Source organism: Cnephaeus nilssonii, assembly GCF_951640355.1.
Source record: "Cnephaeus nilssonii genome assembly, chromosome: 4".
In the NCBI taxonomy this organism is placed as follows: domain Eukaryota; kingdom Metazoa; phylum Chordata; class Mammalia; order Chiroptera; family Vespertilionidae; genus Cnephaeus; species Cnephaeus nilssonii.
This window is the reverse complement of record NC_137075.1, coordinates 43,683,801-43,826,347: the sequence shown is the minus strand read 5'-3', so window position 1 is coordinate 43,826,347 and position 142,547 is coordinate 43,683,801. Positions and strand designations below refer to the sequence as shown.

Sequence of the window (142,547 nt, the reverse complement as noted above, 5' to 3'; positions counted from 1 at the left end):
AAAAGTCATAGCATAACATTTAATGTCCAACCTGAGTCACCTCAGAATGTTATATATATTGACTTCTTAATTCATATAGTATTGGGAACTCAACTGCTTGGTTGGTGGCGGGGTTGACCTGATTTTGGGAGGATTATTCCTGAAATAATTAAGGAAAGGAGGGCTCAATCTTTCTTCTTGGTTGCATGCTCCTCCCCAGCACCTTCATCTTTCTTCTCGTCCTCAGCTTCTTGGGCATCTTCTCCTTCACCTTCACCTCCTTCTTCCTCCTTTGCATCCTCAAATTCTTCCTTGGCACCTTCTTCCTCTTCCTCTCCTTCCTCTTCCTCAGCCTCTTCCTTCTCCTTTTCCTCCTCTTCAGCTTCTCCTTCAGAAGGGGGTTCATCCTTAGCTTCCTCGGCTTTTGCAGCCTCAATGGTCTCCTTCACCTCGATCTGCTCCTCCTGGACGTGGCTGGTGTATTAAGAAGGGAAGGAGTGAGCAGACATCAAGTAGGAGCTAGTCTGTAAACCACCGTAGGCAGATCACCAAAGACCTGGGAACTCTGGTAGTAGCTGCTGGCTATGCTTCCCACGCTGGTGAAACTGAGCCGGTCTCCTCACCTTCCAAGAGTTTCCTGTAAGCTGCAATGTAAATGTCCAAAACTATCTTCACATTGAAGAGGTCCTGGTATTCTTTTACGTATCCTGCCATTTCACTCTTTGTGGTTCTCAACTCATTTTCTAATTTGTTGATTGTGTCCTGCATAGCACTAACGTCAGAGTTCTGCTTATCCTCCAGCTCTTGCAGCTGCTTTCCCAGCGCTTTGTTCATGCCCCAGCTTGCTTCAATCTCCAGGGTCTTGGCCTTGAGCAGTTGCTGGCCCGCACCATGTAGGTGCTCTTGGCAGTGCTCTCTGTCAGCATGGTGAAGCGGCTCTTGTACCATTCTTCGGCATTCTGCATGTTCTTGGCAGCCAGCTTCTCATACTGGGTGCGGATGTCCTTGAGCATAGTGGAGAGGTCGGACTTGGAGAACACGTCCATTTCCAGGGAGATCTGAGCATACTGGACATGCACCTTCTTCAGAAAGGCGATTTTGTCCATCAGGCTTTCGATGCACTTTTCCAGCTCAGTGCTGGCAAGAGCCGCCTCATCTGCATCTTTGCTCACCTCCATCAGCCAGCCCTCTGCATCCTCATGGTTCAGCACCTCTTCCTGGTAGCTCGCCTGCAGGTTGTTCCCAGCCACTTCAGAACCCCGGTGCCTCCTAACTGCCCACTTCCCTCTCCTCTCCAGGGACAGGGTGCGGTGGGGCAGGGCACAGGCATCGCATTTTCATTAAAATGTTCAACCCTGGCCTGCTCCACCGGTGTCCTCAGGTGGCCCGGGGCAGACAGTGATCCCGGAGACCCTGGCCATCCCCGCCTACGGAGCCCGCAGGCAAAGTCAGGCACTGACCACGCTACCTGCCCAGTCCTGATTGCACCCTGGACCCCACGGGTGACATCAGGCGCTGTCCATGCCGCCTGCCTGGTCCTGATAGCTCCCTGGATCCCACAGACAGCATCAGGCACTGCCTGCTAGAACTGCCTAGTCCCGATCACCGCCTGCACCCTGTGGGTGATGTCAGGCGCTATCCATGCCGCTTGCCAGGTCCCGATAGTCCCCTGGAACCCACAGACAGCGTCAGGTGGTGTCCATGCCACCAGCCAGGTCCCGATTGCCGCCTGGACCCCGTGGGTAGTATCAGCCGCTGTCCATGCCGCCTGCCCGGTCCCGATCTCCCTCTGGACCCCGGGGGTAGCGTCAGGTGCTGTCCATGCTGCCTGCCTGGTCCCGATAGCACCCTGGACCCCACGGGCAGCGTCAGGCGCTGTCTATGCCACTTGCCAGGTCCTGATCTCCCGCTGGACCCCGCGAGCAGCGTCAGGCGCTGCCTGCTGAAACTGCCCAGTCCCGATCGAAGACTGGACTCCGCAGGCGACGTCAGGCGCCATCTGCCGGGCCAGCCCAGTCCCAATTGCCGCCTGGACCCCGCGGGTGACATCAGGCGCTGTCCATGCCGCTTGCCCTACCGGATCGCCCCCTGGACCCCATGGACAGCTGCCATGCTTAGTCCCAATGGCTTCCCGGTCCCGCGGGTGATGACGGGCGCTGTCCGCTGGGCCTGCCTGGTCCCGATTACTGCCTGGACCCCGCGGACAGCGTCAGGTGCTGCCTGCCGAGTCTGCCCGTTCACTATCATGGCCTGGACCTTGTGGGTGGCATCAGGTGCTTCCCACCAGGCCTACCGGGGCCATGGCGGCCTAGACCATTCGGGCTAAGTCAGGCAGCACCGGCTTGCCTCCCTTCTCCGCTGCCCTGCTTGCTTCTTCGCAGCTTCGCTTCTTTCTATGCTGTCTTGATATGCAAATTAACCGCCATCTTTGTTGGATTAATTTGCATACTCGCCCTGATTGGTTGGTGGGCGTGGCTTAGGCATAGCGAAGGTGCGGTCAATTTGCATGTTACTCTATTATTAGGTAGGATAAAGTTCACAAATTTGCAAAACTAAGCAATATACTGTTTGGAAATAAAGACAGAGCTGGTCAAATTATAAAGAAAAGTAAGAGAATGGTAATTGTTAATTCAGGGTAGGGGTTACCTTGGAGAGCAGGGAAAGGGAGGGGGTGGGGAAGATGCAGGCGTTTTGGAAGGCAGAAGTGGAGAGCCCCTGAGCAAGCGCATCCTGCGGAGCGGCAGGACCCCCAGAAACCTCCCACTGCCCCTGGCTGCGGCACCGGCGCCAGAGCCCCGGGCGGTGGGAGCCAGGCCAGCTGGACCGGAAGGAGGACACACATGCTCCCAGGGGTCACCCCCACAGGCTTCCTCTCTGAGGACAGGGGCTGCCTGAGCGAGCAGAGACAAGGTGTTCAGTGGGGCTCTCCAGGAGGCACGAAGAGCACGACAGATGCCACTGGTTTTCCAAGAAGCTGTCCAAGGCCTCTGGCTACCGCTGCATCCGCATCCTCCGCAAGACGGACCCCATCATCAGCAAGGTGGCCAGCCAGATGGGACTCAGCCAGCCCCAGCTGCCCAGCTGCTGCCCTGAGAGGGCACCCCATGGGTGAACACCTATGAGGTGTCCTACCGAACGCAGGAGGATGGCTCATCTGCGTCCTGTATGAGGAGGCCCGCTGATCGCCTCCTATGGGTTCCTCACCTGCAAGAAGGAAATGATGCTGGGCAGGAGCAGCCCCTGCAAGCACCATGGGGTGGCCTCTGCAGTTAGCTCCCCTGCCAGCCCCACCCTGCACTCCGCTGTACTCATCCTGCCGCGACAGCAGGCCAGGCCACAGCATACCTCACCTGGGGAACTGTTCTTTAAATGAAGAGCTATTCATATATCAATATCGATATATCTATAGATATCTATATCTATCTATCTATCTATCTATCTATCTATCTATCTATCTATCTACCAGTATCGAATTTTTGTTGATGTTGTTAATCCTCACCTGAGGATACTTTTCCATTGATTTTTAGAGAGAGTGGGAGGGAAGGGGAGAGAGAGAGAGAAGCATTAATGTGAGAGACACATCGATTGGTTGCCTCCTGCATGTGCCCGACCAGGGCTGGGCCCAACCAGGGCCGGGGATCGATCCTGCAACCGAGGTGCGTCCCCTTGACCGGAATTGAACCCAGGACCCTTCAGTCTGTGGCCAAAGCTCTATCCATTGAGTCAAACTGGCTAGGACTATAGAGATAGAGATAGAGATATATAGATATAGATATAGATATAGATATAGATATAGATATAGATATAGATATAGATATAGGTATAGGTATAGATATAGATATAGATATAGATATAGATATAGATATAGATATAGATATAGATATAGATATAGATTTTTTTAAGAAAAGGGGAAAAAAGAAACCTGAAGATTTTTAAAAGAAAAAAGTTCTTTACGTTGCTGCTTGGAAGCGACCTCCCAGGTGCCTTTGGAGAGAACTGTGCCTTCAATCTGGGAGCCAGTGTCTACCTATGGGAGGGGGAGCAATTAAGGCTGGGCCCGACCAAGTGAGGCGGGAGAAGGTAGGCCAGCACCTCAAGAAGATGTGAGAGGGCCCTAGCCGGTTTGGCTCAGTGGATAGAGCATAGGCCTGTAGACTGAAGGGTCCCAGGTTTGAATTCGGTCAGGGCACATTCCTGGGTTGCCTGCTTGATCCCCAGTGGAGGGGGTGCAGGAGGCAGCCTATCAATGATTCTCTCTTATCATTGATGTTTCTCTCTCTCTTTCCCTTCCTCTCTGAAGTCAATAGAAACATTTTAAAAAAAGAAGAAGAGAAGAAGAGAGGGAGCAAACATGGTTAGCAGCTGTGGATGAGAGAGATCAGGATCTGCCTGGTAAGGGGGAAGGGCTGATTCAAACCTCTCACTCTCCCCCAGAACACCTGCACCCCTGACCTCAGGGGCGCTCAAGCCTGGACTTAGCTCCTGTTGCCTAATCTTCACTTTTATTTTTCTGATGAGATCCTGGGCAGGGAGTGGTTTCTTCTGTCCTAAGCAGTTTTTCTTCAAATCATCACGTGTTTCTAATCTATGCTCAGGGGCCTGTAGATGTTGCTTCCCAGCCAGGAATCTAAAGCTTTTGGTTTTGGGGGTCGGGGCAGTAAGGCGGGGTTGGAGGTACTCGGGCTGCGATGGGAGGGTACTCTGCACAAAACCGTTGCTTTGCAACGTGCAGCTCCGTGTGCAGGTGTGGCGAATAACTCGGGGTGATTTACAACAGAATTTTAGGACCCACAGAGTATCCACTGGGTACTTTTTTTTTTTTTTTTAGGCCCAAACCCTCCTTTTTGGAACCACATCAAAGTCCTAATGCTGCTGCCATTATCCCTTTGAGAGCCGGCACAGAAGCTCCAGGGAGCTCCAGGTCCTTTATTACTGCCTTCTTTTTAAAGCACACACTTCTCTCTAACTCTCCCCACTCCTCTCTGCTCTGGTTGGGTCAAGGAGCGACCCTATTCTCTAGAAGGAGAGTTCCCGGTCACTGTTTTTCCCCTGGTGCTCAGAGCGCCCCTGTCTCTCTCAGTGCAATCCAAATTTGTCTGTAGACTTGTGCAATATTTACTGTTCTGAGTTGAGAAAAATGGGAAACTACCTTTGGTCTCTCAGTGACATTAGGGAGGGTCCTCAGAAGGCCTTAAGTTTCTCGAACCTAAATCACCTTTAAAAGGATGTAGTTAGAACACCTGGTCGATCTGGCTGCCCTCCTGCTATTGCCTTTGGATGGTGGCCTTACCCCTGTGTCTAACCTCTAAGGCAGCAGCTGTCAACCTTGTTCATCTCATGGCACACATAAACTAAGCACTAAAATTCTGCAGCACCCCAAATAACATATTATATTTTTGGTCGATCTGGCAAAAAAATAGGTATAATTTTGCTTCATCCACACTGGACAGCTATTGTTGTGTTGGCTGTTGTAATTTTTTATTTGACAATCTTAGGGAAAAGAGGTCAATGCTCCTAACTAAATAGTCAGGTATTACAGGTTTTTAAAAAATAGATATGTATATTTTTTATTGATTTCAGAGAGGAAGGAAGAGAGAAAGAGATACATCAATGATGAGAGAATCATTGATTGGCTGCCTCCTGCACGCCCCCTACTGGGGATCGAGCCGGCAACCCGGGCATGTGCCTTTGACTGGAATTGAGCCCGGGACCCTTCAGTCCACAGGCCGACGCTCTATCCACTGAGCCAAACCAGCTAGGGCAGGTACTGCAGGTTTTAAAAATTCTTGTGGCACATGGGTAAAAATTGCTGTCCCAAGGCATTGGACATGTCACCTCGCTTGGATGAGCCAGGTAAATGAAGGCGTCACGTTCTGAGAGCAGAATAGGAGTTTGGGGTCTGTCTGCTCTCCTCTCCTCTCCCAGGCCGGGCTGTGGGAGGTGGGGAGGACACAGAGGCCAGCACATCTCAGGCTGCCAGGGCTTGATTACACTTGGAAAACTGGTCTGCAGATGCAGCGTAAGATAGGGAGCTTTATCGAGAACCACCCACCCCTCTGCTCAGCCTCGCCCAGATAACATCTTTAATATCCAGAGGGAAATGAATTCCCTCGCTTGGTCTGCCCATCTGGCCTTGCCTCCTGCCGTAGTCAGTTTATCTAGCAGATCTTCCTCCCCTGTAAATAGAGGAGAAATTGTCCTTTCACAACACAGCTTTTCATTAAAGTGGCAGGGCCTGGGTATTGTCATTCCTTCTTCCCTTCCGTCCTCTATTCAGATTTTGTGGATGGCTTCTGCGTTAGAGCTGTGCTAGGCACGGGTGACATGGAGATGAATCAGGCATGCACCCCGTCCTAGAACAGTGAGCAGTCCAGTGAGGTTGTCAACGTAAGAAACATTCAAACCGATAGAGAATTTTTGTGAGTTTATTTGAGCCAAACTGTTGACAATTGCCAGGAAGCAAAATCTCAATGGATTGAGATAATGCTCCGGAGAATGGCAGTTTTGCACCTTATTTTATACATTGCAATCAAAAGAGGAGACGTAAGTGGGATACATGAAACCCATTGGTGATAGATTAGGGAGGCAGGAGAAGGCAAAGTGGGGAAACCTCTGGGGTTGGATAAAAAGTAGAATGATAGACACATGCTTCTTTTACCTAGATGGGTGCAGGATAGTTAACAGTCGGCAATTAACTCAATAACAATGAGGGGATTTGTGGTCTCTGCAGAGCAGTGTCTGTGCTCTGAGAGGTTCAGAAAAAGGAAAATTACTTTGACATTCCAACGATACGTTATCGTGGATGCAAAAAGACAATAGACAGGCTCAGTTAGGGTAAAGATGAGCCCTTGTCAGGAAAGGTGCCGGCCTAGGACATGACTAGCCTCCATAAACTGCTTTTAGCTAACAAGTTTTCATTTCAGAACATGCAGGCACCATGTAAGGCACCTGACTTTGTAAGGCACCATGCAGGCTTCCCCTGAGCTTGCCAGGTTTAGTAAGTGGCCCCTTTTCGTCCACAAGATAGAGCAGAAAGCAAGTAATCATGGAAGCAAGTGTAATGGAGGTAACTGAGCCTCAGAAGCAAAGAAAGATACAGAGATTAATTCCACCAGAGGAAATGAATTTTTATTCCCTCCAAAATTAAGTTAAATTTTTTTCTTATTACAAAAGAAACACAAGCTCAGTTCAGAAAAAAGTGAGAAAAAATAGGGGACAGGATATTAAAAACACACTTTCAATATGAAAGCACAACCTGAAAATAAAAGGCCAAAGTGAAAAGGCAACAAGCCTTTATTGAGATAACAATCCCTATTGGGGAAGCATTGATTCAGGCAGACCAGATAATGTTCCTCTTGTTTTGTTTTGTTAATCCTCACCCAGTGACATTTTCCCATTGATTTTTAAAGAGAGTGGAAGGAAGGAGAGACAGAGGGAGAGAAACATCAATGTGAGAGAGACAATCCATTGGTTGCCTCCTACATACTCTCCGACCAGGATTGGGATGGAACCTGCAACCCAAGTACATGCCTTGACCAGAATCAAACCTGGGACCCTTCAGTCCAATGGCTGATGCTCTATCCACTGAACCAAACCAGCTAGGGCTCCTCTTCCTTTCCTCCTCCTCCTCCTCCTCCTCCTCCTCCTCCTCCTCCTCCTCCTCCTCCTCCTCCTCCTCCTCCTTCTCCTCTTTCTCTTCCTCCTCATTCTTTTCTTCTTCAAAATGATAATAATAATAATAATATTCTGATTAGGAAACCCAGGCAAGGGGTATTTGTGAGAAAGGTAAGGGGGAAAAGTATATCAATAGAAGGATAAGCTAACAGTACTGCTAATTCTAAACAATGCTGTTGATTTTCAGTCCATAGTCAACAGTCCAGTAGACAAAATACCTGCTTTCTTGTTATCTTTGCAAAAAGTTCTTTAGGACTACAATGTTGCTTTAGGTCCAGCCCAAAGGTTAATTTGCCCTGTTTCACATTCCAAAGGTCTTGAGGCATAAGATGTGCCTCTGGAATGGCAGCTCAGGCTCCATTTATATTATTTTGAAGTGGCTCCATTTATATTATTTTTTTGCACATTGCAGCATTATTTACAATACGAGGTGTGCCGGTTAATAATACAGATTTTTTTCAATAGATGGAGTTACACATACGTTGATATGTATGCGATTTGATATGTATGCTATTTTGTTGTATTGACAGTAAGCTTCAAAACTTCATATGTCAAATTTTCTGAAGGTGTTAACATCATAGATATTTTTACGCTTAAAAATGTTGAATTTCGTGCCAAAAAAAGAGCATTTGCAGGAAGTTTTAATTCATTACTTTATTTTGAAGAAAAGTGCTGCTGAATACTTTGGGAAGCTTATGGTGAACATGCTCCATCTCAAGATACATGTGAACGCTGGTTTAAACGCTTTAAAAGTGATGATTTCTATGTGAAAGACAATGAACGTCCAGGTCAACCGAAAAAGTTTGAAGACTAATAATCACAAGCATTATTGGATGAAGATGCGTGTCAAACTAAAAAACAACTTGCAGAAAGATTAAACGTTGCTCAGCAAACAATTTCCCATCATTTACAAGCAATGGGAAAGATTTTAAAGGAAGGAAAACGGGTGCCACATCATCTGAACGAAAGACAAGTGGAAAACTGAAAAGTCATCAGTAAAATGTTGCTTCAACAGCACAAAAGAAAGTCTTTTTTTTGCATCGAATTGTGACTGGCAATGAAAAGTGGATTTATTTTGAGAATCCCAAACGCACAAAATCATGGGTTGACCCAGGTCAACCATCAACATCAACTGCAAGTCCAAATTGCTTCGGAAAGAAGACAATGCTCTGCATTTGGTGGGATCAGGAAGGTGTGGTGTATTATGAGCTTCTAAAACCAGGTGAAACCATTAATACTGATTACTACCGACAACAGATAATCAATTTGAACCACGCTTTGATCGTGAAACGACCAGAATGTGCCAGAAGACACAGCACAAAGTAATTTTGCTTCACAATGACGCACCATCACACACTTCAAAACCAGTTCAAGACACGTTAAAAGATCTTGCCTGGGAAGTATTAACCCACCCACTGTATTCACCAGACCTTGCTCCTTCACTTGTTCCGATCGATGGCATACGCACTTTCTGAGCAGCACTTCAAAACAAATGAAGAAGTGGAAAATTGGGTCTCTGAATCTTTTGCCTCAAAACAAGAAAAGTTCTATTGGGACGGTATCCACAAATTACCTGAAAGATGGGGGAAATGTATAGCTAGCGATGGACATTACTTTGAATAAAGCACTTTTGATGTTTCTCTTGAAATTATTATGCTTTCTTTGATTACAAAATTCGAATTATTAACCGGTACACCTGTTATATACTAGAGGCCCAGTGCACAAAATTCATGCACAGGTAGGGTCCCTAGTGGCTGCCGGCTGGGGCCTCCCTTCCCCTGGCTGCCTGCTGCCACTGCCCCCTGGTGGTCATCACACGTCTAACTCCAGGTCGGTCAAACTCCCGACCGTGGGGATATTTTGCATATTAGCCTTTTATTATATAGGACTAGGGGCCCAGTGCGTGAATTCATGCACCTTGAAAGGAACTGTGGGCTGCGAGACTGCGGTGGGCACAGGGGCCCATCCTCCACGCCCTGCCTGGCCCCTCCCTCAGCGGTCCCTGGTCCCCTGTCTGCTGGCAGCCCCGCTTCCACCAACGCTGCTCCCACACACTGACACTTCTGGCCCTGCTCACACCCGCGGTCGGTGCTGAGCGATAGGGCCGGCACCAGGCGCCAGCAGCGGGTGGGACTGCGGTGCATGGGAGCAAAGAATTTTCAGTAACCACCAGAGGCTTGCCCCGATGACAGTGACGGGCACCCCACCTTGGTCTGGTGCCCCCTCTCTCCTACTCCACCATCCAGTCCTGGCCAACGCCCACCATGTTCCATGTTCTGCCCCCTGCTGCCAACGCCTGCCATGTTTCGCGTGTGCCCTGATGGTCAGCGCACGTCATAGCGACTGGTTGTTCGGTTGTTCCCCTTTGGTCTATTTACATATTAGGGTTTCATATATATATGTTTTTTAAAATAATAATTATATATATACATATATGTACATATATATATATACACATACATACATATATATATAGTGTTGGGTGTGCATCTATGATATGAGGCTTTTTAAAAATAAATTTTTATTGATTTTAGAGAGGAAGCGAGAGGGAGAGATAGAAACATCAACCCTGGCACGTGCCTCTACCAGGAATCAAACCCTGACCTCCCGGTTCATAAGTCCACGCTCAACCACTGGGACACACCAGCTGGGCCAGGATACAAGTTTTTAGGAGCAAGGTAAGAGTTTTTAAGAAGCTGGCCCTGGGGACTCAGGCACCTCTTGTGGCCAACCAATAGTTTACATGTTGTAAGTTGAACTGCGAAAAGCGCTATTGTCTAGTGTTTAGCAAATGGTTTGAATAAAAATGCATAAATTAAGCCGAAATAAATGGAGTCCGAGTTACGACAGACTGAAGAATCGGTAAGGAAGGGATGGCGTTTTCCAGGTAGAGATGGGTCATTCTAGGCAGAAGCAACAGTAGACGCGAAGGTAGAAAGACATCCGGGGAACAGCAGGTAACTGGTGTGACCGGAGAGAAATGGTAACTCAGCTGGCCAGACCGCAGGGGTTTCTAGAGCTTCGCCCCAATAAGTCAGCGTCCGCCTCTCGCCGGGACCCGGCGCACCTTTCCGGCCGCTCCGCTGGCCCCGCCCCTCTGCGCACTGTGGCCCCGCCCCTCTGGCGCACTGTGGCCCCGCCCCCTGGCGCACTGTGGCCCCGCCCCTGGGAAAAACTGGGGCGGGGGGCGCGGCCAAGTGTGGTCATCTCACGGCGCCGTCCTAACAGCGAGCAGGGGCAGATGGCGCCGCTTAATGACGTCACGGTCATTGACAGCGTGAGGCGGCGGCGGCTGCTGCCTGGGTGTTGAGCGGCCGGGTGAGGGTCTAAGTTTATTTCCTGCAAGGCCAGGGCGCCTTCCGAGGGCGCGGGGAGGCCAGGCGTTTGCGGCCAGGGCGGCGGGTGTGGGGTCTGCAGGGTCATGAGGCTGGAGCGGAGGGTTTGGGAGCCCAGGAACCGACTCCGGGATCAGGGCTAGGGGGCGTGTTGGAGGGGAGGCTGCTTCCACGCCGTGTGAGGGGCGCGGTAGTTCGGCTCGGGGCTGGCGGAAGTCTTAGGGTCCAGATTGGGGTGAGGTAATTGGGCGCTCAGGGTCTGGGCAAGGAGACATCTCCAGGGGTTCGGCGTGGGGGTGGGTGGATCACGCTCACGAATCTCTCCCCCCCCGCCCCCCCGCCTGTTCGCGTGGCTCACGCGGGCTGCAGGTGCATCATGCCTAGCCTGGGAGTCTTGGGCAGCGCCCGCTCCGGGCTGGGACTGTTGCTGGGCACCGCCGCGGGCCTTGGGTTCCTGTATGCCCTTTACAGACAGCGGTGGAAACGGACCCAGCGCCATGGCCAGAACCAGCTCCTGCCCAACTCACTGGACGTCACGCAGACTTCAGAGCCCAGACGCCAGGGTAGGAGCCGGCCCTCTGAGGCCACAGTCACGGCTGATAGATGGGCCTGGGATCCAGCCTGCCTTAGCAGAGCCTATGGGACAGGACAACGGAGGCGGGTGCCTGAGAGTTTCACCTTTTTGGAAAGCTTATTGAAAAGGAAAGCATTCTCCCTCTTCTCTTCTCCTCTACTCTTTCCCCTGTAATCCCAGGACAGTATATTGTGAAAAGGCTGCTTAGCTTTCACTTTTGGTTTTGGCCACAGTGGTGCTCTGTATATATTAAAGACACTTGCTCAGCGTTGGGTGAGGTGTTTAATAAGTAGAGGAAGAGTCCAAAAGAAAGCAAAAGGAAAAACAAGCCTTGTAGGAATTAAAAGTCCTGAGGCTTTCGTGTTAAATTACATATTAGAATGAAGGGATCTTGGAGACTACTCCAAGTGTTTTTATCCTTCTTATGATGAAATCAAGATTAAGAAAGATTGTGTAACTTTCCCAAGGTTGTCACAGAGTAAGAGGCAGGATTGGGCCTGGTCACCCGTCCCATGAACTAACATGCCATGGGGCTGCGAGTGAGCTTACTTGCAATGAAGCTGAATATGGGTGAAGCCAGCCACAGCTGAAATGGGTAGGACTTTGAGTTTTGCAAAGCTTTCATGTTAAATTAACTCATTTGAGCAGAGTATCCAGGGCTGGTTCAAACCTCATGTTCCTGTAATAGTGGAGCTTTCAGAGAACCTCACCCCATGTTCATTGGGAATGAGTGTTTTCTCTGATAACCAAATGCCAAGTGGTTTAGAAAATTAGTTTTAGAAGAGTCTTCAACAAGAATTATCATTTGAAAATACTTTTTTTTTTTTTTATTGATTTCAGAGAGGAACGGAGAGAGAGAAACATCAATGAAGAGAGAGAATCATTGATCAGCTGCCTCCTATACCAGGGATCCCTGCAACCCAGGCATGTGCCCTGACCAGGAATTGAACTGTCACCTCCTGGTTCATAGGTCGACGCGCAATCACTGAGCCACACCTGCTGGGCAAGAGTTATCATTTTAAATTGCAGCGTTTGTCAGCAATTTACAACCTGATAGTAACCTAATGTTGCATGTATGCTTGTCTTTCCTTCATTTCCCTTGTGTTTTGTTTGTAATTTCTCAGCAGTAGTGGTTCTGCTGAGGTTGGGAGAAAGTGGCTCTGTTCCCAGGGACCTTCTTGCTCTTCAGTCTTGAGTACTGTTGGATGTGTATTGTAATCTGGCCTAGACTGTTACTAGATTTAACAGATTTGTGCTTCCTGGGCTGTGGGTTCTGCCTCCCTCGTTTCTTTCCTGCTTTTACATTTTCCAGTAAAATTGCCTTAGGTAGTAGTTCTCAGTTTACTAGCATTTACTGTTGGAATTTATGTAGAGCTCAATTCAGATCTTGGTAATACTGTTTTTCCAATGTCTTTGAAATTAAATCTTTATTGTTGAGAGTATTATAGATGTCCCTCTTCTCCCCTCATTGCCCCCCTCCACCTGGTTCCCGCCCTCCAACGTTTTTGATGGGCTTTTCCCACTGTGCCTTTTCTCTCAGTAGCTACCCTTTTTCTCTTTGCCCTTCTCTGATGCTAGTAAAAGAAGTTCTTGAAAGGAGCTGTGTTCTTTGCTATTCTCTGTGAAGTGCAAGATCAGAGTTTGAGTGAACTCAATTTTAGTTTTGCTGTGTGGTTGGGATTGACAGATATCTGGGCATTATATACAGGCATACCTTCGCTTTATAGTGATTCACAGACATTGCATTTCCCCCGCCAAATCTTCACTAGCAAAATATTACGACTCACTTGATTGTGAAATTTGATTTATTGCAGTGGTCTGGAACCAAACCCGCCATATCTCCGAGGTATGCCTGTAGTCAGATATAGGTTTTTCTTTCATTTTAGCAGGGCAACTGTCCTGACATTGAGGAATCTCACTCTTGCAAGCATTTTATTTTACTTTTTTATTTTTTCTTGCAAGCATTTTATATCATCTGGCCTGGTGTGTAATACTGCCAAAGGTTGGTGAGGAAGTTTCCTGGAACAGAGGGCCCTTGTTGATGGATTGGGACCTTGATTTTTATCTGGATAATTACTTGGGACTTGTTAACAAGACAGCTGTGAACATATGCCTTCTGAGTCTTTGAAAACAACTCCAGTGAGAAGCAAGTGTTCTTGAATTCTAGGTGCACGATCTTTTCCTCACTGTGTCCCATGGACATCACGTCTCCTGTCCTCCTCCCTTCAGTGAGGCCATTGCGAGCAGTCCCAGGTGAGGCTGGAGATGCTGCGGTGCTGCCCAGCCTTCCACGAGAAGGGCAGGAGATGGTGCTGGACCGCCTGGACTTCGTGCTGACCAGTCTGGTGGCACTGCGGCGGGAGGTAGAGGAGCTGAGGAGCAGCCTGCAGGGGCTCGCTGGGCAGATTGTTGGGGAGTTCCGGTGAGTAGTCAGCCTCCTCTCCTGCCTCTACAGCCTTTTCAGCTGAGCTGTGTTCTGGCCTGCGCTGTCCGTCTCGAAGGAAGAGGCCAGCTTTATGGCTCCTCACCTAATTGGCAGGGAAGCCGGCCTTGCACAAGTTCCTTGCTGCTTTTGAGCCTTTGTAATCTGTTGTAGCAGCTGAAACGCTTTGTTCTGACTAACCTGGTCTGCCCAGAGAGTTGCCCTTGTTCTCTTGAGTGTAGAGACCCAGGATTTTCTTAAAATATATATTCTTAATTAATTGATTTTAGAGAGGGAGGGGGCGAGGGGGAGAGAGAGAGCGAGAGAAAAACATTGATCTGTTCAACTTATTCACGCATTCATGAACGGCCACCCGCACCCTTGGTGTGCCGGATGACATCTAACCAACGGAGCACCTGGCCAGAGCCAAGGCCCAAGTTTTCTCTGCGCTTGGCCCTTCAATGAGGTGCGGTGTAAGAGGCGCCCGCATGGTGAGGGGAAAGAGGCTGGATGGGTCTAAGCCACCGTGCTTTTCAGATCCCACCTGGAAGAGAACCAGAGAGTGGCTCGGCGGCGAAGGTTCCCGTTTGCCCGCGAGAGGAGCGACTCCACGGGCTCCAGCTCGGTCTACTTCACGGCGCCCTCGGGAGGCACAGTCACAGATGCGGAGAGCGAAGGCGGGTAAGTCATCTCTCCTGGAGCAGTTGTAGCTCCAGCCAGGCTGCCTCTTGTGAAAGCGATGCTCACCAACGGGAAATTCACACCACGCTGCCATAAATACCTTTTGGAACAAGGTAAGGGTATAAGTCAGGGCTGGGGGACATCTGGCCCGTGGGCTGTATAAGCCCATGAAATCGTTAGGTCGGGCCCTGCCAAGGCATTAGGGGTGAGTTAAGTAAATGCTTGACCAAAGGTAGCAGGCTAACTTTTAAGTTGATAATTTTGTATGGCCTGTGAATGATGTTATAAATATCCAAATGGCCCTTGGCCGAAAAAATGGTTCCCCACCCCTGGTATAAACAAACACAGAACAGTTGAAATAAGAAAAACCATCCACCTATGTCATCCAGACAAATAGAAATGTTAACAATGGTTATTGCTTGCATCTGTTATTTTCCTCTAAGTAGGTTTGTTGTTTACATTGTCATTATATATTTTTTATTTCTATTTTTCTCTATAACATTACCAACTTTTGTTTTATTAATCCTCACCCGAGGATATTTTTTCCATTGCTTTTCAGGGAGAGTGGAAGGGAGAAAGGGAGAGAAACATCAATGTGAGAGAGACACATGAACTGGCTGCCTCTTGCACACGCCCCGACCGGGCCAAACCTGCAACCTAATTATGTGCACTTGACCGGAATCGAACCCGAAACCCTTCCCATGACCCTTTGGTGCACAGGCTAATGCTCTAACCATTTAGTAACGCGAAGTGAGCATTTTCCTGTGTTATCACAAGAACTTTTTCCTTCACCGAGTGTGCGCCCCTCCCCCGGATACTCTCCTCTTCCCACAGGAGAGGCTTGCTTCCTTCACGTTACAGATGGGAGGTGACTGTCCGAGTAACTGGTGGCCCAGAGAGCCTGACCAGAGGCCTTGCCGTGAGAGGTGGCCGTAGGCAGGAATCTCGTGGACAGCCTACGAAGTTGGTCAGGCTACAGCTTTTGATTGGAAACCACTAGTGCCATTTTGAAACTTTGGTCCCAAGCAAGAAGTCTGAATGAACATCTTTGTGGTAATGCCGGATGCTGTCACGGCAGCGTCGGCCCTGGTGTGCTGCTAGCTCCAGCGGTCCAGGCAGTGTGCATGAGGCCTAGAGGCTGACCGCTCTTCCTCCTCGAGGAAAAGATGGGTGCAGAGAATACCCAAGCCTTCTCTTGAGTCAGAAAGTCTGATTTAGCTATAAACAGGCCATTCAGGAGGATTTTTGTAGCACTCTCTTTAGCTGAAACACATTATAATATTAACTGCGGGTTATTCGTTCTCTGTGACAGGCATGGTAGTGAGCGCTTTGTCTTTTTTTTGGGCGGGGGGGCGGCGGGTACTGAGCACTTTGGAGGTATTTTCTGACTTAATCCTCACAAGAATCCTATGGAGTAGATGCTATTTTTCTGTTTCTCAGAGCAGACTGAGGCTCAGCAAGGTGAGCTGCCTTGCCCAGAGTTGTACAACTGCCAGGTTCAGGCTAGCTGGCCTCCTCTGCAGAGGTGTGAGGGTCTGTGATCTGAGGTTCGGCTTGGTCGTCAGGGCACAGCAGGGCCTTCACAGGAAGAGTGTCCCCTGCAGCCTCGGGAGTGCCTCCCATTGACTAAGAGCTGCCACAGCTCCCTGCCCACGGTAGTACGGCACGCTCGGTACATCCGACTCAAGAGATTTCAGCGTTGTTTGGGCCATTCTCCTGCCTCTGCTCAGTTGGCTTTCTAAGAAAATTAAGAATTTATTACTCTCTTTTTCCATGTCACTGCCACTAGGCACTGGTGCTGGATTTGCTTATTGCTCAGATGCCTTTAGAAACAAGTGAAGTCTTTCCCTGGCCGGTGTGGCTTAGTTGGTTGGAGCCTTGTCCCACCCACCGAAAGGCAGCTTTGGTTCCGGGTCAGGGCATATACCCAGGTTGCAAGTTCGATCCCAGGTCGGGGCACGTGGGGGAGGCAACTGATCTATGTTCCTCTTTCACATGGGTGTCTCTCTTTCTCTCCCCCGCCCCCCTTCCTCTCTCTAAAAATTAATAAAATAAAAGAAGCAAGTCTTAGTAGAACTTGAGTCCTCCGTTCATGGCTACTGATGCCAGGGTTGTCTGATCCCTGTTGTCTGTGTTCAGTTTACCTAATAACTCTGGGCTGAGAGCTTCCCTGGGCTGTTTGAGAGGAGGGGCAGAAAGGCAATATTTGACACATCTGGATTGAAAGGACAAAGTGGTTGATAATGGACCCTGAGACTTAAGGAGCATCTTCATGCACCCAAGGAAGCAGGTCGCTTGGGTGGGGAATTGATGTGTGAGCTTTGTCAGAGGGTAGAACAGGAGAGGTCACAGATCTGCCCAAGATCAGGATGTAGAACTCAAGGCCATGGATGATTTCTAAGAAGTTAAACTTCTCTTTAGCCAGGGAAGCTTGTGGGTGCTCACCGGGGCCCCCGTAAGGGGGACAGGACTGGCCTTCCACCACCTGTGATGGGATGAGAGGAAGGGTGGCTTTCTTAATTATAGCTCCAGCGGCTCAGCCCCACGACTGATCGTGTGACATGTGGGAGCGAATGGGGTGAAGCAAGACTCTGGTTTAGCTGGCTGCCATCTGGGGCAGTGGCCATAGTGAGTAATTCTTTTTGCCATGGTCACTGCCATCTAGGTCAAGGGGCAATTATGGGAGACCTCAAACTCTGGAATGACTTTGAACATGTGGGTCTGGGGCAAGGAGTGCCTGTTTGAGGGATGAAAGGATAAGAGTATTTGATGGCTACTCAGTCCACTGGAAGCTGTAGTACCTTTCATCCCCCAAATAAAATGGTAACGTTGAGGCCCCAGAGGACTGACTGAATGTGGCAGAGGCAGAGTCCCTGTGTGGGTCCGTGAGCTTGTTCCCTGAGCATTGTAGCAAATACAGCTTTAGTTCCCTCCCTGTAAAAACCAGACTCGCCCTAAAACACCCGTCCTCCAGCAAGCTTCACAGGCATCCCAGCCCAGAGGGATCGCCTGCCATCTCATCTCCTTTGGCATTTACCACCTCATTTAGGTTGGTGTTACCTCTCACTCCACCGAGAGGTCTCAGGGTCAGAACCCACACCTGCTTGTCTTTGAATGCTTCAGCTCAGCCCCTCTCATGGGGCTTAGGAGTTCAAGGAAAGAAACTTAATTGCCAGGAGGGGAGAAATGTGTAACTGAGTCCTTGATCACTCAAGGAGTAGAGTCGGATAGCTCTGGGCTCCCTGTTCCGAGGAGCCTTGGGTTCTCGACCCACCGTGGCGACAGTGTTCCGTCTGAGTGTACAGATCCAGATGGCCTTTTCAAAGGTCTCTGCCAGTCCCTTGCTGATCTCAAAGCTCCCTGGCATATTCAACAAGAGGGCCCCCCCTCCCTCTCTCTCTCTCTCTCTCTTTCTTTCTCTCTCTCGTGGATTCCTGCAAGGGTTGGGATGGTGGTCCAGGAGGTGTGAGAGCATGTGAATGTAGGGATGGCAGCCCTTGTAGCTCTGGCACATGATCCATCTCTCAAATCCTGGAAGCCCTTGGGGCTGATGTCAGTGCTCACTCAGCAAGTGTTTGCCTGCCCACTGTGTGCCAGGCAGCAGGCCTGCAAATTAGTGAGGCAGAGCTCCTCAAAGTGGGGCTGCGGTGCAGTAAGAGGCCTCCTCACTGTGCCAACCTTGCTGGAGCATCCCTGCCTCACACGCTCCTCCACCTCACAGTGGGTGGCAAAAAGGCCCCTCCTGACCTCTCTTTCTCCTTAGCCTTTAGGACCCAGAGGGATCACAAATTGTAGGACTTTCCCTCCTGGCTCAGCTCCCTGGAGAGACTGTTGATACCTGTGCTCTAGCATAAGATCAGGGGTCCCACCTGGGAGACTCCTGATTGGCCAAGACAGCCTTCAATCCAGCAGGGAAGGGGATCTCCCCTTCTTTCTAGCAACTGGAGTTGACAGACTCCAGTTCTCCACCCCAGATAACCATTCACCCGCTTGCCTTTGGGCCTGGCTGGGCTGAGTAGGGAGGCTGTTGTTCAGGCCCCATGAACCGTTGGGTTTCTCCAGGATGCCCCTGTGCAGCCTCACTCATCACCACGCAGGTTGATTGTGAAACCTGATGGCACTTTGCCTTGTCCCTTTAATTTCTCAAGTTTTTACTGCAGATTGCTGTATTTGGTAAGTTCTTCAAAAGCAGGGTGAAGTTGTCAGTTCCTGTGGTAGATGTTACTAGGGCCCCTTTGTTAGCGGATTCTGGAAGAAGCAGTCAGCATGGATTGCTCACCTGGTACTTTCTAGCTGGAACCTGCCTCCTTACCACGTCTGGCTTTCGGGCCTACAGCGTTCAGCCCACATCTCTCCTTCAGTTCTGTTTTGCTCCAGCAATGGGGATCTTTCCGTCCAGGATGGAGGAAGGCTTACCACCTAAAGGTCCTCCCTATGCTTCAGAACCGTGTGTCTTATAAAACCCGCTTTTCCTTCTACTCCGTCCGGAGGCCTCTCTGGTGCCTGATTCTGGCCCCTGGAAGCCGTACCTTCTCCCCTGCTGTCTTTGTCTGATTCAGTTGGCAGTTAGGAAGAACACCCTAATCAGCTGCTGGTACAGGCCAACATCTGAGAGAAACTTGGCTTCCTCGTCAGTGGGGTTCGAGGTTGGGGCTCCCTGGCTTATGGTGGCCCAGAGATACCTTCCCAGGGGGTTCTGCTTGCATCTTCCTTCTCTCCTGCTTCTAGCTGCAAATGGCCCTCACCCCACCTCTAGCAATTGCAAAGGTTTCCCAGGGCTATTCCTATTGCAGTTTAGGTTTGCTGGCTGACGGGATAGAGGCACACATTGAACTGAGAAAGAAAATGTGGGTATCTGTGGCTGCCCATGGCCTCAGAGGCTGGCACCCACCCAAGTTGCTTCTGACAGATGCCTTTGGCTGATAAAGCAAAAAAGATTGACAGACCCTGAGCCTCGTGAGCCATCTAGCTCAGGAGATCAGCTCCACCAACATGGAAGTTTTTATCTTTTTTAAAAAATTTATTTTTTGATTTGAGAGAGAGAGAAAGAAAGATCAATTTGTTGTTCCACTTATTTATGCATTCATTTGGTTGATTCTTGTATGTGCCCTGACTGGGGATTGAACCCGTAACTTTGATGTACTGGTACAACACTCTAACCAAATGAGCTACCCGGCCAGGGCTGAAGTTTTAATCTTAAACATTCATTTATTTTTTTATTTCTAAGAATATAGTGTGGCTCTGTGGTTAGAGCACTGGCCTATGCACCAGAGGGTCGAGGGTTCGATTCCAGGGCATGTATCTGGGTTGCAGGTTCGATCCTCAGCCCTGGTTGAGGCATGTGTCAAAAGCAACCAATAGATATCTCTCTCTCACATCGATATTTCTCTCTGTCCATGAAAAAAAGAATATTCTGGGGTGAGGATTAACAAAACAAAAACAAAATAATATAGGTGTCCCAAAAAAGGTATACACACTTTGAATGATTATCAAGTCAGTGTTTATTAACACACAGTTCATTTTCAAAATTTAAAAGAATCTACAAAAATGAATAATTTTTTTTTTGGTCAATGCCTATTTTCAAACTGATGAACATTCTGGTCCGGGCACTGCTGATAACATGAAGCAATGCAAACACAAACATCAAGAATCATTTTGTTGCCGAAACCGGTTTGGCTCAGTGGATAGAGCGTCGGCCTGTGGACTGAAAGGTCCCGGGTTTGATTCCGGTCAAGGGCACATACCTTGGTTGCGGGCACATCCCCAGTGGGGGGTTTGCAGGAGGCAGCTGATCGATGTTTCTCTCTCATCGATGTTTCTAACTCTCTATCTCTCTCCCTTCCTCTCTGTAAAAAATCAATAAAGTATAAAAAAAATTGATGATTCAAAATTAAGTACGATTTAAAAAAAAAAAAAAGAATCATTTTGTTGCCTGGCTGGTTTGGATAGAGTATCGTCCTGTGGACTAAAGGGTCACGGTTTGATTCCTAGTCAAGGGCACTTACCTTGGTTGCAGGCTCAATCCCCAGCCCCGGCTTGGGGCGTGTGTGGGAGACAAGCAATCGATCTGTCTCTCTCACATTGATGTTTCTCTCTGTCTCCCTCTCCCTTCCACTCTCTAAAAGTCCATGGAAAAACATGCTTGGGTGAATATTAACAAAAAAAGAGAGAGAATCATTTTGATTGGTATTTGTGTGCCTTCAATTCATAAACTATTGCTGGTTTTGTACTATAAACTTTATGTATCTCCATAAAAAAGACTAGTGGATAAATTTTCTTTGTTCAAAGCTTAATTTGGCTTTACCCATTATTTCAAATCAGTTAAACCTGAAAAGGAGTGAAAATTAAGTGAGTTATCAGGTGTTAAATTGTGTATACATGTTTTGGGATACTCTGAATATGCTCACTAAAGTAATCATACTAAAAGATATAAAATAGCCCTGGCTGGTTTGGTTCAGTGGATAGAGCATCAGCCTGAGGACTGAAGACCCCAGGTTCGATTCTGGTCAAGGGCACATGCCCAAGTTGTGGGCTTGATCCCCAGTAAGGGGCATGCAGGAGGCAGCTGATCAATGATTCTCTCTCCTCATTGATGTTTCTTTCTCTCTCTCCCTCTCCCTGCCTCTCTGAAATCAATAAATATATAAATAAATAAAAGGTAGAAAAATAATTTCTTTAAAAATTTGTTAAAATCCTCACCTCCTCACCTGAGGATATGTAGTATGTTTGTGTGAGAATCCTCACCTGAGGATATTTTTCCTTTTTTTTTTTTAAAAGAGTGGAAGGGGGGAGGGGGGAGGGAGGGAGGGAGGGAGGGAGGGAGGGAGGGAGGGAGGGAGGGAGGGTGAGAGAAACATAGAGTGAAAGAGACAGACACATTGATTGGTTGCCTCCCGATTGTTCCCTGACTAGGGCCTGGGATTGACCTGCAACCCAGGTATGTGCCCTTGACAGGGAATCAAACCCTTGACCACTGAAGGTGCTTGGGCCCACACTCTACCACTTAGTCACACCAGCCAGGGCCCCAAGGATGTTTTTATTTATTTTTTTTTGAAGAGAGAGAGAGAAAGGAGGAAAGAGAAAAACATAGATTGGTTGCCTCCAGTGGGATGAAGCTCCAAACAACTAAACCACCCAGCCAGGGCAACAATTTCCTTTTAATTCGACTGGCAACATTTTGGTACGTACAGACCTTCCTAGGTTTTTTCTTTTTCTCTATTTTCTGTCAGACTTGATAGTAGCTGCACAGGGGGTTCTGACAATGGCCCCCGACTGCCACAGGCCCCCCGAGTTGGTCACTCTTCTCCCACATCATTTCCCATCATTTTTTGGGACACCTGTATTATTTCACAGTCCTATTTCTGCCTAGTCCTCTGAAGAAAGTGGGGGAGTGGTTCTTACTTGGTTTTCTGGACAATGTCATGGAGAGCCCCTCTTTGTGGGTGAGGGACAGACCTAGAGTTCTAAGGCTGAATGGTCCCCGCTTTGACCCTGAACTCACATTTCTCTGCCACAGTTACACAACAGCTAATGCCGAGTCTGACTATGAGCGGGATTCTGACCGGGAGAGTGAAGACGGGGAAGAGGAAGTGAGCGGTGAGACTGTGAAGATGGGGAGAAAGGATTCTCTGGACCTGGAGGCAGAGGTGGCTTCAGGCCCAGGTCCCAGAGCCCTGGAGGCTGCGGGCTCCCCGGGCCTGGAGGAAGTGCTGCCCCTCCTGCTGCAGGCCGACGAGCTGCACCAGGGCAGTGAGCAGAGCAAGCGGGAGGGCTTCCAGCTGCTGCTCAACAACAAGCTAGCGGTGAGGCTCCAGCTGCCGCCTGTCCTCCCTCCCCCCCTCCCTCCCTCCCTTCCGACAGAGCAGGCCCTGTGGTTGCTGACCTGCCTGGTGCTGCGGGAGGGAAATGAGGGGCAGACGGCTGGTGCCGCACTTTCCCCCAGGGCTGCACATCCTCTTCCCGGGGCTACATGCTGCCCGAGGACCTAGGTTTGTGCCTGCTCCCGAGCCTCCTCCTGAGGGCAGGTCTCTGCCTCCTATTTTTATGGCGGAGCCCCACCTCTCAGTCGAGGGAAATGTGCAGAGAACTGGAATGTCCTTTTATTTCCCTTGAGGCAGAGCCCAAGCTGCCTACGGCACTTGACGTTCCCAGCACCAGGGATTTCACCCGCAATTCCCTTTTCCTCAGGTTCACTGCCGAACTGATGCCCCAAAGTTAGCCCCAGAAAATGGAGGTCATATGGGGGTGGAGGGCCATGCATAAAACTGAAGTAATGTCAGTCAGCATCTAACACACTAGCGTGGAAGCTCAAACGTGGGGTGTGGGAGGCCCGAGCCCAGTTCTCTGAGGGAGAAGGCCCCATCCCGTTCTCTGCTTGGTCTGCAGTACGGAGGTCGGCAGGACTTCCTCTGGCGCCTGGCCCGGGCCTACAGCGACATGTGTGAGCTGGCGGAGGAGGCGAGCGAGAAGAAGTCATACGCGCAAAACGGTGAGTGCTGACAGGCCCCTGGTGGGAAGGTGACTGACTGGCTGGGGTGGAGCCAGCCCACCTGCCCGGGGTCCAGAGGAGCCACAGGGCAGACTGTCAGGGCAGCTGTGGCTCAGTGACTCCCTGGGAACAAACTGGGGCTCCGGGATCCCCTGCTTCCGTGACACAGAACAGCCTGCTCTTCTGCACATGGCTGGGGTCCCCGTGTGCCACTCGTGCACGTTTTTAGGAGTACTAGTCTCGTTCCAGCCGAAGTCTTTGTTCTCCCCAAACACAAAGGAGGGTAAGATCTTCTTTCTTAATCTGAAAAGGTTTTTTGCTGCGACTTAGGAGTGTGGTTTCAGTTATGGAGAGTGTGAGGCAGTTCTAAGGATGTGAGTGGAGTATGTTAGGTGAGCACCTGTGAGTAGTAGTTTGGGAGAGTACTGCCAGGTTAGAAGTCCCTGGCACCTATTTAGCAACTCTATTGCCAAATCTGTGCCCTGGGGTGTGTGTGGCTGAGGGTTCGTCCCTCTCTATCACTGAGAATCCTGGGATTTTAAAAAGCGACTGGCCCAGCCACAGCCGGTTTGGGTCAGTGGTTAATGTCGGCCTGTGAACCAAAAGGTCCTGGTTTCGATTCTGGTCAAGGGCATGTGCCTTGGTTGCAGGTTTGACCCCTGGAGGCAACCAATTGGTGTTTCCTTTCTCTGTCTTTCCCCTTCCCTTTCACTCTCTAAAAATAATAGGGGGAAAATATCCTCGGTTGAGGATTAACAAAAAAAAAAAGCAACTGGCCCAACCAGAGTGAATCACTTGGTTGGAGCGTTGTCCCATGCACCAAGAGGTTGCTGGTTTGATTCCCATTGAGGGCACGTGGCTGGGTTGTGGCTTCGATTCCTGGTCGGGGCATGTACGGAAGGCAGCCGATTGGTGTTTCTCTCTCTTCCTCTTTCTAAGCATGTTTGAATAAAAAGTGACTGGTTTTGTGGGGATGGTGATGTGTCCCGCCTCTGTATACACCTGAGTCATGTACCATCAGTGGGCTTCCAGGTCTTGTGGTTCAGTTAGTTATCTAAAACTAGAGGCCCAGTGCACGAAAATTCGTGCACTTGGGAGGTCCCTCAGCCAGGCCTGTGCCCTCTCGCAGGCAGTCTGGGACCCCTTAGGGGATGTCCACCTGCCAGCTTAGGCCTGCTCCCCGGGGGATTGGGCCTAAGCTAGCAGTCAGACATCCCTCTGGCAGCCTGGGAGCCCTCAGGGGATGTCCAACTGCGGCTTAGGCCCGCTCCTCTGCAGCCGCCTCTGCAGAAGGTGTGCGGGGAGGCACCTGGACCGCCATGGCTGGCCTGGCAGCACAGGCTCGCTGGCCCCGCCCCTCGCCCACTGGTCCTTCTGCCATCTGGTCTAATTAGCATATTAGCTCTTTATTATGTAGGATGGATTTGTCTACTTTCCCACTTTTATAAATACAGCCTTGCAAACGTTATTGAATCTTTGATAATGTAGGATCTGACAATACCCCAAGTGCTCTAAACATGTGTTTAGGAAGTTGCTATAAAAAGAACAGGCCAGCCCTGGCCGGTGTTGCTCAATGGATGGAACATCATCCCTCACACTGAGGAGTCACGGTTCCATCCCAGGCCCCAGTTGGGGTGCATGCAGAAGGCAGCCTGTCAGTGTGTCTCTCACATCGATGTTTCTTTCTCATTCTCTGCCCCCCCTCCCTCTCTCCCGTCCACTCTCTAGAAATCAATGGAAAAAATATCTTCGGGTGAGGTTAACAAATAAAAACAGCCCGCCCTGTTATCTCTCTTTCCCTCTCCCTTCCTCTCTGAAATCAATAAAAATATATATTTTTTTAAAAAAGCCCAATTGAATCAAATGTTCATTGTTATACACTTACAGAAAAATCCCTGGAAATTTTAAGAAAAGGTGATTATTGTTTGCGTCTTTATTTGAAAGAATGTCCTGCTTTCCCATCCAAATTTTAGGTGAGGATTCTGATCAGCTTTTGATATCAATAAGAGCCTTTCCTTTCCCTTTGGTCATTGTTTAGCTCTTATTAGGAGCACCCAGAGCCCGCACTGGCCTGGTTTCCTGAGGTTAGCACCCTGGATGAGTTTGTTCCTGCTGGAGGTCAGATGACTAGGTAGCATCTTGGAAGGCCCTGCCCTGGGACTCCAGCTTTTTAGGACCATCCGTGCTGGCTCTAAAGTTCTTCATTTTGTTCTGCCTCTAGAAGCTGGACCGCCAGGAGGCAGTCATTTGTTGGAATCTCAGGCAATATCTGTTCACCCCTATGTCTAACCTGGCAGGAACTAGTTCTTATTTTTCACTATTATTTCCTAGTGAGACAGTGCTTTGAAGGGGTAGAGAGAAATCCCTCAAGAGACAATATCCCTCATTGGGGCGGGGGGGGGGGGGGGCGGGGATTGTTCTTCTGTTTGGAAAGGGATATGTAGGATTCTCATCAGCTACCTTAAAAATGTATTTGCTGCATATCCAACTTACCATCATTACTATCACTTAAGGAAGAAATATTTCAGACAGACAGCCTACCACCTCAACCATTACTTTTGTTTACTTTCTCCATGTTCCCTTCCAAGCCCTCTCCATTTTAATCAAAGAAGTCCCCTTTTGCAGGGTGCTATTTTCTCCACTGTGTAGGCGTGATGGTCCTCATCTGGAGACTCTAGACTTCTTGTCATTTGAGGGGACCCTTGTGACAATTAGGCCTCAATTTCTTTGTTAGTCTTGGTGCATAGGAAACTTAAGACTAAATAAGTGACAGTCACCTCTGGTCAGTCCATTTGGGTTTGGTGAATTTTGGCCTAGAGCTGTGATTAATGTTTTTGGATCATGGATCCTTTTGAGAATTTTATCAAAGCTGTGGACCTTCTCAATAAAATGTACAGTTACCTAAAATTTTGTATAACTTCAAGGATACCCTGAAGCCTATTTATTACAGACCCCAAATAAAAACCCTCCAGGGTCAGGTTTGTCTGGCAGTTTCAGGTTGACTTTGGGTCCTTTTATACTTGAAGTGCAGCAAGCACATCAGTGGGAATTGTAAAAACAAGTTTGCTGGGACAGCTTGACGACAGAAATCAGGAAGGTGAGGTGAAGTGATCCCTGAAAAGCTACTTGTAGCTTTTCATTCTGTTCAAGTTCACAACCATTTCCAAGCAAGTCCAGGCTGGATAGGCATTGCTGAGAGCTGGAACAGTCTTTCGTCCTGAAGCACCCTCTTGGGCAGTGTGCATGGGAGCCCTCATCTACTCTGGATCACCTTTGTCCCACAGGAAAAGAAGAAGCGGAGGCCGCTCTGGAGAAGGGGGATGAGAATGCTGACTGCCACCAATGGTAATAACTCCCTGCAGGGTCCCATGAGGAGCCAGCATGGGTTAGAGAGGAGCGGAGGGGCGGAGCTCTTGTCTCTGTCCTGGCCACAAAGGCATTTGCTGAAAGAACCAGAAGGGGGAGCTCTGGCCTTTACTTCCATATGCCCCACCCTACCCCCAGCTGGGGGCCCAGGGAATTTTTCTTTGACAGGTGCTTTCAGGATGAGGCAGGGGAGAGAGTACAGGCCCCCCACCCCCACCCCCACCCGTTAGGGCTTGGAGAAATGAGCAGCTTTGTAAGTAACCCTAGTTATAAAACTTGTGGGTTCTGGGCTCCCCATGGAGGCTGGGACAATTTGCAGCTCCCATCTCCTGCACAACCTCCTTTTCCCTAGCTGCTCTCCCTCGCTGATGGTGGGCTTTCGCTTCTTTGCTTGGCTTGCATGAGGAACAGTGGATGTGAGTTTACCTCCAGAAGTTAAGTAGTCAGTATTTAGCTCTCAAAAATAGCCCTGTTTGTGGTCTCATGTGAGGCAAAGCTCCACCAACTTGTGTCCTGGGCCTGGTTCCAGCACCTCTGAGTATTAATGAAAATGTTCCTTTCCTGCCTCCCCTCTCGCTTTCTGTAGCTCTGCCCTCAGACTGTGAGCTGAGAGAAGCGGTTTCTCTATCTGTAGCTGAGGTAAAGTTTCAGCTTTATCTCAGAGGCCAGGTCATCACTGTTTCTAGGGGGTCATGGGTGCTGCTTCCCTGTGGCTCCTGGACTCCCAAGAATGGAAATTGGCTTCATGTTTTCCTAACTATCTGGGGGAACAGCTGTTTGGACTAAACATGGAAACGAGCCTCTGGAAATATCTGATATTTAGTGAACATGTGAAAAAGCAACTTGGGCCTTTAGATGCTCATTTAATGTCAGCTGTGCTCTGGAAACAATGCTGGAGAAATGGGTAATGAGCCTTTGGTTTTGAAGACAGAAGATGGAAAGCTGGTTGGCTTTGCTCCCTGGGAGGAAGGACGTGAAGGCTGAAATCAGAGGCATTTCTTCCTCTGCTTCTGTTGGTTTCCACGTTAACATCGGGAGCGCCTCACCCGTCTAATGGTCCTAGAGCACAGTTTACTGTTGGTAACCTGTGTACCTCCAAGGCATGAGACCTTTTAGGGTCTGCAGGAGACAAAAGGGAATGTACTCAGGTCTAGTACCCTTTGATGCTGATGAGTAGAGAACTGCTTTTTAAGTTTTTATAATACCTAGGTCTGTACTCATTATGAGGGGAAATTTGTTGGAGATCTGGACCAAGACCTTGCCTAAATATGAAGTATAGGAGACCAGCCTCTTTTGTACCTAGTACGTACACTTTGGAGAGCCTACCATTGTGTTTACAGAAGAATATGAATTGGGACCACAGGTCTGTGGAGAGGAATGACATACAGATAGAAATGGGTTTCCGCTCCAGTGGAGGGGCAGGGCCAGGGCAGCCCTCCCCCCCCCCCCCCCCCCAATCTCTGAGCTTGCTGCTGCTCCCCCTTAGGTACGCAGTGCTTTGTGGCCAGCTGGCTGAGCATGAGGGCATCCAGAAGCGCATCCAGAGAGGCTTTAGCTTCAAGGTGAGGAGAGGCTCCTCTTCCTTCCCTTGTGCTGTCCATGTTCCCGCTCGTCCTAGCTCCTTGCAGCGTTCCTGCTGCCTCCCTGACTTGCCCCTTCCCTTACCAACGCTGGTGTCTGACGTTAGTTTATATTTACATTTCCCCCCTCAGGAGCATGTGGACAAAGCTCTTGCTCTCCAGCCAGAAAACCCTCTGGCTCACTTTCTTCTCGGCAGGTGGTGCTACCAGGTGAGCTAAATTCCAGGCCTTAACAGAAGGACCTCACTGTCCTGTGACACTGATCTCCTTACAGTGAAAAATTGGGAGCTGGGGCCCAGCCTGGCTTAAGTGCCATGTCCTCTGAATGGTCATGTTACTGTAATTGGACCCTGTTTGTTCTCAGTACAGAATATGCAATATTCTGAAAATTCTTGTTAAAACTTTATTCACACCTTAAATTTTGCTGGCAGGTTGCTCACCTGAGCTGGCTAGAAAAAAAAACTGCTACAGCCTTATCTGAAAGCCCTCTCAGTGCTACTGTGGAAGATGCCCTGCAGAGCTTCCTAAAGGTATCAGGGGAGGAGGGAAGGGAAGGGGTGGACAGCAACCAAAACTGCCCGGGTGGCCTTGTTTTTCCTAAGGACATTATTAGGTTTCTGGTAGGGGCCAATTTTGTTTGCCTGTTCTATGGGAAAATCAGAACCACCTGGAGAGCCTATAAAAAATATACATTCCCAGACCCACTAAACCAGACTCCAGGGAGGGGGGCTGAAATCTCTAATATACTTCAGAGCTTGACTTGACTTTGGGAACACTTACTGAATGCCTGCCTTCCTCCTCCAGGTTGAAGAACTACAGCCAGGATTTTCCAAAGCAGGACGGGTATATATTTCCAAGGTAAACTCACCTCTCTTATTTTAACACAGACGAAAAGTATGTATGTTGATAATATTCTGGAAACTCCTCAAAGCACACCTACTTATCCCCTGCCAGTCTCCTAGTATTTCTCTCAGGTTTTCACTGTTGTGTCTTCTCAGTGCTACAGAGAACTAGGAAAAAACTCTGAAGCTAGACAGTGGGTGAAGCTGGCCATGGAGCTGCCAGATGTCACTAGTGAGGTAATGCTTTTAAGAGCTTTTCTAACCCTGGGTTTATCATTGAGTCATCCCTGGACCCTTTCAAGAAAGAAAATCTTCCCTTGAAATCTTATTTTCCTAGAAAAGAGCCTTCACTCTGCATGTAGGTGCTATGATAACAGCTCAGAAACGAAGCAAAGGGCCCTTCGTCTTGGGTAGCAGTGGTTTGGGAAATGTTGGCTTAGATATGGGTCCTAGTATTGTTCTCTTGTCTCCTTAGGATTCAGCTTTCCAGAAGGACCTGGAAGAATTGGAAGTCATCTTAGGACACTAACCACATTTCAGTGGCCTTCATGACTTGAGAAATACCACTACTTAAGGGGGGTGAAATCAAGCCTTTTTCCCCACCTTAGACCTTGCTTAGATCAGGAAACTGAGCAAGCCTGGTTAAGGGAATATCCTGAATCCTGGTCTAACCAGTACCTGCTACCTACATTCCACTGGTTAATTCCTTAATTAATCTGAAATTGGGGATGAACTTGAGGCCTGGGTTTCTGTTGTATTCTCCCTTAAGTCAGTTCCTGAAAAATCAAGACCAACCTAGGGCTGAGTGTGGGCAGAGAACTGAAGGAGCCTTCTAACTGCTGGTAAGATGAAGGAACTTCAAAGAGTCATAGAAACCAAACAGAAAACTTGTACTCTCTAACCTGTCCACTGATGAATATTCAACCCCAAATTATAAAGCACATTCCACAAGGAAGGCTCAGGGCCGTCCATGGGATTGCCGTCTTCTCGCCCAGCATGTGGAGTCTAACTGTATTCTTGGGCTGAGGGGCTGGACACTTGACTTCTACTCTTTGCTGATTTGGAACGGCAGTGCACAGGACTTAGGAGACCATGAAACGATGATCTGAGGAGTTGCCTGGAATATATTTTGGTACCAATTTAAAAATAAACCAAATTTGATTAGAAGTGATTATGTCCCCCTATGTATGCTATTAGCTCTGTTGCAGGCAAGTAGAAAAATAGCACCAAAGAGTTTAGAATATGCTCTGGTTAGTGCTATTTCTGTGAAAATCCTAGTTACTTCTGAAACGCAGATAGAGAGCTGATTTTTAGCTTAACAAGGCCTGTTCCCACTGAGCAGGTGTTCTCTGACCCACTCATGTTTACTCAGAGCCAGCAGCACAAAGCCTAATGCCACCTACAAGAAAAATTGAGACAAATTCCTAGGTCAGAGCCACTTAAATACTTTATAGGTCCTAAAAGACTGAGATGCTCTTATATAAGAATCAAGCTCTCATTCCACAATCTGTCACGGTGGCTTTATTATACCCCCCAGGTTTGTTTTTTGGTAAAAGAAGACCTCCATTCTTAAAAGCCAGGGAACAGAACTGCTTTTAAAACAAAGCTGCATTAGATTGTATCTCCCTACATTGTATTTCACTGCCTTTCCTCCCAATACTAGCTGAGAGGTCCTTTGAAATGTCAAGATCTGGTTAAAACCAATCCTGAGTGGAAGTTGGACGGGGAAGAAGAGTATCTCGAATCCCTGAAGTAAAATAACCTCTACAACACGAGACTAACGGAATAAAAACAAAGGCCACAGGAAAGCCATGGCACAGCCATCTTGTAATAGTCTATTACGTTGAAGGACAATAAGCTCAATTATCTGAATGTAGAACTTCCCTTTTAAATTTTAAATTTTAAAACAATAGCAACTGATCACCCCTACCCAGTGCAAAAAAGACGTAAAGGCCCTATCTTGAAATACTTAGTTTGTATCAGAATAATTCCTATAAGTAGCAGTCACTACAAATAACTACTTTATTAGCAACCCCACACTGAATCTACTTACTTAAGCCTCTGAAATACTTAAGATTCCAGAATTTTCTTGAGTTGCTCTTAGCAGTAAAAAAAACCACCAAAATCCCAAGCAAGTAGATGGTGAAGGGCTAGTGATCCAACAGATCTGCTCAGTACTCCTTAAATAAAACAAATTCTTATATAAGATAATTCAGACACACAAACTTAAAAACCTGTCTGATTGACAGATTTATTGACAGATTTACAAACAGAGAAAAAGAACCTGTGAGGAGACCCATTCCCTTTGCCCTGTTGCTGACATTTTTTTCATTATTCAGATAGAGAAGAGTCACGTCTTCCCAGCTTTAGTTCTTAGAGACACAGATTGTCCAGCTGTTAGTCCCCAGTCAACCTCAAGGCACTATGTCAGAGGTATTCCACCCCCCACCCCCAACCAAAGAATTCACATAGAGATTAATACACTCTCCAGAGAAGGAACAAACATTTCAGATCAGTTTGTGACTCTGACCTGTCTCCTGTTTACTCCATCAGAAAAGCTGATACAATAGCTGTTTTCCTGGATGCCCTTTTTTTGGCAGTCACAACAGGAAGAGGCCTGCGAAGAACCCCAGGGAGCAGTCTTCTCCATTAGGCGCAGCACTTAGTTTATCACGGGAAAAACCCAGTGATTCAGTCTTTGGCGTCTCCCACTCCATCCGCATTGATGGCAAACATAGCTTCAGCTTCAGGAAGACAGGGAGAGTCGTAGATTTTGCAGATTCTGGTTTCCCCTCTTCCTTTTCTCAGGTACAGTCTGACCCAAAGACACAGATCAAAATACCAAAGTTATGATAATTTAAAAAATGCTCTTCCTATTTATGATAGAACTAAAAACATTTTTGATGTATATACTTCTTAGAAGGACATTCAGAATCTTTCTGTATTCCTTGGGGCCCTGTCACCCTACCCCCCACCCTTGGCGGATTTTCCATATTAAAACAATTATTTTCTTTTAATAATGAAGAGACATATGAATTCTTCATATTCAGTTCTCCATATTAGAGGGCTTTTAATTCTTTTATGAACTAAAAGCAAACACCTCTACTAACCAAAGCATGACAGTGAGTGAGATTTAGCAAGAGCTCCTTTGTCCAATTACACAATAGGAGCTTTAACAGGGAAATGTTCTATCTTCACGTCTACTTCATAGTTAACATGACATTCCACGGTGAAGTCATCTGTCCCATCACTTTACCTGGTTGTTGAGGCATGAGCAATGATATTTCCTCCAATAGGTTTTTTAGGATCTGCAGCAAACATGGCCGCTCCATCCACTTGGGCTACCACCTGGTTGGTGATTACCACAGCTACACCAAACTGATGGAGAAAGGATAAATGTCTTTTTTATTATTATTATTTTGTGGCCATAGACATTGTAAGGACTAACTTTATTGCTGGTAACCCTTTTCCCCACAAACCAATGAATAACTCAAGTCTCTTTTCATATCTAACTGATATCCTGATACCAGACCCCAATGTCCTGGCCTTCCAGCAAAGCTCCCGAAATCCGCGGCCCCTGAAAGTAGTCTCTGACCCCACCTGACAACTCACCTCATCAGCAAGTCGCAGCAGCATCCGCAGAAACCTGGCCAAGTGCATCTGCCTGGCTGAAAGTTCACCTCGACCGGAGTAGTCTGTTCTGTACAGGGCAGTGGCACTGTCTACAATCAGCAGTGCATACCTGCAGGGAACAAGGACTCTCTGAAGCCTGTTGCTAGCTCATGTCAGATTCTGCTTCCTTACTCTCACTTTGCTAAATTTCGTGTTCAGTTACACACGTATATAGATGTTTCATTAACATACTTTATAGCATCCATGTCCGAGGTACCATATAACAAGATAAAATTTCCAACAAGTTCAGGTGGATTATGGTTTCTTTTTACTTTATGTTTTTATTTTAGAGAGAGGAAGGGGGGGGGGGTGAGAGAGAGAGAGAGAGAAACATCAATTTGTTGTTCCACTTTATACATTCATTGGTTGCTTCTTGTTTGTGCCCTGACTGGAGATCGAACCCACAACCTTGGTTTATTGGGATAATGCTCTAACCAACTGAGCTACCCAGCCAAGGTTATGGCTTCATTTTTTAACAGTGACTTGACTTTAACCACAAAGTAAGTGTCAAAATAGGAACTAAAACTTAAATCTCCCCATTTCTAATCCAAGCTACTATCAATTTTGCCAAATGGCCTATATAAGATTCAGGATAAGGGCCCTGAGAGCATATTCAGTATCTCCTGAGCACATACCTGGACTCTACCATCATAGCTGATGCTTGATAAAGCAGCTGGGTCTGGTGGTCTGTGTTGAACCCACGAGCATATGCTACATTATCTAGGACATCACTGCCAGAGAGGCCATATCTAGAAAAGGAGAGAGAACATTTTTAGGCTGTACAGAGAACGCAGGCAGATGAGAAATTCATTGCTAATAAAGAAATTACATGGATGGGTAGGTAAGAAGTTTTGGGACTAAATAGTATTAATTCCCTTTCTATTACGAAGTTCAGACAAACTGCAAAGAGAGATGACAGCAATTACTACTTTGGAGTCATCTACCTGGCAGGACTTTAGGATAAATCAAATCTATTCTTGGAGGACTCCTGAACTAGAATTAGAAATTTCCAAGTACAAGGAAACAATGTTCTCCTGGAAAAACCAAGGGCAACATGACAGAATCAACAACAAAAAAGAACCACTCAAAGATCTATTAACCAAATTCATATAAATTTATTACATAGGAATAAAACCTAAGCAAGGACTCAAAACTCTAAGAAGTTCAAGAGAGGCAATTATTTTTCTTCTTTATTCTTGCTAGTAATTAGTTATACCCAATAATGATTTTTCCCTCTGCATTTAAAAAAGGCAAATAAAATATTTATTTTTTTTAGAACAATTTGTATTTTCTCATCTTTATAACTGACACCTAAGACATGAATGGTTCGAGTAACAACACAGTTTTCATTCTCATTAAATGTACCATAATGGAGCTCCATTTCTTTGAAGATAAACTTCCCCTTTATCTCTCAAATAGATGTGATTTTTCCCTCTTCTGCACTTCCAAAAAACTGATTTGGTCTTTTTATGGCACTTGTGCGAGGCAACCCTGCCATTCTTTGACTAGACGACAAATTCCTTGAGGATAAAGATAAGCTTGTCTACCTTGAGTACTTTTTATACCTAGTAAATTCTGAACGTTGCTAAGTAAAGCTTTTATGCACAATCCATATAAAAGAATCATACACATCATTTTAACCCATCATATTTTCATATTAATGTCATAAAATCAATACAGTCCAAAAATATAACACTGACTCCCTTAATGTAATAGTTCAAAAGAGAATCTGTTTAAACAAATCAATATGCTATTAATTCTTTGATAACCAAAAGTTCCTATGTTTATGATTCTATCAGTCTTTAAAGAATCAATCTAGCCATAGCTAGTTTGGCTCAGTGGATAAAGCATTGGCCCATGGACTGAAGGGTCATGGGTTCAATTCTGGTCAAGGGCACTTAACCTCAGTTGCAGACTCGATCCCTGGCCCTGTTTGGGGCCATGTGGGAGGCAACCAATCGATGTCTTTCTCACATCGGTGTTTCTCTGTGTCTCTCCCCCTCCTTTTTGCTATCTAGAAATCAAATATCCTCAGGTGAGGATTAACAAATAAATAAATAATAAAAAGGGCAAAGATTGCAAAGACATTTCCCAAAAAATATATACAAATGTCTATGCCTCTTCTGTTCATCGGCGTACCGATGGACTCCCTTCTAACTAACTGGAAAAGAAACCCCTAAGCATTACGGTTTTAGCTCTTACATTTAAGATTATCATCTTTAAAAAAATTATCCTATCTAATAAAAGAGTAATATGCAAATTAACCATCACTTGGCTACACCCACAAGCCAATCAGGAGAGAGTATACAAATTAGCCGAACCAAGATGGCTGCAGCCACAGAGCGAGCAGGAGGTTTGAGTTGCCCCCGGCAATGGAGGAAGCCAAGCTTTCCGCACACCCGGGCTGGCCTAGGCCTCCACTCAAGGCTACAAAATTTCAATTATAGAAGATAAATAAATCCCAGATACCAGGGCCTCGCTTGGGTTGCCGGGCGGCGTGGCTGGCCTGCAAACCACCACAGGACCCTCACCCAGGCCGCCCCACGCCCCAAGGGAACCCCCACCCTAATCCGGGACACCCTTCAGGGCAAACCAGCTGGCCCCCACCCGTGCACCAGGCCTCTATCCTATCTAATAAAAGAGTAATATGCAAATTGACTGTCACTCCAACACACAAGATGGCTGCCCCATATGGACACAAGATGGCCAACAGGGGAGGGCAGTTGGGGGGGACCCAGGCCTGCAGGGGAGAACAGTTGGGGGCAAACAGGCTGGCAGGGGAGTGGTTAGGGGTGATCAGGCTGGCAGGCAGAAGCGGTTAGGGACAATCAGGAGGGCAGGCAGGCGAGCAGTTGGGAGCCAGCAGTCCTGGATTGTGAGAGGGATGTCTGACTGTCCGTTTAGGCCCGATCCCAGTAGGATCGGGCCTAAATGGACAGTCGGACATCCCTTGAGGTGTCCCAGATTGGAAAGGGTGCAGGCTGGGCTGAGGAACACACACCCCCATGTATAAATTTTGTGCACTGGGCCTATAGTTGTAAATATACATAAAATTACATGATGCCCTAACTGGTTTGGCTCAGGGGATAGAGCGTCAGCCTGTGGACTGAAGGGTCCTAGGTTCGATTCCGGTCAAGGGCATGTACCTTGGTTGCGGGCACATCCCCAGTAGGGGGTGTGTAGGAGGCAGCTGATGGATGTTTCTCTCTCATCGATGTTTCTAACTCTCTATCCCTCTCCCTTCCTCTCTGTAAAAAATCAATAAAATATATTTGTAAAAAAATAAATAAATAAAAAATAAAATAAAATTACATGTTAACCTTTTAATAATATACAGTCCCGCCCTAGCTGGTTTGGCTCAGTGGATAGAGCCCGGACTGCGGACTGAAGGGTTCCAGGTTCCATTCTGGTCAAGAGCACATGCCTGGGTTGCGGGCTTGATCCCCAGTTGGGGGTGTGCAGGAGGCAGTCGATCAATGATTCTCTCTCATCATTGATGTTTCTACCTCTCTCTTCCTCTCCCTTCCTCTCTGAAATCAATAAAAATATATTAAAAAATATATATATACAGTCCAGTGGCAATAAATACATTTCCATTGTTTTGCAACCATCACCATCAGAACTTTTTTATCATTCCAAACTGAAACTCTAACTATAAGTCCCCATTCGCCTCACCCCCACCCCCTGGAAACCACCATTCTAATTTTGTCTTTATGAATTTGACTAATCTAAGTATGTACCTCATATGAGAGGAATCCTACAATATTTGTCCTTGATGCAACTAGTTTATTTCACTTAGCATATTTTTAAGGTTCGTCCATGCTGTAGCATGTGTAGGAATGTCCTTTCTTTTTCAGATTGAATAATATTCCATTGTAGGTATATACATTTTTTTTATCCATTCATTTGTTGATGGACACTTGTTTCCACCTTTTGGCTGTTATGAATAGTGCCGCTATGAGCATTGGTATACAAAAGTATCTGTTTGAGTAACTGCTTTCAATTCTTTTGAGTATATAACCAGAACTGGAATTGTTGGATCATATTGTAATTCTATGTTTAACTTTTTGAGGACTCACCAGACTATTATCTATTTTTAGTTAATTTTTATGTATGGTATAGGGTCTAAATATATATATATTTTTTGCATGTGGATATCCAACTACATTAGCCATTTATTAAAAAGAGTATTATTTTCCCCATTAAACTGCCTTGGTACCTTTGGTCAAAAATCAAGTGACTATAAATGAGAGGGTTTATTTCTGTTCTCTCAATTCTGTTCCATCAATCCATATGTCTATCCTATGTCAGCACCACAGTTTTTAATTACTGTTGCTTAATAGGAAGTTTGCAAACTGGAAAGACTAAGACTTGAAATCTACAACCCCCCCGCCCCCGAAATAATCTGGGTCCTTAACATTTCCATATATATTTTATAATCAGCTTGTCAATTTCTACAAAAAAGCTTGCTGGAATTTCAAAAGAGATTGTATTGAATCCATAGATCAATTTGAGGGAGAATTACCATCTTAATAGTATTGCATCTTCCAATCCATGAATGTAGGATGTTTCTCTATTCAGATTTCAATTTCTCAGTAATGTTTTTAGTTTTAAGTAGACCAGTCTTGCACTTCTATTAAATTATTTTTTTAAATATATTTTATTGATTTGAGAGAAGGAGAGGGAGAGAGGTATATGCCCTTGACCGGAATCGAACCTGGGACCCTTCAGTCCACAGGCCGACGCTCTATCCACTGAGCCAAACCGGTCTCGGCAGTAGGGTTTTTTTTGTGTGTGTGTGTGTGTAGATTCCATAGGATTTTCTACATGCAGGATCATATCATCGGTAAATAGTTTTATGTATTCCATTCCAATTTGGATGCCTTTTATTTTCTTTCCTGACTGCACTGGCTAGGACTTTTAGTACAATGTGGAATATAAGTGATGAGAGTGGACACCCTTGCCTTGTTTCTGATCTTAAGGAGCAAGCATTCAGACTTTTACCATTAAGTATGATGCAAGCTGTAGGTTTTCTGCAGTTGCCCTTTATCAGGGCAATGTTTCATCCATTACTGAGAGTGAGATATTTGTCCCCAACTATTATGGTGAATTGTCTATTCACCCTTCAATTATGTCAGTTTTTATTTCACATATTTATGGGCTCAGTTATTAGATGTTTATATGTTTATAGTTATACCTTCCTGATAAACTGACCTTTTAGTTATAAAATGATCGTCTTTGGCCGAAACCGGTTTGGCTCAGTGGATAGAGCGTCAGCCTGCAGACTGAAAGGTCCAGGTTCGATTCTGGTCAAGGGCATGTACCTTGGTTGCGGGCACATCCCCATTAGGGGGTGTGCAGGAGGCAGCTGATGGATGTTTCTCTCTCATCGATGTTTCTAACTCTCTATCTCTCTCCCTTACTCTCTGTAAAAAATCAATAAAAAAATATATTTAAAAAAAAATGATCGTCTTTGTCCCTAGTGATATTTTTTATGTATCTTAAAGTCTATTTTGTCTGATATTAGAGTAACTACTAGAATTCTCTAATGACTACTGTTTGCATGCAAATCTTTTTCCATCCTTTTACTTTCAACCTATTTGAGTCTTTGAACCTAAGGGGTTTCTCTGGAAGACAGCATATAGTTGGATCTTGTTGTGTTTTTTTAAATGCACTCTGGCAGCAACTCATAGATTTCTGACTAAAGAAGAATGCTTATCTATACTACATACATACACCATTGGAATCCTTCGATATAATAAAAGGCTAATATGCAAATCGACTGAACGGTGGAACAACCAGCCGCTATGACGCACACTGACCACCAGGGGGCAGAGGCTCAACTGCCCCCTGGTGGTCAGTGCGCTCCCACAGGGGGAGCGCTGCTCAGCCAGAAGCCGGGCTCACGACTGGTGAGCACACCAGCGGTGGTGGGAACCTCTCCTGCCTCCACAGCAGCACTAAGGATATCCATCAGTCGGACATCTCCCGAGGGCTCCCGGACTACGAGAGGGCACAGGCAGGGCTGAGGGCCCCTCCCTGAGTGCACGAATTTCGTGCACCGGGCCTCTAGTATGGAGTAATAAGAGATGATGATCAGCTGGTATGGCTCAGTAGTTGAGCACTGACCCATGAAATGGGAGGTCACAGTTCAATTCCAGGTCAGGGAACATGCCCAAGTTGTGGGCTCGATCCCTAGTAGGGCGCATGCAAGAAGCAGCCGATCAATGATTCTCTGTCATCATTGATGTTTTTATCTTTCTCTCCCTCTCTGAAACCAATCCTATATAATAAAGAGGTGATATGCAAATTAAGCCTCACACCCTCACAAGATGGCTGCCTACCACCAGGCCGACAGGGGGGTTAGTGAGGGACAACCAAATGACTGAACAAGCAGGCTGCATGGGGCAACCAGGCCGGCGGGGGGGCCGTGATGGGCAACCATGCCGGCAGGGGGGGGGGGGCAGTTGGGGGTGACCAGGCCAGCAGGGGGGGGCAGTTGGGGCGATCAGGCTGGCAGAGGGGAGCTTGGGGGTGACCAGGCTGGCAGAGGGGGGCAGTTGGGGTGACCAGGCCAGCAAGGGGATGCAGTAAGGGGTGACCAGGCCAGCGGGGGGGCGGGGAGGCAGTTAGGAGCGACCAGGCCGACAGGGAGGGGGCAGTTGGGGGCGACTTGGCCAGCATGCAGAGACAGTGAGGGGCAATCAGGTTGCGGGGGGGGTGAGGGCAGTTAGGGGCAACCAGGACAGCAGGCAGGTGAGCGATTAGGAGCCAGTGGTCTAGGATTGTGAGAGGGATGTCCGACTGCCGGTTTAGGCCCGATCCCTGGGATGGAGCCTAAACTGGCAGTCAGACATCCTCCAAGGGGTCCCGGATTGGAGAAGGTGCAGGCTGGGCTGAGGGGACCCCCCGTTTCCCCCCTCCCCCCGGCCATGCATGAATTTCGTGCACTGGGCCTCTAATGAAAAAAAAAAAACAAATATATATATATATATACTAGTATATAGGTATTTTTTTTTTAAAAAGAGAAGACACTGTTCAACCAGACTAACCCTATAAATCATGACAGTGCCAGGTACAGCCATACTTCTCTCATCTAATCCAGTAACCTACCTCTCAGCCACTGCTAGCAGCCGCTCTGGCCTAAAGGTACCCTCGGTGTCAATGTACATGGCCTTTCCTTCACCTCCACCCCGGTCAATGGGAAGCTAGAGAGAACAAAAAGAACAGCAGAAATGAACACTGTGCTTCTTATATAACTGACCAACTTACCCATGATTCTATACATTCCCCCTCTCTCCAATAAGGCAAAGGGAAAAAATCACTTCAAACTGACACTCAGAGATAGGAAGAAGAGCATTCCCTTCCAAGAAGCTCAGCTAGAAGTAGATATGAAGCTCACTGTGTCCCATAGAATGTAAGGCTAGAAGTCTTGCCAGAGTTGGACTGCTTGGATATATAGTCCAAAGTAGGTAATAAAATTCTATGACTGCACACCAACATAAGACTGACCAATCCTCCCAAGAGTACAAATAGCCCTAACCAGTTAGGCTCAGTGGATAGAGTGTCAGCCTGTGGCCTGAAGGGTCCCGGGTTCGATTCCAGTCAAGGGCATGTACCTTGGTTGAGGGCACATACCCAGTAGGAGGTGTGCAGGAGGCAGCTCATGTACGTTTTTCTCTCATCAATGTTTCCCTCTATCCCTCTCCCTTCCTCTCTGTAAAAAATCAATAAAATATATTTTTTTAAAAAGGAAAAAAAAAAAGAGTACAAATATTTGGAAGATCATTTACCTTAGCTTTAATAAGTAAGAGAGCCTGATCCAATACCCAATTAATTTTAGCATGTCCAAACCACTCTTACACTTCACTTTACTGAACAGTTCCTTTCTTTGGGTTACTGAAGGAGCTTGGCAATGCCCTAAGGGCATCCCTAGCAAATTTAATGTATGAGCAAGAACGAAAAAGGTGTTTGTTTCAAAAGTACATATAGATGTTAAAAATGAGTAAAAGGAGAGAAACCAAGATGGCGGCATAGGTAAACACCTAAACTGCTGCCTCGCACAACAATTTCAAAACTACAACTAAAAGACAAAACGGACATCATCCGGAACCACAGGCAGGCTGGCTGAGTGGAAATTCTACAACTAGAAGGAAAGAGAAAAGCACACTGAGTCTCAGAGGAGCTGCAGAAGGCAGAGGTACCGAGGCGCGCATGTGGAGAGGGCCGGCAACTGAGTATGCAGCTGGCTTTCTCAACCGGGAGGGAGACAAATGCTCCCGACAGCTCTGAACTCCAGTTCCGGGTGAGACTCTGGGGATCCAGACTCATTCGGGGAGAAACTGGACTGTCTGGCAGTGGGCGGAACTCAAGGGCAGCTTTCTCTCAGAGGTGCTTGCAGCAATTACTGCGGGACACTGAGACACAGGGCCTCTTAGGGCAGGGCTGACGGGAAACCAATGCGGTCTGCTCTGCCCTGAGACTCCGCCCCATCCAAGCTGAGCACAGAGGCTTTTGCAATTTTGTAAGTCTTGTCTCATAAGGGTGTCTCCAGAACAGAAGTTGTCCCAGCATAGACACAGCTGATCCTCACAGCCAATTGGCCTGGAGGTCAATTCCTCCCAGTGATACCAACAACAATCAAGACTTAACTACAACAAGACTATGCACACAGCCCACAAAGAGGTGCACCAAGAGTGTCCACCTCAGGTAACTGGGGAGGCTGAGCCACTGGGCCCTAGCACACAAAGCCACTCTATCAACTCAGGGAAGCAGCCAAAATGTGGACACAAAGAAACAGGTCACAAAAGAAAGAAACGGAGGAAAGCAAATGATTGGATATAGAGTTCAAAACCACGGTTATAAGGTTTTTCAAGAATTTTCTAGAAAAGGCTGATATATTTAGCGAGACCCTCGAGGGCATGAAAAAGGATCAACTAGAAATTAAGCATACACTGACTGAAATAAAAAATAATATACAGAGATCCAACAGCAGACTAGAGGATCACAAGAATCAAGTCAAAGATTTGAAATACAAAGAAGCAAAAAACATCCAACCGGAAACGCAAAAAGAAAAAAGAATCCAAAAATATGAAGATAGTGTAAGGAGCCTCTGGGACAACTTCAAGCGTACCAACATCCGAATTATGGGGGTGCCAGAAGAGAGAGAGCAAGATATTGAAAACCTATTTGAAGAAATAATGACAGAAAACTTCCCCCACCTGGTTAAAGAAATAGACTTACAAGTCCAGGAAGCGCACAGAACCCCAAACAAAAGGAATCCAAAGAGGACCACACCAAGACACAGCATAATTAAAATGCCAAGAGCAAAAGACAAAGAGAGAATATTAAAAGCTGCAAGAGAAAAACAGTTAGTTACCTACAAGGAAGCACCCATACGATTGTCAGCTGATTTCTCAACAGAAACTATGCAGGCCAGACGGGAGTGGCAAGAAATATTCAAAGTGATGAATAGCAAGAACCTACAACCAAGATTACTCTACCCAGCAAAGCTATCATTCAGAATTGAAGGTCAGATAAAGAGCTTCACAGATAAGAAAAAGCTAAAGGAGTTCATCACCACCAAACCAGTATTATATGAAATGCTAAAAGGTATTCTTTAAGAAGAGGAAGAAGAAGAAAAAGATAAAAATTATGAACAACAAATACATATCTATCAACAAGTGAATCTAAAAATCAAGTGAATAAAAAATCTGATGAACAGAATAAACTGGTAATATAATAGAATCAGGGACACAGAAAGGGAGTGGACTGACAATTCTCGGGGCGGGGAGGGGGAGTGGGGGTGCGGGAAGAGATTGGACAAAAATCTTACACCTATGGAGGAGGACATTTCAGGGGGGTAAGGGCATGAAGTGCGGTGGTAACTGGGTGGAGGGGAAGTATGGGGGGAAAAAAGATGAACAACTGTAATAATCTGAACAATAAAGATTTATTGAAAAAATAATAAAATAAAATAAAATTAATTTTTACAAATTAAAAAAAATGAGCAAAAGGAGAAAAAGGAAAAATAATAGAAAAAGTTTTTTAAAAATGCCATGAAAACTATCTCATGAGCTACTCAAGGAAATCTCTGTTTTAGGCTATCTAGCGAGACCCTCGAGAAATAGCCAGACACCTCTAAATTATAACTATTTTAGGTGAATGATGCTAAAGGGTAGTTTCTACCCTAGAAATCTGTGGAGCCATATATTACCTTTAAATTCTGAGGAAAATCCCTTAGGACATTTTACAATAAGGACTTGGTAGCACCAAATTTTCTTTCTTTTCCTATTTCTGAGAAAAAAACTTTATTTTCAAAATTACAAAAGTACTATATGGTTATATTAAATATTCAAATATAGAAAATAGTAGAGTGAAAGTTGAAAGCTCTCTTCATCACTCCCATCTCCCAGAAGTAATCTCCCAGGTCCTTTTCTATGCATTCTTATACAAGTACTCCTTATTATAAGTGGTTCTGACACTTAATGTTTGTCCCTAAGAACATTCTGTCTCCTTTTCTGTAGATAAAACCCACCTTCTGGATTGTTTTGAAGCTAAAATAATTTATGTAAAGTGTTTAAAATTTTATGTCAGTGCCTGACAGAAAGCACTTTGAAGACTTACTAGTAATGATATCCTCTTACTTTTAGCATACTCTCTTTCTCTCTCTCTATATATATATCTTATCTAATAATAGACAAATATGCAAATTGACCGCACCTTCGCTACGCCCAAGCCATGCCCACCAGCCAAGCCACGCCCAACAACCAATCAAGACGAATATGCAAATTACCCCAACAAAGATGGCAGCTAATTTGCATATCAAGACAGCCTAGAAAGAAGCCAAGAGCTGCAGAAGGGAGCAAAGCTGCAGAGAAGCAAGCAAGCTGGGGGGAGGAGAAGGGAGGAGCGGAGGCGGGGCCGGGGGAGAAGGGAAAAGCAGGCGGGCTGGCAGAGAAGGCGGGCCGGGGGAGAAGGGAGGAGCGGAGGCGGGGCCAGGGGAGAAGGAAGGAGAGCGGGCTGGTGGAGAAGTTAGAAAAGCAGGGGGGCTGGCAGAGAACACGGGGCGGGGGACAAGGGAGGAGAGCAGGCAGGGCGGGGTAGAGTGCAGCAGGAAACCCTATTGTAGGATTTTTCCTGCAACGGGAACGCTAGTTACCTAATAATAGACAAACATGTAAATTGACCGTACCTCTGCTACGCCCACAGCCAATCAGACTGAGTATGCAAATTAACCCAACAAAGATGGTGGTTAATTTGCATACGTGGGCACCCAGCAGCCTGGGTCCCTGAAAGTTTCTTGGCACCCAGGTCACTACAAGGTAGGCCCTGAGCAACCTGGGAAGGGCCTGAGCTAGGGGGCTCCTGGGCAGGGGCGGAGCCAGCGATTGGAGGGAGCTGGGGGGCCCTTGCCCACGCCCCAAGGCTTAAGGCCTTGGCAGGGGCAGAGCCGGCGATCGGTGTGAACTACAGAGAAAACACCTTTTCTGACCGCTCATTGGCTAAGCTCCCTGTGCGCTGCCACTGGTAATATTCTTAGTAACTTGGGTATAAGAATCCAAAAAAGTGATCTAAGGTTTTTCCACCACACTCCTGGATAAAAAAAGGAAAGTCTGCTGCTGGAGGGCTAAGAAATGTCATATCCTGCCCTAGCCAGTTTGGCTCAGTGAATAATGCCTAGGCCTGCTGACCGCAGGGTCTGGGTTCGATTCTGATAAAGGGCATGTACCTAGGTTACAGGCTCCTCCCTGGCTGGGGCCTAGGTCAGGGCTCACGCAGGAGGCAACCAATCAAAGTGTTCCTCTCACTTTGATGTTTCTCTCTGCCTTTCCCTTCCATATTCTCTAAAAATCAATGGAAACATATCCTCAGGTGAGAATAAAAAAAGAAAGAAAGAAATATCATATCCTATGAAACACATCTTGAAAATGCCTAAAGAAAGTTGTTATTTTTTCATGGTGAAGGGACTGGAGTCAGTGTGGATGAAAACACCTTGGTGGCTGCAGTGACTGGCAGTGGCTGCTGCAGCAGCAGGGTGATGGGGCTGGTGCCTTCCCCTGATCAGGCTGGTCGCCTCCCACAAAGGGGGGCCAGACTGCGGCTTAGGCCCATGGGGAGCAGGCCTAAGCCGTCAGTAGGACATCCCCTGAGGGCTCCCAGTATGTGAGAGGGGGCAGGCTGGGCTGAGGGACCTCCCCCGCCCCCGCCAGTGCACAAATTTCATGCACGGGGGTGGGGGGGGTGGGGAGGGTGGAGAGGGAGGTCCTAACAAAATCCTTATTTTTTTAAATACATATTTTTATTGATTTGAGAGAGGGAGAAACATCAATGATGAGAGAGAATCATTGACTGGCTGCCTCCCCCACAAAGGGGATCAAGCCCACAAACCCAGCATGTGCCCCAACCACAAGGCATCAAATTGTGACCTCCTGCTTCATAGGTTGCTGTTCAGTCACTAAGTCATGCCAGCCAGGCAAAAATCCTTATTTTTATAACACATACTGTTTTTAACGGCAGCAGTTGCCCTGGCCAGGTGGCTTGGTTGACTGGAGCTTCAGCCCATATACCAAAAGATGTGGGTTCTATTCCAGGTCAGGGCACATACTTTAGGTTGCAGGTTTGATCCTTGGTTGGGCAGGTATGGGAGATAACCCAATCAATGTTTCTCTCTCCCTCTCTCTAAAATAAAAACATATAATTTTTTTTATAAAGTGCTACTTAAAATACAGAGTAAATTATGAAGGACAGTTCATAATTTGTTTTGTAAGGGAAAAAACACAAGAGAAAATTTATATTTGATGTCTAAATTTATAAATAAGTTCCACGAACTATTATTATTTTGTTGAGAGGATAAGGACTCACACTAGGATGGAAAGGTACTATATATATAAGAAAGCACATTTCATTTCAGTTATTCTTGAACTCCATCAATAAGTTGTGTCCCATAAAAATGTAAAAAAAAACAAACAAAAAAAAAAAAAAAAAAATAAGTTGTGTCCCTGGGAGAAGTGAGTATGATCTATCTAGATTAAAATAATGCCGTTTTTGCCCTGGCCAGGTGGCTCAATTGGTTAGAGCATTGTTCCTGATATCCCTAGGTTGCAGGTTCAATCCCCAGTTAGGGCACATACAAGAATCAACCAATGAATGCATAAATAAGTGGAATAACAAATCAATGTGTGTGTTTTCTAAATTTGTTAATAAAAAGAAAATATTTAAAATGCCATTTTCTTCAAATACCTAAAACTGTAATAAAGCCCCAAAAGATTATAACAGAAGAGTTGGACCATGGAAATGGACACTGACTGGAATCAAACCCAGGACCTTTCTGTCCACAGGCTGACACTCTATCCGCTGTGCCAAATTGGCTCGAGCTTTCAGTGGCACTTTTTAAGTTTAGTCCCGATGAGCTAATGCTTGCAGTAATCATACATCAAATATCCTTAGCTCTTGCCTCTCCTTTCAAGCCATTCAATAGGTTGCTACCAGAATATTCCTGAAAATTTTGCTTGTGTTCTTTAGTTGGAAATACTGAATAATCTCCACTCCTTACAAAATCAAGTGTAAGCTTCTTCCACTGCAATCAAGACCTTCTAAAATCTGGTCTTGATTTGTCCTTTTAAGGTTTATATCCTACAACTTTTCTAAATAAAACCTCTGAACTCAGTCAACAGGTTTATTTATTGTCTTCTCCTCAATACATATGCCTCCCTGACCCCTTGCACTTTTGTTCATACCATTCCCTATAGTTAAATGTGTTGTTGTTTTTAAATTTCTTTACCTGCTCAAATTTAGTATTCTTTAGAAGTCTGGTCCAATCCCTTTTCTCCATAAAGTATTCCATGATTATTCTAGGGTGAGGTAATGCTTTTCTCTTCCTTAAACAGTTACACTACTTCCTCTATACCATTTACTTTGTATCAGATATGCCTTAGGATATCTATTCTATCATCTCCATCCAGTCAAGTAGTTACTGAGTGCCATGCACTGATTTAGGCAATAGCAATATAGCAGGTATGGGATATAAATCTGAGGGTATTGGTAAAGGAATGACTTTTTAAAAATATATTTTTATTGATTTCAGAGATGAAAGGAGGGAGAGATAGAAACACCAATGATGGGAGAGAATCACTAATCAGCTGCCTCCTGCAAACCCCACATTGGAATTGAGCCTGAAACCTGGGCATGTGCCCTGACTGAGAATCAAACTGTAACCTGGTTCCTGGGTCGACGACGCTCAACCAACCGACCTGCACTGGCCGGGGTGGTAAAGGAATGACTTTAATGATGAATCATAAAATCTAGATAGTGAAAAGGGAAGGTAAAGCCACGGGAGGTCTGGTAGGTGGTAAGAAAGTATTGAAGTCAGTGATCTGAAAGTTTCTATGATGTGGAAGAATTTTGCAGTAGGAATCTATTTTTTAAGTAGCACATGGGATTCTTGAGAACAGAGAAAGTGCCTTAATATCCATCCCAACAGATGCTTGAAAACAGTGGAAATAACTTCTTGCTGGTTTGATTAGTTAGAGGCCCAACAGCTCACCTGGCATGTTACAGCCAATGTATGACAGATCTGGGTCTTCCCAGTTCGGAATTCTCCAAACATCTCTGTGATGGATCCCGTTTCAATTCCTCCTAACAGAGCAACAAGAAACACCTCTTAGCACAACACAAATGTTTAGAAACAATGATCATAGAAATGTCCTTGGAGCTCATCAGAAAGATATTTACAGGATGATAGAGAGGTGCAGAGGGGAGGGCTAACACTTAAATTTAAGTGTAATTCCTAAACTCAGGATATTTTGCACTCTATAAAAAGATAACATGAGCCAAAACCGGTTTGGCTCAGTGGATAGAGCGTCGGCCTGCGGACTCAAGGGTCCCAGGTTCGATTCCGGTCAAGGGCATGTATCTTGGTTGCGGGCACATCCCCAGTAGGGGGTGTGCAAGAGGCAGCTGATCGATGTTTCTCTCTCATCGATGTTTCTAAATCTCTATCCCTCTCTCTTTCTCTCTGTAAAAAATCAATAAAATACATTAAAAAAAAAAGATAACATGAATGCCTAAATATTTGGGGAAGCAATAGGAATCAAATCTAACTTAGGACAGCAACGCTTTCAAAAGTTCAAAAACTAGTTTTCTGCCCTGGCTGGGTAGCTCGGTTGGTTAGAGCATCATCCCAATACACTAAGGTTGCGGGTTAGATCCCTGGTCAGGGCACATACAAGAATCAACCAATTAATGCATAAGTAAGTGGAATGACAAAAAGAAGGAAAGGAGAAAAAATTAACAAAAACAAAAGTGGAACAACAAATCGTCGTTCTTTCTCCCTTCCTCACTCTCTAAAATTTAAAAATAAATAAAAGCATAAACAAAACTACAGCTTTCCATAAAGTCCTGAAGATTTAGTGTAAACTACAGTGCAGTATTCAAACATGGAGTGGTTTTTAAAAAATATATATTTTTATTGATTTCAGAGAGGAAGAGAGAGATAGAAACATCAATGATGACAGGATCATTGATTGACTGTCTTCTGCACATCCCTTACTGGGGAATTGAGCCCGCAACCTGGGCATGTGCCCTTGATCGGAATCAAACCCAGGACCCTTCAGTCCGAAGGCCAATGCTCTATCCACTGAGCAAAACCAGCCAGCACCAAACAAGGAGTGTTTTAATCAGCCATCAGATTCTCAAACTTGTGTGTTAAAGTAGAAGATTAAAATGATTTCTTTAGGCAGAGGGAGCTTACTCTCTGAATGCAATATTAAATGGAGATTAAATTATTTAATTGGCAGATCACTTTAGCATTTTACAAGTCAGGTCCCACCCTGCAGCAGTCTTACTTCATCAATGTGGATACTTTTCTTATCTCTTAATCATATCTAACACATAAATCCTACCTATAATATACTTAGTTTTGTTCTATGACCTGGATGCTTTGCTAACTGCAGTTCACAAAATAGGACAAGGAATTACTACACCTTGAAGTAGTTTGTCGAGTTCTTTAGAGCCAGTAGTAATTTGTATGATCTCTGATCGCCTTTGGTGGAACTCAGTTGCAGTGGTAAAACCCATTGGAACTAATTTAGCTGCCTCAGTCTGGGAAAAACAAGAAATGTCAAATCAACAAAAAAAGCTTACCAAAACAAGAACCAGGCATAAAATAGGAGAGACAACATCTAACAAATTCCCATTACGATTTCTCTTTAAGAAGTCATCAAAATACTAAATACTAGTAGTTCTAGGATTATTTTATCTCTCTGGCAACTAAAAGATAAGCTAATTTAGAGACTCCAAGAAGATTAATGTTTAAATTGCCAATTCAAGCAATACATTCATGTACTTAAAAAACTATTCTAGACCCACACATATGTGCTTCAGCTGATTTATGACAAATGTGACAATACAGTACAAAGTCCAAAACAGATTTAAACCTTCATTTCCTGTACCATCAACCACAGATTATACAACTTTCTATCTACTTTGTTAAATGAGGACATTTGTCCTTTGATCTCTTCTCCTTCCATGTCTACTTCCCCACCTCTGTCAGCTATTCATTTTCTTTCACCTTTTACTTTTTTGTGACCCATTTTATATCCTATTTTGTAGTTACTTATACATCTTCAATAATCAGTCTATCAGTTGATTCCAAAATTTAAAAATAAATGCATTCACAAACATGTGGAAATAAAATATCACAAACCTAAATAACCAATGAATCCAAGAAATCTCAAGGGAAAATACTCTGAGATGACTAAAAATAAAGATACAAACATCAAATCTTATGGGATACAGCAAAAGCAGTGCGTAAAGGGAAATCTGTGGCTATAAACACCTATATTAGAAAAACCTTTTTTTTTTTTTTTAAAGAATCCTCACCTGAGGATATTTTTTCCATTTCTTTTTAGAGAGAGTCGAAGGGAGGGAGGAAGTGGGGAGAGAGAGAAACATTGATGTGAAAGAGACACATTGAATGATTTCCTTGATTGCCTCCTGCATGCACCAGGACCAGCACCAGGGATCTAACCTGCAAACCCAGGTGCTTGCCCTTGACCCAGAACTGAGCCCGAGACCCTTTGGTGCATGGGCAAACGCTCTAACCACCGAACACATGGCCAGGGCTAGGAGAATCTTAAATAGCCTAAATGTCCATCTTAAGATACTGGAAAAAGAAGAAACTAAACAAGCAGAAAGAAGAAAATAAGATTAGAGCACAAATTAGTAAGATAGAGGACAGAAATATAACAGGAAAAATATCAACTAAACCAAACCTTGATTCTTCAAAAAGATCATTAAAATTAATAAACCTTACCCAGCCAGCACGGCTCAGTGGTTGAGCATCGACCTATGAATAGGGAGGTCACGGTTCATTCACAGTCAGGGCATATGCCTGGGTTGCGGGCTGGGGCTCAGTACCTGGTAGGGGCTGTGTAGGAGGCAGCAGATCAATGATTCTCTCTCATCATTGATGTTTCTATCTCTCTCTTCCTCTCTGAATCAATAAAATATATTTTAAAAAATTAATGAACCTTTAGCCAGACCCCTCCCCACCAAAAAGACTAAAATCAGGAATGAAAGAGGGGACATCACTACCAACCTTACAAAAATAAAACTATGACAACAAATAAGACAACTTAGATGAAATAGGCAAATTTCTAGAAAGATTCAAACTTATTAAAGTAAAAAAAATCCAAATCAAGGCACTGAAAGATCAGTTGAACTTGAGTCTAAATTCAGTAAAATAAATTGAGTCTGCACTACAAAGATAAAAAAAAAAAGTCTGAATAGATCAATAACAAGAGATTAAACTTATTATTTAAAAACTTTCTCAAAACTTCTTTATACATTCTTTTTAAATTTTTTTTTAAAATTGATTTTGAGAGAGAGAGGAAGGGAGAGGGAAAGAGAAAAAGAGGGAGGGAGGGAGGGAGGGAGGTAGAGAAACATTGATACAGAGTGAAATACTGGCTGCCTCCTCCCATACCCTCTTATGGGGGACTGAGCCCACAACCTGGGCATGTGTCCTGACTGGGAATTGAACTCTTCGGTGCACAGGATGATGCCCAACCAACTGAGTCAGACAGGACTCTTTTTGTAAAAAACTGATTTTTAGAGACTGAAGGAGGGAGGGAAGAAAAGGGGGAGGGGGAATAGAAAGGGAGAAAGGGAGAGAGGGAGGGAGGGAGCGAGCATGCAAGCACACGCGCAACATCCATTTGTTGTTCCGCTTATTTATGCATCCATTGGTTGATTTTTGTATGTGCCCTGATCAGGGATTAAACCCCCAACCTTGGGGTATGGAGACAATGCTCTAACCAACTGAGCTACCCAGACAGAGCTCTTAAAACTTCACTTAAAAATTCATTACAATGTTTATATTAGTTTTGTACACATAATTCATTGCAGAACCAAATAGTGTGATAGAAATACAATTTAATTTGTTACATTGTGTCTCTCAAAAGTTTCTACTGTCAAATTCAAATGAATTCTTTTTTTATACTACAACAGTTTCAAAATCATGCTCCATTTTACCCTGCTTTTATATCTGAGCCACATCTTTCTCTAGTATTCTCTAACTATCATTTCTCAAATTTTCCAACCGCTCAATCTCACTATGTATTCCGCTGAATCCCTTTTCCCCCCTCCGAGATCTTCTTTCCTTCCCCAACTGCACTTTCTGCTCTCTAGGCTAGCTCCTATCCTGGGCCGTCCTTCACTGAGTACTTGAGTTGGAGCCACTCTAACCTAGATACCATGTTTTTCCATCTTCAATCTGGTAAAGTTTATCCTCAAGTAACTTCCTAAGAAAAAGTGGATGAGAAAAAATGTTCTGAATTCTTACATTTCTGAAATTGTTTTAATCTGCACTAATATTTGATTAAGAACGTTACTATAGAAAGAAAGCTAGGCTTAAGATTATTTTCCCTCAGAGCTTTAAAGGCATTGCTCTACCTGCTTCTATCACCCAGATTTCTGACAGACAATGTACTTTCTGATGATTGTTCCTTTAGAGGTCACTTACTTTTTTCTCTCTGAAATCTTTCAGAACCTTCTCTATATGAATGGTATACTGAAATTTCACACTAATCTGTCTAGGTGTTTGTTTTTGATAGTCTACGGCAGGGGTCCTCAAACTTTTTAAACAGGGGGCCAGTTCACTGTCCCTCAGACCGTTGGAGGGCCAGACTATAGTTTAAAAAAAAAACTATGAACAAATTCCTATGCACACTGCACATATCTTATTTTGAAGTAAAATAACAAAATGGCAAAAACACCCACATGTGGCCCGTGGGCCGTAGTTTGAGGACGCCTCATCTATAGGATATTACTATATAAGACTTCTGCTTCTCTTTAACTCTGTCAATTTCTCTTGTATTATTTCTCTGAGAATATCTTCCCTTTTTCCTGTAACTTCTACTAACCTTCAGGATGAATGAAGATTTAGTAGATTTAGAAAATAAAAATATCAAAGAAAGGGGGGAAGAAGCTTATACACCAATATTGAAATCTAGTTAATGTATACTGAAATATTTAGGGGGAAATGTATTAATATCTGCAACTTTCTTTGAAAAGCATAAAAAAATCCAAGATGGACTAACTGCTGGATAGAGAGATAAACAAGTGATAAAGCAAGTATATTAAACCTAGTGGCCTCAGTGGAGAGAGCGTCAGCCTCGGACTAAAGAGTCCAGGTTCGATTCTGGTCAAGGGCATGTACCTTGGTTTTGGGCACATCCCCAGTAGGGGGTGAGCAGGAGGCAGCTGATTGATGTCTCTCTCTCATCGATGTTTCTAACTCTATCCCTCTCCCTTCCTCTCTGTAAAAAATCAATAAAATATATATTTTTTAAAAACTAGTGGCCTGGTGCACAAATTTGTGCACACTGAAAGGACATTAATTAGGAGAAATATTTTAATATCGCTATTCGCCCTTTCTCTATAATAGAAGTGTCAACCGAATTCACGATTGACAATAACAGATGGAAACACATGGGTGTGATTGGTGCCAGAGAGAGCTTTATATGTATTGCGCATGTGTGAGTCAAGTTAGTCTTTTATAGATATAAAATAAACTTGCTTAATTAGACCTGCTTTCTGATTTAGCTAAACTTTTCCCATCCCAGTGAAGCACCCCAACTTCTCTTTCAGGTAATTGTTAGCAACACAGCAGTAAATATCAACACAAAGCAGATTATTATTGTAGATCACGCAGGGAGAACAAAGGGTAAAATATTTAACTGCAGCAGTGTTTGACTATATTCTGTGCAGTGAGAAAACATGAAGTCATTTTCAAGTTCCACCATTTCTTACTTCTTTTCAGTTGGGTCAAGTTTCTAAACTTTCTAAATCTCCGTTTTCTGGCTAATGAAAAGAAAATATGATTCCACTGAGTCTCCTATCTACCTACTCCAGGACTTCTGTGAGGATTAAATGAGATGAGGCACAGGAAAACGCTTCATAGACATTTGGTTAAAGTGTAAATGTTTCCACCCGGGTACAAAGCAAGTCATGACCCTGGGGTGCAGAAACTCCAAGGAGGCTAGTCGCTAGGGAGAGGAAGCCGGGCGTTGCTACGTGACATCATTACCCGGCTCCCACAGCGACTGTTTCCGGGCTGGCCACGGCTGTGATTTGATGGGCTGTCGCTCCACGGTGGTGGCAGGCCCTGTGTCCCACTTGGGGGAAGCCGAGCGTTGCTTTGTTGGTCAGGTCCGCGCTGCCAGTTTCTCTGTAAATGGCAAGTGTGCACCAGGGCAGCTCCTTCATTGAGGGTCTGCCCCTTCGTGGTCAGTGCACATCATAGTGACCGGTTGGATAGTGGGAAGGACACTTAGTATATTAGCCTATATATATATAGACTAGTGGCCCAGTACACAAAATTCATGCATGGCGGGGGGAGAGGTCCCTCAGCCTGGCCTGTACCCTCTCTAATCCGGGACCCCTCAGGGGATGTCCAATTGCCGGTTTAGGCCCCTATGGGATGGGGCCTAAACCAATAGTCGGACATCCCTCTCACAATCCAGGACCACTGGCTCCTAACCACTTGACTGCCTACCAGCTTGATTGCTGTCTAAGCTGATGGCCCCCAACTGCCCTCCCCTGCCGGCCTGATGGCCCCCAACTGCCCTCCCCTGCTGGCCTGATCGCCTCTAACCACCTCTGCCTTGGCCCCCACCACCGTGGCTTTGTTCGGAAGGAAGTCAGACGGTAGGAAGATGTCCAGTCTCCCAGTCTAATTAGCATATTACCCTTTTATTAGTATAGATGTTAATGTTATAGCCCAGGTGGTGGGTATATGACTGTCCACTATATAATTAATTCTTTCAGCTTTGCAATAAGTTAAAAAATTTTAATAAAAAAATGTTGAGAAAACTCAGGAGATGCTTTACCTTCTTTTCATTTTAACCCATACCTTTTCTTGTCTATGAGCTCTTAAAGGAACAGAATATTAAACCAAAGTGAAATTTGAAGTAAAAACCATCCAATTGCCTAATCTGGCAGAACTTTACTTCTATTCTTACACTTAACATAATAAGCTAGCTTTTATCTGTGCTAGGTAGAAGTCTTTAGATGTTTTCGATAGCCAAGAACCATTGAACCCTCGGACACAAGACATAAAATGTCAAGTAAAAGGAAAATATTTTTTTTAAATATCTATGCTGAATCTGTCAGTGCTATGGTGGTGTACCAAGCAAGAAAGAATAGCTCAACAAAAGCCAATGACAATTTCTTTTTACTACCCTTCCCTCAACCCCCTTCCCTCTGGTAACCACCATTCTGTTATCTGTGTCTATGCGTTTCAGTTTTATACCCCATATGAATGAAATCATATGGTTCTTAGCTTTTTCTGGTTGACTTATTTTTGCTAAGCATAATATTCTCAAGGTCACAGATCATGTAACATAGAAATGTACAGTTGAAACCCATATAATCTTATTAACTAGAGGCCCAGTGCATGGATTTGTGGGGGTTAGCCGAAACCAGCTCTCCAACATCCCCCAAGGGGTCCCGGATTGTGAGAGGGCGGTTCTTGGGTGACACACCCCGGGATCAGGCTCCCTCCTCCGGGGTGCATCACCCAAGAACCACAGCTGCCAAGTCACCGCAACTCAGCAGCTCCTGCATTGAGTGTTTGCCCCCTGGTGGTCAGTGCACATCATAGCTACTGGTTGTAGCGTCTGGTCCCTGGTGCTCATTGCTCATCATAGCTATAGTTGGATGGTGGAACGGTTGCTTAGGCTTTTTATATATAGACTAGAGGCCTGGTGCACGAAATTCGTGCATGGGAGGGAGAGGTCCCTCAGCCAGGCCTGCACCCTCCCCAATTCAGGATCCCTCTGAGGATGTCCGACTGCCTCTCGCAATCCAGGACCGCTGGCTCCTAACCACTTGCCTGCCTGCTCGCCCCTATCTGCTCCCATACCAGCCTGATTGCCCTAACTGCTCCCCTGCTGGCCTGATTGCCCCTAACTGCCTCTGCCTCACCCCACACTCAGGACCCAGGATTCCCTCCTCCAGCCAGTCACAGGCACCCGGGACCCAGGCTTCCCTCTTTCTGGCTGGCCGCAGGCACCCAGGACCCAGGACCCAGGCTGGCTTCACCCAGGCCGGCCACAGCCACAGGAGACCATGGGTGGGTGGCTGTGGGTGCCGGGTAATGATGTCATGTAGCAATGCCTGGCTTCCTCTCCCTAGCGACTAGCCTCCTTAGAGTTTCTGCACCCCAGGGTCATGACTTGCTTTGTACCCGGGACTGCAGGGCGGGCGGCTTGTCCCTCTCCTGGGCTGTAGGCACAGCTGCTGGCACCCGGGACCATGGGGCGGGCAGGTTGTCCTTCTCCCAGGCTGCAGCACCAGCTGCTGGTGCCTGGACCGCGGGGCGTACGGCTTGTTCCTCTCCCCAGCCACAGCCTGGCTGGTCCCCATTCCTCTCCTACGAGCTCATTTGTGCCTGGCTGGTCCCCATTCCTCTCTCCCCAGTGTTGAGTGTCTGAGCCGTTAAGGTGTGAGGGTGTGACAACCATTTGCATATCAGGTCTTTATTATATAGGATGGCACACCAATAAATTTAATAATAATAAAAATGAATAAATAATTCCTGATAGTTTCCTTTCTCCACTGTGTCAATGGATATTCTTGCTGAAAAATCTCAATTTCAAAGATTTTGGGGGGAATGGAAGGGAATAGCCACAGTACTAAAAAAAAACTTCTTTAGCCTTTTTAAAGTAAATAGTATAATCTTTAGTCACCAGAAATTCAGAATATAAAATGTCTGAGATCAAAAGGACAGAAATATAAAAAGACTTATCTATTATCATGTTGCACATCTCATTTCACTTATTACGGGTTTATATGTTTACACCAAAACATTGATTTGATTTCTAAAAGTACCGTCTGACAAGGCATAAATAAAGATCCTGCCAGGATTTGTCCAGTCACAAACAATGATGTTCAAAAAGAAACAATAGGGACACCTACTGGCTCATTCAATATCACAATCTTTCAATAAGGTATTAGGGACTCAGAACTCTTCTTTCCAATTGAGTCACCACTTCAACATTTATTTATTTGAATAATCCAATAAATGACAGCATCTTTCCTCTCAAATTAAGAATTCCTTATGATTTTTGAACCCTGACTAAATTACTATTACAGAGTAGTACTAAATAAATGGAGTAATAGCCTTGCCAATGCTTAAAAATTCAAAGCTCTTAGTATAATAACCAATAAAACAATTACTGTGTTGTATATATATTTTATGTGTAAGATATTAAATAAGTATACATAAATCTCAGATACTGTCCATTTGAGTAAGTCACATAGCAGAACTACATGTATTGAAACTACCCAATAACAAAAGATACATTCTTTTGGAAGATTCTCTAGTTTTTCAAGATTATTTTTCAGAGAAAACTTGTGTAAAACTATGTTTTATGTGGATTACCAGAAGCAAAACAGGTAATGCTGACTCTACCTATCTTTTCATTGCTGTTATGAAGATCAAGGGATAATATATATGAAAGAGATGAGATTTCAAAGTTAAAGTGCTTTATAAGGGATTAAGTTATTACCTCATTTCAATTAAGCCAGTAAAATCACTTTTATGTCATTTATTAAGACATAAAAAAAACTAAGCGCATTATTTGAAATCACACCCTCTTGTCATTATTAAAGAATCTTCCTATGATTAGCTAACAGATTATATACACTGAGAGCATAATATGACTTTAATATTCAAGCAATTCAAACAGCTTTTCTATTTGAAAGTAAAACATGTTTATTATAGAAAACACTAGAGGCCCAGTGCATGATTGAATCATGCACGTGTAGGGTCCCCTACACTCTTTCGCTTTCGATCGCGGGGGAGCTGGGTGCCTGTCCGCTGGTGCCGGAGCAGACAGGCACCCAGCTCCCTTGCTTTTGATGGTCTGTGGCGGGACATGAGCTCGCTGCCCCAGAGGCCCCTTCTGTGCCGCAGCACAGCCATGGCGCAGACGCTGAGCTCGCGCAGCCACTGGCGACACGAGCTCAGCGTCCCGCTGGCCCAATTGGCTACCCCGGCCACCCCGAGTCCCACCCCCTGTGCCTCCCGCTGGCCCAATCGTGGGCGTAGCGGAGTGATGGTAATTTACATATTACCATTTTATTAGGTAGGATGTTGTCTGTGTCTATAAGTTTCAGAAAATTGAGGCAAAGATAAAAATTGCTTACGTTCTTACCATCAGAAGTTAACATTAATGTTTTAGTGTATTTATCCCTAGTGTATGTGCTATACATTTATAAATACACATTTTAAGAACCAAAAATCAAGCATGTATATATGCATGCACACATACATCCACACACACGTTTTGTTAACATTTCTTGTATCAGGAACATTATCCTGTCAATGAATATTCTTTGAAACTGTTTTAAATGGCTGCATTCTAAAGAATATTTCTAAGGCATGAGATCAAATATCTAGAAAGATAAGGTAAATACCACTCACTCACTGTTAGTAGTCAACTTGGCAGTATTTATGTCATTACCCATGATACTGCAATTCCTTAGAGAAAATCCCAATTTATGCAAGAAGGCACATACAGAGATAACTGGTAATGCAGTCACCCCTGGAAAGGGGAACAAGATGACACACCAAGGGATGGAAGTAGGAAGACCACCACCTTTCACTATATACCTCCCTTTAATGCCTCCCTAGGGCACGGAAGCAGTACTTACCAGAATTTTATCAGCTTTGGCTTCACTAATCCCCTTAATATTTATTAGCTCCTTTTTTGGTGCATAGGCAACAGCCTCCACAGTATGGAATCCAGCTTCTTCCAATTTCTTCACATCATTGGCATTTATGCCACATTGCTGCGAGTGAAGAAAACCAGGGATTAATTTAAACTTCAGTTTTCTCATCTGTCTAATCTGGATAATTTGTCCTACCTACTCACAGAGTTGTTTAGAATACAAAAGCTTTAAAAAGTGTGCCCTAAATATAAGGTATTTAATTACCAAAACCAGAAGTTTTAAACTAGAACTATCCCACATATATTAAGTGGATTAAACTAGTAACTTCCAACTACTGGAAATAAACCTGTAACTCTCAACCTTTTATAACTGGGACTTTGAATGAACTTTGAGACCCTGGGTCCTAAAAGGCCACTTTAAGCCTGTATTTCCCAATGTTTTTTACATCAAGCACACATAAAAAATGATATTTTTAACACTAAACTGGGGTTAGTAGATGAGGCTGCCCCAGAGCTGAGGGGAGCACTATCTTAGCATATCAATAATCTTTTCGTAGTAAAAACAATTTTTTTTTTGTAATACAATGACTAGGAAGCTCTGCTCTAACCATTGACACTGAGAAGGGGGAAAATTGCTTTTGGTCACAGACTTGTATATCACTTCTTTCTCCCTATATACAAAGACAGCTTTGATTTTATTAGCCACCGAAAGCATGACTTCTGGGAGAGTATGAGTTAGTGGAGGTATGTGACTGTATCAGGGAAGATCCGGGAGATGAGAGAATGATACTTGCCCATAGAAACCATGTCTGCTATTAGTATTTAGGCAATAAACAATGCACATGTGTGCGTGTACCATCACAAACCTATTTGTAACTTCTGGAGTCTTGAAGCTTAGCCGGGGATGGAAAGAACATGCACAAAGAGACAGAAAAATGAAGGCTTTCTCTAATTTTCCTTCTACTTCAGCCTATGTACCTGCATTCACACTGGGGCCTTTGTACAATGAGCAGAAACAGTGCAAGGCCCTGGCTCTGGTGCTTAATGTTCTTGTGCAGATTCCTGAATTAGAGCTGGGCTCTTATACCTCAACTAGAGGCCTGGTGCACAAATTCGTGCACCAGTGGGGCCCCTCGATCTGGCCTGTGGGATCGTGCTAAAACTGACTCTCCGACATCCCCTGGGAGGCACTGGATTGCAAGAGTGCGCAGGCCAGGCCGAGGGACCCCACCAGTGCACGATCAGGGCTGGGGAGGAACGCAGGAAGTGGCCAGCAGGGAGGGACTACGGAGGGCTCCAGGGTGTGTCCAGCCCATCTTGCTCAGTACCGATTGGCCGGACCCCAGCAGCAAGCTAACCTACCAGAGCGTCTGCCCCTGGTGGTCAGTGCATGTCATAGCAACTGGTCAACCGGACAACTGTGTGCTCCCTGGTGGTCAGTGCACATCATAGCCAGAGGATGAGCAGCCTTAGCATATCATTAGCATATTACCCTTTGATTGGTTGACCGGCCGACCAGACTTAGCAATATTAGGCTTTTAGTATATAGGATAACTACAAGGCCTTCTCCTTGACCATGACAGCTGTCTTGCTAGTAACTTCAGCACATATCTGGGTCTTTCCTCTCTGCACCACCAGTCAGGCCACTGTAATTCCCTGGACAGTTGTTTAATACAACTATTGTTTAATACTTAGTTCAAACAGCAGACTCTACCATGGGACACTAGGGCTTCTTCATTTCTGACAATCCAGCTCTGGGAAAGAAAAATGACAAAGTAGGAGGAGAATTCTTGACAAAAGAGATCTGCTCTAACATGTTTTGCAACTATCTTAAGTCTTTCCACAGGATCCTTGACAACCCTTCTGAAAACTAATTTGGGTCTTGATCATAGGTAGTGAAGCAATCTATGTATATAAAAGCCTAAGTGATTGTTATGACCGAATGACCGGAATGACCGGTCACTACGATGCACACTGACCACCAGGGGGCAGACGCTCAATGCAGGAGCTGCCCCCTGGTAGTCAGTGCACTCCCACAGCCAACCTCCACCAGCCAGCCAACCTCCTGAGGTACCTCCCCCTGGCTGGCAGGCCCTGGCTCGGACAGGGAACCGGGCAGCAGGGTGTGTGGCAGCAGATGCGACCCCTTTCCCAGGGGGGCCAAGGACTGGCTCTCTCCTCAGGACTGGTGGCCAACCTCCTGTGCCCCGTCTCTCCCCCGCTGCCAGCAGGCCCCAATCAGCCTGCTGCCCGCCCGCCGCACAGCAGCAAGGGAAGGCGGGGGGGAGAGGGGGAACCGTATGGTGGCCTAGGGACCCCACCCATGCACAAATTTCGTGCACTGGGCCTCTAATGGTTTATATAAAGGCTGTGATTTTTCCCAATAGGTAGAAGAATCTAGACCAGCTTTAAAATTCCCAAATTAGCAACTAAGCACATTACCTCTAATCGTGAAACAGGTTGTGGGCCAAAGCTCTCTTCTTCCACTGAAGTATCTGCATTTGCTTCAAGCTGCATCTGCATAGCCATTACTCAGTGTTCAATACTGAAAAATACAGATGGCCATCAAGAACACTAGAAAAAGTACAGACCTGCAAACTTACGTTTGCAATAAATCTCTTAAGAATTATCTCCTAGGCGTTTGGTGTAATCACTGATGTACCTATATCAAGAAAAAGAACAAATCTCTCACCAGCTTTCCCTTCCACCTAGCTAGTTGTATCAGGAAAACTTTAGGAAGAGCCAGGACTAATCTGTTTCTTAAAAATGTAAAGCTTAACTAGATCAACTACGTCCCTATTCCCCTCCTTCAAATTCCCTGAGGGTAGGGCCAAGCCTTTTTTGTTTGTATATACCCCATGATACATTATAAATGTTAGGTGTTTGGTAAATATTTGGTAAATGTATGCAGACTTTCCAAGACTCTACTTCAAGCATGTCAAACTCACGGCCCACAACGAATATTTTTTGTGGCCCAGCCAATATAATGGTATGTAAGAAACATTTTATTTTTTAAAATGTATATTTTATTGATTTTCCACAGAGAGGAAGGGAGAGGAATAGAGAGCTAGAAACATCGAAGAACTGAGAACAAAAAGTTTTTTTAATTATCTTCAAGAGATTTTATTAGTAAAAGTGAACAAGTCTTCATGACTATAAGAATAAATGGCCTTAAATCAAACCAAAACAATCAGGACAATTTAACAATCAGGATAAATCTAATTCAAAAGATAACAAATATGAAATTTCCATTCTTAGAGACTTGACAGATGACCATTTGTTCTTGATTGGATCAAGTACAGGCCTCTTAGGTGGCAGTTTTAGCATAATTCAAATATCAAAATCACCTGAATGCAATTTAAATCTCTTCCTTAATAATTTATGAAAAAGATGGCACTGCAAGTAACGAGGAAAGGATGGTCTTTTCAATAAATAGTGCTGAGTTAACTGGATAGCCTTACAGAGTAAGAAAAACAATTTAGAGATTATAGATCTAAATGTAAGAGGTAGAACAAAGCTTTTAGAGTATCGGTGAAAATCTTCATGGCTTTGGGATAGAAAAGACTTCTTGAATGGTATACATAAAGCAATAAGCTAAAAGGAAAATGTTGAAAAACGACTATATTCAAACTTAAAACCCATTAAAAGAGACCATTAAGAGAATGAAAAGCAAAACTACAGCGAAGGGAAGAAATATTTACCACATGTACAACTAAGGGTTGATAACTAAATTATATAGTAAAGAACTCCTCCAAATCAGCACGAAAGGCAATTCAAAAGAAAAATAGGCAAGAAATTTGAACAAGCACTTCACACTAAAAGATATCAAAATGGCCAATAAATATATAAACATATGTTCAACCTTATTAATAGTCAGGATAGTTAAAATGAGATATTACTATATACCAACCAGAATAGCTAAAATTAAAAATATTGACAATGTCGTGTTGGCAAGCATGTGGAACAACTAAACACTCATACACTGCTGTACTGGTTCTAGTATAAAATGGTACAACTTTGGAAAACACATTGAATGTGAAAGCTGAAATAGACAAATGCTATGACCCAGGAATTTCACTGCTTTATATTATTAACCTACTGAAAAGCATACACGTGTACACCAAGAGGTACACAGGAATGCTCTCAGCAGCCTTTCTCATACAAGTTAAAAAACAGAAACAATCCAAATGTCCACCATGAGTACAGTAAGGAATATCGTATAGCAACAATAAAGAACTACTGCTATATGCAAAGACATGCATGAACCTAAAGACAGAATACTGAGCAAAGTCAGACATAAAAATATGTAGTATTACTCAAAGAAGCATTTGAGATCTTGCTTCCCAGCATATGTCGTCAGTTTGGCACAAATAAACTCATAAATTAATACACACACACACACATACACACACACACAATTTGCTTATATAAAATTCAGAAACAGGCAAAATTAGTCTGTGTCTTAGAAATTAATAGCGGTTGCCTTTGGAGAGAAGAGGGGAGAGTATTAGACGAGGGGGCACCGGGAGGCTTCCGAGGTGCGGACAGCATTCTATTTTTTGACCTGAGTGGTGATTATAGTGATTATACAGGTACAGAGGGAGGCAGGGAGGGAGGCAGGGAGGGAGGGAAATATTGATTTGGTTCCACTTGCTTCTCGTTTGCGCCCAGACCAGGATCAACCCCATAACCTGTATCTGGACGACGCTCTAACCAACAGGACGATCCGGCCAGGGCTACCCTTCACTTTAGAAGTTTAAAAAACAACAACAGCTCACTACAGATCATTCCCTAGGCATCACGCGAACGGTCTTCCGATTCGAAATGAAAGTATCTTTTTGGCAACTGGAGTTAAGCAAAACGTGGTGTAATGGAGAGAGGACCGCCCAGAAACCCGGAAACCCTGGCTCTAACACGAAACAGCTGTGAGTTTAAGCCTGTGGCTCTCGGCTTCCTCGCCCACGCCCACGCCCACGCCCACGCCCACGCCCACGAAGCGGGTGCTGGAAATGGAGGCCTCAAAAAGGCTCCTCCCAGCTCCACAGACCCGTCCGCTTTTGTTTACGCCATAACGAGCTCCGAGAGTCTGTTGGGCCCGGGCATGTCCCCGCCTCGCTCCCGGCGGAGAGCCCCAGGAGCCGGTGGGGAGCCGGGCCCGGGTCCCAGCCTGGCTATCGCGGGGAAGAACCTGGCGGAGGAAGGGCGCCCGTCCACACCTGACACCCTCACCTGGGCTGCAGAGCTCCGACCTCCGTCCGCCGGCCCGGCTCGCGCCCGCCCCTGGACGGACTCCAGACGCCCTCGCTGGCGCCTCACCTCTCTCCTCCTCTGCTCCGACCTTCTGCACACAACTCAAACGAGTTTCAGCTCTCAACTACGCGCCTCGGGGGACGCCTCTGCTCCCCTCAGGCCTCAGCACCCAGTCACAGTGCGCGCTCGGCCCTGGCAGTTTCGTAAATCCCGCCAAACCCTCCGGACAGGGTCACGCCCGCGTCAACGTAACGTCTCCCCGCCCTCCTCGGGTCCGCCTTCTAGCCGGTCCCGCCACTGCTCGCTAGCACGTGATAAGGCCCAGGAACTTGACCTTGCATGATACTATGTATGGCCCTCTTCCTTTTATCCCTTAAAACTAACTCAAAATTTGGGAGTTGCCGCCTTCCCGTTATCAGATTGAGGACTACAACGCTCAAGAGGAATGGGGTCAGCTAGAGACTACATCTCCCAGTATGCACCGCCCGCGGACTGGGCGGAAGCGTGTCCGCAGCCTCTCCCGGAAATAGCCTGGCCCCTGAGAGCTACCCTTGATTAACTTCCTAAGTTTCTAACCGTGAGCTGCTGGTGCTTTAGGTAGTAGCCCTGGGCCTCTCTGACTCAAATTCCGGGAGCCAGGCGTTTTCCAGGTCTCTGGAAGTGGGGGAGCTGAGGAAGGCAGAGTAGGTGGAGAAACCTGGAAATCGAGCGCGGGGAGGGGATTAAAAAAAAAAAAAGGTAACTATGCTGAAGATTTGCAGGACTGCAGAGGAAGGAAGGAAGGGAGGCATTGATTTTGAAGGTAAACCTTATGGTTTACTGGAAAGTTTAATCTGTTATTACTATTTTAAAGTGTGAATAGGGGTTCCCCGGCAAAGAAGAAACGCTGGAAGACAAGCAAATAAGAGCATTATGGACGTAGAAATTTCACATGGTCAAGGAACAGTATTGTCTGATGGAGAGAACATGTAAGAGGTTCTGAGACTGGAGAGTTACATTTTCTTTAGTTCAGGCTATGAAGAGGCTTAAGACCATGTATGGTCTTCAGTCTTTATCTAGGTAATGAGGAAATCACTGAAAGTATTCTAAGCAGACGAGTCATATGGTTAGATCTGTTTCCCCACCACCACTACATTTATGAAGTGGTTTAAAGTTCATAAAGTTTTCACTTAATCCTCACACCATTATCTTGTGGCATTGCAGGATACATTTCAGGAGAGAGAGTCAAGAGAGCAAAAGCTGTTAGGAAGTTCTTGGAGTATTTCAGGCAAGAGATGAAGGCTTGCGTTAGAGCAATGACAACAGATTCAGATTCTGAAGTACAACCAACCTAACTTAGTAATTATACATAGTACCTGGGGATAATAATGAACTGCCTTCCATACCAAAGACACCCATATTTACCTCCCATTCTTCACATATATTCCTCCTTAGAGCATCTACAAATCCATAGCCCCCCCTCCCCTACCCCTGGCTGAGTGAAGTCACATTTCTTTGACCTTTACTTAAATTAAATTTCTGTGGTTTTGTGGATGTTAAATGAGAGAAACCTCATCTGCAGAAAGATTAAGAAATTGAGAGATTGCCCTGGCCTGGTAGCATCACCTAATACCTCAAGGTTGAGAGTTCCATCCAAGGTCAGGACACATACAAGAGTCAACCAATGAATGCATGAATGAGTGGAGTAACAAATAGATGTTTCTCTTTCTCTAAAACAATCACTTAAAAAAGGAAACTGAGCCCTAACCGGTTTGGCTCGTGGATAGAGCGTCAGCCTGCGGACTGAAGAGTCCCGGGTTCAATTCCGGTCAAGGGCATGTACCTTGGTTGCGGGCACATACCCAGTGGGGAGTGTGCAGGAGGCAGCTGATTGATGTTTCTCTCGAATCGATGTTTCTAACTTTATCCCTCTCCCTTCCTCTCTGTAAAAAAATCAATAAAATATATTATTAAAAAAAAAAAAAAAAGGAAACTGAGAGACTAAGCAAGTGGGAAAGAGTCTGAGACAGAAACAGTTTTGAATTCTAACTGCTTTCTAGATCTCTCTTCCAATTTATTATGAACCCAATAGCACTAACTGCTCTTCAGGTCAATAAGGCTCTACACTCCAATAAATCTCCCTTTTCTTCCCTGCTTAAACCAATTTGAGTAGTTTTCTGTTCCCTTCCTCTAAGACAACCCACTAAGAACTTGAGAATAAGACAAACTAGATTTCTCACTAGTGGTTAAATTAGTAATTCATGAGCATCTATACTAATAATAGAGGAATATGCAAATTTTCTGGGACACCATCACAGTAACAGTAACAACCAAACACCAGGCTGCGTGGGGCAACCAGGCCGGCAGGGGGGTTAGTGCAAGTGAGCAGTTAGAAGCCAGAGGTCCTGGATTGTGAGAGGGATATCTGACTGCCGGTTTAGGCTCGATCCCAGGGACATCCCCCAAGAGGTCCCGGATTGGAGAGGGTGCAGGCTGGGCTGAGGGGACCCACCCCCCCATGCACGAATTTTCTGCACTGGGCCTCTAGTATTTATATAAATGTATAATTGAAACGTTTTTGATATATCCTTAATTATAACCTAAATGACCTGCCTGAAATCTCAGGGAGGCAACCTCTGGTAAGACCAAAATTCAAGTAGCAGAAGCCTAATCTTTTGTCTGAAGAAAAATAATCTCATCAGCATAGACATCCAGGAACATTTAAAGAGAAATTCAGAAAGGGAAACCCAATGTCCAAGTAATCCTTTTGAGTAGTACAAGGATGATTCCATATTAGGAAGTCTTTTATTAATATTAACAGATCAAAGAGACAAGATCATGTAGTTAATTTCATCATTTTTAAACTCATTCAATAAAATTCAACATGAATTCCTGATTAAGGGAAAAAAGATAACTATATGTTTCCTAAACATGATCAAGAATACAGGCACTCCTAATAAGCTGCCATCATCTGCTTACTGGTAAAACATTACAATTACAAACTTTACAAATATATAAAATATAAAAAGATGAGAGCTTTACTAAGTGTTAACAATAACTAATTAGACAATGAGATAGAAAAAAAAAAAACACCCCATCCACAGTAGCAACAAAAATACATAAATATCTAGGAATAAACTTTTAGAAGTGCTAGGGACCTACATGGGAAAATATCTAAAACTATGTTCCCAGAGGATAAGGCTCAATATTATAAACTTGAAAATTCTTCAAAATCAGTGAATTCTCAATATAAATCCTAATAGGATTATTGATAATCACTTTTGGTTGCCTGCCCAACAGTCATTGCCCTTCTTTATAACTAAGAACCTCATGTGTAGAAGTATGTCAATAGTAAGCTTTTGGATAACTTTGCCTTCATCTGTATTCTTTTTTGTCTTGTTTGAATTTTTGGTATAAATTTGTTTTGACTTTGTGATAATTTTAAAATTGTAACAAAAATATAAAATCCCTTGAAATAAACTTAACAAGAAAAGCGCACATCATATATGAAGGAAACTTTTAAGATATTAAAGAAGGACACAAAACAAAACATACTATGAACTTGTATTGGAAGATTCAACATATTAAAGGTATCAGTTATTCATGAGTTGATCTTTAAATTTAATGTAACATAATCTCAGTAAAAATGCCAAAAAGATTTTTTTTTGGAACTGAACAAGCTAATTCTCACCTTTAATGTGGTAAAATAAAAAGCAAGAAGAGCCCGGCCGACATGGTTCAGAGGTTGAGCATCAACCTATGAACCGGGAGGTCACGGTTGGACCGTAGGATTCCTGGTCAGGGCACATGCCCAGGTTGCGGGCTCAATCTTCAGTGTAGGGCATGCAGGAAGCGGCCAATCAATGATTCTTTCTCACCATTGATGTTTCTCTCTCTCCCTTCCTCTCTGAAATCAATAAAAGTATATATTTTTTAAAAAGGCAAGAAGATCCAGGAAAATCCTGAAATAAAAGAGTCTGCATTGACCAGATATTAAGGTATTATAAAACTACAATAATTAAAAGGTATTTGCACAAAAAAGTTAGGTCAATGGAATAGTCTATCCCAGTGTCTTAGTTTCCTATTGCTGATGTAACAAATTACCATAAATTTAGTAGCTTAAAACAACAAAAATGTATTATCTTACAGTTCTGGAGGTCAGAATTCCTAAATAGGTTTCACTAGGCTAAAATCAAGGTTTTGACAGAATTGTGTTTCTTCTGGAGGTCCTATGAAAGGCTGTGCCTTGCCAGTTTCTACAGGCATCTACATTCTTTGGGTCAAGACCCCTTTTTTCTTCAAGGCCAACAATCACTGATCTCTGCTTCCATCATCTCATCTTCTCTGACATCCTTATAAGGACCCTGTGATTACATTGGGCCCAGCCAGCCAATCTAGGATAGTCTTCCCATGTTAAGATCCTGCAAAACCCTAGATGGTTTGGTACTGTGGATAGAGTGTCGGCCTGTGGACTGAAGGGTCGGCGGTTCAATTCTGGTCAAGGGCATATGCCTGGGTTGTGGGCTCGATCCCCAGTAGGGGATATGCAGGAGGCAGCAGATTAATGATTCTCTCTCATCATTGATGTTTCTATCTTTCTCTCCCTCTCCCTTCCTCTCTGAAATCAATAAAAATATATTTTAAAAAAATCTGCAAAGTCCCCATTGCCATCTATGGTAACAGTCATAGGTTTCAGGAATTAGGATGTCTTTTGACATTTTGCGGGGGAGGGGGATACTATTCTGCCTACCATGCTCAAGTGTGTGTGTGTGTGTGTGTGTGTGTGTGTGTGTGTGTGTGTATTAGAGGCTTGGTGCACGAAATTTGTGCACGGGGGTGGGGGCGGTCCCTCAGCCCAGCCTGCACCCTCTCCAATCTGGGATCCCTCTCACAATCCAGGACTGATGGCTCTCAACTGCTTGCCTGCCTGCCTGCCTGATTGCCCCTAACCACTTCTGCCTGCCAGTCTGATCACCCCCTAACCACCTCCCTGCCAGCCTGATTGATGCCTAACTGCTCCCCTGTAGGCCTGGTTGCCCCCAACTGCCCTCCCCTGATGGCCCGGTCACCCCCAACTGCCCTCTCCTGATGGCCCGGTCACCCCAAACTGCCCTCCCTTGCCAGCCTGGTTGCCCCTAATTGCACTCCCCTGCCAGCCTGGTTGCCCCCAACTGCCCTCCCCTGCAGGCCTGGTCCCCCCAACTGCCCTCCCCTGCAGGCCTGGGTGCCCCCAAGCTGTCCTCCCCTGCAGGCCTGGTCGCCCCCAACTGCCCTCCCCTGCCGGCCTGGTCGCCCCTAACTGCCCTCCCCTGCAGGCCTGATCGCCCCCAACTGCCAACTGCCCTCCTTTGCAGGCCTGATCACCCACAACTGCCCTCCCCTGCTGGCCATCTTGTGTCCATATGGGGGCAGCCATCTTTGACCACATGGGGATGGCCACCTTGTGTGTTGGAGTGATGGTCAATTTGCATATTACCTCTTTATTATATAGGACTAGAAGACCAGTGCACGAAATTTGTGCACGGCGGGGGGTTGTCCCTCAGCCCAGCCTGTACCCTCTCCAATCTGGGACTCCTGGAGGGATGTCCGACTGCCCTAAACGGGCAGTCGGACATCCCTCTCACAATCCAGGACTGCTGGCTCCCAACTGCTTGCCTGCCTGCCTTCCTCATTGCCCCTAACCGCTTCTGCCTGCCAGCCTGATCATCCCCTAACCACTCTGCTGCCAGCCTGGTTGATGCTTAACTGCTCCCCTGCCAGCCTGTTTGCCCCCAACTTCCCTCCTCTGCCAGCCTGGTCACCCCTAACTGCCCTCTCCTGCAGGGTTGAGCACCTCCAACTGCCCTCCCTTGCAAGCCTGGTCCCTCTCAACTGCCCTCCCTTGCAGGCCGGGTGCCTCCCAACTGCCCTCCCCTGCTGGCCATCTTGTAGTGGCCATCTTGTGTCCACAGGGGGCAGGATCTTTGACCACATGGGGGCAGCTATATTGTGTGTTGCAGTGATGATCAATCTGTATATTACTCTTTTATTAGATAGGATAGAGGCCTGGTGCACAGGTGGGGGCCAGCTGGTTTGCCCTGAAGGGTGTCCCGGATCAGGGTGAAGTTCCCTTGGGGCGTGGGGCGGCCTGAGCGAGGGACCTGTGGTGGTTTGCAGGCCGGCCACGCCCCCTGGCCACCCAAGAGGAGGCCCTGGTATCTGGAATTTATTTTCCTTCTACAATTGAAACTTTGTAGCCTGGAGCGGAGCCAAGCCTCCTGCTCCCTCCAGGGTGGCAGCCATTTCTGTGGCAGTTAATTCACCTTCTACAATTGAAATTTGGAGCCTTAAGCGGGTGAGCCCGGCCAGGGTGTGCGGAAAGCTTTGCTTCCCCTGTTGCCGCCGGCAACCCTGGCCTGCTCTCTCAAGCTCCATTCTGCCGCCATTTGTTTGAATTTGTTTACCTTCTATAATTGAAACTTTGTAGCTTGAGTGGAGGCTTAGGCCTGCAATGGCTATCGGAAAGCTTGGCTTGCTCTGTTACCTGAGAAACCTTGCTCTTTGTGGCTGTAGCTATCTTGGATGGGGTTAAATTGCATACTCGCCCTGATTGGCTGGTGGGCGTGGCTTGGCTGGTGGGCGTGGCTTATGTAGCGGAGTGATGGTTAATTTGCATATTACCATTTTATTAGAGAGGATATATATATATATATATATATATATATATATATACACACACATATATATACACACACACACATATATATAAAACAAAGTTTAAATTCAGTGAACTACTATTTAAATATATACATACACACAGAAATTTAGTATATGATCAAAGGCATTCCAAATCGGTGGGAAAAATAAACTGTTTATTAAATGGTGCTGAGATAACCACATAGCCATTTGGAAAAATTAATTTGAATCCTTATCTCATGATTTATGTTAGAGTAAATTTCCAAATGGATTAAAGATATAAATGTAAAGTATTAAACCATAAAAAAGTTTAAGACATGTCTTTCTCATATTGATGTTTCTCTCTCTGTCTCTCCCCATCCCTCCCTTCCTCTCTCTCTAAAAATCAATGGAAAAAGATCCTCGGGTGAGGATTAACAAAGTTCTATGAGAAACCATGGATCTTACAATGGGGAAAATCTAAGTGTGACACAAACCCCTAGAGCTATAAAAGAAAATATTAATACATTTGATTATATATCTTTAAAATTCTTAATGGCAAAACCCACCATAAGTAGAGTCAATAAAACAACAAACTGGGGGAAAATTTGGCAACCTTTCTCATAAAGAGTTATTTCTTCTTATATGTAAAGACATCCTACAAGTCTGTGAGAAAGATAAATCAGAAAAATGAGCAAAGGTTATCAACAGACAGTACACCAAGCATGTCAAACTCAAAGGCTAACATGGGCCAAATAAACAAGGTTTAAGTTTATGTGGGCTGAAAAAAAACAAAAGCTTCAATTTTCATAGAAACATAGGTTTATTTTGATAGAGAAATGCTGAATTCAAAGGGCTGACATAAATGAGTAATCGTTAAGATAAAATAATAGAACATTTTAATAAAAATTAATATTTTTTCTTGAACATTAACATACCAGACACTGAATAACTGCACAAATTAATAAGTGTAACACAAATAAACTATTTTTCTTGTTCTCCGAAAGCGAAATATTTCCTGTTACGCACACCAGTCAGTCCAAGACTAATGATGTGGCAATCGGCTGCTAATATTCGCTGCTAGTATTAGTGGAGAGAAATGATGTGCCTCCGGGTAAGGTGCGTAAGGGAAATGAATGCAACACGATTGTAGTAATCAGTCATTAGCGAATGTTGTAGTTCGTTATTAATAATATGCATAACAGAATATTGTAAAAACTAGGGGCCCTGTGCACGAAATTCGTGCACTAGGGGGGGGGCCCTCAGCCCAGCCTGCCCCCTCTCACATATTGGGAGCCCTCAGGGGATGTCCTACTGACAGATGTCCTGTGGAAAGTGGGCCTAAGCCGCAGTCTGGTCTCCCTTTGTGGGAGATGACTGGGCTGAACAGGGAAAGGCACCAGCCCCATCACCCTGCTGCTGCAGCCACTGCCAGTCACCGCAGCCACCAGGTGTTTTCATCAACAAGGACTCCGGTCCCTTCACCATGAAAAAATGACAACTTTCTTTAGGCATTTTCAAGATGTCTCTTTCATAGGATATGACATTTCTTTCTTTCTTTTTAATCCTTACCTGAGGATATGTTTCCATTGATTTTTAGAGAATGTGGAAGAGAAAGGGAAAGACAGAAACATCAAAGTGAGAGGAACACTTTGATTGGTTGCCTCCTGCATGAGCCCTGACCTGGGCTCCAGCCAGAGAGGAGCCTGCAACTTAGGTACATGCCCTTGATCAGAATCTAACCCGGATCCTGCGGTTGGCAAACCTAGGCATTATCCACTGAGCCAAACCGCCTAGGGCAGGATATTACATTTCTTAGCCCTCCAGCAGTGGACCTTCTTTTTTTCTCTCCAGGAGTGTGGTGGAAAAGCCCTAGATCACCTTTTTGGATTCTTATACCCAAGTTACTAAGAATATTACCAGTGGCATACAGGGAGCTTAGCCAATGAGGGGTCAGAAAAGGTTTTCCTCTGTAGTTCACACCTATCTCCTCCGTTCTCTGGCTCTACCCCTGCCAAGGCCTAAAGCTTCAGGCCCTGGGCAAGGAACCCCCAGCTCGCTCCGATCGCCCGGCTCCACCCCCCGGCCAAGGCCGCAAGCCTCTGGCCAGGCTTGGGCCCTGGGCAGGGGACCCCCAGCTGGCTCCGATCGCCTGGCTCTGCCCCCAAGGCCAGCAAGGGCAGGCGGAAAGCTTGGCTTCCTCCATTGCTGGGGAAACCCAAGCCTCCCTCCTGCTCTCCATGGCTGCAGCCATCTTGGTTGGGTTTATTTGCATATTCACTCCTGATTGGTTGGTGGGTGTAGCGGAGTGATGATCAATTTGCATAATACTTTTATTAGATAGGATTAAGTTACAAAATTTTTAAAAAACATTGATTTCAGAGAGGAAGGGAGAGAACTAGAGAGATAAAAACATCATCGACTGGCTGCCTCCTGCAGATCCCCCAATGGGGTGGATCGATCCCACAACCTGGGCATGTGTCCTTGGCCAGAATCAAACCTGGGACCCTTTAGTCCGCAGGCCGACGCTCTATCCACTGAGCCAAACCGGCTAGGGCTACAACATTTTTATTAAAACGTTTTTTACATACTATTATATTGGCTGGGCTACAAAAATATTTATCGTGGGCTGCAAGTTTGACATGCTTGCAGTACACAGGGGAGGTAAAAATTGCTCTGATAGGCCTTGGCTGTGTAGCTCAGTTGTTTAGAAAATCGGCATGATGTGCTAATGTTGCGGGTTAGATTCCTGGTCAGGGCACATAGAAGCAACTAATGAATGCATAAATAAGTGGAACTACCTGGCCGGTGTGGCACAGTGGTTGAACATCAACCTATGAACCAGGAGATCACGGTTCAATTCCTGGTGAGGGCACATGCCTGGGTTGCTGGCTCAATTACCAGTGTGGGATGTGCAGGAAGCAGCCGATCAATGATCCTACCTCATCATTGATATTTCTCTCCCTCTCCTTTCCTCTCTGAAATCAATAAAAAATATGTATTTTAAAAAGAGAATAAAAATGTATTTTTAAAACATAAGTGGAACAACAAATTGAAGTTTCTCCCTTCCTTTCTCTAAAATCAATTTTTATAAATTGCTCTGATATATATGTAAAGAATCTCAACCTCACATATAATAAGAGAAATGCAAATTAAAATCGCACTGAAATACCATAACAAAGTTTGGGGTCCTGGTCAGGTAGCTCAATTGGTTAGATATACCAAGTTTGTGATACACCAAGATTGCGGGTTCAATCTCCAGTCAGAGCACACACAAGAAGCAACCAAAGAATGCAGAACTAAGTGGAACAATAAATCGATGCTTTTTTCTGTCTCGCTTGCTCTCCGTTCCTCTCTCTAAAATCAATCAATAAAAAACACTTTTTTAAAAGGTTAAAATGTACTGTATTAGTAAGTTTTGGGAAGGAACCAGGCACTCATTGCTAGTAGAACTTATATGACTATTTTAGAGGGCAATGTGGTGATATGATATCTATTAAAATTACAAATGTGGGGGGTGGGGGGGTAGAAGGTAAAGGGGGCATAAATGGTGATGGAAGGAGACTTGATTTTGGGTGAACACACAATACACAGATGATGTATTATAGAATTGTACACCTGAAATCTGTATTTTATTAACCAACTGGAGGCCCGATGCACGAAATTTGTGCAAGGGGCTCGGCCCTTGCAGCCTCGGTGGCTTGCCTCAGCCCTTGCAGCCCCAGCTTCATCTGGAAGGTCGTCTGGAAGGTTGTTTGGCTGTCTGGTCTAATTAGCATATTACGCTTTTATTACTATAGATGTCACCCCAATACATTAAATAAAAAATTAAAATAAAATTGCAAATGCAACTAGTCTTTGACTCAACAGCTCCATTTCTGGGAAGTTATTCTACAAATAAACATATGCAAAATTTTGGCATTGCTTACAGTATTAAAAAGTGATAAATAACCTACATATCTATCTATAGAACTATGGTACATCCATTCAGTGAACTACCATTTAAATAAAAGGAAAAAATATGTGTTATAAGTTCTGTATGTATTGAACTGAACCTATCAAGACATGTAGTTAAGTGAAAAAGGCAAAATGAAAGACAATGTATTGATGTGCTAGTATTTGTGTAAAAAAGAGAATATTTATACACTCATACCTACTTGCACATGTTTGCTTTTGTATTATAGGATAGGTTCGGAAGGATGGACAATAAACTGGTAACATTGGCTGTCTCCAAGAAGGGAAGCTTGGGTGTCTTGGGGTAGAGGAAAGATGAAACATTTTACTTGGTACTTTTTGAATTCTGGATCATGTGAATGTTTTACCCACTTAAAAACTAATACAGACTTAGGTCTGATTTTAAAAATGAAAACAATAAAAACTCTTCCTTTTGGAAAAATTTCAAAGGATTGGGGAACATCAGAGCAAGAACTTGGTATAGTCTAGGACAGAAAGAAATTAAATTTGGCCTAAAAACCAGCTGCAGTAGTGGTTCATGAGGCTTCCCTAAAGCCTGAATTAAATCTCAGAATTATACTATCTCTAGATACTTAGTCACCAAGCAAACCAATTTTTTATTTTGAAAAAAATAAAGCCTACAGAAATGTTGAAAGAATGGTGCAATTAAACACTCATGTACCAATTACCTAGATTCATCAATTGTTAACATTTTGCTATATTTACTTTCTCCCATTTTCTCTCTCTCATACACACATATTAAGTTGTAGACATTATATCCTAATAAGGTCATTCTCCCATAGAACCATAATACTATTATCACACCCAGGAATTAAACACTAACACAAGAATATAATCTATCCTATGTGTATTGAATAGTACATGGACAAATCTTATTTTTTATTTTCACTTGAAGAGTTACATTTTGTATAAAAGTTTACAAATAACAGTTTTTATTTTGATTTTTTCAGTATAAAAAATTGCCTTGATGGCATATTATGATGTAATGCTAATTGCTTGTAGGATAGTTAGATGTCAGTATTGAAACATAATCCTTAGCGCTGTCTTGTAGATATGAAGGAATGTTCGCCAAGCATGTATTTTGTTACATTGTACACTGCAACTAATAAGCCAAGGAATCGACATATATATTAGGTGCGTGTACTGTTTCTAAAACCACAAACTAAGAATGATAAATTATCAATATAGTTTAGTATTTGCTAATTTTACTTCTCTTTTGTTATATATATGTAGGGAAGTTATAGGGATTATAAATTCAATTTGAGTCAAGTTTAAAACCATATATTTTATGATAAAGGGCCTTTAACTTAAGATGGCCAAAGCCCTGATATTATATATTTGCTGTAAAGAGAATTATAAGTTTTATTTTTCTGATATTAAAAGTTACTTAATAAAGATTTGTTTCCATTAACTTGAAAAAAAGAGAATATAATCTAATATATAGTTTATATTCAAATTTCCAAGTATCCCTAAAATATCCTTTACAGGTTTTCTCTTATAAAATATATTTTTGTTTATTTCAGATAGAAAGGGAGAGGGAGAGAGAGATAGAAACATCAATGATGAGAGAGAATCATTGATCGGCTGCCTCCTGCATGCCCCCTACTGGGGATCGAGACCACAACCCCAGGCATATGCCCTTGACCAGAACTGAACCCGTGACCAGCTAGGGCTGTATGTTGTTTTCTTAATACAGAATTCAATCAAGGATTAAGCATTGGTTTTTTTTGTCTCTTTAGTCTCCTGTAATCTAGGAGAGTTCCCCTGTCTTTTTTTTTTGCTTTGATTTCATAACATGGACATTTTTGAAGAGTCCAAGCCAGGTTTCTAGAAAATGTCCCACAATCTAGATTTAGTTACTTCCTCATGATTAGACTGAGGTTAAACATTTTTAAAAATAAGAATATTAGCCCTAGCCAGTTTGGCTCACTGGCTAGAGCAGTGATGGCGAACCTATGACACGCGTGTCAGCACTGACACGCGTAGCCATTTCTGATGACACGCGGCCGCTAAGGCGGCCGCATACCGAGGATGAAACATTTGCGAAATAATGTTTTTTTCTCAAAGTGACACACTACCCGGGTTATGCTCAGTTTTTTGGCGAAGTTTGACACACTAAGCTCAAAAGGTTGCCCATCACTGAGCTAGAGCATCAGCCTGTGGACTGAAGAGTCCGGCCTGTGGACTGAAGGGTCCCGAGTTCGTATCTAGTCAAGGGCTTGATCCTCAGTAGGGGGGTGTGTAGGACGCAGGCGATCAATGATTCTCTCTCTCTCTCTTTTTTTTTTTTAAATTTCTTTATTGATTAGAGTGTTACATATGTGTCCTTATTCCCCCCAATGAGTCTCTCTTATCGTTGATGTTTCTAGATCTCTCTCCCTCTCCCTTCCTCTTTGAAATCAATAAAAATATATTTTAAAAAAAGAAAAAGAAAAAAAAATACTAGTCCTGGCTGGGTAGCTCAGTTGGTGAGAGCATCATCCTGATACATCTAGAGGGAGCTTTCTTTGTCATACCTTCAGAGGTCTTTTGGATACATGGTAAAAACACTCTTCAATTCATAAGGAGACACTGCTTAAAAAATATTTCACATAATAAACTTATTTTAATAGTGCAAAAAATAATCTGCTTCCAATCAGTAAAGGAAAACTTCCAAGAATTTTAAAAATAGGCAATACTTTGAAAAAAAAAATAAAATAACTAAGTAAATATTACAATTATGTACTCCAAACACAAGAAAGCAGAAATCATCATTACAAGCCAAATCATTTTGGAACTGATAATTCCAGGTTACCAAAATGCATGAAACAAAACTTCTACTTTTAGGCTTACAGAAAATAAACAAAACAACTCCAGTAAGAAAAGTAATTTAAGTTACATGGGAAACAGATCATATTGGTAACTTTAAAAGTTTTTCAAGGAGGTCATGGAAATAGGGAACGTCTGCATCTTGATTTGTATGGCAAATGAGTTGTGTTGACTTTTAAAGCTTAAAAGACCATGTAATCTTTTGACTAATAACTCAGAAGTTCAAAGCAAACCAAGAGGGAAACACAGGACTTTAACCTGATCTTCAAGTATGAAGTAAAATAATAAGATGAATTAGTTTAAAAATGCTAATATATTTTAGTTTAGAATTAAATATAAACAAAAATGGTCATGATTAGGATTTGACTAAACTTTGGGTAAAAGTCTTTTCTATTTGTTTATATCATCACAGATAATAATGCTCAATCAATATAAATGGATATTTTTATTTTTTTATATTAAGAAAGGTATAGCTTCAGAAACCAATACTTATAGTAAATTCATTACTACTGCCAGAATTTGACAAATTTGCTCTTTTGGGTGTTGTATTATTTAAAGTGTAATTATTTAATAAAAGGAGTTGAGAATATCGCTGTAAGGCAACCTTCAGAAAGATGGAAACTGCCTTATGGTATCACTCTAAATGTCACTGGGTATTTCTATATATCTCCTTACTACATCACAAACACAAAATCAATATTAATATATTTACATATATATACTGGGCCAAAATCAATGATCTTTCCCTACAAAATTATACTTTCTATCACTTAAACTTTTAGTAGAAAAATAAGCAAGTTGATAGCAGGCTATTTGAGGCCTTTCATTATTCCTGATTGTAGAGCTTTAAAAATTAACCCTACCAATTAACTAGGAAATCATCAGAAGGAATTTTACTAGGCTTCTTTCTAGGACCTGAAGATGAAGATTAAATAGCAATGGAGATTCTAACATAAATTATTATTAAGTGTACTGTGCTTGGTTGTTACAGCTGTGGTCCAAGGGTCTACTGGTGGAAATTGCAGCCCTGAAGCAGATCTCGGTAAATTTGCTTGACTACATTCTTTAAGTAGTCTTTCTCCAGTGGCACTTTAGATAGAAGGGCGGAAATGTCATCATGGCTGGAAAGAACAAAAGGTAAATTAAATTTTCTGGAAACTTACACTTATTTCCATTTCAGTGGAACTCGTGTTTTTTTTTTGGTATAGTCTCTGAGTCCCAGGAAGCACAAATAGACATTTTTGGAAATAATTAAACTATTCAGTTTGAACTGAGAGTCTAAAAACAAAGCCTAAGAACCAATTCTGTATGCAATTATGAGTTATCTTGGCCTAGCTGCTTTCTCTGGCTATAAAAATCTAAACTGTTGGACTGTTGGTATTTGCTGATGGATTTGAGGTGCGCACATTCTAAATTCTGCCATTTTACAATCTGTCATCAGTGTGTCTAAAAAGTCACACGATATATAGTAGGAATTAAATATTTTTAGGTCTTGTTCTATAGGCTAATTGAGAAAAGCATTATGACTGCACAGCTTTTCAAATGATTATTCTATTTTAAGAGCATAAAAGGTGTTCATATATGACCTGGGCTACCCTTATGCAGGATTTTTTCCTTAATTCCTATTTTAGGTAAGAGGGTTAAAAAAGTGGATCCAGTATGAAAAAACAGACCAGTGGTCTCCAGCAGCCTCTGGACATAGCAGTGAATGTCACTGACCTTAAAAGAACAAATTCCTCAAAATGAAGTCAGAGAAGTAACATTTGATTCTCATTATGGTCTATCATTTGCTGACCACTGTGAAGGATCTTTCAAATAATATAACAAAGGTAAAACAGTAGTTGAAAGTGCTATTCTGCTGGCCCTTCACTCACCTGATGTTTCCAAGGTGATTTTTAATGGAGAAAGGTAATAGGACAGATGGATAATGTGCTGAGAGAGACAACATTATCTCAAACTTTGCAAATGCTGCAGAGCTGGAGAATAAGAGCCTCAATCTGTAAAAGACGAAATCCTCAATTAAAATACAAAACAAAAACAGAATAAAACACAAATATATTTTCCTTTTACAATGGCATGTGAAACTTAGGTGTACATTATTTCTTTTTCCTTTTTTAAAAATGTTTTTATAGATCTTGAGAGGGAGGGAGGGAGAGGGAGAAAGAAACATTGATATGAGAGCAGCTACCTCCGACATGCCCCACTACTGGGGATCAAAACCACAACCTGGGCATGTGCCTTGACCAGGAATCGAACAGGTGACCTCTAGGTGCATGGGACAATGCTTAACCAAGTGAGCCACACTGAGAGGGAAAGTGTACATTATTTTTTGTCCATATCAGATAGCCAGAAGGTATAACATCTGGAACAAAGTATTATTATGGTTGGCTTTTCATTACTAGTTATGAAATTCAAAATATTTTTAATACATTTTTATTGATTTCAGAGAGGAAGGGAGAGGGAGAGAGATAGAAACATCAATGATGACAGGGAATCATTGATTGGCTGCCTCTTGCACATCCCTCACTGGGGATCGAGCCCGCAACCCGGGCATGTGCCTTTGACCGGAATCGAACCCGGGACCCCTTCAGTCTGCAGGCCGACGTTCTATCCACTGAGCCAAACCAGCTAGGGCTCAAAATATTTTTAAAAGTTTTCTACTAATTACTTTTATGATTGAACTGTGCCCTCCGCCCAGTTCATATGTTGAAGCCTTAACCCCAGTGCACCTCAGCATGTGGCCTTATTTGGAAATAAGGTCAATGCACTTAAGATGAGGTCTATTGAAGTATGGAGGGTTCCTAATCCACAATTACTGGTGTCCTTATAAAAAGGGGACATTTGAACACAAACATACACACAGGAAGAATATCATGTGAAGGTGAACGCAGATAGTGGGGTTACATATTTACAAGCCAAGGAATGCCAAATATTGCCAGCAAATCACCAGAAGTTAGGAGAGAGGCATAAAACAGGTTCTCTTTCACAGCCCTCAGAAGGAACCACCCATGCTGACAACTCGCTCTCAGACTTGCAGCCTCCGGAACTGTGAGATAATAAATTTCTGTTGTTTAAGCTACCCGGTTTGCAGTACACGTATATGGCAGCCCTAGGGAACTACACTTACTCAGTATTATTTACATCTGTGTTCATTAGGTTATAATTTGGTCCCCATCTCTTTAAAAACTCAATTTCCTCTCCAAGGAGTCTGCAACGGCTTATTACCAGTGAGATTTCTTGAAGCATCTGGGAAAAACAGAAGAAAAAAAATTATAAAAACATTTCAGTGTTTAGTGGCTCTTTAATAAAGAATGCCCCAAAGTTAAATGATTTAATATATTTATCATTTCATGATACACTATTACACACATAAAATTTTAGTTTTGCTTTTTGGGACAGATAACATAATTTGCCTTTATATACTTCAATTAGAAATTACCTTGGGTACCTGATGCTGTGTTGTACATTTCTTCTTCCAGGATTCCTGTTCCTCAATGTACTGAAAAATAAGCTTATGAACTAAAAGGGAGGAAGGAGGAGCTTTATCCTCTGAGGAAGGAAGAAAACAAATCAAAAGCAGGTATTAATTATTCAAATATTTTATATAAATATGTAAGCTAGAAAAAAGAAAAACATATAAACTAGAAATATTATACAAACTAAAAATACCTTCAAACTACTAGGTGTCTAAGTATCCTCTTTATTTTATTTTCAAACACATGAATCAGAATATATGATTCACATAAGACATTCTTATAAAAATGTAAGTTTTTATCACATACAGAATAAAACTTGGTTAAGAGCATAGGCTTAAATGTAACATAAACCTGTGTTTAAACCTGTCTTTCCTTACTACCTGAATGATCCTAAGCACAACCCATATTTCTTTTGAGCTGTAGGTCCCTAATATGTAAAATGGGGAATAATACCTTCCTCATAGTGTTGATGTAAGTAATACACATGCCTAATACAGAACAAATACTCACAATGGTAATTTTTAGATTATGGAACTAGCTATTATTATTGTTCAAGGCATAGTCATAATAATAATAAATCATTTCTTTTAAAACCTACCCAATATTTGGAACATTATCCTAGCAGTTTATGTCTACTACACATTTCTAAGGACAAATTATTATTATTAGTGCTTATATTTAACTTAGTATGTGGAATTCTCAAGGAGCAATTCACACTTGTAAATTTCCAACACATTTTTAATGGCTTAAATGCATTGAACTTACCATCTAACAGAGATTGAAAATTCAGGTCAACAGTCCTCCTATTAGCCTTGTTCAGGAAAGGGAGACCAACTAGGAAGAACCAGAATAAGGACAGTATTTCTTTTCACTATCTGATTTTAAACTATATACAACTCAAGTACTTTAGAATCCTACTCTTTCCGGGTAGCAGGACTTTTTCATAGGCAGTTGAAGGTATATACTTGAATCATATTATTCTCTCTATATGGTAAAGGCTCCCCTGGACTGCTAAACTATACTGATTGGCAGGCCTTTGAAAGAAACTTAAGGTGTAATGTATTTATAATATATTTATCAAGGCCTCCTCCTTTGCTCCTTAACTGCTGTGCAAAGATATTATTTTCAGGAACCATATAAAGAGGCTGTGACCTCCCATACCTACTATCTTTGCACAAATACAGTAAAAATCATTTATGTTTTTAGCATTACAGTAATGAGTTTTAGGTAACCAGAATAGCTGCTTGCTTCGCCAGATTCTAGAGTTATCTCCCATCTCACAAATTCTGATTCTTTTTACTTTGGATACAATCATGAGACAAATAGACACAATCAATCTATACTCTTAGGAAGCTTACAACTCAGGGGAACACACAGATAACTGCAGTAATAAACACACCAAGAACTACAAACAGTAATAAACATTATTAAGGAAAACTGCAGGAAGCAATGAGAACATATAACAGGAGGGCAAGTAGCAGAGGAAATAGGTATAATAGATAAGACTTTCCTAAGAAAGTGATAATTAAGCTGCGCGTATAAGAATTATTAGTAGAAACTTATTTAGTGAAGAGGGGGTGCTATCTAAACATTTGTGTTTCCTCCAAATTCGTATGTTGAAATCCTAATGTCCAAGGTGATGGTATAAGAAAGTAGGACCTTTGGGAGGTGCTTAGGTAATGTGGGTAGAGACCTCCTATAAAAGAGAACCTAGAGAGCTTAGCTAGCTTGGCCTTTTGTCATGTGAGGATACAATCAGAAGCATGCAACCTGGAATAGGGCCCTCACCTGGCCATGCTGGCTTCCTAATCTCAGATTTCCAGCTTCCAGAACTGTGATAAACATCTGTTGCCTAAAAGCTACTCAGTTTATGGTAATTTTATTATAGCAATCCAAATGGACTAAAACAGGGAAAGAGCTCCCAGGACTAAAAAAACATCAGTATGTAGGTGCTGAGGTAAAATAGAATATGACTGAGAATAAAAAACCATGATCTTTTAAAAGCAGGGGTGGGGAACATCTGGCCCATGGGCCATATAAGGCCTGTGAAATCATTTGGTCTGACCCTGCCAGGCATTAGGGGTGAGTTAATTAAATGTTTGACCAAATATAAGCAGGCTAATTTTTAAATTGATAATTATGTATGGTGAATGATGTTATAAATATCCAAATGGCCTTTGGCAGAAAAGTTTCTCCACCCCTGTTTTAGGAAAATAAAAGAAATTCATTGTGCCTGACATAAAAATAACAATGTAAGAAGAGGCAGGAAAAGGAAGAAAAGAAGAGCTTTATAGGTTATATTAAATATTTTGGTCATTAGTCTAAGAGTAGTAGGTGCATAATCAGATTTCCAACTATCATTATGGCTACAGAAGGAGAATGAATTGGAGAGGAAAAAGAGAAGATCCAAAAAGACCATCTAGGTTAGAGATGACTATGGACAGAAGAGCCAAAAAAAAAAAAAAAAAAGTGGATTAATATTAAGTTAAAATCAGTCTTATTAATGATTTAAATATGCCTGGTATGGGAGAAAGAGATATAGAGTGATTGCTAAGTTTTAATTTTGGACCTGAATGGAAGTTGATGCTATTCACTGAGAAAAGTAACTTTTCAAGAGAGACATGTTTAGAGGCTGGAAGAATGTAAAGATCCTAAATTCCAATTTGTCCATGTTTACCCATAGTTGGCTATGACAAAATTAACTGTTTCAAGAGAAAAGACCTAAAGATACTAACAGACAAATCTAACAAAACAGCTAGTATTCTCTCCAGTCACCATATAGTGATGTCTACCTACTTTGATGAGCCCACCAATATACACGGGACTTTCAATTAACTTTTAGATTAACTGAAGTACAAAAATACAGTCAAGAGTCACCAGCTATTAGAGTAAATTCTCTATCACAAAAGAAACAGAAGAGAGGAACTCACAGTAAATAGATTTGAATAGCATATTGATCAATATTTAAATAGGCAAAATTTCTACTGTACAAAGGGCACTTTCATTAGCTGAATTTTTAAAATATATTTTTACTGATTTTAGAGAGGAAGGGAGGTGGATATATAGAGAGAAACATCAATGAGAGAGGCTGCCTCTTATCCACCCCCTAGCAGGGAGTGAGTCCACAACCCGTGCATGTGCCCTGACTGTGAATCGAACTTTGACCTGGTTCATGGTCCGATGCTCAACCACTGAGCCACACCAGCCAGGCTGAATTTTTATTTTACTCTTTATCTAATAAAATAAAATTCTATTCTCACTAATTGAGGTGGCCACCTCTTCTAAGAGTTTCAGTAGTGCTTTAATGTTAATAGTTATTATTATATTAAAATAAAGATTTGAGTTTAGCCATATAGTTTTCTGCAGAATTATCTTACTTTTGCTACTCACCTACTGGCTCTCCAAAAGTGATGGTGAGTTCTACTGTGTCATAAAGAAAGGTGAATACAGCTTGATCATTACTCCACTCAATGACATCCCATTCAGACAAGCTGGAGAGATAAACAAGTCAAAAAAATTTGTTTTTGAGATAAAAGAAGAGAGTTAACTTCAGATACCACCCAAAAAGTACCAGCAGCAGCTGCTAGTTTTTGACTGGATTGGGAGACAACTTATTTATTAAATATGTTTTTATTGCCTGGCCAGCATGGCTTAGTTTAGCGTCAACCTATTAACCAGGAGGTCACAGTTCAAATCCCAGTCAGGGCATATGCTCGGGTTGCAGGCTCCATTCCCAGTGTGGGGTGTGCAAGAGGCAGCCGATCAATGATTCTCTCTCATCATTGATGTTTCTGTCTCTCTTCCTCTCTGAAATCAATATATATATTTAAAGTATACGTTTTTATTGTTTTTAGAGAGATAGGAAGGGACAGGGGGAGAGAGAGAATGAAAGAGAAAGAAACATCAATTGGCTGCTTCCTATATTCCTCCTACTGGGAATCAAGCCCGCAACTCTGGAATGTGCCCTGATTGCAACCCAGGTATGTGCCCTGACTGGGAATTTGGTGCATGGGATGAGGCTCAACCAACTGAGCCATACCAGCCAGGGCAGAAGACAACATTTAAAAAATATATGTTTTTACTGATTTCAGAGAGGGAGAGGTAGAGAGAGATAGAAACATCAATGTTGAGAGAGAATCATTGATCGGCTGCCTCTTGCACACCCCACACTGGGGATGGAGCCCATAACCCAGGCATGTGCCCTGACCAGGAACTGAACCGTGACTTCCTGGTTCATAGGTTGACGCTCAACCACTGAGCCACCCCAGCAGGGCAGGAGACAACATTTTAATTCAAATATTGTGAATGTACAAACATGCTTTTGACAGAAATAAGCAATATTTTAACATTTTAATTCCACGGCTCTCCCATCTTGTGTATGTTCTTTCTTTGTTTTGTTTTTTTAATTTTATCTTTATTGTTGAGGAGATTAAAAATGGCAGTAGAGTAAGTGAATGCTGCACGGACATGCTCCCAGAACCAAACTGAAATTATAACTAAAATACAGAAAAACTTCCTGAATAATAATTGAAGACTCGCTGGAGAGAACCCTGATAACTGAGGATGGAAAGTGAAGACCACATAGAGACTGGTAGGAGGGGTGGAGGCGCAAAAGGGCTGGCCAGGTTCCCACAAACAGCAACTGAAGTTTTGGAGAGATATCTCAGCTGTGGGGGGTTGCCATTGAGAATTCTGGAGTCTAATCCCAAAGCAGGGCCACCCAGCAGAGAGCACCAGAACTGAGAAAGGTACCCACCTATTTTTATTATTGAAAGTATTACAGATGTCCCTTTTTTTTTCACCTTGTATACATTCAACTTAAAGTACTGAGTACATTGGCTCTTTTTGAGGCTACATTGGTTAAAAACAGTGATAAATACTACAAACACATGTCAAATGCTCTAGTAGGTTTAGACAACCACAAAGGCACAGGATAAAATGCAAACTAATGACATTAGTTTTTCTTTACCTCAACTGATCCAGCAGCTCTTCAGTTGTATTTGTTTGTTTTTGCATGAAGTCTATTTGAGCAAGGGTCTGCTCTTTCTGTACCTCTAGTTCTGAGAGATTTCTGCAAAAAAAGTATTCACAGAAAGGTAAGTCCATTGTTAGAGAATTCATACTCTATTAAAATAAAAGGTTTGTGATAAGAAGTTACATGCTAGATGGCTCCCCAAAGAGGTGAATGGCATCCATTTTTGCATTCTCAATGGGTTTTTAGAATGAGCATTAATCTAGAAGCATAGGTCTAATTAGGAAAGGATTATATCAATGGCTCTCAAATTAGAATCCATAAAGATATCCTTAATAATCTTTGAGATTAAAATTTACATTTTCATTTTTATAAAATATAAGCATAATGCAGATTATGAGATTGTCTACCTTAAAACTGAGACATACCATAATTTCAGTGCCTTCATTTGGTTTAATTTAGTTTATCAGATCTAAATAGAACTGATGCTTTATTAGTCATTCTGCTAGCATCAATTTAATTTCAGCCAAACATTATCACCTGTCAAATTAATGTTATCAATTGTAATTTTACTGGTTTTGTCATTATTTATATTTGATTTTAGTCTTTTAGTTAAATAAAATTCATGAGTATAAGAAATATATACCTCTTTTTATACTTACTAATACTTACTTAAGTATACTATAAATATAGTTTAATGTTAGGTTTATTTCCTTTAAAAGGATCCTGAGCCCTGGCCAGTGTTACTCAGTTGGTAGGAGCGTTGTCCCATACACCAAAAGGTCTTGGGTTCAATAGCCAGTCAGGGTACATACCTGGATTTTGGGTTCAAGCCCTGGTCCCAGTTGGGGTGAACGTGGGAGGCAAGCAATCAATGTTTTTCTCTCATATCGATGTCTCTCCCTCCACCCCCACCTTCCTGTCTCTCTAAAAATCAATGAAAAAATATCCTCGAATGAGGATTAAAAAAAAAAAAAAAAAGGATCCTGTTATTATTAAAGCTTGAGAAATACTGCCTTGGAGTAAAGCCCTGTAAACAATAGTGCTTAGAAAATATTGTCAACCCTGGGGTCAAGGTCAAAGCCCTGAATCGGCCTTAGTCAATAATCATGTTCCCAATCTTATCAGTTTCTGGGGGTAGAAAGTCATTTACCCTTATGAAGTTTCGCATATTTTTTAACACTCAAAATGAAGGCTGACCTTTGAAGCTTTTCTTCTTCAGTTTTCAGCTGTTCCAGTTCTTTGAAAAGAAAAATAAAAACAAATCTATCAGAGTAGACACACTAAAATGTTGCTACAAAAATCATCTATTTATTGAAAATTCTAGTTCAATTAATGTCACCTAAATAATCACAGAACAAAAGGGTGTTTTCCCCATTTATCTTTTTTATTAATTCAGTTACCTTTCTCTGCAGCTCTCATTTCAGAATCCCATTCTTCCACAGGACTGTCTTTCTCTTCATCCTCTAAATTCTTACTTTCTAAAGTAAACAATATGCATTAGAATAACCCAGTCAAAAATAATTTAAAAACTGAACATGAAAAGAAAAATGCTCCTAAAATGAATTAAGAATCTGACAAACACTCATCTTTCCCCTTTTCCTTGCCAATAAAGCACTGAGACATAATTATAATTTCATACAAAAACTTGCTTCTAGTAGCAAACAACTGAACTTTGAGCCAGATAGCAATGATCTCCAGTAGCAGCTTTTCAAGGACCATTCTGAGTTGGAAATTGTTTATATAAATTTGTATAATCAAAGTTATTGTTAGGTAACCCTGTGAACTAAGCAGGAACAGATACTGCATGCACACACATTTAAAATTTTTAAATTAATTTGTTTCTAAAACCTTGGAGTCATCCAGTAAGGGTGTCAACAATAAAGAAAAAAACACACAAACAAACCTTGGAGTCATCCTTAAAATTCCGTTTTCTCCCCGCAATCCAAACCAAGTTTAGATTCTTACCTCAAAAAATTACTTTGTTGAATATTTTTTTTTCCTCCACCATCACCATCTTTCCTTAATATAAGCTACCATCCTTTCTTTTTAAAAATTTTGATTAGAGAGAGAGAAAAATATTGATTTGTTGTTCCACTTGTTTATGCATTCATTGGTTGATTCTTATATGTGCCCTGATTGGGGATCAAACCTGAAACCTTGGTGTATCGAGACAATGCTCCTAACCAACTAAGCTACCCTGCCAGGGTACTGTCCTTTCTTAACCATACCAGTCTTACTAGTACATTTACTCTTGATTTATTCAAATCCCATCTCTACACGTCAGCCAATGCTTAACATCCTCTTTGGCCTGGCCCCTAGTGACATCTCCAGCTTTACCTCAAACAATGTTCCCGTTTGCTCATAGGTCACTGCTCAACCATTGAGCTACACCAGCCAGAGCAAAAGGCTCATTTTTAAATTGAGATAAGTTCATCTATTAAAAAAACAGATTATGGTCCTAGCCGGTTTGGATTAGTGGATAGAGCATCAGCCTGTGGACTGAAAGGTCCCAGGTTCGATTCTGGTCAAGGGCAGATGCCCGGGTTGCAGGCTCGATCCCCAGTAGGGCGTGTGCAGGAGGCAGCCGATCAATGATTCTCTCTCATCATTGATGTTTCTATCTCTATCTCCCTCACCCTTCCTCTCTGAAATAAATAAAAATATATATCTTTAAAAAAAGCCCTAGCTGGTTGTTTGGCTCTGTGGATAGAGCATCATAGCCTGGTTGTGGGCTCAATCCCCAGTAGGGGGCGTGCAAGAGGCAGCCAATCAATGATATTTCTCTCCCTTTCCTTCCTCTCTGAAATCAATAAAATATATATATTTTTAAAATTGGCATCTTAAAAAAACAAAACAAAACCAATGACCAATTGGATACCCACATACAAACAAACACACACACAAACACACAAAAACAAAATAAAAAAAACAGATTATGGTCTAGGTTATGAAGAGCTTTCCAATTTTGGGCATCTCTTGTTGATAGTGTTATGGAGGAGCATAGTAAAGGAGCTTTAATTTGATCTAATTTAATATCTCAAGCTACTGATACAAGGTTTCAGCATAGTGATACCAGCAATCTGTACAAAAGGAAGCATTTAGATAAAATTAAATTTTCTTTTGAAAAATTTTCCAAATACTTTACCTATTTTCACTTGAGTGAGACAGTTATCAATCTTCTTAAGTATGTTGTCCATCTCATCTATTTTTAACTGAAGTTTCTCCCTCTCATTCTAAACACATAATAGTATAGACTGTCAAGTTAAAGTTCCAAACAAAACATTATAACATTATCATGTTTCAAACAGCTGATATAACTGCTATGTCTAAATGATAAATAGGCAGATCTTAAAATGAAGGTCAAAGTTGCCAGTCTAGACTTAAATTTTACTTCAAAAAAAAAGAATTCATTAAATAATGTTCTGTGGTCAAATGCATATGGGAAACACTGGTCCAATAGAATTACGTTTTTTTTCTTTTTAGACTTTTAAAGAAAGACATTAATATGGTATCCTTCATAATAAAAAGGCAATATGCAAATAACCATCACTCCGCTACGCCCACGATTGGGCGGTGGGAGGCTGGGGGGCGGGACTCGGGGTGGCATATCCGGCCATTGAGAGGCGCAGGACTCCCCCCCGCCCCCCCGCCTCTCAACGGCTGGATTGGCAGCCGCTGAGGGGGGCTGCCTCGGACACCCTGGACACCCAGCTCCACTGCCATCGGAGGCGGGGAGCCGGTTGTCCGCACCCGGATCCCCTGCCGTGCTCCCCTTCGTCAGCGCCTCAAGCCCCAGCAGCAGCGGCAGCGGCTGGGGATGAGCTGGTGATCCCAACAGCCTGGCAGCTCAGTGGCGGCGGCGGAGGCAGCATTGGGCCTAGGGACCCTACCCGCACGATTGAATCGTGCGCTGGGCCTCTAGTCTATTATAATTTCTCTGAAAGGGTAATATTACATGTTACATTTCCCAGATTTATTTGCTAATAGAAAGTTTTTAAATACGGAACCTTTCTTAAGGGACAATCATTTTGGAACATGCTTCTTTAAACACATACACAAACGTACACAGTTAGGTATGAACTATATGGAAGATAATACTATAGTATAGTCCTTAGCAATGAAAGATCAGAATCCTATATTGTTTTATTTCAATATGTATAAAGGATAACACATTTGAGATAATAGGCCCACATTAGTAAAATTACCATAAAGTAATTTTAATAGACCTTTCTTTCTATTTTATTTACTGTGTCAAATTACCTGAGCTGACTGTACCAGTTTGCTATAGAGAGTCACTTTTCCTTGGTGAGTGAAGATTTTGGTCATCTTGGTAAAATGTGATTTTATTTTGTTCAGGTAAATTCCAAAGGCCTTCAGCTGTAAGGAAAAGTCAAAGGCTACAATGTACTAAAACAAATGAGTTGAAAAAGCAAATGATCTGAGAAGGCTGGTTCAGATGATACACACTAAGCTTTGCCCATTCTACACTCTGATTCCTAAGACAGGGCACTTCTCATTTGCAAATTTAATTCAATTTAATAGTTTAAAAGCACAACCAAAAATTTTAATTTTGATTCCTGCTTTTAATTCACTTTATTTATATTACAAATTTAAAAATGACAGGCTCTTACTTAATAAAACTCTTTTAATATATTAGGGCACATATGAAACGAGTAACTTATTATTTGATAAATTAAATCTTTCCTCATGTAAATCTAAGTGAAAGGCAAACAAGAAGGAGAGAACTCTAAATAAACTTCAATTATATTTCATATATTAAATTGATAATTTCAGGTTTGAAAAAATTATGTATTAACAATTACTCATGTATACTTAAATAAATCCTTGGTAACATATACCTGAGAAGTAAGTTAAAGAACTCATCACTAATTACCAAGTAATAATTGTCTATTTCTTAATAAGAATTGTTCAAAATGTCTATACTGGTTCCTATTCAGAAAATGACACAAACATACCTCCTCATCAGAGCAATGTCTCATTTTCCCCCACAGGTTCCTGTTTACATCAGTCAACAGTTTATCTTGGTTCAATACAGAAAGCTTTAATCTAAAATATAGAAAAGTTAATTAGCATAGAGTTCAGAAGTCGGCTTCAATGAATCAACTCAGATTTACAGGTATAGTAAATCTTTCTAGTTCTTTTTCTACATTAAAAGAGGGGAATTCACTAAAGAACAGTGACCAGCCTTATTATTTTTCAACACTTGTAGAACAGTTCAAGAATATTATGAATCAAAAAAGCTTCTTGTCTGGCTGGCATGGCTCAGTGGTTGAGCGTCCATTCCTGGTCAAGGCACATGCCCAGGTTGCAGGCTCAATCCCCAGTGTAGGCAGTGCAAGAGGTAGCCAATCAATGATTCTCCCTCACCCTCTCCCTTCCTCTCTGAAATCAATAAAATCAAATTTAAAAACAAAACAAAACTTCTCACAGATAGAATTCTCATCCTAATGTTATCAGCTTTTCCAATATGAAAACATGATGCTAATAAAGAATCCTTAAGGCCTGTCAATGCATAATTGTGATGTTATTTACTTTTATTGTTAATTCTGACTTGAGGATATTTTTTCCATTCTTTTCAGACACAGTGGAAGGGGAGAGAAACATTGATGGAAGAGAGACACGTGGACTAGCTGCCTCCTGTATGTGCCCAGACCAGGGTTGGGGAGCAAACCCGCAACCCAGGTATGTGCCCCTGACTGGGAATCGAACCCAAGACTTTTGGGAGCACAGGCTGACGCTCTAACCACTGAGAGACATCCACCAGGGCTGTAACTATCCTATATAATAGAAGTCTAATATGCAAGTTGACTGAATGGCAGAATGACCAGTGGAACGACCGGTTGCTATGATGTGCACTGACCCCCAGAGGACATACGCTCAACACAGGAGCTGCCCCCAGCTCACAGGCCCCAGGCCAGCCAAGGCGGGTGCCAGCGGGGGCCCCCAATTAACCCGCCGGTCGCCCCACAGATGGGTCCTGATCGCCAGCCAGGCCTAGAGACCCTACCCATGCATGAATTTCATGCACTGGGCCTCTAGTTATTTTATTTTATTTTTATTTTTTAAAATATATCTTACTGATTTTTTTACAGAGAGGAAGGGAGAGGTATAGAGAGTCAGAAACATCGATGAGAGAGAAACATCGATCAGCTGCCTCCTGCACACCACCCACTGGGGATGTGCCCGCAACCAAGGTACATGCCCTTGACCGGAATTGAACCTGGGACCTTTCAGTCCGCAGGCCGATGCTCTATCCACTGAGCCAAACTGGTTTTGGCCCTCTAGTTATTTTAAATAAAAGTTTCCAATTCAGTTCAAAGTCCTATCTCACCTTTACAGAATAGCTTGTAGAAAAGTAGCAAAGATATATATTTTTAATCTTTTGTTAATAAGCAGAAGAAATAAATCTTTACCAGAGTTCAGATATTATATACAGGCATAGAAGTGCAAATCAAATAGTAGACCACATCTAAACAGACTAGTCATTGTATTTCATTCAAAATAAAACATTCTTAAACAAATCATCAGATGCCCAACTCATTTAAACAACATGAAGAAACCTGTTTGTCTTGTTCAGTGAAGAACCCCAGTACTTAAAACAGTAGGTGCTCAATATGTACATTTATTAAATAAATAAGCCATAATCAGCCAAATCTGCAGCATAATAATTTAACAGCATCTAAAGTCTCTATTTTTAAAACTATATACTTTTCTGTTTGTTAGACTGGTTCAAATTTAGTTGACAGTTCTACATAAGTATGATATAAACATTATTTTGGGTTGCAAGTCCTGCTCTATCTTTGAGAATCTAGGTATACTCTATCAAATTTGTAAATTAGTCTGCAGCATCTATATATCCCAAAGCACTAAACTACAGTCTGAGGAAAGCATGTTCTTTTATACATGCAAATCAAAGGCAAATGTGATAAAATTATAAACCCTAAGGCATTCCTGATTTTAAGCACTATATATAAGTCTATAAAGAGACATCTCTCTTTTGAAGATGTTCCTTTGCAATCAATTTATGATATCACTAGAGGCCCGATGCATGAAGATTCGTGCAAGAATGGGCCTTCCTTCCCCTGGCTGTCGGCACCACCTTCGCTCTGGCCCGGAGCCGCCTTTCCGCCTTCCCACGCTGCCCAGAGGCCTGGAGTGGCTGGGGTGGTGCGGAACGCCTGCATTGTCGCTGTGGCGACAATGCAAGCATCCCGCCCCGCCCCCTGGCCGCTCAGAGCCTAGATATGCAAATTAACCCACCATCTCTGTTGGGTTAATCTGCAACTCCTGATTGGCTGGTGGACATCGCGAAGGTACAGTCAATTAGCATGTTACTTTTATTAGGTAGATAATTTAATAATTATTGTTCACTGAGGACACACTTTTTGCTAAAAATGGCATGAAAACATTTTATATATACTATTTTCTACTGTTCATATCTGCCTGCTGAGTAGGTATTATTATTCCCAGTTTATAGATGTGGAAATAAAGGTTAAATGACTTACATAATGTTACACAATTAGTGTAATAGACAGGATTAAACTTCAATCTGAAAGCCAAAGCTCTTTCTATAAACATACTGTACTACACCACTGATTAATGCCATCAACTTTTTTCTATAGTGTTATTCTCATCAAAACCTTACCACACAGATGTTCACCCATCCAACAAACACAAAAAAATGAAAACTTTCATACTCTTCAATCTTTTGGCGAAGAGCCTCACAATCTTCTCTATAAATCTGTATCTTGGGTCGGTAAACATATTGATTTAACATCAGATCTTCTGGAGTAGGTTGTGTGTTTATAGTAAACTGAAAAAAAAAAAATCAGTCCCTCAAAACTGGTATTTTGAGAACAAATCATGTTTAAGAACTGTTTCAAGTTTCAGAGTGCCTATTTTTAAAAGTTCTACAAAGAAAAATGTGAATACTCTATTAAAATTCTTACACCCAGTAAAGTTATAAGTTGGGATTTGAATTCAAGTCTCTGACATCAAAGTCCATTTTCCACAGATGTATAGGGAAACTATATGTTCCACTCGCATGGGATTTTAAATGATTTTAAAATGGCTATGTGCTATTTGTCAATTATACCTCAATAAAGCTGGAAAAAATAAAAATAAAATGGCTATACATTATTTTAAGTAAATCAATACCTAAAAATACATTAGCTTTTGCCATTTACCTGCATTAATTGTCTTCTTGCCTTTTTATGGATATCATTTTATTGTTCCAATTTCTTAAAGTATTAATAATTCCTTATTTTCACTGTTTTTTAAAATCTTTATTGTTGAAAGCATTATGTATGCCCCCTCTTTACCCCATCAACCCCCTCCAGCCCACCATCACACCCAACGCCAGGCACTCACCAACCCACTGTCTGCGTCCACGGGTTATGCATATATGCATACAAGGTCTTTGGTTGATTACTTCCCACACGCCCACTCTCCTTCCCCTGCCTTCCCTCTGAGATTCCACACTCTGTTCCATGCTTCCATGTCTTTGGACTCCACTAATCAGTTTATTTTATTAATTAGATTCCTAAGTGAGATCATGTGATACTTGTCTTTCTCTGACTGACTTATTTCACTTAGCATGATACACTCCAGGTCCCTCCATGCTGTCTCAAAGGGTAAGAGATTCTTCTTTTTTACTGCTGCATAGTATTGCATGGTATAAATGTACCACAGCCTTTTTATCCACTCATCTACTGATGGGCACTTTGACTATTTCCAGATCTTAGTTATTGTAAATTTTGCTGTTATGAACATAATTAATTCCTTTATTTTTAGACTCTCTTCTATAAAAACTAGAGGCCGGTGCACAAATTCATGCACGGGTGGGGTCTCTAGGCCTGGCTGGTGATTGGGGCTGGCTGGGGGAAGGGACCATGGGAGGATGCGCCGGCCGGCCAGGGGGAGGGATCACAGGAGTTTGCCAGCCGGGACCATGCGAGGTTGATCGCCAGCCCGATATGGGCCGATCGGGGGACGATTGGGGCTGGTCGGCCAGAGGGAGGGACTGTGGCCAGCCAGGGGGAGGGACCACAGGAGGTTGGCCAGCTGCGGAAGGTTGGTTGTGAGAGCGCACTGACCACCATGGGGCAGCTCCTGCGTTGAGCACCTGCTCCCTAGTGGTCAGTGCATGTCATAGTGACTGGTCGTTCGGTCGTAAAGGTCACTTAGGCTTGTGTGTGTGTGTGTGTGTGTGTGTGTGTGTGTGTGTGTGTGTATATGTATGTATGTGTGTGTGTCTATATATATATATATATATATATATAGAGAGAGAGAGAGAGAGAGAGAGAGAGAGACTAGAGGCCCGGTGCACGAGATTAGTGCACTGAGGGGGTAGGGGGAAGGGTCCCTCAACCTGGCCTGCGCCCTCTCACAGTCCGGGACCCCTCGGGGGATGACCAACTGCTGGCTTAGGCCCAATCTCTGGGGATCGAGCCTAAGCCAGCAGTCGGACATCCCCCTCATAGTCCAGGACCCCTTGCTCCTTATCACCCGCCTGCAGCGGAGGCGGGAGAGGCTCCTGCCACCGCTGCTGCACTCACCAGCAATGAGCCCAGCTTCTGGCTGAGCAGTGCTCCCCCGGACTACTGACCACCAGGGGGAAGCTCCTGTGTTGAGCATCTGCCCCCTGGTGGGCAGTGCGTGTCATAGTGACCGGTGGTCCCACTGTTCGGTTGATTTGCATATTAGGGTTTTATTATATAGGACTAGAGGCCCGGTTCACGAAATCCGTGCACGGGGTGGGGTGTCCCTCAACCCGGCCTGCACCCTCTCCAATCTGGGACCCCTTGGGGGACATCCCTCTCACAATCCGGGACTGCTGGCTCTCAACTGCTCGCCTGCCTGCCTGCCTGCCTGCCTAATTGCCTCTAACCACTTCTGCCTGCCAGCCTGATCACCCCCTAACCACACCCCTGCCGGCCTGATTGACGCCTAACTGCTCCCCTGCCGGCCTGATTGCCCCCAATTGTCCTCCCCTGCCAGCCTGATTGGCCCCAGCTATCTCCCCTGCTGGCCTGATCTTGCCCCCAACTGCCCTCCCCTGCAGGCCTGGTCTCCCCCCAACTGCCATCCCTTGCTGGCCTTTTGTCCACAACTACCCTCCCCTGCCAGCCATCTTGTGGTGGCCATCTTGTGATGAAGCGAGGTCAGCCATCTTGTGGCGACGTCGCGTGATGCCACCTAGGCTTTTATTATATAGGATATGTGAGGCTTTTAATTTCCTGTTAAGTTTAATTTTTGCTGTATGTTCCATAGGTTTGGTATTAAATGTATTCCTTTGCTTTCTAAATAGTTTTGATTGCCTCTTTGATATAAGAATTATCTAGCCTGGCCAGCATGGCTCAATGGTTGAGCAGCAACCTATGAACCAGGAGGTCATGGTTTGATTCCCGATCCAGGCACATGCCCAGGTTGCAGGCTCAATCCCCAGTGTGGGGCGTGCAGGAGGCAGCCAATCAATGATTCTCTCTTGTCACTGATGTTTCTCTCTCTCTCTACCTTCCTCTCTAAAATTAAATATATATTTTTAAAAATTATTCAGAAGTGTGTTTCTTAATTTTTAAGAACCTAAAGAATGTTTAGTCCTTTTATTAGTTCTAATTTTATTGGATAAGGTCAGATGATGTGGTCCATAAAATCTCCATTTTTTTTCAGTTTGTTAATGTTGTCTTTGTGGCAAGGGCCTAACTAATTCTTTTTTTAATGTTCAACAGACTAAAAAGAAAAAAATTCTTATGAAAGAACTACAAGTTTTTCTATTAATCTTTTTTAGTTTGTTGATTGTATTGGTCAAATATTCTATGATCTTACATGTTTATTTTGAGAAATGTTTATTAAAAACTGCTATTTTTAGATTTGCTTAATGGTGGGAAAGAGCATATGTCCAGGAAAAAGTATCAAAAACAAAATAGATGGCAAGGAATGAGAAAATAAAACTTCACCTTATGAAAATCCATGACATAAATAAAATATCAGTTTTTATGCTAACCACAAATGTTTCTATTACAGAAAAACTTTTATAGGAAATTTTGCTTTGTTAGATTTTCTTTTTGTTTCTGAATAAATGCTTACTTTGATGCAGTTTAGTAAATAAGTACAATATATTCTATCTGAGGCAACTATTTTGCCAAAAATTGCACTTACTTTGGTTGGGAGAGTGCTCTGTCGGGGTTTTTGTATCAAAATGTGGACTTGAAGAAGTATAAGGAATTCCTTTATTGTTATTCTCCCATCTTTGAGTTTCTGAGGAAAGAAAAAAAAAAGTTTGCATAACCATTCAAGGTGAGCTCATTTTGATTTTAACATTTGTTTCAAATAGCTTAAAGTACTTTGCATATATTTGTGGAAATACTATCCAGCTACTTGTAAGCTGTACATGAACAGATATCTAAAATTTATTTCTTAAGGTTATTCAGTATCAGTAGAATTGGGAAAAAATAACAAAACTTAGTTCTTCTAATCATTATTTCTACTTCATATTCATATAATTAACTGCCAAGTTGGGTCCTCAACAGAGAAAAGAAAACTCTTCTATATATTTAAAACATTTAATAACATGGCCGGTATGATCAGTGGTTAGAGTGTTGACCCTTGGACTAAAGGGTCTCAGGTTCAATTCCATCAAGGGCACATAACTTGGTTGCAGGTTTGAGAGGCAACCAATTGAATGTGTCTCTCTCAGTTGATGTTTCTCTCTCTTTCTTCCCCTCCTCCTTCCCTTCCACTGTCTCTTAAAAATCAATGGGAAAAATATTCTCAGGTGAGGATTAAAAATAAATAAATGAACAAAATATTTCATAACTTTTAAAAATTAAAAAAGAAAAACAAAATTAGGAAATTAGTTGAATTAGAAATGAGAAATACTTAACATACCTCCTTCAAGCTCTCTTCACAAATAGTGTCTGTGAGAAACTGTGGTTCCATTTGACTATTTCGGTATGCTGAAAGTAAGGCATTCAGGTGATGAACAAATCAAAATTAAACTGTAAACTTAATTTTTTAGTTATCATTTAGGTTTATGTGTGGTTCATGCTTTTGAAGCTATCCATTAGGATCTTGTTAGGAAGACAGTCATTTGTAAGTCAAAGTATATTGCAGTTTTAAAGCTCCATTCAATGTTTCTCTACTGACTTTATAAGCCTCTTAGGGAAATCACTCTACCTCATGTTGTATTTCACTTCTCCATTTATTAAAATAATTAAGAATTAAATATAAAGTATTATTTTACTTATAAACTACTTATACCTCCCCAAAAGGTTACACAAATTTCAAACAACTCCTGAATTGAAATAAAGTTTTTATTAGTCAAGTCAATAGATAATTTCTATTAAAATTAATTTTCATGAACATTATCTTACTGCTGAAGTCCAGAGAGGTCCCATCAGCCTTGATTGAATCCAGAGAACTGCTACAACTAGATGGGGTCCTGCCCAGGCTTTTTATCAATACACTATTAGCATCTTTATCTGTATTTCCTTCAGCATGATGATAAAAAATCTGAAATTATCAATTAAGAAACAACATCAGGATAAAATTTTAACACTGTATACTTATAATGACTGTTGAACACTAACAGAAATACTAACATAAAATTTATGTATAATATAACTCTTAGAGATTCCTTAGCAAAGAATTCAAATAATTAACATACAACTGAAGCCTTTAGAGTTAAAAGTAATTTTATTTTAAAATACATAGAAACAACTTTTTGCATTACACTGTATAAGCAAATTATTTCTCAGATGTATCTAAGTTATAGCTAGATCCTACGAGCTATCAAATGTTGACCTACACAATTATTCAACTACTAGCCAACAGAGTTAGGGCTACCACACTCCAGAAAACCAGAAGAGAATATTGGTGGTACTGGCTAGTGTATAGAAAAGAAACATTTCCAGGCTTCAGTGCTTTTACACTTGGTGACCAAGACTTATTTGACTTTTTACCCTCCAAGTATTTATAATACTTAAGATGACTTTTAAAATTACATGTAGCCGAAACTGGTTTGGCTCAGTGGATGGAGCATCGGCCTGTGGACTGAAGGGTCCCAGGTTCGATTCCGGTCAGGGGCATGTGCCTTGGTTGCGAGCACATCCCCAGTGGGTGGTGTGCAGGAGGCAGCTGATTGATGTTTCTCTCTCATTGATGTTTCTCTCTATCCCTCTCCCTTCCTCTCTGTAAAAAATCAATAAAATATATTAAAAATCCTACCTAATAAAATAGTAATATGCAAATTGACCGCACCTTCGCTACTCCCAAGCCACGCCCACCAGCCAAAGCCACATCCACCGGCCAATCAGGGCGAGTATGCAAATTACTCAACAAAGATGGCAGTTAATTTGCATACGCTGAGAGAGGGAGGAGTGAAGACTGAAGACAACTTAGAAGGAAGAGGGAGGAAAAGCGGAAAGCAAGGTGGCTGCCAGAGGGAAAGCCCGGGCGGGGCGGAGCGGGGTGGAACGGGGCGGGCGGCAGTGGCGAGCGGGTGCAGGCGCGGTGGCTGCAAAGGCGGCGGCAGCAGCAGCGCACGTGGCCGCAACAGCCGCTTGCAGGATTTTCCTGCAAATGGGCTACTAGTAATAAATAAATAAAAAAAATAAAATTACATGTAGCCCTAGCTGGTTTGGCTCAGTGGATAGAGCATTGGCTTGTGGACTGAAGCGTCCTGGGTTCGATTCCAGTCAAGGGCACATGCCCAGACTGCCAGCTCGATACCCAGTAGGGGGCATGCAGGAGGCAGCCAATCAATGCTTCTCTTTCATCACTGATGTTTCTAGCTCCCTTTCCCTTCCTTTCGGAAATCAATAAAAATAAATAAATTAGTTAAAATTACATATACTTTGCCTAGGAATTTTCATATGCAAAACCACAACAAATCACCAAAGGTGACAGAATATTTAGAATTACACAATTTCATCATTAACTTTTGTACTACTTTCCATTTCATTTTTTGTGACCATTTCTCACTTCAAATCATTTTTAAGTCTGTTCATTAATTCCTTAAGATTTTACAAAGAAATGTTTCTTCAGCTCTATAACTAAAAATAATAAATTCCTGCTTATCCAAAACTAAAATTAAAATTCAAGAATACTCATAATTTAAAAAAAAACAAGAACATTCATCAGTTCAAGACAGAGCTCACCTGCTGATCTTGTGTAGTATCACTAAACTTAATCTCACTTTTTCTGATTTTTTTCTCATTCTGAGTATCATCATCTTCTTCTTGTACCCAGGTTCTTTTTTGGCTATTGCAGGTTTCTTTCATTTTATTTTCAGATGGTGAAATCACTTTCTGGTATGTTTCGATCAAAGACTTTCCCTCAGTTTCTATGCTAATAGAGTCTGAGGAATTAATCTCGCCAGGATATATAGGAAGATTTTCCTCATTTATATATTGAGATGGACTTAAGTTCAGTTTAGCTGCAATAAATCCAATGCCTGAATCCTTACTGGAGACCGGCTGAGTTTCTAAGTGACTTAAATCAGTTGTATTTGAGGGAATCTGCTCCAGGTCATCTATACCAGTGACACTACAATTTCTCTTGTTTGGCAATCTGGGCAAAAATATTCCCAAAGAACATCTCCTTATTTTATCTTTTACAACTGGTACTGAGTTGGTTTCAGCTCCATTATGAAAAAATTTATTTTCTTCATCTCTATCATCTTTAACATTGTTGGACACTGTGCTAATATTATTTCTTTCTGTAGCTTGCACTATACTCATATCACTGTCTGCCTTATTTACTAACTCAAGTAATTGTTCTGGAAAAGGTGGTATATGAAAAGCTTGGATATCTAAAAATTCTTCAGTTTTCCCATTCAAATTATTCAGATTTTGTTTGCCACTACTAAAACTTGCAGCATTGGATGCAATTACAGGATCTGATGTTTCTTTAGGATTGGCATGGGTTTGAATATGCTTAGTCAAGTCTGAGTTACTGTGGAAATCTACGGCTATATTACATTTAGCTGTTCGGATATTTTTCTTCAGTTCTTTTTCACAGGCTACAGTCAACTGTTTCTCATTATTGAGTATTTTGGACTCATTTTCACATGTGGGTACAGAGGAATTTCTTAGAATATTTAAATTCTTACTTCCAGCTTGAGCCAATATTGCTTCATCTTTATTAACAATACTCTGCCCTTGTTGAGGTAATGGAGATAGCTGAGTTGAGAGATGAAGTGGAGAATCAACACAAACATCATCAACAAAGATCTGCTTTAAATTATGTTCTGTATTATGAACAAAGTTTTCCATTTGATCCTCTGGAAACTTAAAAGATACTTGCTTTGAATCAAGTTTAGTCATGTTTCCCAAATCCTGACCATATACTAAAGTTTGATTAGCTAATAGATTTGGGGGCTCCTTAATCAGATCTTTATCTTTGAGCACTGTTATGACACAGTCATTTAGCTGTCCTTGGGTATTAGTTTGAATAACTTTTTCCTTCTTTAACACAGAACAAGGAGCAGAGAGAGGCAGTGCCTCAGATTTCAAGTAATATTCACTGGCTAACTTGTTTGCATAAGCAAGATCATTTTGCACTGGGCAATTACTGGCTTTCTCATCTTTATCACATAAGGACATGACATTCCCTTCCAAATTATCAACAGAGGAAATAACATTTGGTAGAAAGGAATAATTGTCACTGGATCCACAAATAGCAGGTGCATGACTGTTTGTAAAATCCACATTTCTTCTACCTGTGCTATTTAAGTGGCAGTTTTCAAGTTTGGCTTTTTCCAATGTATAGGCCTTATCTACAACTTTTGCCATGACCTTTTCATCCATAGCAGTGCTATGGAATTTGATGATTTCTATCTGAGGTTGATCCCCAGACAATGTATTAGAACAGGGTATCACTTGGTGTTCTTGCTCAGTATGAAGAACAATTTTGTTTTCTATAGCCTGTGCTTGTTGTTTAGTGATTTCTTGAACAGAGCTACCATCCTTAGGAAAAGAAACACCCAAGGTTTTTCTTTTTACTATTCCAAATTTAGGGCACTCTTGAAGTATTTTTTCTGTGGCTTGACAATCAATGAAAGCAGTATCAGACTTGGTGACTTCCAGATCACTGTGATTATCTATAAACAATACAGTATTGTCCATTGGCCTAGTGGTTATTTTAACTGGTGAGACAGTTTTACATTCTAAGGCAGTTGTGTGAATTCTAGTGATCTCCATGTCATCCTGCCCACATGTGTACAAAATAGTTTTAGAAGTTCCTGCCAAGGGCACCGACAGAGAATCTTTTCTATCTTCTATGGCATTTTTGTTATTTATTTCCACTGTACAACTCTGGATGATATCCATATCATTTTTATGATTACTTGAAAATGCAATGGGCTTGTCATCTTTGAGTCTAAGGCTTTTCCTTCTTTGACTTTTGCCTGACAAATATTCATTAAAAAATCCAGGCTTTTGTACATCTCTGTCATTTTTCCAAACAGATGATGTAGATACTTCCATGTTCTCATCAGCTATAAATGCTACAGATTTCTCTATAGGACCACTATTAGATGGGTCCCCAAGAAGTGTTAGCTGGCTGACTTTTGCTGCTGAATGGTCACTTTCACCATTCTCCAGAAAGAAAACTCTCTCCTCAGCAGAAGTCACTTTTATTTTTCCTAGGCTTTTCCTTTTGGATAGTTCAAAGTCAGGTCTGTCTGCAAGTACAGTTCTTTCTAAATTAGTCTTACCAAGTTCTTGTACTTCAGAAGGACCAAATCCAATGACAACAGTGTGACTCTTGGTTAGATCCATATTTTGCTCCACTTCTGAACAAGTAATTGTCTTGTCACAAGAACAGTCAAGGGTGGGATTACCTAAACTTTTCCTCAGTGGCTCAGGCAGTTTAGAATTCTGGTCTGGTACAGATTTAACTATATGACTGTTAACAGCAGTATTATGATTTTCCATGGCAGATTGGCCTTCTGATGAAGACAGTTTAGTGGTCGGAAACAAAGCTTGCTCACATGAAACTGTATCTCTATTCTTTCCCAGTGCTACTTGTTTATTAAGATCTCCACCAGAGTAAACTATATTATAGCTTGCTGCTTTGTCCTGGTTAATATCAACTGGCTGAGAAGAAACTTTATCAAGATAGGGTGAAATCTTCAAAACTTGATCTATTTCTTTGTCCAAGGGATCAGTTAGGATGTTTTCAGATATTATTTTTGGTTGTTGGGAGAGTTCATTATGACTTTTGGTCATTTTCCCCCATTCATCTAAAAGGCTTTTGCTGTCAGAGTGAAATGTGCTGGCATCCTTGAATGCTAGATTACAAGATGCAAAAGGAGCTTGACTTCCTAAGTTAGTTGTGTGACTTCTAATCAAACCTTTATCTTCACCTGTGAAGATTACAGTCTTTTTACCAGCCAATGAAGTAGGCAAAGGATCTGCCTGGCCCTGTTGTAATCTTTCCTTAGATACATGAGGAACTGAGATACAATTTACATTCATTTCCTCATCCTTTGACATAGTTATGTGATTTTGGAGCATCATTTCTTTTTCAGATATTGGTATGGCTGTTACCTGGACATTTGTCTGATCTTCTTTAAAAATTTGATTATCTATTGCAAGTGTCTGACTCTTGGTAATGTCCATGCTATCCTCTCCTGAGTAAATTGTTTTATCTATGAGAAGAGAGCTGGCACCTGGATTATGATACATTTTGGCATAATTACGGTCATCCTTTAGCAAATTTTCTTCCTCTTTCATACTTGAGAGACACTTGGTCAGTTCCATGGCATCATTACAAGTAGAATACAAAAATGTTTTATAATCTTGAGTTGCTGGACTGAAACATATAGATTCTGGGACCATGGCCAATGTTCTGACATCTTGGTTAGAAGTCTGTGTGACTGTGTGAGTTTCTGTCCCCATAATATGGCCTCTGGTAATATGTATGTCACCTTTAGGGTTTATGGAAGAGTCTGGAAAAGCAGCATTTGGTTTATTCTTAAAGACTGTCATCTTTCCTGGAGCTTTATTTCTATAATCTGTTGTAACATCCATCATGACAGTCTGGGTTTCATTTTCTATTTCAGATAAATTATCTGCAGAGGGTAAAATTTGTATAGTGCGGTTTATTGTCAAGTCCATCAAGTCATTACCATAAACTGTATTATCACTTTTAAATTCCCTTAAATTGGCTTCAGTGGATGTGGGAACCAAAGTCTGAATATTGGATGTATAACACTGGGTGAAATTCATCCCATCATCTTGTTCAATAAAGATTCTAGTCATATTACTGCTATTTTCATCTACATTGAGAGATACATGCATTTGATGTATGGAAGAAGCCTTATTTGATTCTATGGAATTAATAGATATCTCAGAATTTTCTTTATCGGGTCCTGTAGAAGAAGTATTAGATTTCCCTGTTTTCAATCTTTTTATGAAGTCATTGAAATTTATTTTCTTTTCTGAATTAGTGTTTTGATCCATGGAAAAATTCAATTCTTTTTTCATTCTTGAATCCTCAGTGTGAAGTTTTAAGTTAGCCACAAACGATGTGGTATCTGTCTTGGTGGACTTGTCACTTTTTGTACAATCTAAAAGGCCTCTCGTAATCATCACGGTGTGACTTGCTGTCAGGTCCATCTGGTTTTCATCTGAAAAGATGACTGTCTGGTCATTTGAGTGTTTCTCTTCATGGTTGTATTCTATAACTGAAATCTATAATGAAAGCAAAATATTTTAAAAAATCAAATATAATAAAAATTTTAAAAAGGTATTTTACAACATGTACTGTAAAAATAATCATCAATGATTGGTTTGAATCAATGGTGTGCTGTGTAGTACATAATTAGTTATTAAAATTTTTTCTAGTCTGCAAGGTGTAGCTCAGTGGTTGAGCGTTGACCAGTCAGGGCACATGCCCAGGTTGCAGGCTCTATCCCCAGTAGGGAGCATGTAAGAAGCAGCCAATCAATGATTCTCTCTCATCATTGATGTTTCTATCTTTCTCTTCCTGAAATACTTTTAGTGTTTGTGGACAAATTAAAAGTTCACCCATTAGAATGACTAAAAGATAAAAATAACTGACAATTCCAAATGCAAATATAATGAAAATGATAATTACTGTATTATATAGGTCATTCTCTTTTTAAATAAAAGACTCAGAAAGGGATAAGTGCATAACTGACTAATTTGTAGAACACTTCTGAACCATTGAAAGTTGGATTCTCTTTGAATCTTAATGCAGTGATTTTATTTGTAAGGATATGGTCAAACTCCTTGCTACTCAAAGTATAGTCTCTAGACCAGTGCACTAGTAAGACCCAGGAGACTGTTAGAAGTATAAAATCTCAGGGCCCATGCTAGATCTACTGGATAAAAAAAATCTACATTTTAAACAAAATCCTGAGATGATTCATATGCCCATTAAAGTGTGAGAAGTCCTAATATAACAAATATATTTACCTATTATTTAAACTGGCAGTGATTTAACTTTCCTTAGTTAACTCGAAGGGTAGAAGTTTTTCCAGTCTATAGGTCCATTTTGGTAGGTAACCCCTAAATCATGCCATTACCATTAAATTTTGAGTTTTTAAAAAGTTTCAACTGTCAAGGGAAATTGAATATGAAGGCACTTGTATGAACTTATACCTCTCTGTGTTGCATCTGGGTCTGAATGGGAGCACAAAGCAATGTGTTCATTCCTATTAAGAAGAAGAAGAAAAAAACCAATAGTCAATGACAAAAATATATATCACCAAGAGCCTGATTTTCCTTTTGTTAGATTCTTCATCGGTTACAAGTACAGTAGTGCCTTATCAGCAGCTTTGCTTTTTTCAGTCTCATTTATTCATGGTCAACCATGGTCTAAAAATATTAAGTGGAAAATTCATGGAACATATTCCCCATTGATAAGGGGCGGGGGGGCGCTACTGTATTTACTAAAGTTTTACTAGTTACTAAGCCCTTTATAAGGACTTAGGTATTAAATTTTATTGACTTTTAATTGTCCCATGTTAGAGACAGAAACAGTTATTGTATTCTCTGTGCAACTAAAATATTTTAAAATGTGGCGCAAATTTTAAACGTGAAAAGTTTGGATCACTTTTTCCCCCCATTTACTTCTCCATTTTTATTTCCTGGATAGTAGAGGTTACATGAGGTTTGAATCATCTTTTATTCTATCTTAAGGAATCTAGACATTCCCATGATGAAATGTGCATTTTATAAAAATAATACTAGAGAAGGAGAAGAAAGTAGATTCAAGAAAAAGATGAACCAATAAGGAAACTACTGTAATAGTTCAGATACAACTTGATGAGATTTTATGTTAGAGCAAGATACAATAATGAAAATAAAGAACTAGAGTCAAGACATTTTAGAACCTATAATAATAAAAGCATAATATGCTAATTAGACCGGACATCCTTCTGGACAACCTTCCAGACGAAGCCGGGGCTTCGAGGGAAGCCCGGGTCCCAGGTGACTGCCAGCGGCTGGAGGGAAGCCAGGGTCCTGGGTGCCAGAGGAAAGCCAGTGCCAGCAGCCAGGGGAAGGAAGGCCTGCCTATTCTTGCACGAATTTCGTTCATCAGGCCTCTAGTAATAACAGTAAGTAAAAATAGGCTCTGGCCAGTGTGATTCAGTTAGTTGGATTGTCATCTCATGCACTGAAGAGTTTTGGGTTTGATTCCAGGTCAGGGCACATACCCAGGTAGTGGGTTCAATCGTGATCAGGGTACATATGGGAGGTAAACAATCCATGTTTCTCTCTCTTCCTCTCCCTTTTTCTCTCTCTAAAGTCAATAAAAATTAAAATAAATAAAAATAAAGGCAAATCTTTAGAATAGTTTAAAGAGTTTACAGCAACCTTGATTAAACATGGTGAATATAGGCTTTTTGTTAGAAGCCTTTTTTATTTATTAAGTTCCCACTCATTTATTCAACAAATATTGCTTCAGAACCTATTATAATCCCCAAAACAACTGTCTACTAAAGTACAAAGAAAAGACAAAATTTCTGGACTCAAAAAATTTCGTTTAACAAAAGAGCCACAAGTAAATACCAAAACTACAATGTGATAAATTCTACAAGAGATTGAGAAATAAAAGGAGTGTAGTCAAAACACAGGAAAGAGTGATTAACTTATTGGTTTTGTAAAAAAACAACAACAACTCCATTTAAGGCAGTACTACTTAGTGTATGGTGCCAGTCTAAACTGCTAAATTAAAGCATTTCCCTTGCTAAGAAAAAATGTTAGCTACACAAAATAATAGCTTACTGCCACAGTTGATTTACATTCCAGAGTAACTTCCTCTTCAGTCATGGACTGTAATAGTTTGTAAACTGGTTACTTTGAAAAGCACTAAAGTTACGCTAAGTGAAAAATGAGAAGAATGCTAGGCAAATTATAGTTGGGAGAGCACTTTAGGTAGAGAAAATAGCACTTACAATGGATACAAGCAGGAAAAAAGTCCACATGAGGAATTGCAAATGGTTCTTCATGGTTTAGGAGGGATGGGGAATGTCTGGCCAGCGGGCCAAAATAATTTTGTCTGGCCCTGCCAAAGCATTAGGGGTGAGTTAATTAAATGTTTGACCAAATATTGCAGGCTAATTTTTAAGTTGATAAATTTGTATGGCCTGTGAATTATGTTACAAATGTTATTTATAACATCATTTATAATATCATTTATATAAGACCCTTGGCAGAAAGAGAGTTCCCCATCCTTGGGCTAGAGGAAAGGATGCCTATAAAGGAAAGGAAATAAGGTTGGAGAAGACGACAAGCCAAATCATAAAGGGCTTTCTAAGTCTATGCTAAGGAGTATGGGTTTTATCCTGCAAGCGAAAAAGTGTCATTCAACAATTTTTAGCTGGAAGGTAATATGATCAGATTTAGAAATACAAAGAATAGATTCGAAGGATAAGAAACTATATACAGTAACCCAAGAAAGAATAATAGGAACTTGAATTCAAACAGTGGCAGAAGGAATAGAGAAACAGTAAGAGATCCGCAAGATATTTAAGAGACAGGATAGAAAGAGAATATAGCCGAATAGATATAGAAAATGAAGCAAATATTAAAAAATGACTCAATTCCTGACTTGAGTGAATAAATGAGTAAGACCCAACTGGCATGGCTCAGTGGTTGAGCGTTGACCAGGTCACGATTCGATTCCTGGTCAGGGCACAGGCCCGAGTTGTGGGCTCAATCCCCAGTGGGGGACTTTCAGGAGGCAGCAGATCAATGATTCTCATCACTGATGTTTCTATCTCTCTCTCCCTTTCCCTTCCTCTCTGAAATCAATAAAAATATTTTTAAATAAATAAATAAAAATAAATGAGTGAGAGTCTAAGATAGAGGAAACAAGAGGAACAGCAGTTTTGGAAGAAGTAAATTTGTGAAATTTTAAACTAAAAATTTTGTGTAACAAACAGAGGTCTCTTCACACTCTCTTTATCATGTTTTTTTTAGATTATTACTTATCAAGGAATTTGGATGAAGAGAAAGGTATATGGTAAGAAAAGTATTCTGATCAGACTCACCAGTAATTTCACAGAAATTATCCTGTGGAGTATTATTCCTAAAATTAAAAAAAAATATTTTAAAAATCTGTATCACAAACAATTACCAAGAATCACAACAGTTGAATAATAATGCCAATTGCCTTCTACAATCTATACCCACTAGCAATGAGTGATGTTTTACCTATGTTCTTAACTGGTTGGATGAAAAATATCTCAATAGTCTTTATTTCTTTTCTGAAGATAAGCATCTTTTCATGTATTGAAAAGCTACTGGTATTTACTTTTCTATGTATTAATATTATAAAAATAACTTGAATTAAAAAAATCTGAAGATTGGTATTTATTGTTTTATACCAGCTGATGTATTTAAGGATTTATAAATGAAAGAGTATTTAATCACTTTATTAAAAGAATAAGCTATACAGTGTACATACTTATCCTATATAATAAAGAGCTATCTGCTAATTAGACCGGACGGTGGAACGACCTTCCAGGATGACCTTCCAGAACAACCAGTGGGCAGGGGTCATGGGGCCACAGGGCCATGAGGCAGCCGGGGCCGTGAGACAGCTGGGGCCATGAGGCAGCTGGGGTCGTGAGGGCCGAGGCAGCCAGGACCTACTCTTGCACGAATTTCATGCATTGGGCCTCTAGTCCTATATAATAAAAGGTAATATGTAAATTGACCGAATGGCAGAACGACTGGTCACTATGACGCACACTGACCACCAGGGGGCAGGCACTCAATGCAGGAGCTGCCCCCTGGTCGTCAGTGCGCTCCCACAGGGGAAGCACCGCTCAGCCAGAGGCCAAGATCACAGCTGGTGAGCACAGCAGTGGTGGTGGGAGCCTCTCCCGCCTCTGCAGCAGCATTAAGAATGTCCGACTGACAGCAGTTGGACATCCACCGAGGGCTCCTGGATTGCGAGAGGGTGCAGGCTGGGCTGAGGGACTCCCCCTCCCGAAGTGCATGAATTTTGTGCACCAGGCCTGTAGTCAAATATAATAGTACATTAAATTCTGCAAAACAATTTATTTTGTTTGTGGTTGTTTTTAAAGTAATGTCTAGTATACATTCCTTTCTTTAGAACATGTTTTGTTTTGTTTTTTTAAAAAATATATTTTTAAAAATATAGAGATAGATAGAAACATCAATGCATGCCTCCCACTGGGACCGAGCCTACAACCTGGGCATGTGCCCTTGACCAGAACTGAACCCAGGACTCTTCAGTCTGCAGATCAACTCTCTATCCACTGAGCCAAACCAGCTAGTGCAATAATTTGTTTTTTAAATTATTCCTAAGTATTCCACAAAAGGGACACAAAAATAAAAAAACTAAAAGGATATTAACTTAGCCTGGTAGGTGTTGCTCAGTGATTGAGCATCAACCTATGAACCAGGAGGTCATGGTTTAATTCCCGATCAGGGTACATGCCCGACTTGTGGGCTCAGTCCCCAATAGGGGGCGTGCAAAGGCAGCCAATCAATGATTCTCTATCATCAATAATGTTTCTCTCTCTCCCTCTCCCTTTGAAATCAATAAAAACAGTTTTTTAAAAGGACACAAATTCAAAAAGTACTTTATTTAGTAGGAATAAATAACTTTAAAATATAATTTGAATCACATTTTTCTTACTTACTGTACAAGTAGAACATTTTCTCTTGTTTCTGTTTCTAAAAATATTTAAAAAATTAAAGTTTTTCAAAGATATTCTGATAAAGCATTAGAAAAACTAACAACAATAAAAAAATACTGCTCCCCCCAAGACACAAGTTATAATTTTTAACCAATAAAATCAAAAATAAGTTATATCAATGATCTGGTTAGATACCCACAGCAAATTTTTATACAAAACAGACTCGCAGGAATTGCATTAATATATTACCTGCAATTTCTGACTTTCTCACTATTTTCATATGAGATTCTGTCTGATATACCCTGGAAAAGAAAATAAAGATTAATGAAAATCTGTCATTTTGAATTAGAACACTATGGCATCAATTTATACTGTTTTTATCTTAACACTAGAGGCCCGGTGCATGAAAATCATGAACGGGGGTGAGGAGGGGTGTCCCTTAGCCCAGCCTGCACCCTCTCCAATCTGGGACCTCTCAGGGGATGTCCGACTGCCAGACAGGGATCGGGCCTAAACCAGCAGTCAGACATCCCTCTCACAATCCCGGACTGTTGGCTCCCAACTGCTCGCCTGCCTGTCAGGCTGATCACCCCCTAACCACTCCCCTGCCAGCCTGATTGACGCCTAACTGCTCCCCTGCCAGCCTGATTGGCCCCAACTGCCCTCTTCTGCCAGCCCCATCACCCCCAACTGCCCTCCCCTGCAGGTCAGGTCGCCCTCCCCTGCAGGTCAGGTCGCCCTCCCCTGCCAGCCCGATCACCCCCAACTGCCCTCCCCTGCTGGCCTGATCACCCACAACTACCTTCCCCTGCCAGCAATCTTGTGGTGACCATCTTTGAATACATGGGGGCGGCCATCGTGTGCGAGGGCATGCAGGTCAATTTGCATATTACCTATTTATTATATAGGATAATAAAGGCCATATATGACAAACCCACAGCTAACATCATACTCAATAGGAAAAAACTAAAAGCATTTCCCTTAAGATTAGAATAACACAGGAATGTCCATTTTCTTATTGAACACTAGTGGCCCGGTGAATGAAATTCGTACATGGGGGTGGGGAGTTTGTCCCTCAGCCCGGCCTGCATCCTCTCCAAGCTAGGACCTCTTGGGGGATGTCCGACTGCCGGTTTAGGTCCGATCCGAATTTTGTGCACTGGGCCTCTAGTATAGTCAATAATAACGTAATAACCTTATATGGTGCCTGGTGGGCACTGGAAATATCAGGGGGAATACTTTGTAAATTATACTTTGAGTTCAACTACCTCTTTGCTACATCAGGTACTAGTAATATTTGAAGTGCCAAAATTACTACATTAAAATCTGTTAGTTTTTAATGAGCACTGACAGAACCATCTTATCTAATAAAAGAGTAATATGCAAATTAACCATCGCTCCATTATACCCACAAGCCACACCCACCAACCAATCAGGAGCAAATATGCAAATAAACCCAACCAAGATGGCTACCGCCACAGAGAGCAGGAGGGAGGCTTGGGTTTCCCCGGCAATGGAGGAAGCCAAGCTTTCCGCCTGCCCTTGCTGGCCTAGGCCTCCACTCAAGGCTACAAAGTTTCAATGATAGAAGATACATATATCAAAACAGAAATGGCAGCAGCCACGGAGCTGGAAAGAGCAGGAGGCTAGGGTTGCCCCCGGCAATGGAGGAAGCCAAGCATTCCACACACCCTGGCCGGCCCAGGCCTCCGCTTAAGGCTACGAAGTTTCAAATATGAAGATACTTAAGTCCCAACAGAAATGGCTGCCTCCACGGAGCAAGTAGAAGGCTTGGCTCCACTCTAGGCTACAAAGTTTCAATTGTAGAAGATAAATAAACCCCAGATACCAGGGCCTCCGCTTGGGTCGCCAGGGGGCATGGCCGTCCTGCAAACCATCACAGACCCCATGCCCAGGCCGCCCCACGCCCCAAGGGAACCCCCAACCTGATCCAGGACACCCTTCAGGGAAAACCAGCCGGCCCCCACCCATGCACCAGGCCTCTATCCTATCTAATAAAAGAGTAATATGCAGATTGACCATCACTCCAACACACAAGATAGCTACCCCCATGTGGTCAAAGATCCTGCCCCCATGTGGACACAAGATGGCCAGCAGGGGAGGGCAATTGGGAGGGACCAGGCCTGCAAGGGAGGGCAGTTAGGAGTGATCAAGTCTGCAGGGGAGGGCAGTTAGGGGTGACCAGGCCAGCAGAGGAGGGAAGTTGGGGGCGACTGGGCCTGCAAGGAAGGGCAGTTAGGGGGGACCCAGGCCTACAGGGGAGGGCAGTTAGGAGCAACCAGGCTGGCAGGGGAGCAGTTAGGCATCAGTCAGGCGAGTGGTTAGGGGGTGATCAGGCTGGCAGGCAGAAGCGGTTAGGGGCAATCAGGAAGGCAGGCAGGCGAGCAGTTGGGAGCCAGCAGTCCTGGGTTGTGAGAGGGATGTCCGACTGTCCTTTTAGGTCCGATCCTACCGGGATCGGACCTAAACGGGCAGTAGGACATCCCTCAAGGGGTCCCAGATTGGAGAGGGTTCAGGCTGGGCTGAGGGCTCTTAGTCATTGCTTCTACGAAGGAGAAAGAATATTTTAAAAATAAAAAAATGTAAGAATGATATTTGATCTGTTTCTTCCAACTATATGAAAAATGTGGACTTGGATTTAAAAATAAAAACAGTAACAAAAATCAACTTGATTGTTCCATTGTACTCATTAACAACAAAATAAATTCTAGATGGGTTAAATAAAATGAACCTATAAAGAGACCAGAAGAAAATACAGGTGACTTAAAAAAATAATTTGGCATCTGATATTTTTAACAAATCTAGAACCCAGAAGCAAAAACACGGGCAGATATCACCATATAAAAAATTTAAAACTTTTATACAGGAAAATACCAAATAAGGAAAATTAAAACAGGCTCATGGTTGAGCGTCGACCTATGAACCAGGAGATCACAGTTCAATTTCTGGTCAAGGCATATACCCAGGTTGCGGGCTCAATCCCCAGTGTGGGGTGTGCAGAAGGCAGCTGATCCATGACTCTCTCTCATCATAGATGTTTCTCTCTTTCCCTCTCCCTTCCTCTCTGAAATCAATAAAAAAATATTTCTTAAAAATTTGCAATGCAGTTGAAAAAGAGCTGATATCCCTAACAATTAAGAAACTTTAACAAGTCAGAAGAAAAAGACAACTATACACATCAAGAAAATGACATAGAAACAATGACTAATTCAATAGTAAGGAGAACCTATAGCATCCATATTGTGAATTCTAAATGCCATTTCCTACTAAAAAGAACTGAGCCGCACCTTGGAGAAATGGCTGATTCCAGTTCTGGGACAAATAATATATAAAATGAACATGAAAATCTTGTTATACTACAAAGCAAAGAAGCTATTAAATATTATTGGTGTTATGTTAAAAGGTCAGAAACCAATCTGAAGAGATTCTACTGGTCAAAGATAGAATAGTCTAAGTATTAATAAAAACAATAATTACAACTACTGAAACACATTGAATATATTTAAGTTCATGATAATAGATTCTTAGATTTAGATATTTAGGTAAAGATACCTCACTAGTCAGGATACTAGAAAACTAACTTAAACTGAAAACTAATAAATAAAGGAAAACAACACCTCTAAGCATTTAACCTGCCTTTCCTATATTAATCACAATTCAAGTAAACAAATAACTTTATGGGAAAATCCTCAATAGAAGTGCTGTTAATAAATAAAAAAAGGAATATAGCCGAAACCGGTTTGGCTCAGTGGATAGAGCGTCGGCCTGCGGACTCAAGGGTCCCTGGTTTGATTCCGGTAAAGGGCATGTACCTTGGTTGCGGGCACATCCCCAGTAGGGGGTGTGCAAGAGGCAGCTGATCGATGTTTCTCTCTCATCGATGTTTCTAACTCTCTATCCCTCTCTCTTCCTCTCTGTAAAAAATCAATAAAATATATTTTTAAAAAATTTAAAAAAAGGAATACAGAATGAGAATATTATCAATTAGCAAAAACTCTAAAAAAATCATGGATCTAGGTAAAGATCATCAATGCCCATTAACATCACAAAAAAGAGGTAATTGAACAATAAGTACCATCTGATGGAAGCACAGGACACTACCTATGAAATATTCTTGTCTAAAACATCAAATTTAAGTCAAACAAGCCTTCCACCTTTAACAACCAACTGACAGGAAGTCAATTGTAGAGGAACATATTTTAAAAAGTTAGCCCATTAGGATACAATCAGCAAAATCTGGAATATAAGACACTCAATAGGACAAACTCAGTTTTTTAATAGAAAAAAAAAAGGGAGGAAGAACCTACAGATTAAGAGACTTAAGAGACATATCAACCAAATGGAATGTATTAAACTTGTTAGGATACTGAGTCACACAAGTAATCTGCGGAGGGGAAGGTAGGGAGGTGTCAGAGAAAGGTGAACATTGAACAGTTATTTGATAATATCATGGAATTACTGTTGGCTTTCTAAAAGATGTAATAATAGCATTATTAATAGGTTCTTTAAAAATATTTTGTCTTTTAAAGACATAACTAATGAAATACATCTGGGATTCACATGAAAATAATTCAGTAGGAGGGGAAAGGGAACTAAGTGGGGGTATAGTGAAACAAGAGTGGCCATAGTTGACAACTATAGCTGAAAATGAATACTTGAGTTTTCATGATACTATTTTCTCTGTGTTATAACTTTTAATCATAAAATTGGAGGGGGAAAAAGGGAGAGTAAATTGGAAGGATTTTTTTTTTAAATTCCCAATAACCTTTTTTTATACCTCCACTTCCTTTAGAGTTGCGTGTATAACCCAGACCTTTGACCATCTCTCAGTAGTAAGACCTAGTAGTTTTATTCCTGACTTTAGAGGGAACACTTTCAATATTTTCCTTTTTTTAAAAAGTATATTTTTATTGATTTCAGAGAGGAAGGGGGGGGGGGAGAGGGAGAGAGAGAGAGAGAGAGAGAGAGAGAGAGAGAGAGAGAACATCAATGATGAGAGAGAATCATTGATCGGCTGCCTCCTGCGTGCCCCACACTGGGGACCGAGCCTGCAACCTTGGCATGTGCCCTTGCCCAGAATCAAACCCTGGACCCTTCCTTCTGCAGGCTGATGCTCTATCCACTAAGCCAAACCGGCTAGGGCTCAATGTTTTTCTTTTAAGCATAATGCTAAATAACAACCTCTTAAATAACAATTCTCTAATGCTTATCTACTAGAAACACAGGTTATCTGAGTCAGCACTAACATATTCAGTTTGACACACTACAAAGCATTACTGTCATTTAAAATTATTTCTCCTTTCAACTTACTTTATAGTATCTGCAAAGCTGACTCGGCGAGAGCTTTTCTTATTTCTCGAAGCATTGGGTTCCTAAGGGCAGAGAATATTTGATATGATTCTTAATGAAACCACTGTTAATTAGGTCTCCAGAGTACTACATATAGACCAAGTCTTAATCTGAAATAATTTTATATTATTATTAATTTTGATTATTATCAGTCTCCAAGATATCCCAATGTAGAAACACTTAATAAGCACAAATATAATTTTCAATGTGAATGATACTAAGTATACTGACATAAGCAACATATATTTAAGGAGATACTGCCCTTTCTCTCTCTTTTGAGTGAATGGCTATTTTACTATCAAGAAAAAAGACAAAGGATAAAGCAAATGATATGTTGCCTATTATGGTAACCTTACTATACTATTTTGAAGATTTAAAAAAATTTAATTGTAAATAAATAAAATTTACCACCTTAACCATTTTAAACACGTATTTTTATTTTATTAAGAACACTCTACAAGAAATCTACCCTCTGAACAGATTTCTAAAGGCACAGTATGATATTGTTAACTATAGGCAGTATTGTACAGATCTCTAGAACATATTCATCTTGCATAATTGAAATTTTATACTTGTTGATTAGCAACTCCCCATTTTCCCATCCTCTCTGCCCCTGGCAACCACTATCCTTCTGCTCTCTGCTTTTATGAGTTTAACTGTTTTAGATAACTCATGTAAGTGGAATCTTATAGTATTTGTCCTTCTGTGACTGGCTTATTTCACTTAGCATAATGTACTCAAGCATCTTAACCATTTTTAAGTGTACAGTTCAGTTAGGTATATCAAGGTTGCTATGCAACCAATCTCCAGAACTCTTTTCATCTTGCAAAACTGAAATTCTATATCCATTAAACAATTCCCCTTTCCCCCTAACCTTTCCATAGCCACCATTCTATTTTCTGTCTCTATGAATTTGGCTACTCTATACTCTAGGTACTTCACAAGTGGAATCATAAAGTTTTTTTTTTTTTTTCCTTTTGTGCCTGGTTTATTTCACTTAGCACAATGGCTTCAAGGTTAACCCATGCTAAAGACTATTTTTATTTTTTTATTTTTTTTTTAAGAAAGAGGGAGAGGAAGAAAAAAATGGATGTGCTCGGCTGCCTCCTGCACAGCCCCTACCAGGAATCAAACCCGCAACCTGGGCATGTGCACTGACAGGGAATCAAACCAACAAGCATTAAGTGCACAGGGCGACGCCCAACCAACTAAGCCACACCCACCAGGGCCAGAATCCCCTTCTTTTTTTAAGGCTGAATAATATTCCATTGATACCACATTTTGTTTATCCATTCATCAGTCAATGGACACTGGGTGCTTCCTCCCTCTGACTACTGTGAATAACGATGTTATGAACAGGGGTATACATTTCTTAAGATCCTTCTTTCAATTCTTTTGAGTATATAACCAGAAGCGGAATTGCTAGATCATATGGTAATTCTATTATTTTTTTAGGAATTGCAATACTGTTTTTTCCATAGCAGCTGCACCATTTTACATTCACGGCAGGACACAAAGGTTCTAATTATGCCACATACCAGCCAACATTGTTATTTTCTAATTTTTTGATGATAGTCATTCTAATGAGTATGAGGTGACATCTCATCCTCCCATATAATAAAGAGGTAATATGCAAATTGGCCATCACTCCAACACACAAGGTGGCTGCCCCAATATGGTCAAAGATAGCTGCCCCCATGTGGACACAAGATGGCCACCACAAGATGGCCAGCAGGGGAAGGCAGTTGGGGGGGACCAGGCCTGCAGGGGAGGGCAGTTAGGAGCAACAAGGCTGGCAAGGGAGGACAGTTAGAGGTGACTGGGCCAGCAGGGGAGGGCAGTTGGGGGGGAGCAGGCCTGCAGGGGAGGGCAGTTGGGGGGGACCAGGCCTGCAAGGGAGAGCAGTTAGGGGCAATCGGGCAGGCAGGGGAGCAGTTACATGTCAATCAGGCTGGCAAGGGAGTGGTTAGGGGGTGACCAGGCTGGCAGGCAGAAGCTGTTAGGGGCAATCAGGCAGGCAGGCAAGCGGTTGGGAGCCAGCAGTCCTGGATTGTGAGAGGGATGTCTGACATCCCTCAAGGGGTCCCAGTTTGGAGAGGGTGCAGGCGGGGCTGAGGGACACATCCCCCCATGCACAAATTTCGTGCACCAGGCCTCTAGTTGTGGTTATAGTATTCATTTCCCTAGTAATTAGTGATGTTGAGCATCTTTCATTATAATATACAGTTTTTACTTTTCCTCATATTCCTTAACAAGAGCAAACATTTTTACTCTCATGGATACCAAACACAAAAAGCAAGACAGAGAAACAAACAACATCCACAGAGAATTTTACAGCGATAATTCTGAACAGTTGAACATAAATCTTTATATATATATATATATATATATATATATATATATATATATATATATACACACTAGTAGCCCGTTTGCACGAAGATTCGTGCAATAGACCTTCATTCACCTGGCTGCCTGCACCAGTTTTCTGCCGGCACCGGGGACCCAGGCCTTGGCTGTGGCCACTGCCTTCTGCCTTCTTTCAGAGTCGGGGCTTGGCCCCGGGCGGTGGCCTTGGGCTTGGCCGCACCCAGCGTCCCTGCTACCGATCGCAGAAGCCGACCCCCAGTGGTTTCCTGCGATCCGTGCAGGCTCCCCGCTGGTGCCCAAGGCCAGGAAAGCCTCCGCCCGAGGCTTTCCCGGCCTTGGGCTCCGCCACACCCCAACGTCCCTGCAACGGTTTCCTGGTGGGCGTGGCTGGTAGGCGTGGCTTTGTTGGTGGGTGTGGCTTGGGCATAGCGAAGGTGCGGTCAATTTGCATATTTGTCTATTATAAGGTAAGATATATATATATATATATATATATATTTTTTTTAAATTGATTTCAGAGAGGAAGGAAGAGAGACAGAAAGACAGAAATATCAACAACGAGAATCATTGATTGGCTGCCTCCTGCACGCCCCCACTGGAGATTGAGACCGCAACCTGGGCATGTGCCCCCGACCGGAATGGAACCCGGGACCCTTCAGTACACAGGCTGACGCTCCATCCACTGAGCCAAACCAGCCAGGGCGAACATAAGTCTTATTATAACAAAGAATCAGGAATGTTCATCCTGGCAGATGCTACTGGTGACCTCAAACTTAATATGATAATAATACTGACACAGTAAATAAATACTGGGACTAAAAGAGATTAATACCTTTTTTTTCTTTTTTTCTACAACTTTAACATGTCTTTTTATGCTAGAATGGCTTTCTTTACAGAATTCTTTGAAGATCTAAATTGAAGTTTACTGCATGAAAAAAAGGATGTGTGACAAGCAACTTATCACCTAAGTCAGTTCCCTCAGAACTGACCTTCAAAATGCAAACTGCACTCTCCTCAGTATTTTTGGAAGGCATCGAAGGTCTGGTCTTACACAGACTAGATCTGCATTCCTCCAAAGGTACTATATTCACTTCTTTCTTCACCGGATGTAATCTCTGTAAACTAACTTTGACTAGTTCTATCAGAAGAGACAGGAAGGGAAATTGCTAGACTATTTCAAGTCTTCAATGGCTGGGGCTTTCTACTGCTCTTCAACAGTATTCTCAGATCAAAATACTAGCATATTTCTTACTAAAAAAGAAAAACAAATTTATGTGGTATATTAGAAATTAGATTAGAGCTCTAATTTGAAGTCTGTTACTAAGTAGGTGTGTGGGCTTAGACAAAACATTTAACTTCTCTGGACCTCATATTTCTCATCTATAAAATGGGGAAAAAATAGATTCAAGATTACTCTGGTTTCTCTTCAGATGGCATAAATCTTTAGCCTTTTACTGAAGATTTCCATAGAGAGGAACAACAAAAAAGATTACTGGTGACATCCTATTGATTTTAAAGCTCTATGAATCTATGAATCTGTCATTTAATCATTTAAAGTTCATTAAAAACATTTTTTTGCCCTGGCTGATATGGCTAAGTGGTTGGAGTGTCGGCCCACACACTGAAAGGTCGCAGGTTCAATTCCTGGTCAAGGGCATGTACTTGAATTGCAAAGGAATCCCCCACATGTGGGAGGCAACCAAACAATGTGTCTCTCTCACATCAATGTCTCTTTCTCTCTCTCTCTCCTTTCCCCCTCCCTCCCTCCCTCCCTCCCTCCCTCCCTCCCTCCCTCCCTCCCTCCCTTACTTCCTCTTTCTCTAAAAAAAACAAAACAAAAAACACAAACATTGAAAAATATATCCTCAATTGAGGAAAAACAAAACATTTTCTTAAACAGGGGTGAGGGGTAAGTAGGAGAGGATGAAGGGGGAAGGAAACTTGATTTGGGGTGGTGAACACACAATACAATCTACAGATGATGTATTATTGATGTATTATAGAATTACTAGAGGCCCGGTGCACGAAATTCGTACACCGGAGGGGAGGGGTGTCCCTAGCCCAGCCTGCACCCTCTCCAATCTGGGACCCCTTGAGGGATATCCGACCGCCGATTGAGGCCCAATCCCACCGGGACTGCTGGCTCCCAACCGCTCGCCTGCCTCTGCCTTATTGCCTTTAACCGCTTCTGCCTGCCAGCCTGATCACTCCCTAACCACTCCACTGCCAGCCTCATCGACGCCTAACTGCTCGCCAGCCAGCCCGATTGCCCCTAACTGTCCTCCCCTACAGGCCTGGTCACCCCTAACTGCCCTCCCCTGCTGGCCTGGTCACCCCTAACTGCCCTTCCCTGCAGGCCTGCCCCCCCCAAATGCCCTCCCTGCAGGCCTAGGTCCCCCCCACCTGTCCTCCCCTGCAGGCCTGGTCCCAACACAACTGCCCTCCCCTGTTGGCCTGGTTACCCCCTAACTGCCCTCCCCTGCTGGCCTGATCGCCCACAACTGCCCTCCCTTGCAGGCCTGGTCCCTCCCTACTGCCCTCCCCTGCTGGCCATCTTGTGTCCACATGGGGGCAGCCACCTTTGACCACATGGGGCAGCCATCTTATGTGTTGGAGTGATGGTCAATTTGCATATTACTCTTTTATTAGATAGGATAGAGGCCTGGTGCATAGGTGGAGGCTGGCTGTTTTGTCCTGAAGGGTGTCCCAGATCAGGGTGGATGTTCCCTTGGGGCGTGGGGCGGCCTGGGCGAGGGGCCTGTGGTGGTTTACAGGCCGGCCACGCCCCTGGCGACCCAAGCAGAGGCCCTGGTATCTGGGATTTATCTTCTATAATTGAAATTTTGTAGCCTTGAGCGGACCCAAGCCTCCTGCTTGCTCCATGGATGCAGCCATTTTTGTTGGGATTTATTTATCTTCTATAATTGAAACTTGGTAGCCTTGAGCGGAGACCAAGGCAGGCCAGGGCTGCGGAAGCTTGGCTTCCTCTATCGCCAGAGGCAACCCAAGCCTCCTGCTCTTTCCAGCTCCATGGCTGCCGCCATTTTTGTTGGGATTTATCTATCTTCTATAATTGAAACTTTGTAGCCTTGAGTGGAGGCCTAGGCCCGCCAGGTGTGAGGAAAGTTTGGCTTCCTCCATTGTCGGGGAAATCCAAGCCTCCTGCTCGCTCTGTGGCCCCAGCCATCTTGTTTGGGTTTATTTGCATACTCGCTCCTGATTGGCTGGTGGGTGTAGTGGAGTGATGGTTAATTTGCATATCACTCCTTTATTAGATAGGATGCTCAAAATCATCTAGAGAAAGGCAAATTAAAATCACAATAAATCATCACCTCACACCTGCCAGAATGGCTATCATCAATAAATCCACAAACAACTGTTGGCAAGGATAAGGTGAAAAGGGAACTCTCATGCACTGTTGGTGGGGATGCAGATTGGTGCAGCCACTATGGAAAACAGTACGAAGGCTCCTCAAAAAGTTAAAAAATGGCCCTAGCTGGTTTGGCTCAGTGGATAGAGTGTTGACCTGCAGACTAAAGGGTCCCAGGTTCGATTCTGGTCAAGGGCACATGCCTGGGTTGCGGACTCGATCCCCAATGGGGGTGTGCAGGAGGCAGCCAATGATTCTCTCTCATCATTGATGTTTCTATCTCTCTCTCCCTCCTCCTTCCTCTCTGAAATTACTAAAAAAATATATTTTTTAAAAAGTTAAAAATGGAACTGCCTTATGACCCAGCAATTCCACCTCTGAGTACATATCCAAAGAAATTCAAAACACTAATTCAAAAGAATATATGCACCACTATGTTCATTGCAGCATTATTTACAACCAGAGGCCCAATGCACAAAATACGTGCAAGAGTAGGCCTTCACAGCCATGACTGCCTCGGCCCTCGCAGCCCTGGCTTCATCTAGAAGGTCGTCCGGTCTATTTGCATATTACACTTTTATTATTATAGATAGTCAAGATATGGAATCAACCCAAGAGCCCATCAAGAGATGAGTGTACAGCCAAAACCGGTTTGGCTCAGTGGATAGAGTGTCGGTCTGCGGACTGAAGGGTCCCAGGTTCCATTCCGGTCAAGGGCATGTACATTGGTTGCGGGCACATCCCCAGTAGGGGGTGTGCAGGAGGCAGCTGGTCGATGTTTCTCTCTCATCGATGTTTCTAGCTCTCTATCCCTCTCCCTTCCTCTCTGTAAAAAATCAATAAAATATATTTAAAAAATGAAAGAGAGATGAGTGTATAAAAAAAGCTGTGGTATGGCCGAAACGGTTTGGCTCAGTGGATAGAGCATCCGTCTGCAGACTGAAAGGTCCCAGGTTCGGTTCCAGTCAAGGGCATGTGCCTTGGTTGCGGGCGCGTCCCCGGTGGGGGGTGTGCAGGAGGCAGCTGGTCGATGTTTCTCTCTCATCAATGTTTCTAGCTCTCTAGCCCTCTCCCTTCCTCTCTGTAAAAAAAAAAAAAAAAAAAAAAAAAAGCTGTGTGCCCTGGCCCATTTGCTCAGTGGTTAGAGCATCATCCCACAGACCAAAGGGTCATGGGTTCAATTCCCGGTCAAGGGCATGAACCTTGGTTGCAGGCTCAATCCCCAGCCCCAGTTGGGGTGCGTGCGGGAGACAACCAATCGATATGTCTCTTTCTCATCAATGTTTCGCTCGCCCTTTTCCTTCCCATCCATTCTCTCTAAAAAGAAAGCATTGGAAATCCTCAGGTGAGGATTAATAAACACACAAACAAGCAAGCAAGCTATGGAATATCACTCAGCAATAAAAAAGAATGAAATCTTATCATTTGTGACAGCATGGATGGACCTGGAGGGTATTATGCTTAGTGAAATAAGTCAGATACAGAGAGACAAATACCATATGATTTCACTTATATGTAAAATCTAAAGAACAAAATGAATAAACAAAACAGAAACAGACTCATGGATACAGAGAACAGATTGATGAGTGCCAGGGGATAGGCATTGAGGAACTGGGTGAAAAATGAAGGAATTAAGAATTACTGATAGCTGCAAAACAGTCACAGAGATGTAAAGTACAGCATAGGGAATCCTATATAATAAAAGCCTAGGTGGCGTCATGCCCTCATGCGACGTTGTCACAAGATGGCTGCCACAAGATGGCCACGCACACAGCGGAGGTGGGACCTGGTGACCACTCTGCACAGTGAGGCCTGGGGATCCCGCAGCTCTGTGTGGCACGGAGTAGGCTGGTCCCGGCAGAGGAGGCAGGTCGAGGCAGGGGAGGGCAGTTGTGGGTGACCAGGCTGGCAATGAAGGACAGTTGTGGACCCAGATTAGAGAGGGTGCAGGCCGGATTGAGGGATACCCCCCCCCCGTGCATGAACTTTGTGCACCGGGCCTCTAGTATAGTCAATAATATCGTAATAACTATGGATGGTGCCAGGTGGGTACTGAAAATATCAGGAGGAGCACTTTGTGAACTTTATGATTGTCAAAGCACTGTGTTGAACACCTGATACAAAATAATACTGAATGTAAACTGTAATAAAAAAAGAACAAGAGCCCTAACCGGTCTGGCTCAGTTGACAGAGCATCGGCCTGTGGACTGAAGGGTCCCGGGTTTGATTCCGGTCAAGGGCAGGTGCCCAGGTTGCAGGCTCTATCTCCCATAGGGGGCATGCAGGAGGCAGCTGATCAGTGATTCTCTCCCATCATTGATGTTTCTATCTCTCTTTCCCTCTCCCTTCATATCTGATATCAATTAAAAATCCTATATAATAAAAGGCTAATATGAAAATTGTTCCCGACTGAGAGTTTGACCAGGAGTTCAACCGGGATTTCAACCAGGGGGCAGGGCCAGTTGACCAACTGCCCGTGCATGAATTCATGCACCGGGCCTCTAGTCCTATATAATAAAAGCCTAACATGCTAAGTGTCCAGTCAGCCGGTGACCAGTTGACTGTTCAACCAATCAAAGCATAATATGCTAATGATATGCTAAGGCTGCTCAACTGCTTGCTATGACATGCACTGACCACCAGGGGGCAGACAGCTGACCAGTCGACCAGTTGCTATGATGTGTACTGACTACCATGGGTAGATGCTCCGACTGGTAGGTTAGCTTGCTGCTGGGGTCCGGCCCATCGGGACTGAGCAAGATGGCCTGGGCACGCCCTGGAGCCCTCCTGCGGTCTTCCCTGGCTGGCCAACCTCCCGCGTCCCTCCCCGGCTGGCCGGCCCTGATCAGCCCAAATTGGGACTGGAGAAGATGGGGCCAGACATGCCCTGGAGCCCTCCCGCTGTCCCTCCCGATCCCCGATCATGCAATGGTGGCGTCCCTTGGCCTGGCCTGTGCCCTCTCGCAATCTGGGACCCCTCAGGGCGTGTCAGTCAGCTGGTTTAGGCTTGATCCTGCAGGCCACTCCCCTTGGGAGGGCACCAGTCCCAATGCTCACAACTGGCAAGCGCTGCTGCAGCAGCGTGAGCCTCTCCCCATTGGAACTGATTGGGCGCGAGCCCTCGGCAGGCGCAGTGGGGTAGGGATGAGCAGGAGCATCAGGTAGGAGCTGCAGGTGGCGTTGGACTGCAGGTTTCAGCCTGATCCCCGCAGGCCACCCCAAGGGACCCCACAAATTCATGCATCGGGCCTCTAGTATATATATAAAGAAAGCCCGAAACACTAATTGAAAAAAAATTTTTTTTAAGTGAAAGTAAAAAAAAGGAAGAAAGATTAAAGAGGCCAAAGTAGAATGAGCACTCCGAATTATATGTTCTCCAAAACTATTTGCATTGCATCCATCAACAAAATGTATTAGGAGCCATTATGTACTGAGCACAATACTTTTTTTTTTTCCAGAGAGGACGGGAGAGAGAGAGAGAGAAGAAACATCATTGATGACAAAGAATCACTGAACAGCTGCCTCCCACACGCCCCTACTGGGAATCAAGCCTGCACCTCAGGAATGGAACCTGACCTGGAATGGAACCATGACCTCCTGATTCATAGGTCAACACTCAACCACTGAGCCATGCCAGCGGGATAGACACAATAAATTTAAAAAAACACATGATAAAGTTCTTGCCTTTAAGGACCTCTCAATTTAGAAAGGACATTGGTAAACAATTACAATATAAGGTATAGAGGGATGATTTTTCTGTGACAAGTGATTCCAAACCTGAGTCTTGAAAGACAAATAGGAATTACTAAATAAAGAAGGCTACAGATTTATGATAAAGCAAGTATGATAAAATATTAATTATAGAATCTAGGTGATGACTATATGAGCATTCACTATGAAACTATTCCTACTTTCAGTATATTTTTTAAAAAATTTTAATAAAACAAAAAGGAAGAATGAAGAACTAGCCATCTAGGCAGAGGGAACATCATATGTAAATACTTGCAGGTTCCAGAGTTCATGTCTTGCTTGGGGAATAGTAAGCAATTCTAATTGGTGAGATATATGTGAGAGAAGCAAGAAAGAAGGCTACAAAGTAAATAGGGGTTAAAAATCATGAGTGCTAGCTTACTAAAGTGTTTGGATTTTAATCTGAACACCATGGCATGCTTACTTGTTCATATTCAATAGAGAATCATTTATGATGTTCTCTCTTCATATGGCTAACAAAGTTCCTTACTATTAACAATATTGCTAAAAATAGTCATTTATAAAGCATTTACACTAGAAACGTACCTGAACTATTTCATTCCCATCTCTCAGATCCCGAAGAGGACTCCTTGGGGGTTTCAAAATCTAGAAGTAAGAGAATTATTGAAGAAAATCTGGCATATCTGTTAATAATCAGTTCATTTCAAGTTATACCATGAGTAGAAAGGTAGAAATGCTAAAATTCCTGTAAAAACTTCTCAAATTCCTCAAAATCATACTGTTCAGTGCTTTGCTTTGTGGCTCATTTAAATATTTGGTATCTAGTCCCTTCTCCCTTCTGCCTACCTCCCCAATTATTTCTCCAACTCTGATCCCATGTGGTCTGGATAAAGCTCATTTCAACCTAGGGTACAACATGTAGCCCTGGTCTAGAACAATCTACACATGATATTCTCTCAGCAATAGTGATTGGTTCAGGAATGAGGTCTTGACCCCTATCAAGATAATTAAGCCAAACGATTCAACCCTGAGCTGTTTTTATCTTGAGGATATACACTACTTTTCCATGTAGGACTTGAACCTGGAAGTAGTAAGCACAGAGAACCTGTCTAATAATGGAAATTACCCAGAGAAAGCAGTCAGAGTAGAAAAAGTGAAAGGAAATCACAGTACTGATTATATTGTTAGAACCCCTTGTCAGTAAATCATGCCTAAAGTCATTCCTATCTTTGGATTTTTCAGTTTCATAACCCAATACATTTTTAGCTCAAATCAGTTTAAGTTGGATATTTTTGGATCTTGCTATAGCTTTGTATACCAGTTAAGAAAAAAAAAAAAAAAAAAAAATATATATATATATATATATATATATATATGTATATATCTTACCTAATAATAGACAAACATGTAAATTGACTGTACCTCCGCCACACCACCAGCCAATCAGGAGTGATATGCAAATTAACCTAACAAAGATGGCAGTTAATTTGCATACACAGGCACCAAGTGAGGCGGGGGGCAGGACACTGTGTTCTGCCCCACCCCTGGTCTCTCAGGGCCTCTGGGCAGCATGGGAAGGCGGGGCTGGAGCGGAAAGAGGCAGCTCCCGGAACGGAAAGAGGCAGCTCCAGGGCCTGAGTGGAAAGGACCTGGGCCGGAGTGGAAAGGCGGTGCTGGCAGCCAGGGAAAGGAAAGCCCATTCTAGCACAAATCTTCGTGTATCGGGCTTCTAGTATATATATATAAAAGAATAGTTTATTGATTTTTAGAGAGAAAGGAAGGGGGAGGGAGAGAGAGCTAAAAACACCAATGTGAGAGCACATTGTAGGAAAGCTGCCTCCTGCACTCCTCCTACCTGCAGTTGAGTCCACAAGCCCGTCATGTGCCCTTGACCAGGAAGAGAACCAGCAAACTCCTGGTGCATGAAAGGGTGCCCAACCAACTAGCCACAGGGGCCAGGGCAGTATAAAAACTTTTTAAAACCGCTTTATTAAAGTATAACTTACATAGCATACAATTCATGAAATTAATGAAATAAAAAATTTTAATGTATTTATAGAATTGTGAATCAGGTTAAATATTTGAGTCTATCCAGAAAGCAATAGAAGCCAGTGGGGGTGGGATGGTGATGCCAGTCAAAATTACTGTTGTATATAGTCATCATTCAAAAAATATTAACAATTAATTTAAATATAAGTATTTCTTACTGAGGAGTGTCGTCTTCTAACAGGTCTCTCTATATTGTCACTGAAAGAGAAAAAAAATTTTACATAGACACTGAAAGAAGAATGAATTTTCAAAAGTCCACAGTATCCCTCACATGCTTTTAAATTGGCCATCACTTTCACTTAACACTTGGCATTACTTTCACTTAGCAAAATTTATAACACTAAATTCAATATTTATAGTCAGTGTTTTAACCCTTTGTACGCCGTAAGCATCTATAGACGCAAGCAGTGGACCTTCCCCACATGCCACACGCGTCTATAGCTGCAAACCTCGCATATCAACTCTGGTCACCCAATTTTAAAATCAGACTTGTTAGTGACATCTTTGGGTTTGTAAAGAAAATTATGGTAACTTAAATTTGTATACATTCCAGCGCATATGGAAGAAATTCCAATATCGATATATAGGGCTGCCATTCAGACAGGTGAGAGATAAACACTGAGACACTTGAGATTTTTTTTTTGTCATTGTGACACTTGAGATTTGTGTTATCATGAATTTCACACCTAAAATGGTAAACGTGGGGTACATTCTTCATTATTTTTTTACAGATTTGGTCTTTGGAGCATCAACAAAATTTAGTGTTTTCGAGGCTTTTCGTGTCGATGGTTTATTTTTATTTTGCACTCACTTTTGTTGATATTTCCGTAGAATTGAAAATTATCATTATTTTATTAGTGAATTTATCGTTGTCATATATTATATTGTACAAATAAAATTCAATTCCCATAAATGGCATCAGATGAAGAAATAATCAAACCAAGCACCTCGCAAGAAGAAGATGAAATCCTTTATTCAACTTCAGAGTCAGGTGATTTTTTAAATTACATTCAAAATATTGTGGCATGTGGGGATGGTTTTTGTTTTGGACGAGTGGCAGTTAACTGGTTAAAATACATATTGTATACTACAATACTATCTCTTAAAACACAGTACAACATAATTTAAAGTATTTACAATGGTACAATTATAAGATAAATAAATGGGCTATAAATCAAGAGATTCTAGTTCTGGTTTTACTATTGTGTGACTTTTTAGACCAGATTTTAAACATTCAAATGCCTATGAAGGCAAAACACATACTTTAGTAAATGCAAGAAAAATAGATGGGATAGAGACTATAATGGAGAGTTCCTGACTAGTCTGAAGGTCATAGCCATTACTCCACCCAGGTTAACTGTTGCCACAGCTTATTTTTTAAGAGAAGCTGAAAATCTAATTGTTATATGAAATCTTGAAATTTGACAAATAATTCAAAAATTAAAAAACATAGCTTAGGGGAAAAAAATTATGTCTTTGATTGTAAACAGGCCACCAGCTTGTGATGCCAACTTTAGACAAATCCTTTTATTTCTTTATGCCTCAATTTTGTCATCCTTAAATTGAAGAGATGACACATGGTCTCTAAAGCCTCTCTTAGTTTTGACTCTAGATGAGTTTATATAAAGATATAGCAAGGAAGACCTATTAATAACTTCTGAAATCTTTTTCCATTCTCTTCCAGGGGAAAAAATAAATGGTACAAAGTTAATAGGTCTTATTAGTTGAAGAAGTATCTTTTCTCTGATAAAGTTTAACACTTTTAGAGGCATTGCATGAACTTACTTTTCTTCATTAGTCTCTGAAGACATCCCATCCATTTTTGAAGAAAACCTTTTCTGTAACAAACACAATATTAGAAAAGGTGAGAAAGAAAGAAAAGTACAACCCATGAAGAGATTAAGAGCAGATATTTTTGTTGTTAATCCTCACCCGAGGATATGTTTTTCCATTGATTTTCAGAGAGTGGAAGGGGGAGAGACAGAGAGAAACACCCATGTGAGAGAGACACATGGATTGGTTGCCTCTGGCACACACCCAATAAGAGGCATGCAGGAGACAGCTGGGGACTGAGTCTGCAACTGAGGTACATGCCCTTGACTGGAGTGTCCTTGACTAGAATTGAACCCACTCCTCGGGGTGACGCTCTAACCACTGAGCAACCAGCTAGGGCTAAGAACAGAATTTTGATTTTAGTATTACCTTCTGGGGAAAGACAGAAGAAAAAAAAAAAAAGATGAAAAGCTACACTATGGGGCCATAAGACCAGAAATTTTGAGGAGTTTAAACTATATACTCTATTATAATCAACCAGAGGCCCGGTGCACAAAATTTGTGCACTGGGGAGTGGTTCCCCAGTCTAGCCTGTGCCCTCTCACAGTGCAGGAGCCCCACAATCGATCTCCCCAAAGAGGTAGGCCCCACCCACCGATCCAGGGCTCCTCAATAGATTGCCCCAAAGAGGTAGGCCAGAGTTGCTAGGACTTGCCTCCGCGCCTCCATGTGAAGCCGCTGGGACCCTCCTCCACGGCGCACACACAGTGTCAAGTCCCCACCCACCCGCGTGCGCCAGTTGCACACGCAGCCTCCTGGTGATGGAATGTTATGGCGTGAGGGCATCACGGCATGAGGGCATGATGACTACATAGGCTTTTATTAATATAGATACTCCTAGAAAATTATATTTAAGATTATCTTATCTAATAAAAGAGTAATATGCAAATTGACCATCACTCGAACACACAAGATGGCTGCCCCATGTGGTCAAAGATGGCTGCCCCCATGTGGACACAAGATGGCCACCACAAGATGGCCAGCAGGGGAGGGCAGTTGGGAGGGACCAGGCCTGCAAGCGAGGGCAGTTGTGGGTGATCAGGCCAGCAGGGGAGGGCAGTTGGGAGGGACCAGGCCTGCAGGGGAGGGCAGTTGGGGGGGACCAGGCCTGCAGTGGAGGGCAGTTGGGGGGGGACCAGGCCTGCAGGGGAGGGCAGTTGGGAGGGGACCAGGCCTGCAGGGGAGGGCAGTTAGGGGCAATCAGGCTGGCAGGGGAGGGCAGTTAGGGGCAATCAGGCTGGCAGGGGAGTGGTTAGGGGGTGATCTGGCTGGCAAGCAGAAGTGGTTAGGGGCAATCAGGAAGGCAGGCAGGCGAGCAGTTGGGTGCCAGCAGTCCTGGATTGTGAGAGGGATGTCCCAGATTGGAGAGGGTGCAGGCTGGGCTGAGGGACACACACCCCCATGCACAAATTTCGTGCACCGGGCCTCTAGTTTATATATATAAAAAAACAGTGACCAGAATGCCAGAATGACCGGAACAACCAGTCGCTATGACGCCCACTGTGGCCAGTAAACTGGCCCAATCGGCCTTTCCCACCCCGATCGAGGGCAGGGCGGCTGGCTAACCCCCCCCCACCGCGGTCCCTCTCCTGGCCAGCCCTGCCCCTGATTGCCTCCCTGACCCCAATAGGGTGCAGGGCCAGCCGGTCAATCTCCTGCAACCTCTCCCCCAGGCCAGCTCTGCCCCTGATGGGCCCCCCTACTCCAATAGGGTGCGGGGCCAGGCAGCCAACCTCCTGTAGCCCCTCCCCCAGGCTGCCCCTGCCCCCATTGGCCTCCCCCAACCCTGATCGGCCCACAGCCCCTTCCTCTGGCCGGCCTGGTCCTGATTGGGCCCCAATAGGGGTGGGCTGGCCAGACCCCATCCATGCAAGAATTCGTGCACTGGGCCTCCAGTATCCTACCTAATAGACAAATATGCAAATTGACCGTACCTTCGCTATGACCGCAATTGGCCAGGAGGCGCGGGGGGGCGGGACTCGGGGTGGTCGGGGTAGCCGATTGGGCCAGCGGGACACTGAGTTCGGAGCTCAGCGTCTGCGCCATGGCTGTGCTGCGGCACAGAAGGGGCCTCTGGGGCAGCGAGCTCACGTCCCACCGTGGACCATCAAAAGCGGGGGAGCTGGGTGCCTGTCCACTCAGGCACCAGGCCTTTCAGAAGCCTCCGGCGGGGCGGACGCTTCTCAAAGGCCTGGTGCACCAGCGGACAGGCACCCAGCTCCCCCGTGATCGAAAGCGAAAGCGTGTAGGGGACCCTACACATGCATGATTCAATCATGCACTGGGCCTCTAGTTTAAGATAAAATCAGTGACTAATTCTGAATGGGATGATATGGACTTTAGTGGTTAAAATAAAGGTTTGCCCTAGTTTATAAAAATTTATGGATTACATAATAATTCAATCCCAAAATAAAGTCAATTAGGTGTCACAGTAGATTTGCATATTATGCATGTTTATCTTACAAAAATATACTCAGCAAAACTATTTTAAGACACAAAAATAATGTTTTAAATAGTGCAGCTGATTACACTTACAATTCCACTCAATGAGTGATTGTCTTGGAAAAAGTGTGAAATAAGAGGCATAACCTGACATTTCCTTCATTGGTCTTAGCTCCTCCCTAGCCATTACTATATGAGATTTTTACTTTATGAATTAACTTTTGAATCTCACCCCTGGGTAAGAAAAAATTCCATTAAAAAAAAAAGAATACTAGAGATTTGACTCAACAATATTAACATTTCTATTACAACACTAAATGAATACTATGTACTCAAACTGTTAGAATCGATGTTCTTATTTTTAGCAATAAATACAAATCCTGTTATTTAAAAGATATCTTATTTTATATGCTTTCATCCTATGTAACAAAAAACAAATTAGGAAACAATTCTTCATAATGCACCTGAAATTCAAACTGAAATAAAAATGTTTATTTTTTAATATCAACTTATTCAATCAGCTATACATATAGATAAGATGAGGACATCTATTAGGATTTGATCTCTGACCCTCTCATTTCATCCTCCATTACTTTCTGCTCATCCATTCTTCCGGTATCACTTACCCTTTTGTTCACAGACAACGCCCATATCTAGTTAAAGTAATATTTTTAAATTTTAGTTTTTTGTACATAGTATAAGAAGTTGATTGTACAAGATTAGTTTTTATAAAGCATCTTCAATTTCCTCATTTCCCCAAAGCAACCACTTTCACTACTTTAAGCTAATTATTTTGTATTTTAAAAAAGCTCTTTCCCCCCTACCTGGTATGTCTCAGTGGATAGAGCATTGGACTTTGGACTGAAGGGTCCCAGGTTTAATTCCAGTCAAGGGCACATGCCCAGGCTGCAGGTTCAAGAGGCAGCCAGTCAATGATTCTCTGTCATCACTGATGTTTCTATCTCTCTCTCCCTCTCCCTTCCTCTCTAAATCAATAAAATTCTCTCTCATCATTGATGTTTCTCTCTCTTCCTCTCTGAAATCAATAAAAAAATATTTTTTAAAAAGAAAAGATTAGCCAAAACCAGTTTGGCTCAGTGGATAGAGCATCGGTCTGAGGACTGAAAGGTCCCAGGTTCGATTCCGGTCAAGGGCATGTACATTGGTTGCGGGCACATCCCCGGTGGGGGGTGTGCAGGAGGCAGCTGGTCGATGTCTATGTTTCTAGCTCTCTATCCCTCTCCCTTCCTCTCTGTAAAAAATCAATAAAATATATTTAAAAAAAAAAAGAAAAAAGAAAAGATTACACTACATTAATATAAAAATCCTAAATAAATTGCAAAAAGGAGCTAGCAATTTGTAAAAAGGATATATATCATGGTCATGTTAGTTTTATTCCAGAAATGCAAAATTGATTTAACATTAGAAAATTTTATAATTAATCATATTAACAGATTAAAATGAAAAAAAAATCATGATCATCTTAACCAATAAAAAAAAGTTTGATGAACTTTAAACATCCTTTCATGTTTAAAACAAAAGAAAAACTTAGCAAACTAGGAATAGAAAGTAAATTCTTTAATCTAATAAACAATATCTATTTCAAAAACAATAGCAAACATAAATTTAATAGTGAAACTTTGAAAACTTTCCCTTTGAGACCAAACAAGGGTGCCCTAGCAGGTGTGTCTGAGTTGATTGGAGCATTGACTGGTACACTGAAAGGTGGAGGGTTTGATTCCAGTCAGGGTACATACTTACTAGTAGATACCTAGATTGAGGGATATCTCTCTCTCTCTCTCTCTCTCTCTCTCTCTCTCTCTCTCTCTCTCCCTTCTCTGTCTCCCTCTCTCCCATCCTCTCTCTAAGACCAATAAAAAAGGGAGAGAGATCAAACAAGTATGGCAGCTATTTCCACTTCTTATCCATCATCAAGTCTTAATAGTTCTATTTCCAATATATATTCCAAAACGCATTTACTTCTATCTTTAGTACTACCACCACAGTTCAAGCTACCATTATCACTCATGTACAATACTGCAATATCCACCTCACTGGTATCCCTGCTTTCACTTATTCTCCCCCACTCCCCGTCCTTTTTCCACATATTAGGCAGTTATCTTCCCCTACTTAAAACTCTCCAATGGCTTCCCATCATACTGAGATAAACTTCACCAGGACCTACCAAAGCTCTACAAGACCTGATCCCTATCTGCCCGTCAGACTTCATACTGTCTCTCATATCACTGTCTTCCTTACTCACCATGCTAGCCACACTAGTATTTCTATTCTTGCACACACAAAGCTCTTTCCTGAGTCATTCAATTTATATTCTCCCTTGTCAAGAAAGCCAAGAAAAGCACTCTTTTTAGTACTGCATATGTCTCCTTTGTAGTATTACCACACTGTAATTTAAGTCTGTTATGTAAATTAACTTATTCCTGTTATCTCCCCAAACTACCCTTGCCCCAACAGTAAACTGTGAGAATAGGGCTGGTGTCTCTTAAGTTCAGAACCCAGCATAGTACCAATTTGCTGAATGAATAATTAAGAAATAATTCTTTAAAGTTACTTTATGACCATTGACTTGCATTTTTTTCTCTTTTTGAGAATATTTTAAAATTCAGTAAGATATTCAAATTCACAAATAATGATATTAAATACTGTCTAATCAGAATCACCTAAGCATCTTTACTGTTTAAAATGATCATTGAGCATCATTCTTGTTTAATCTACAAACTAGCTGGCACTTAAGTGGAGAGATTTAAAAATTATTAAAGTCTCCTTTTAAAATTATTCTATTTATCACATAACTATAAGTTCCAAATTCAACAGAAATAGGAGAACCTAGATTCCCATGTTAAGCCTCATTTATAAAATTCTGTTATGGCCTGGCCAGCTTGGCTCAGTAGTTGAGCGTCGACCTATGAACCAGAAGGTCACGGTTGGATTCCCAGTTAGGGCACATGCCTGGTTTGTGGGCTTAATCCCCAAAGGAGGAGGCCAATCAATGATTTGTTCTCATCATTGATGTTTCTAGCTCTCTCTCCCTCTCTCTTCCTCTCTGAAATCAATAAAAATGTATTAAAATCCTATATAATAAAGATGTAATATGCAAATGGTCATTACGCCGTGAAGCATAACGAGTAACGAGCGGATCATGGATGAGGAGGAGGGTTGGGCATCGAGCTACAAGTGGGTGGTGGAAAGCTACAGGAGGGGGCAGGGCAGCAAGCTGTGAGGGGGTGGGGGGCAGAGGGAACTACAGGAGGGCGGGACAGCAGGCAGCGAGCTACTGGCGCACAGATTCGTGCACAGGGCTACTAGTAATAAATAAAATGCTATTATGTTTGAATTTTTGATCACTGCCACATTAGTTGATTATTGATTGGTTCTGAAACTGCACCTGGAGTGCTTCTGTATACTCACAGAGGTGTCCTGAAATATTTTAAAGTTTGTGAGAAATAGCAGTTCTCAACATTTCAGGCACCATATGAACTACTAGCTCAAAATAGTACCCATTTGTATTACATTAGTTTTGATAACATATAGGGTGTCCCCAAAAAATGTACACACACTTTGATTATAAAGTCAGAAGTTATTAACACAGTTCATTTTCAAAATTTAAAAGAATCTACATAAGTGAATAATTTTTTTGTCAATGCCTATTTTCAAACTGATGACCATTCTGGTCCAGGCACTGCTGAGAACTTGAAGCAATGGAATCACAAACATCAAGAATCATTTCGTTGAGTATTTGTGTGTCAATTCATCGAATGTTGCAAGTACCCCATAAAAAGTCTAGTGGATAAATTTTTTGTTGTTGCTCAAAGCTTAGTCTAGCTTCACCCTTTATTTCAAATCAGTTAAATCTGAAAAAGACTGAAAGTTAAGTGAGTTACCAGCTGATAAAGTGTGTATAAATTTTTTTGGGGGGACACCCAGTGAATAATTATAAAGGCAGTGTTTGTACTTCAACTGTGTTTTTAAACTTCCAGTAGCATTTTAGGATGAACTTCCTTTGTTCAAAGCTTAGTCTAGAAACATTAATTGAGCTATCAGCTATTAAAGTGTGTATACATGTTTTGGGAACACCCTGTATTATTGCAAAGCTGGGTCTTTGGCAGATGCTGTGATATAAAGCAGTTCTTTTAATCAATGTGGTACAGGATATGAGGGAGGCAGTGGCTGATCTAACTCCAAGATTTGAGAAGTTGTGCAATGCTCAACAGGCACACATATCCAATCTATAATAATAAAAGTGTAATATGTTAATTAGACCGGACATCCTTCTGGACCAAGCTGCAGCGGGCAGCGAGTGGGCACCGAGGCAGAGGCCCAAGGTCGCCGTGGCAGTGGGGCTGAGCCCCTTGCACGAATTTTGTGCATCGTGCCTCTAGTTAGTAAATAATTGTGATTATTAAGAATAAAATTAAAATATATTTTCCTTCAATTTATGCATATTATTGTTTTTAAAAGGCTACTATGTAGTTAGGAAATACATTTGTTTCAACTTAATAGCAACTCTTTAAATTGTCTGGACCTAACTATTTAACAAATGGAACCCGTAAGTATTTCTTTTGGCCTAAGGGCACCATGAGTCAAGAAAGTGAGGAACTACTAGTCTAAATAACCCAGAGGTCTGCAAACAAAGCTAGTGGGCCAAATGGGGCCTTAAAAGTGGTGGGTTTTTTTTTTTTTTTTTAACATTTTGAATGGGTTGTAGAAAACAAAACACAACAAATAAAAAAGAATATGTGATAGCCGAAACCGGTTTGGTTCAGTGGATAGAGCATCGGCCTGCGGACTCAAGGGTCCCAGGTTTGATTCTGGTCAAGGGCATGTACCTTGGTTGCAGGCACATCCCCAGTAGGGGGTGTGCAAGAGGCAGCTGATAGATGTTTCTAACTCTCTATCCCTCTTTCTTCCTCTCTGTAAAAAATCAATAAAAAAAAAAAAGAATATGTGACAGAGACCATGCCAGCGACCATGTAGTCTGCAAAGCCTGAAATATTTACTTTCTGGCTCTTTGTCCACTCATGTAGTTACACTAGCAATAACTAGAGTGAATATGTTCCATAGCATCCACTGACAGGCTCTAGCCCAGTGCTGTCCGACACAGTAAGCTATTTAAAATTAAGCTAATGAAAATAAAATTTAAAATTCCGTTCTTCAGTCACAACAGCAACAATAGTCGCATGTGACTAATGGGTACCAAGTTGAACAATGTAGATGTGAAACATTACCATCATCACTGAACGTTTTATTGCACAGTTGTCCTATCAATATCTAGAGTATCTAATACAGTCTCTTATTTATCATCAGAAACATCATTAATACTACCACTCCAAACATTTTTACTCAGTTTTCATCTCTTTGACATCTTGGAAACATTTCCAGTCATCACATCGTCAAGAAGAATTATACTGCTTTGAACTTGACCTTCAATTAGCAAAATCTCTGGGTACATTTACCTCCATAAATCATTCCTCCCTTCAAGTTACACCTCAAATGCCACTTTCTCCATGACGCCGCCTTTCCTCTCTATAGTTAGGGGTGTCAAATAAGGTGCTCCCACACAACTGTAACACGTCCTGGAATCCTGTACCTTGTCTTGTATCATAATTATTTGTGTATATTATTTCCCTTTCTGGACTGTAAGCTCTTTTAGATTAGGGACTCTGAACCAGCTGCTCCCAGCCCTAGCATAAGACAATATGAAACCCAATAAGTAATCTGAGGAATTCGATTGATCTAATTCAATTGAAATGAAAACTTCAATCTTAATATCTAGAGTGAGCTCTGCTTAGTCTTCTCTGACATTTCTATGAACTTATCGGCCATTTTCAAAGATTTTTTTGTTTGTTAAACTCTAGCATTAAGATAAACAAGCAAGAAAAGGGGCTTTAACTCTGAGCTAATAATGGACAGAGGAAGATTTATAAAAGCTTATTTTTGGAGTACTAATACCGGCTTATTTGCTAATGTTATTTTATCTGCAGGAAACCGGAAGTCTGTTCAGTGCCGGTAGCACTCCAAACACTGTACATAAACCACGACTGGCCGAGAGTTTAAAATCGCTTGTTGCTGTCACTTCATTTACAGCTAAGAAAAGACCAGGTTAACATACAAACCGCCGAGAGCTCCCCAGGGAAGAGCAGCAGGGCGGGGAGCGGGGAGCGCGGACCCGCAGGCCGCGCCGGCCCCAGGGACCCAGGTGTGGGTGGGAGCTGCTCGGGAGGAGGGAAGAGGGAGGAGGGAGGCGGCCCAAGAAGCGGGCCCGGGCGAGGACAGAAAGCCCCACTCTGGGCCCAGCGCTTCCGTGGGCCGCCGGGCTGAGGGCGCGTCCCCGACCTCCCACCCCGAACTTTCAGAGCCCTCAGACCAAACCTAACTGCCCCCCTCTCCCGCCGTCCCCGCCAGCAGCCCAGAACGAAAGCCCATTCTCTTCACCTGCCGAGCCTCCTGCTTGACAAATTGTCCTCAGACCAGTTTGGGGTCCGCGGTCCTTACAGAGGTGGTTCACCGCGGCCTCCGCGTCTCCGCGCAGCGCCGGGCCGCCTCCGGGCCGTATTCAAATCTAACCGCCTAGATGCTGCGCAAGCGCAAAGCCGCTCTAGGCGGCGGCTCCGCCCCTTAGACGCCAGGGCCACCCCGTTCCGAAGGCTCCTTTAATCCAGCTTCCTTTCCAGCCTGTACGCCAATTCTATATCCTTCGAGGTTTCCCATTGTCTACTAATTCTTTTGTTGTTGTTTCCCTCATTGCAGATCTCCCATATCGTGGGAGCAGCCATCTTCTTCTGATCCCTTGGTATAAAAAAGATCCGCGCTTTGCTTCCGTACAAAATGGCGGCCATCATACTAGTGCGTCACAGCCCCTGGTATTACTCCCTATAGCTACCAGGAAGAGTCAGGCTTCGGGGACGAGGTGGCCGAGTGGTTAAGGCGATGGACTGCTAATCCATTGTGCTCTGCACGCGTGGGTTCGAATCCCATCCTCGTCGGGAGTAACTTTTGCCACAGATTTGAATAGATGAATTTATTTGCGGAAATAAATAGTATAATAGATTCCAGTTGTGGATTACTAGTCAATTTACTCTAGCGCCACGGATCTCAGGTTTCAGTATTTAAAAGACAGCTTTTGGAGCATTCTGACTGGACAGGTAAAGGAAAGGGGAGGAATACCGACAATGCAGCTAAAAATACGGAGCCATTCATCAATCTGGATGTAAATAATCCTGACTTTAAGGCTGGTGTAATGGTTTTAGCTAACCTTCAGATTCAAAATCATAATGATTACCTGGTAATGCTTAAGGCAATTCGCATTTTGGTGCAGGAGCGCCCGACACAGGATGCAGTTGCTAAAGCAAATCAAACAAAATAGCAATTGCCCGTTGCTTTAGATAAACATATTCTTGGTTTTGACACAGGACATGCAGTTGTTGTTTTTTTGGTTTTTTTTCTTAAATACATTTTCATTGATGTCAGAGAGGAAGGGAGAGAAAGAGAAAGAAACATCAATGCTGAGAGAGAATCATTGATCGGGTGCCTCCTGCACACCCCCTACTGGGGATCAAGCCCCCACCCCAGGCATGTGCGCTGAGGGGCAATCTGTGACCTCCTGGTTCATAGGTCGATGCTCAACCACTGAGCGACACCTGCTTGGGGGGTGGTGGTGGAGGGGAGATGCAGCTCTTAATAAAACTGCTCAAATTCTCCAAGTGCTTTCCTGGCCAGGTTGCTGAGGTGGTTAGAGCGCCCTCCCGCTCCACCAAGGTTGCAGGTTCAATCCCCAGTCAGGGCACACAAGAATCAATGAATGTGTAAATAGGTGATTGACACTGATCTTAAGCTTTCCCTGAAATAGGCCTCTTTATCTCTCTCTCCGACCTTTGCAGATGCTGGCCTCACTTCTCTCAGGAACAGGCACCCAGTCCCAGTACCTCTTTTCCCTCTACACTTGCCTGGCTGACTCCTGCTCCTCCTTCATCATCAAGCCTCCCCTAGTCCTGCGACCTAAAGCTTCTTCAGATTTCCTTTCAACTAGCATGTATTCGCTCTTGCTTCAGGACCTTTGGTCCCCTTCTAGATGCTCCAGGAGTCCCTGGGTTTCCCCCAGCACTTGCCAGATAGTATTTAAATTGATCATTAATGCTGCAGCCTCTAAAAAACGGCATCATTTTTCTGAGTTTTGCCTGCTTCTTGCAGTGATGACTTCCTATAGAAAATTGTAGTGCTGAGTCTCTATAAATAAAAAGTAAGTGGATTCTCTTCTCAAAGGAAAATCTTCAGCTGTGGAATTTCTGAAAATACAAAGCACTGGAAGTGTCTAGAGGTAAAAAAGAAAGGAGAGAGAGAGAGAGAGAGAGAGAGAGAGAGAATTTTGAGTGGAAACTCACTTTTCTATACCTCATTTCTGTACCTGTTTTTATGCTTAGTTCATTTGTGGTGTCTTTCATATGAATTGCAGTAAGACTTGTTCCAACAGTCCTTTTTTTGCATTTATGGCCTCTTCATCTATGAGAACCATTTTTACCTTCTTCTAAGAGAATCAAAAGAATCGTCAACATGTCAGATTATTTAAAAGCCCCCGGGGAGTGTGGGGGGAATAATTGAATTAGTAATGGAAAAAGCAATTTATAAACTAAGGCAACATGAGAGTTAGAGGCGCCATCTACTGGATAGCAGCTACCGCAAGACTTGCACAAGAGAGTTCAATAGGAATGGCTGCTAGGTTTGGAAAGATCTCCTTTACTCTCCCAAATTTGTCAACAAACCACAGCTCAAGGAAACCATTCTCCATCAACACCAGGGTTCTTCTCCTCAAGTCCTATCCTGAACCATTGCAGGACCCCTCAACCTCTGGAAGGCCACTGGAGAAAAAAACATTGCAGTCAAATGCATTACCAAGATATTGCAGCTCTCTTAACAAACACTTCAGTGCCCGGGGAATAGTTCTTCATTATCCCAGTCCAGTTTCAAGAAGAAGACCCATTATGTTTGGAGAATGAGGAGCTCTGCTAAGAACTGTCCAGTATTTAGTTGATGATGGTCTGCAGCTGGGCAGGCCCTTAGGTGTCAGAAGCCCTATATGACATAGTTCTGAAGGAAGAATTGAAATCAATGATTGTTATTGTTTGTTTGTTTGTCTACAGTTTTATTTAATTCTTGCAAGAAAAACCCAGACTCCAGGCTGCAAGACTTACAAAGATTGATTCTGAGAGGCAGGCAATGACAGAAGTGAGTTCAGTCTGTTTCTTATCATTAGTAAGTGTGGTCTCACTGGAGAACCATCTCTGGGAAAACAGCCATGACAAGGCCTGGAGAGGTTCAAGAATAAATCCAGGCTTTGAGCAGCATGCTATCATGTAAAAACATCCATATTGCTATAACAGCTTCTGGGAATGTCTACTGAGCTAAAAATGAATTTTTTTTTCATATTGAAGTCCAATAGAGCAAAAACTGAAATCTAGTTTGTAGTAATCTTGCTTAGGAAAGACAAAGTGAATAAATGCCAATAGACTAGGGGAGAGGGGGAATAACACTGTTGATATCCATGCTTTGTTTGCTGAGATAGCTGTGGATAGTTAACAAGCAACAGCCAATTACACCTTTCCTTCTCATCATTTTGAGGAGGAGCAATGCCCTACATTTTACATTTCAAAGTAACTTTTCATTTGAAATCTCCAGAATGAAGTAAAACTGGCTTAAACCCAACCCTGATAGGGTGAAGTTAAGGGATGAAGGCAAGACTTGGGGGCATAATCTAATGATTCCACATAACTGAATTGCAGCTTGGGTTCTTCATTGCCAGGATTCTCCTCGTTTTCTGCTTCTTCTGGAGGGAGGCATATATTCCAATAATTAGATTTGTTTCTAACATTTCCATGTCACCACAAAATGAAATCATCTCCATCAACAGTGTCAATGACTCCAACTGTATATCGAGAATTTCCACTGGGGTAGTCAAGGACCTGAGGTCAGGGTAAGCCTGCTCACATAAGTCACAAACCTTGTAGAATGCACTTTTTTTAATATATATATATAGATGGAGAAAATGCTCCAGGGAATGGCAGTTGTTTGTTTGATTTTTTAAAAATATATTTTATTGATTTTTACAGAGAGGAAGGGAGAGGGATAGAGAGCAGAAACATCGATGAGGGAGAAACATCGACCAGCTGCCTCCTGCACACCCCTACTGGGGATGTGCCCACAACCAAAGTACATGCCCTTGACCGGAATCGAACCTGGGACCTTTCAGTCCACAGGCCGACACTCTATCCACTGAGCCAAACCGGTTAGGGCTAGAATGCACATTTTAAAAGAGGGGTGCCGCCTGCCAAATGCACTGTAAGAGCCTGTCCATACAGTCGGGATCTGCTGGGTTGAAGGTTTGTTCCAGGTCTGTCTGTTCAGCTACCAACTCTACAAGTTGCTGTATTCCATTCACTGTCTATAAGCTTTTTAACCCAGATAGTATCTTCATGAACAGGGCAAATTCTTCCTGAGTCACATCTTCTAGGACCTTTTTGGGTTCAGTTAGTATAAGTTCCTTTACTTCCTTTGTTAAGACTCCATCTGGTAAAGTCTTAATTTTGTAGAAAGGATTATGATTGCTCATACTCTAAGAATGTCCTCTTCTTGAAGAATTTGGCTGAATAAGCCACCTAAAGTTCCTTTTACATCTATCTTAAATAAAGTTAACAAGGCATTGTTCACTAAGTTGAATTCTGCAGTCATCTGCAAAAGTTGTATTAGAATATCTGCCACTGGGGGAAGATTTTCTCTAGTGGCAAATTGAGGAAGTTCTTAACTGCTTGCCAGCAAATTGATACATCTTCATCCTCACAAAGGACTGTGCATTGATAGCAGAAGCAGCCAACTCTGGAAAAGGCTTTAAAGAAGTTTGATATAAACTGAGCTACTAATCTTTTTTCCTTGGCACCACCTTTCACACCATCCAATATCACTTGGTAGGTGTCCTTCTCCCCCCCACCCCCCCCAAATCCTCACCCAAGGACATGCTTACTGATAGAGAGAGATCAATTGGTTGCCTCCGGTACATGCCCAAATGGAGGAATCAAACCCAAAACCTAGGTATGTGCCCTGACCTGGAATCAACCTGCAACCTTTTGGTGTATGAGGTGCTGCTCTAGCCAACTGAGCCGCCTGGCCCATGTGCTCTGTGCCATTGGCTAGGATGCCATAATCCTGGTAAACCTCCTCCACGGTCAGAATGGTCAACAACAGGTCCTTGTCATTGCAGTCCTCACCAGTGCCATCACTGCCTCTGACGAGCCCACGAGCTGCACTATTAAGCGTTCAGCTGCAGCCAGTCACTTTACCAGGCAATTCTTAATTGTTCTGATGTACTGAATGATGACAAAAATGTTGCAGTTTTGAAAACATGAACAAGCTTCAAATGAAAGGAAAAGAAGAGAGTACACAGAGTGTTTAGAGGAGAAGTAATATTATCTCTATTCTCAGAAGTCATGGGAAAAAAAATACACATACCTACTTTAAGAATCCACAAAAATTAAAAAATTATTAAGCTAATAAATTCAGAAAAGTTGCAGGATATAAAATCAACACAAAATCAGTTGTAATCCGATACATTAGCAATGAACAATCCAAATATAAAATTAAGAAAACAATTCCATTTAAAATAGCATCAAAAAGAATAAAATATTTAGGAATAAGTTTAACAAAGGAGGTATAACACATACACTGGAAATGACAACGCTAGAGGAAAATAAGACTACATCAAACTTAAAAACTTTTGTGTATCAAAGGGCATAATCAACAGAACAAAAAGAATGAGGATGGGTGAAAATATTTGCAAATCATATTTCTGTAAGGGTTAACATTCAGAACATGTAAAAAACATGGATGGAATTCAACAACAACAAAATCAAATAACTCTACTAAAAATGCACAAACACTTGAATAGACATTTCTCTAAGATATACAAATGGTCTAGAAGCAAATGAAAAGATACTCAATGTCACTAATCACCAGAGAAATGCAAATTGAAACTGTGATGAGATATTGCCTTACACCCATTAGCATGGCTACATAAAAATTAAAAAAATAAAACAGAAAATAATATGTTGGTGAGGATGTAGAGAAATTGGAACCCTTGTGCAGCTAGGATTGTAAAATGATGCAGCTGCTATAGAAAACAGTATGGAAGTTTCCTCAAAAAATTACAAATAGAACTATCATATGATTCAGCAATTCCATTTCTGGATATAGACCCAAAAGA

General features: G+C 42.7%; 3 protein-coding genes across 8 annotated transcripts; 1 reads left to right on the top strand and 2 right to left on the bottom strand.

Annotated features, from left to right (window-relative positions):
* The first annotated feature begins 10,857 nt into the window (after positions 1–10,857).
* Positions 10,858–30,112, top strand: RMDN3 (regulator of microtubule dynamics 3). The gene is made up of 13 exons (XM_079769382.1): positions 10,858–10,971; positions 11,358–11,551; positions 13,792–13,984; positions 14,522–14,665; positions 22,182–22,467; positions 23,051–23,153; positions 26,438–26,498; positions 28,006–28,081; positions 28,232–28,309; positions 28,531–28,629; positions 28,904–28,957; positions 29,098–29,178; positions 29,417–30,112. The coding sequence occupies exons 2-13, from the start codon at positions 11,365–11,367 to the stop codon at positions 29,468–29,470; spliced, it is 1,416 nt and encodes a 471-aa protein (XP_079625508.1). The 5' UTR covers positions 10,858–10,971; positions 11,358–11,364; the 3' UTR covers positions 29,471–30,112.
* A 139-nt stretch (positions 30,113–30,251) lies between these two features.
* RAD51 (RAD51 recombinase) lies at positions 30,252–63,309 on the bottom strand. Of its 3 annotated transcripts, none has more exons than XM_079769388.1 (10): positions 63,068–63,309; positions 60,294–60,396; positions 57,835–57,972; positions 48,597–48,714; positions 47,159–47,250; positions 39,727–39,821; positions 33,249–33,362; positions 32,554–32,683; positions 32,198–32,319; positions 30,252–31,756 (listed from the first exon to the last, which is right to left on the bottom strand). In XM_079769388.1, the coding sequence occupies exons 2-10, from the start codon at positions 60,378–60,380 to the stop codon at positions 31,633–31,635; spliced, it is 1,020 nt and encodes a 339-aa protein (XP_079625514.1). In that variant the 5' UTR covers positions 60,381–60,396; positions 63,068–63,309; the 3' UTR covers positions 30,252–31,632. The 3 variants fall into 3 exon arrangements, with proteins under 3 accessions (XP_079625514.1, XP_079625512.1, XP_079625513.1); XM_079769386.1 differs by having other exon boundaries at positions 63,081–63,309; XM_079769387.1 differs by lacking the exon at positions 63,068–63,309 and adding an exon at positions 62,630–62,717.
* A 9,851-nt stretch (positions 63,310–73,160) lies between these two features.
* KNL1 (kinetochore scaffold 1) lies at positions 73,161–137,077 on the bottom strand. 4 transcript variants are annotated; one of them, XM_079769373.1, is made up of 26 exons: positions 136,736–137,077; positions 127,793–127,845; positions 126,166–126,205; positions 124,544–124,603; positions 114,469–114,530; positions 109,387–109,439; positions 109,141–109,174; positions 107,518–107,555; positions 104,621–104,673; positions 99,149–103,687; positions 97,364–97,502; positions 96,879–96,946; positions 96,150–96,248; positions 92,687–92,802; positions 89,945–90,035; positions 89,229–89,345; positions 88,114–88,201; positions 86,369–86,446; positions 86,166–86,205; positions 84,963–85,064; positions 83,384–83,484; positions 80,759–80,827; positions 79,957–80,066; positions 79,645–79,763; positions 78,392–78,514; positions 73,161–77,638 (listed from the first exon to the last, which is right to left on the bottom strand). In XM_079769373.1, the coding sequence occupies exons 2-26, from the start codon at positions 127,825–127,827 to the stop codon at positions 77,524–77,526; spliced, it is 6,489 nt and encodes a 2,162-aa protein (XP_079625499.1). In that variant the 5' UTR covers positions 127,828–127,845; positions 136,736–137,077; the 3' UTR covers positions 73,161–77,523. The 4 variants fall into 4 exon arrangements, with proteins under 4 accessions (XP_079625499.1, XP_079625500.1, XP_079625501.1 ...); XM_079769374.1 differs by lacking the exons at positions 109,141–109,174; positions 124,544–124,603; positions 126,166–126,205; positions 127,793–127,845; positions 136,736–137,077 and having other exon boundaries at positions 114,469–114,500; XM_079769375.1 differs by lacking the exons at positions 73,161–77,638; positions 78,392–78,514; positions 79,645–79,763; ... (7 more) ...; positions 89,229–89,345; positions 89,945–90,035 and adding an exon at positions 90,080–90,371.
* Between the last annotated feature and the right edge of the window lie 5,470 nt (positions 137,078–142,547).

Coding starts and splice junctions, on each gene's coding strand:
- RAD51 (XM_079769388.1), bottom strand. CDS start 60,380: ATGGCTATGCAGATGCAGCTTGAAGCAAATGCAGATACTTCAGTGGAA. Junction 57,973..60,293: donor AACCTGTTTCACGATTAGAG/GTAATGTGCTTA, acceptor CTTCACTCGCAG/CAATGTGGCATAAATGCCAA. Junction 48,715..57,834: donor CCAAAGCTGATAAAATTCTG/GTAAGTACTGCT, acceptor TGTTTTTCCCAG/ACTGAGGCAGCTAAATTAGT.
- RMDN3 (XM_079769382.1), top strand. CDS start 11,365: ATGCCTAGCCTGGGAGTCTTGGGCAGCGCCCGCTCCGGGCTGGGACTG. Junction 11,552..13,791: donor TTCAGAGCCCAGACGCCAGG/GTAGGAGCCGGC, acceptor TCCTCCCTTCAG/TGAGGCCATTGCGAGCAGTC. Junction 29,179..29,416: donor TGCCAGATGTCACTAGTGAG/GTAATGCTTTTA, acceptor TTGTCTCCTTAG/GATTCAGCTTTCCAGAAGGA.
- KNL1 (XM_079769373.1), bottom strand. CDS start 127,827: ATGGATGGGATGTCTTCAGAGACTAATGAAGAAAA. Junction 92,803..96,149: donor AGAGCACTCTCCCAACCAAA/GTAAGTGCAATT, acceptor TTTTTTTTTCAG/TTTACTATAAACACACAACC. Junction 80,828..83,383: donor CACTTTTGGAGAGCCAGTAG/GTGAGTAGCAAA, acceptor GGTTCTTCCTAG/TTGGTCTCCCTTTCCTGAAC.